At 41.3% G+C, this 144179-nt stretch overlaps 2 protein-coding genes across 5 annotated transcripts in view; both read left to right on the top strand.

Annotated features, from left to right (window-relative positions):
- The first annotated feature begins 39737 nt into the window (after positions 1-39737).
- On the top strand, positions 39738-122283 carry SYT16 (synaptotagmin 16). The gene is made up of 6 exons (XM_059694152.1): positions 39738-40394; positions 88087-88299; positions 93676-93932; positions 99363-99803; positions 102609-102798; positions 121139-122283. The coding sequence occupies exons 1-6, from the start codon at positions 39872-39874 to the stop codon at positions 121450-121452; spliced, it is 1938 nt and encodes a 645-aa protein (XP_059550135.1). The 5' UTR covers positions 39738-39871; the 3' UTR covers positions 121453-122283.
- A 16308-nt stretch (positions 122284-138591) lies between these two features.
- LOC132233432 (SERTA domain-containing protein 4-like) overlaps positions 138592-144179 on the top strand; it is a 14470-nt gene continuing 8882 nt past the window's right edge. Inside the window, exons 1-2 of one of the 4 annotated variants that reach the window (XR_009452635.1) lie at positions 138599-138938; positions 140012-140132. Coding sequence is in view for 2 of the 4 variants with exons in the window: in XM_059694126.1 (XP_059550109.1) it covers positions 138695-138938 (244 nt within the window). In the remaining 2 variants the exon portion in view is untranslated. Of the gene's footprint in view, positions 138939-140011; positions 140133-144179 lie in introns of all 4 variants that reach the window. The other 3 variants (XR_009452631.1, XM_059694126.1, XM_059694133.1) reach the window with 3 other exon arrangements.

Genomic DNA, 144179 nt, shown 5'->3' with positions numbered 1-144179 from the left:
TATTTATTGATATCTAAATAGTATCATGTGGTCTGATCTTTAGAAGGGGATGTTAACACTGGAGAATCAATTTTACTATTAGGGTTATACATTTTTTTTTTCTCAGCTGAAATATCAGTAGATTTTGAGTGTTTCAACAAATTATTGGTAACAGGGTGAACTTATATATCTGTGGATGGATAACTTTCTGAATACAGGAAATATTTTTATTGTTTGAGAAATTGGGTATGTAAATTGCCCTTGAATATTTTTCCTATTTCCAGATGTTCCATATGCTGTTTAGTCCTTGAGCACAAATCTCTGCATACTAAGTTTTGGGGTCAATAATTACAATTTGAAGACACTTTATAATAATCATTAAAAACTAATTGTTTTAGACTACAAGAAAAAAGTTTTCTATTTTTTTAGGGTATTGGATTGGCAAAAACAATTCTGTCTCACTGTGTGGGCAGTCTTCCATAAGTTGAAAAGTAAAGAAGTAATAAACAAATCAAAATTATATTTCACACCAAATGCTCTCCAAATGCCTTTGTTTTGGGGAGTTGAAGAAAATTGGGTATCTTTCTTCAGAGTTGTATTCTGGCTGTCTGAAGTAGACTTGTCTCTCAATTTCTCTCATTTGTAAAAAATATTCTCTTTTTACTTGAAAGTTTAATTACTACATTGATTCAACAACCATTCCACCAAAATCATATGTTTATTCTCTGATGTTTTAACACAACATGCTTTTATTGGACATATGCTCCTAATTTTATTGTATAATTATCCTATCTAATAAAAGAGAAACATGGTAATTAGCCATACCTCCGCTACCCTTCCCATTGGCTAATCAGGGTGATATGCAAATTAACTGACAGCCAAGATGGCGGCCGGCAGCCAGGCAGCTTGAAGCGAACATGAGACTTGCTTGCTTCAGTGATGAAGGACTCCAACGTTCCTCGCCTGCCGCTGCTGGCCTCTGAGCTTGCACTTTGAAACATTGTTATAAATATAGAAGCTAAACAAAACCCCAGAAACCTGCTTTCAGCCAGCCGGGATCTCAGAGCTGGAGTTGAAACAGTGTTTCAATTATAGAACCCAAACAAACCAGATACCTGCTTTCAGCAGCCGAGCCTCAGAGCTAAAGCTGGCCCGAAATAAAAAAGAAAAAGAATAAAAGGAGCGGTTGGGAGCTTCAGTCACCTGCCAGCCTGAAAACAGCCCTCAGCCCCTCACCCAGACTGGCCAGGCACCCCAGTGGGGACCCCCACCCTGAAGGGCGTGTGACCAACTGCAAACAGCCATCATCCCCTCATCCAGGCTGGCCAGGCACCCCAGTAGGGACCCCCACCCTGATCCAGGACACCCTTCAGGGCAAACCAGCCTGCCCCCACATGTGTACCAGGACTCTATCCTATATAGTAAAAGGGTAATATGCCTCCCATCACCGGGATCAGCATGACTGGGGGCAGCACCCAAACCCCCTGATCGCCCTGTGGCTCTGTGTGTGACAGTGGGCGGGGCCACAACCTCCCTATCTGCCCTGCTCTGTTCGTGACAGGGGAAGGCGCCCCAACCCCCTGATCAGCCCTGCTCTGTGTGTGACAGGGTGCAGCACCCCAACCCCCTGATTGTCCTGCAGCTCTGTGTGTGACAGGGTGTGGCGCCGCAACCCCCCCTTCCCCCCATGGGCCCTGCTCTGTGTGTGATGGGGTAGAGCCATAACCTCCCCATCCGCGCTGCCCTGAGTGTGACAGGGTGCGGCGCCCCAACCCCCTGATCGGCCCTGCTCTGTGTGTGACAGGGGGTGGTGCAACAACTCCCCTATCGGCCCTACTCTGTGAGTGACAGGGGGGAGTGCCCCAACCCCCTGATGGGCCCTGCTCTGTGCATGACAGGGGGGAGCTCCCCAACCCCCTGATAGACCCTGCTCTGTGTGTGACAGGGGGGAGTTCCCCAACCCCCTGATTGACCCTGCTCTGTGCCTGACAGGGTATGGAGCCCCAACCCCCCTGATGGGCTCTGCTCTGTGAGTGACAGGGGGCAGTGCCCCAACCCCCTGATTGGCCCTCCTCTGTGAGTGACAGGGGGTGGCGCCCAACCTCCCCATCGACCCTGCCTTGAGTGTGACAGGGGTGGTGCCCCAACCCCGCAATCGGCCCTATCCTGAGCGTGACTGAGGGTGGCATCGCAACCTCCTGATCCTCCCTGCTCTGTGCATGACAGGGGGTGGCACCCCAACTCCCCAATCAGCCCTGCTCTGAGCCCGACCAGGGGCTGCACCTAGGGATTGGGCCTGCCCTCTGCCACCGGGGAGCAGGCCTAAGCCAGCAGTTCGTTATCTCCCGAGGGGTCCCAGACTGCGAGAGGGCACAGGCCGAACTGAGGGATCCCTCCCTCCCCCTGAGTGCACAAATTTTTGTGCACTGGGCCTCTAGTTCTATATAATAAAGAGCTAATATGCTAATTAGACCAAACAGCAGAACGACCATCCAGACAACTTTCTGGAAGACTGTCCGAATGACCTTCCAGACGAAGCCGGGGCTGAGAGGGCTGAGGCAGTCAGGGCTGTAAGGCCAAGGCAGCCAGGGCTGTGAGGATTGAGCCCCTTGAAAGAATTTTGTGCTTCAGGTCTCTAGTATATAATAATATATTACATTGTTTGGCAAATGACCCATAAATGGTACAAAGCCCATATATTGTTCAATTAAATTCAGCAACATAGCATGCCATTAAAAATTTACCAGTCTAAAAATGTTGAATCTAGGCTTATAAACCATCAGCATCATCTAATTCTATTTGCTCGTTTTCTATCCCCTTCACTTCCTTGGAAGACATAGGGAAATAGAGAGGATGGGGATAGTGGATAATCACTAAAGTATCCAGAGAAACTCAGATGAGTGAAGAAAATCTAAAAGATTCCCTCTATGGATACAGTGGTGCATTTCAGCCATTTTCTCCATTACTTTCTGCTTCTCAGATAGCTATCTGAATATTAAGAGTAAATAGAACAAACTTGCTAATAATTCTTGGCTTCTAGAAGTGAACGTGTGTGTGTGTGTGTGTGTGTGTGTGTGTGTGTGTGTGTGTGTGTGTGTTAATGTTAAGGGAAAGTTTATATTTTAAACATATAAGTCAGATAGGTTAGGTTACTTCTCAGAAGATGGACACGTTTCAAAACACATATATAGATAGCACCCCATGTATACTCCCAAATGCTGTGTTCTCCAGTGTTTTGAGAAATGATTGGTTGCTAGTGACTCCATATGTTGCTATGTTTTATTTTGGAACATGTTAAAATCTCACTTAGGTTTCATTAAGCCAATTTTTTCCTATTTTTTGAAAGGTCTGTTTTTTCCTTCCAAAGAGTTTGTTTGAATATGTAGTTACCATATCCTTGTTAGCTATTACTAGGAAGAACATTTAAATGGAACTCCCTATTTTTCTTACATTAAATATATATAATTTATATTTCATAGTCCTATAAATTTTTAGAAAAATGATTGACTAACCATGAAGGTTGTTGAAGTTATTATATAGTACCTAACTCAACCCAAATTTAGGGCATTGGCAATATAATAGGTTGCTAAGTATCAAAGGCTTTGTTCTTTTATTTTTTAGTTCCAGAAGCATCACTGTAAGAAAAAAATGAAAATTAAAGCCTTAAGTTTAACTTGTTCTGTACTATTTTCTTAAGTGACATTTAGTTTTGTAGTTGGTTGTGAAAAACACAGCTAATGGTACAAATGAGTCTAGCTCTTTGTACATATATTTTGAATTTGTGCACTGAAGTATCTGTATATGGAGTTGGCCCATTGGTATTCAACCCTTAAAAAGTTTCTCATTTCCCACCTTCTGTTCTTTTTGGTGGTTTCAAAGAAAGTTTGAACATAAACTGTAGGTCAAGGGCCTCAAATCTTGCTGTGCCAAAATTGCTTTTGAAAACATCTCCTTAATTTGCAATAGCTGCTCATATCATGCTATAGCTGTTATTGTCATCTCCTTGCCCTGCAACCAAAGGACTGTGGGTTTGGGTCAACCTGAGTGGTAGACACGTGTGCTATACTCATGTCACCTCTACTCTGACTTGTTCACTGTCCTTCCTGGGAAACTCCTTGGGTCATCAGGTGGATAAATTCCTGGAGGAGGATGGAGACATGCCCAGGTGATCCTGAATTCTTTTTTAAATCTATTTTTCTTGAGATATAATTGACATATAATATTGCATGAGTTAAAAGGATGCAATGTCGATTTGATACACTTACGTATTGCAATGTGATTATCACTCTATCATTGGCTAATATATCTATCATGTGACATAATTATCATTTCTTTTATTTGTGCTGGGGACAATTAAGATCTAGTCTCTTAGTAGCTTAGAAGTTTAGAATATAGTACTGTTGTCTGTAGTCACTATGCTGTGCATTAGATCAGTGCTGGAATTCTAAGACAGACAAGCTTAGGTTCAAGTCAGGAACCTCTGTGGCATAACCATGCTTGAGAACTTCATAGAAACAATTCTAAAGTCATGCTGCTTCTTAAAGGGATGTTTAAAATGTAAATATATCACTGAAGACAGGACTTTCAGGTTAATGGATACTCAAAGATGGTAAGGGTATATAAGTGAGTTCTAGGTATACCTCAAGGTAGTGCCTACCTTGAGATTTCCTCTTGTTTTTTTTATTTATTTTATTTTAATATATTTTTATTGATTTTAGAGAGGAAGAGAGAGGACTGGAGATATAAACATCAATGATGAGAGAGAATCATTGATTGTCTGCCTCCTTCATGCCCCCCACTGGGGATCAAGCCTGTACCCCGGCATGTGCCCTTGACCGGAATCAAACCTGGGATCCTTCAGTCCGCAGGCTGACACTCTATCCATTGAGCCAAACCAACGAGGGATCCTCTTGTTTTTAATGAGATACTTCACATTCTTCAGAATGTTGCCAAGAAAGTTTATTCCTGAGAAATTAGAACTTTTAAATTATTTCTAGTGTCTTTCCTCCTTTAATTCTGATCCCCCCATGATCATTTTGTTAAATTTTCGCCTTCCTCTCATCTTATTTCTAGTTCCTGTGAGTCAGATGGCTGCAATTGGTTGGCCTTTTCTTTTTTTAACCTCTTTACCAACCATAGAAGGAAATTTACAAACACCTAGTGACTGTGTGACATGCAGAGGCTTCTCCTAGAGCCATTCCTTGAATATCAATAGATGGGCTATCAGAAGAATGTGAGAGAGATGTTTAACTTTGAGGAAGTTTTCAATATGAACTATATGACTGAACTTTATAGCCATCTGATTTCCAATTTAGTAATTACTGGACTAATTAGATGAGTTATTCTGCAGATGGCACTGACGTTTCTTGACATATGTGCCTTTGTCATTGATTGCTCTTCACGCTAGCATTTTATATAGATGGGATGCACAATAACTTTAAAAGTCCCTGCCCAAGTTTCTAATTTTGTTTAAACTCAGATGCAGCATCAAACATTCTTTGGCTCATTCTGATAGAGCCATTGGCTTGCAGTGTTCAGTGCTACACATCAATGATAGAGCTGTACTGACTACAGTTCTCAGAGCCTATTATATTTAAACTTTATTTTTAATTCTAAATATCTATATCTATCCTATCTAATAATAGACAAACATGGTAATTAACCATACCTCCAACACGCTTCCCATTGGCTAATCAGCAGGATATGCAAATTAACTGCCAACCAAGATGGCGGCCAGTAGCCAGGCAGCTGAAGCAAACAGGAGGCTTGCTTGCTCCAGTGATGGAGGAAGCCAAGGTTCCCCGCCTGCCACTGCCGGCCTCTGAGCTTGCACTCTAAGCAACTATGTTGCAATTATAGAACCTAAACAAACCCCAGAAACCTGCTTTCAGCAGTCAGAGCTGGAGCGAACAGGACTGCAACAGTGTTACAATTATAGAACCCAAACAAAACCCAGATACCTGCTTTCAGCAGTCGAGGTCTCAGAGCTAAAGCCGGCTCTCAGCTCCAGTGACAGCCATAGAAGGTAAATAAATCCCAGAATAAAAAAAGAAAGAAAAAAAGGAGAGGTTGGGAGCTTCAGTCACCCGCCAGCCTGAAAATGGCCCTCAGCCCCTCACCCAGACTGGCCAGGCACCCCAGTGGGGACCCCCACCCTGAAGGGTGTGTGACCAGCTGCAAGCAACCATCATCCCCTCATCCAGGCTGGCCAGGTACCCCAGTGGGGACCCCCACCCTGAAGGAGGTGTGACCAGCTGCAAACAGCTATGATCCCATCATCCAGGCTGGCCAGGCACCCCAGTGGGAACCCCACCCTGATCTAGGACACCCTTCAGGGCAAACCAGCCGGCCCCCACCCGTGCACCAGGCCTCTATCCTATATAGTCAAAGGGTAATATGCCTCCCAGCACCGGGATCAGCAGAGCCACGAGGCCTCCTGAACCCAGGATCGGCAGAAGCACGAGGCCTCATGCCCTAGGATCAGCGGAGCCGCGAGGCCTCCTGGCACCGGGATCAGCAGAGCCTCCCAGCACCAGGATCAGTGGAGCAGTGAGGCCTCACTGCCCTGGCATTAAGTGGAGCTGCGAGGCCTCCCAGCACTGGGATCAGCGGAGCCGTGGGGCCTGCTGGAGCAGCTTGACAGGGGGCAGCGCCCAAACCCCTGATCGCCCTGCAGCTCTGTGTGTGACAGGGGGCAGGGCCACAACCTCTCTATCCGCCCTGCTCTGTTCATGACAGGGGAAGGCGCCCCAACCCCCTGTTTGGCCCTCCTCTGTGCCTGATAGGGGGGAGCTCCCCAACCCCCTGATAGGCCTTGCTCTGTGTGTGACAGGGTGTGGCACCCCAACCCCCCATGGGCCCTGCTCTGTGTGTGACGGGTTGGAGCCGCAACCTCCCCATCGGCCCTGCCCTGAGTGTGACGGGGGAATGCCCCAACCCCCTGATCGGCCCTGCTCTGTGCATGACGGGGTGGCGCCGCAGCCTCCCCATCGACTCTGCCTTGAGTGTGACAGGGGGCGGTGCCCCAACCCCCCATCGGCCCCTACCCTGAGCGTGACTGGGGGTGGCATCGCAACCTCCCGATCTGCCCTGCTCTGTGCATGACAGGGGACGGCGCCCCAACTCCCCAATCGGCCCTGCTCTCAGCCCGACCAGGGGCTGCACCTAGGGATTGGGCCTGCCCTCTGCCACCCGGGAGCGGGCCTAAGCCAGCAGGCCATTATCTCCGGAGGGGTCCCAGACTGTGAGAGGGCACAAGTGGGGCTGAGGGACACCCCCCCTTGCCAGTGCACAAATTTTTGTGCGCTGGGCCTCTAGTATATATATAAAAGCCTAAGTGACTGGCTGACCAGCCGACTGTTCAACCATCCAACCGGTAGCTATGATGCACACTGACCACCAGGGGGCAGACGCTCAATACAGGAGTGGGAACCACAGGCATGGAAACATGGAACAGACTGATGAATCTCAGAGGGAAGGGGGGAAAGGGGAAGGCAGAAAGAGATTAACCTAAGATCTTATATGCATACTAAAGGCCCGGTGCATGGATTCGTGCACCAGTGGGGTCCCTCGGCCTGGCCTGTTTCCTCTTGCAATCCGGGGCCCCTCAGGGGATGTTGGAGAGCCAGTTTTGGCCCGATCCCCACAGGCCAGGCCAAGGGACCCCACCAGTGCACGAATCCATGCACCAGGCCTGTTGTTGAATAATAAAATCACTTAGAGTATTTTAACATGAAGAGAATCAATTTCAAACCAAACCTAAGCAAACAATTATACATTATCTCATATTTTCTTCCAATCTTTATTAAAATTATATATTTGGAATTTAAACTTCTTTTTGAGATAAGATTCATATTCCATAAAATTCATACCCTTTTGAAGTATACAGTTCACTGGTTTTAGTATATTTGCAAAGTTTGCACAACCATTATCACTATCCAATTCCAGCATAATTTTATTATCAGAAAGAAAACTGATACCCTTTGACAGTTTTGTTATCAGAGAGAAAACTGATACCCATTGGCAGTTTTCAGTTTACTCTTCTGTTATCCCTCCCCCCAGCTCCTGGGAACGACAAAATATACTTGCTATTTCCATGGGTTTGCCTATTCTGGACATTTCATATAACTGGAATCATACAATATATGGGCTTCTTTCATTTAGCATAATGTGTTCAAGGCTCATCCATGTTATAGCATATATCAGTGCTTCATTTTTTTATTGCAGAATAATATATTGTTTGCATGTAACACATGCTGTTTATCAGTTTTTCAGTTTATGGACATTTGGGCTATTTCCACTTTCTGGCCATTAGAAATAATTCTGTTATGAACATTCATGTGCATGTTTTCATGTGAACATGTATGTTCCGTTCTCTTGGGTATATACCTAGAAGTGGAATTGCTGGGTTATGGTTGGAATTCTAAATCTCTTTGAAAGAGGACAGTTTGTGTAGAACCCTGGGTAAGCCATTCCTACAAGTCTGGGATCACTGCCAACTTCTTAGCCATTTCAGTGATACTCTACTCATGTAGAAAGTACACAAGCTGACCTACATTTCACAAAGCACTTGGCTAAGAGCCCCTGACGCATCCCTTCAAACTTCCCACTGAGTACTCCTGAACACATAGAAGAGGATGAAGTTGGAATTGGCAGATTCTGGTAGGAACATGAACTCTATAGAAATAACCAAACTTGCCAAACTAAGCTTTCTGTTTCAGCTAGATTTGTACTTATTCCTGTTTTTCTCCACTAACTTGAGAAGCCCAAGTGACTGGAAGAGCACAAAGCCTTAACAGTGGTTGTCTTCATCTTTTTCTCTATTTTGCAGATTTTATGTGAGGAGTCTCATGTTGCTTTATAATGGAAAAATAGACTTTATTCAAAAGTAAAAATCTAGTTTCATTAGTGAATGGAATTATTAGGTGCAAGTATTTCTGCTTATGAACGACATGAACCCTCTTTTTTTCTAAGACCTGATTTTATATAAATCATATCCAGTATGGTTCGTGTTACTGACCCACTTGAGGTATATCTTCTCTTTCCAGAAGTTTCCGCTGATAGGTACATTTTTTTTTGCCATGTTGTAACAGAGAAGAGTTTAATACTTATTCAGGCATGAACTATCTACTGAGTGCCTACCCTGTGCTAGCTGCTGAGAGTAACTGAGGCATAGTCTCTGTTCTTAGGAAGTTTAAAACTTATTTGAAAACTGTTGAAAAAAGCTGTCAAAGGCTCGGTGGGTGGGAACCTACAGTACAAGCATCCAGCCTGGTCAAGAGGAACAAGAAAGGTGTTCAGAGGAAGAATAGTATCAGAGTTAGCCAGAGGAGAGGTAAGCATTTGCCCTACAGAGTTGGACTAACCTATTTAAAAGTCTGGAGGTGAGCTCTGTTGGGGAACCAGAAATAGGCAAATACACTGACAATAGAGTTTGATGTTGGTGAGTGACAAGTGACAAAGGCTGGAATCAGTAGCTAGGTCATGAAAGACCTTGTAAACCAAGTAAAGGCATTCAAATTTTGTCCTATGGGTAATGGAAAGCCATCGGAGGGTGTATTAGTTCCCTAAGGTTACCATGACAAATTACCACCAACTTGATGGCTTAAAACAACAAATTTATTCTCTCAGAGTTTTAGAGACCAGAAGTCCAAAACCAGGTGTCAGCAGGGTTGGTTCCTCTGGAATCTCTGAGGGAGAATCTGCTTCATGACTGTCTCCTAGATTCTGGTGGCTGCTGGCAACTCTTGGCATCCCTCAGCCATAGGCTTCATAACTCCAGTCTCTGCCCCATATTCACATCTCTTTCTCCTGTGTCTTCTTCTCCCCCACCCCACCCCCAGTCTCTTATAGTGATACTTATTGAAATTGGGGCCCACTCTAATCCAGGATGATCCCATCTTAAGATCCTACCCTGATTGCCTATGCAAAGAACTTGATTTCAAATAAGGTCACATTCTGAGATTCATGGTGGACATGTCTTTTGGGGAACCATGATTTAGTCCACTACGGAGGGTTTTAGGAGAGAGCAGTTGAACAAGTCAGACTTGTATTTCAGAAGATCACTCTGGCTACTGTGTGGAGAAGGGACTTGAGGGGATAAGGCTGCGCCCATGGAGACCAGTGGGAGTCTGGGTAAAGGATGCTAGTGGCTTTGATGGTAAGGAAGTGGAGATGAATGTAGGAAGTGCTCTGAAGGTGGTTGGTTTTGAAGGGGAAAAGAGAGAGGGTTATGGTTGAGGAGCACATAGTGGTCAGGAAGGGCTTTTAAAGGAAGGGAGATACTTGGTGCTTTTTAAATGCAGATGAGAAAGATGGTGTATCTCCAAGGGAAAGAAGTTGAAAATACAGAAGTGAGGGGCAAAAAAAGCAGAGATAATTGTTTTGATGAAAGGGGCGGGGGGAGCGAGATGGGTCCAAAGCACAGAATGTGTATAAAGCAGCACATGCATCCCATATTGGACTGCTCCTATATAGTGTGACAGGTCTGTAAAGATGATGATGGTGATGCTGAGGGAGGTGGTTACTCCTGTTTGAGAACTCTCTATGTGCCAGATTCCAGACTATTTTCCCTGTGTTACCTCATTTATTCTTGGATATAGCTATATTTATTATCTCCTTTCATTGCTTAGGAACCAGAAGCACAGAGAGGTTAAATAACTTGCCCAAGGCCACACAGATAATAAGTGGTAGAGTACAGTTTTCTTCCAGGTAGTGTGACTGCTGAACCCATACCAGTGAGCACCGCTGTCTGTGCTGCCTTGGAAGGGCAAGGGAATAATCGTTATGTGCACACTTTTTTTTTCATGGTATATGTTGGTTTTGGTAGCAGGCACTATTATTTTTACAGACCACAAAGCTATTATCTTATCTCTGATTTTTTGTTTCATTTGTTCTTTTATTGGCTTGCCACTAGATAGATTTGGTTTTCTTTATCTTTTCATGGAGTTAGGACTGGTTGGATTCATCCTTTTTCTATTTATCTGGATGGTAGGGCAAGGTGAATATTATTCTTTCATATTATTAATGTGCATATTAAATCTGCCCAAGGGTTAAAGCTGCTCTTAGGAGATTCATTTTCATAAGCTTTTACATATACCCAACTTCCTTGAATAACTCCTATTGACACTTGTTTTGTAATCACTTTCTCTATGCTACTTGATGTCTGGATTTCTTTAATTTTTTTAAAACTTGATTTTTGTAGAGAGGAAGGGATATATATACACACACACACACACACACACACACATATATATATATATATATATATATATATATATATATATATATACATATCCTATATAATAAAAGGGTAATATGCAAATTGACCCTAACAGCAGAGCAACTGGGAATCACTGGTCACTATGACACACACTGACCACCAGGGGGCAGATGCTCAATGCAGGAGCTGTCCCCTGGTGGTCAGTGCGCTCCCACAGGGGGAGCTCTGCTCAGACACAAGCCAGGCTGATGGCTGCCAGTACAGCGGTGGTGGTGGGAGCCTCTCCTGCCTCCTCAGCAACGCTATGAATGTCCGACTGCAGCTAGGCCTGCTCCCTGCTGGCAAGTGGACATCCCCTGAGGGCTCCCGGGCTGCCAGAGGGATGCCTGACTGCCAGCTTAGGCCCAATCCCCTGGGGAGCGGGCCTAAGCCAGCAGGTGGTCATCCCCTGAGGGGTCCCAGACTGTGAGAGGGCACAGGCTGGGCTGAGGGACCCTCCCGAGTGCACAAATTTTTGTGCACTGGGCCTCTAGTGTGTGTGTGTGTGTGTGTGTGTGTGTGTGTGTGTGTGTGTATATATATATATATATATATATATATATATATATATATATAGAGAGAGAGAGAGAGAGAGAGAGAGAGAGAAATATCGATCCACTGCCTCCCTCACATGCTCCGACCAGGGAATCGAACCTGCAACCTGAGCATTTGCCCTGACAGGGGAATTGAGCCGTCCACTTTTTGGTGTACAGGACGATGCTCCAACCAAGTGAGCCATACTGGCCAGGGCGATGTCTGGTTTTCTTTACTGAATGTTGTCTAGGCTCAAATGTCATTTCCTTAGTGGAGTCTTTCTTCAGCCCCAAGCTAGCTCTGGTCTCCCTGTTATATATGTCACATAGCTGAATACAGTGGCTGAGAATCTAAGGCATATTGGATAACACTTAATCAGGGTTATTTAATGCTTAGGATTTTTTTTTAATAAGGAGAAAGAGGATGATGGAATTTCATATTTCAAAATTCTAAAATATTAGCAATCAAATATAATTCTAATTTCCATGGATGGCATGGATTAGAAATTTTCTTGTCACCATAGATAATCATCATAGTCATACTGCATAGTTAGATTTGCAAACATATATCCAGGAAATGAATTTTGTTCCAATCACTAATATTGATGGATGTATACATCTGAAAGTTTATCCTAAGTGATTATTTTTATTCTTTAAAATATATTTTTATTGATTTCAGAGAGGAAAGGTGAGGGAGAGAGAGATAGAAACATCAATGATGAGAGACTCACACCTCCTTTCCGACAGTGAGCCAGAAGGAGATGAAGGAAAACCATAGGAATGTTGAGTAGCTCACCCCCTACCCTCAACAGAATCACTCACTGCATTTGTGCTCTGGAATTTACACTGTTATTGATAAATGAATTTCCTTTCTATGACTTATTTCTTTGTATTCCCTTTGTGTGTGTGTGTGTGTGTGTGTGTTTTCTTTTTAGATTAAAAAGTCCTTTAAATAAAAGGTTTAAAAAACACTATACACACACACACGTACTAGAAGCCCAGTGCACAAAATTTGTGCACAGGTAGGATCCCTAGCAGCTGCCGGCTGCTGGCTGGGATCTCCCTTTCCCCTCCCCTCCCATTAAAAAAAAGAAAAAAAAAAAAGAAACATCAGTGATGAGAGAGAACCATTGATCGGCTGCCTCCTGCAGGTCCCACACTGCGGATCGAGCCCGCTATCCAAGCATGTGCCCTGACCAGGAATCGAATCTTGACCTCCTGGTTCATAGGTTGATACTCAACCACTGAGCCATGCCGGCTGGGTCCAAGTGATTATTTTTTAAGCTTAGGCAGCTGTATTATTAAGAGACTTGCTTTTGTGACACTGGTCAACCATTTACAGCTCAGTACATTTGATGGATATCTCCTTTATAGTTTGCATGCTTGAAGTTGAATATTAGGCTGAGGACAGGAGTGACAAGAGGTGTATTCCAGGGAGAAGAAACCACATGTGCAAAAGTACGGAGGTCTGTCATCTGAGGAGCCATCCTTGCAGAATGTACCTGGCAGTGGCCCTTATCCTTCTTCCTGTATACAGTCCTGGGGATGCCAGCCAGTCAGGACTTGTAGAGTATTTGCTACACTCATTAGTAAACATAACAATTCTGAGTGAATCTGATCATGTGTTAGAACTAAAAGCTGGAGCACTTCATTGTGATGATATTTTTTCCTTTGTGTTCTCTTGCCAGTTCCTCTTGAAGCCATTGGCTTCTTGTCTGCAGTTGGGATCTTTATCATGCTTCTGGCCGTCCTGTTCCTCTTCATCAGCAAGAAGCTGTGTTTTGAAAAGATAGTTCTTCCATGCTTGGAGCAACAAGGGAAAAGAAAGCACTCTAAAGACCAGACTGGGATCCACGAAGGGCTGGGTAAGCAACACGCTTCACATTCTCCTGAGCCTGGCAACTGGCTGTGGTTTGGGTCAGGGGAAGAGGGTCGCCATTTCCAGGATGAGCCCCATTAAGAAATCGCACATGAGCCGTTTGGCCGCCACTGTGGTGGACATGATAAATGGATGTTACTAAAGGATACATTAACTTTATGAAAGTAATGCTCTCCTTCAAGCCTGAAGAGCAGATGGGAAAAACCTGACCACCACTTCCTGTCTTCTTAGCTTTTTAGATGTCTGTGTTGAGTTTCCCTCTGACTGAAGCTTGAAGGAAAAAAATGTTTTTTGATTGACAAGAGCCTTGATGTGTTTTGGTCTCATTAGGTTGGAACAGAGTTGACATTTCACTCCAGTTCGCTGTTTCTGAGACTTTTGGTGCTCAGGACCGCTCCTCACTTCAAAGGGAGGTTTCTACTCATTAAGTTCACTGAATCTACTGCATCATTTACTAGCAGCCTTCAGTTTGATGGGAGAGAATAACATAGTTAAAGAAATAATTGGCTTCCTACTCTTAAAGGACATGTTCTATTTTCAATTGCTGAAGTGTAGAACTTTGTGAGATAGGGTGTTATCACAGAGTAATGGTTATCAGCACATGCACGCTGGACATTCAAAGATAGTGCTGTTATCTTATAGGTAACAATTTTCTTTTTATATCAGTCTGATTCTTATAGGGTATGGGGCATGATGTAACTGGTGGAGGAATAATCTTTATATATATAATTTTTCTTATTATATATATATATGTTTTTTGTTTGTTTTGGTTTTTTAATCCTCACCCAAGGATATTTTCCCATTGATTTTAGAGATAGTGGAAGGGAGAGGAGAGACACAGAGAGAGAAACATTGATGTGAGAAAAACACATTGATTGGTTGCCTCTTGCACGTGCTCCTACCAGGGCCAGGGATTGAGCTTGCAAATGAGGCACATTATATTTTTGATCAGGGGCAAAATCTTGAGGAGAACACCCATTACAGTCATCTCACTTCCTGGGTATGTTCTAAGTAAACCTGGACCAAGGAGAATATTTGCTTTATGGATATGGCAGCTTTTGTAGCCATGGATACTTCAGCTTTTTGCTTTGTTATAAGAAAAGACATAATTTAGGCATAAATGCGTATTCATTATCTATTGCTTCATAACAAATTACTCCTAAACCTGAAAGCTTAAAAAAATTCATTATCTCTCAGTTACTGAAGTTCAGTGACTGGGGATCACCTTAGTTCGGTGGTTCTAAATTGATATTTTTCATGAGGCTGCAGTTGGAATTTCTCCTGCAGTCATCTGGAGGCTCAACTGGGACTGGTGGACTCACTTCCAAGATGGCAGGAAGCTCCAGTTCCTGCCCACGTGGACTGCTCCACAGGGCTGCTGGGATGTAGTTATGACATGCAGCTGGCTTCCCCCACAGTGAGCCCTGCAAGAGAGGAGAGCAAGGAAGAAGCCACAGTTCCTTTTATGAGCTGGTCTGGGAAGTCAGACATTGTCACTCCTACCACATTCAATTCATTCACTAAGTACAGCCTACACTCAGGGGAAGGGGAATTAGGCTCCACTTTTGAAAGGAAGAGTATCAAAGAGCATGTGGACATATTAACAAATTGCCATAGGGGACAATTACGGGAGGGGTGTAAGTTGCAGATCTGGTCATCGGTTTGGCATTGCTGCTGCTGCAGTGGCCTTATGTTTTGAACTTTACCTGGGACGTCTGACTCATCTTCTGAAAATAGACTGGAATACTTTAAATAGAGTCTGTCATGTGAAAATGGGACTTGCAAACGGTGTAGCCACTACTGTCCCATCTGGACAGGAGGATGAATAGACTTCTTTTTGGTCATGAGGTGGCATGGAGATAGGATTCTAGTGATTCTACTTTTCTTCCTGCAGCAGCTCTCTGTCACTGGTTGTGGTTCCTTGGAAAATTATGGAACCTTTCCAAACTTCAGTTTTCTTATCTGCATATTGGGATTATTAATATAGCCCTTTTAGAGTTGCTATAGATAAATGAACCAATTTTGTATAGATACCAGCATGATGCTATGGTGAAAGTCCTAATAGAGCTTTACCCATAGCTGTGCAGCATTAACGAAATACCAGTCACAGTAATGGCTTCTAGGAATGACGTCGCATGAAACACTATTTAAATGGGGAGGTTAAAGTTGGTGATGTTTTCTCCTTTGCAAGCTATTATGGCTACAGAAAACTAAGGTTAGAGCTATTTAAGACATTTGCCTTTTGTCTTGTTTGGCATATTATAGTACTTTAAAGGCAATTAATGAATTATACTTGCAAATAAATTGAGGGTTGAAGGTAATGTTGAAACAATAACAATAAAGCATGACTCAGAAGCTGTTAGCTCAGGAAACACTGAAAAATCCATGTCTGAAAACTCAGAGTAGGGTCATAAAGGGGGCTTTAAAAAGAGTTTAACCAGGAGAATCTCCAGATTATAAGAAGCAAACACCTTCATTATGATTGACATTTCTCCTCTAAAAAGTTTAATTATCATTGATCAAAAGTCTTTGAAAAACATGCTTCTAACTTTTGATATTTGCCTTCATCCTCAGAGCACTTATTTCTCATATGATGTTCTTAACATATTTTGAGAAATGTTAAGAAGGAAGGAAGGCAGCGTGATGTGGTGGAGAGCAGTGTAGTGCCGACAGCCAGGGCTTAGCTCTGCCACTAATTGGCCGTGGTATTTAGCGCCTCAAGTCCTCATTTGCAAATCGATGAATCTGTCTAGGCTTCTCCCAATTCCCATTATGCAATCTTATTTGATTCTTAGGGTTACTATAGAAATTTCTTCTCCAGGTCTCAGTTTATAAATGAAAGAGGCCTAATAAAAATAATTTAAAAATCTTACATTGAACCATATAAAATTGCCATTTTTATAGGTAAAAACTGGCTGACTATCAGAAACCTAATCATTATAATCTTACTAGAGGAGGCCTGGTGCACAAAATTTGTGCACTGGGGGTGGTGGTTCCTCAGCCTGGCATGCGCCCTCTCACAGTCTGGGAGCCCTGGGGGATGTCTGACTGATGGCAGTTGGACATCCTTAGCGCTGCCTTGGAGGTGGGAGTGGTTCCCGCCACCGCCACTGTACTCACCAGCCGTGAGCCCGGCTTCTGGCATTTGCCCTGAGCAGCAACCTCCTGGTGTATGGGAGGATTCTCCATCTAACTGAGCCACACTGGCTGGACTCAGATGAATTTTAAGTGGACCAAATGTTTTGGAATAAAAAAAGTCTTAATATTATGCTCCTTTTTCCCCTCCTAATAGGATGACTAAAACCTATAAGTGCCACTGAAATGCTATTTATACAATTTGCAAACTTTTGGATTGCACAATAGTTTGTTTTAGAGTTGTAGACTGAGTAGTCTTTAGAAAGTTGAAATCTTCTACCCCCTACCTCTTCCCTACTTTGTATATTTTTGTCGTGAAATAGTAGTGACCCTTCCCGAATGGCTCATATGAAAAACAAGATCCAATTTGAGGGGTGGTACCAAGAGTGGAGACACATTTGTTAGCACTCTATGTTGAAAAGCATTTGCTCTTCTGATTTTAATGCTTAATTTGCATAGAAAACACATTTGTCTAACTATATATTATATTAGGTTGAATTCTATGAAATCACTGTTTTTATAGGTTAGAAGTTTCATATGGTTCAACCTATTACATGAGATGAAAACTGAGAATTGAAGAACTGTAAAAAGTTGTTTGAGTAACAGGACAAGCCCTGATATATCTCATTGTGCTGTCCAGTTACTTGTTCTGATGACTTGCTTAAGATATAAATAATTGAGAATACTTTCAGTGGGGCCTATCAAAGTATGACTAATTGAACCTAGTTTGATGAGTACAAATTTCAAAGAACTCAGTGGGATGCTACTGGTTTGAGAATATTTATTCATCCACTCAGTATTATTAATTGAGAATCTGTGTTATGCTACATAGTGTATGAAATGCTGGAAATATGGATGAAGACAAACAAAAACAAAACTGAAAGAAAAGAGGCAAGTGAAGTAGTTCTAGGTTGCTATAAATGCTACAAGGACCTAAATTAAAGTCTAATTGACAGAATGGGGAGATTTACCTTGGAGAAGTTTGAGCACATTTTGCTCATTGCTGGCAATATATAGAGAGATACACATACACATATATTATATTGGTTCTGTTTCTCTTAGAGAACAGTTACTAATACACTTCCCAATGGCCACTATAAGCATTTTAGTTATCCTACCATGTATATATGGAGAGAGAGACATAGAGGGGGGTGGAGGGAAAGAGGGAAGGAGGAGGATTATTTTAAGATATTAGTTTACTAGAAGCCTGTTGCATGAAGATTCACGCAATAGGCCTTCCTTCCCCTGGCTGCTGGCACCGGTTTTTCTCTGGCACCTGGGACCCAGGCTTTTGGTCCGGCTGCAGCAGAGAAGCCAAGCCTCTTCAGTCTTCACTCTTCAGTCTTTACTCTGGCCAGAGCCTTCAGTCTTCCCTCCATGCTTATGTATGCAAATTAACCTCCATCTTTATTGGGTTAATTTGCATAGTCGCTCTGATTGGCTGGTAGGCGTAGGGGAGTGACACCAATTTGCATGTTTCTCTTTTATTAGTGTAGACTAGAGGCCTGGTGCACAAAAATTTGTGCACTGGTGGGGGGGGTGGTATCCCTCAGCCCCACTTGTGCCCTCTCACAGTCTGGGACCCCTCGGGAGATAACGACCAGCTGGCTTAGGCCTGTTCCCGGGTGGCAGAGGGCAGGCCCAATCCCCAGGTGCAGCCCCTGGTCGGGCTCAGAGCAGGACCGATTGGGGGGTTGGGGTTCCATACCCTGTCACACACAGAGCAGGGCCGATCAGGGGGTTGGGGAGCTCCCCCCTGTCACTCACAGAGTAGGGCCGATAGGGGAGTTGGGGCACCGCCCCCTGTCACACACAGAGCAGGGCTGATCAGGGGGTTGGGGCACTCCCCCGTGTCACACTCAGGGTAGGGCCGATGGGGAGGTTGCGGCTCCACCCTGTCACACACAGAGCAGGGCCCATGGCGGGGGGATGGGGCGCCACACCCTGTCACACACAGAGCAGGGCCGATCAGGGGGTTGGGGTGTCTTCCCCTGTCATGAACAGAGCAGGGCAGATAGGGAGGTTGTGGCCCTGCCCCCTGTCACACACAGAGCCACAGGTGATCAGGGGCTTTGGGTGCTGCCCCCTGTCACACTGCTCCAGGGGCCAGGAGGCCTCGCGGCTCTGCTGATCCCAGTGCTGGGAGGCCTTGCGGCTCCGCTTGACACCGGGGCAGTGTGGCCTCTCTGCTCTGCTGATCCTGGTGCTGGGAGGCCTCGTGGTTCTGCTGAGCCCGGTGCCAGGAGGCCCCGTGGCTCCGCTGATCCCGGGTTTGGGAGGCCTTGCGGCTCCACTGATCCCGCTGCTAGGAGGCATATTACCCTTTTACTATATAGGATAGAGGCCTAGTGCATGGGTGGGGGCCTTCTGGTTTGCCCTGAAGGGTGTCCTGGATCAGGGTGGGGGTCCCGCTTGGGTGCCTGGCCAGCCTGGATGAGGGGATGATGGCTGTTTGCAGCTGGTCACACCCCCTTCAGGGTGGGGGTCCCTACTGGGGTGCCTGGCCAGTCTGGGTGAGGGGCTTAGGGCTGTTTTCAGGCTGGGGGGTGACTGAAGCTCCCAACCTCTCCTTTTTTCTTTTTCTTTTTTATTCTGGGATTTATTTACCTTCTATGGCTGTCACTAGAGCTGAGAACCGGCTTTAGCTCTGAGGCTTCTATAATTGAAACACTGTTGCAACTCCAGCTCGGCTGGCTGGCTGAAAGCATGGGATTTGTTTAACTTCTATAATTGCAACATAGTTGCTTAGAGTGCAAGCTCAGAACCCAGCAGTGGCAGGCGGGGAACCTTGGCTTCCTCCTTCACTGGAGCAAGCAAGCCTCCTGTTCGCTTCAGCTGCCTGGCTGCCGGCCGCCATCTTGGTTGGCAGTTAGTTTGCATATTGCCCTGATTAGCCAATGGGAAGCGTGTTGGAGGTACAGTTAATTACCATGTTTGTCTATTATTAGATAGGATATGATTATGGAGGCTGCCAAGTCCAAAATCTACAGGGTAGGTCAATAGGCTTGGGACCATGGAAAAGCTAATGTTTCAGTTTAAGTCTGAAGGTCATTTGCCAACAGAAGTTCATCTTGCTCAGTGTAGGCCAGTCTTTGTTCTATTAGTCTTCAACTGATTGGATAAGGCCCACCCACATAATGGAGGGTAATCTGCTTTTCACAGAGTACACCATTTTAAATGTCAATCTCATTTACTAAAAACACCCTCACAGAATTCTCCAGAGCAATGTTTGATAAAATATCTGGGCTCTGTGGCCACTTTGACATCTTAAATAAACCACTACAGGAGCTTACGTAACATCTGTGTTTGTGTTCTTATTTCCTTCAGTGTATTATGGTAGGGAGTTTGGGAAGAGATTTTCATTTATAAAATACTAGAGGCCCATTGCACAAAGATTCGTGCAATAGGCCTTCCTTCCCCTGGCTACCTGCACTGGTTTTCTTCCGGCACCCAGGACCCAGGCCTTTGGTCCGGCCACAGCAGCGAGGCTTGGCTTCTCCGCTTTGGCTACAGCAGAGAAGCCAAGCCTCTTCAGTCTTCAGTCCTCTTCAGTCTTCACTCTGTGCCTGCATATGCAAATCAACCGCCATCTTTGTTGGGTTAATTTGCATACTCATCCTGATTGGCTGGTGGGCATAGCAGAGTGACACCAATTTGCATGTTTCTCTTTTACTAGTGTAGATAACTTTATCATATAAATTTTCAAGCATACAGAAAAGTAGAGAGAATGGTATAAGAACCTGATTTGCCCATTACCCAGCAACTTTTAAGAAAGACTAGAGGCCCAATGCACAAAACTTGTGCATGAGTAGGCCTTCCTTCTCCTGGCTGCCAGCACTGGCTTCCCTCTGGCACCTGGGACCTGGGCTGGCTCCCCTTTGGCTGCCCGCAGGCACCCTGGACCCGGGCTAGCTTCCGCTTCGTCCGGAATACATCCAGAATGACATCTGGAAGGATGACTGGTCTAATTAGCTATTACCCTTTTATTATTATGGATGCCCTGTCTAGTATTGCTCAGTGAATAGAGCATCAACCTGCAGACTGAAGGGTCCCGAGTTATATTCTGGTCAAGGGCATGTATCTTGGTTGCAGGCTTGACCCCTGGGCCTAGTTGGGGTGTGTGAGGAAGGCAATCAATTAATGTGTCTCTCTCACATCCATGTTTCTCTCTCTGTCTTTCCCCTTCTCTTCCACTCTCTCTAAAAATTAATGGTAAAATATCCTCAGGTGAGGATTAACAAAAGAACAAAAAAAGGAAAGACAATTCATTTATGTTATACCATATTGTCTGCATTTCCTTGTTTTCCTTGCACAAAAGGAAATAGATATGTCCCTTTAAAATGTCCATCCTTTCCTATTTTTATTTATTTATTTATTTTTGCAACTTAGACAATGGATTATAGTCCCCGGCTCAAGAATTTGACTTAGCAAATGAACATGTTACACAGCTAGCTGATTGCTGGAGATGGGGACATTAGATTAAAGGTTGGGAGGATACTAAAAATCATTTGACAGATCTGGGCACATTCTCTATATATAAGAGGCTAATATGCTAAATGTCCCTCCTACTGTCCAACCGGTTGCTATGATGTGCACTGACCACCCGGGGGAAGATGCTTAATGCAGAAGCTGCCAAGCTGCAGTGACTTGGCAGCAGCAGTTTGGGTGATGCACCCTGAAACCAGAGAGGAGGGAGCCCGATTCCTTGCAGGGCCTCGCGAATCCACCTTTGGCCGTGGGTTATGTTGTTGCTGGGGCACTGTCAGCCCTGAATCTGGTTTACTGCACACTTGCATTTGCATTCCACACCCTTTAACGACAGCAACTTTGCAGAGTGCCCTCTCACACTCCAGGACCCCTCAGGGGATGTTGTACAGCCAGTTTCAGCCCAGTCCCTACACAGGCCTAGGGACCCCATCTGCTGGAGGGACCCCTCTCACTCCGCAGACCCCAGGAGGGAAAGCAGGAGATTGGCTCCAGGATGTGCCCCGCCCTCTCGCTTAGTCCTGCCCTGCCAGCCATTTTCTAATTAATTTCCTTTCAATGTGCAGGAATCCATGCACCAGGTCACTAGTTGGAATGTAAGCAAGTCTACTTTCTGAGCTATTTACATGAGGGTGTTTAGTGAGTTACCTTGCAAGCATGCTTCTTGTGGCATTTGAGCTTCCTTTGTGATACTAGGATATTAATAAAATAAGAAACTCTAAGTATGAATTACTGTGGAGAGGTTTGCCGATGACTGTAGAGCAGCCGTGGCCAAACTATGGCCCACGGGCCGGATCCAGCCCATTTGAAATGAATAAAACTAAAAAAAAAAAAAAAAAAAAAAAAAAGACCATACCCTTTTATGTAATGATGTTTACTTTGAATTTATATTAGTTCACACAAACACTCCATCCATGCTTTTGTTCCGGCCCTCTGGTCCAGTTTAAGAACCCATTGTGGCCCTCGAGTCAAAAAGTTAGCCCACCCCTGCTGTAGAGCATCTCTCCACACAGTTCCAAGTCTTAATTTTTTAAAAATATATTTTATTGATTTTTTACAGAGAGGAAGAGAGAGGGATAGAGAGTTAGAAACATCGATGAGAGAGAAACATCGATCAGCTGCTTCCTGCACACCCCCTACTGGGAATGTACCAGAAACCAAGGTACATGCCCTTGACCAGAATTGAACCTGGGACCTTTCAGTCTGCAGGCCAACGCTCTGCCCACTGATCCAAACCGGTTAGGGCCCAAGTCCTAATTTTTGGCAGAAATTCTGAGTCTTTTTGTATATGAAATAGCCAATGCATGGAATTTTATGACGAGCATTCTAAATAGACCTCAGTAAACCTTGGTAGATGAAATAGAAGCACCCAGTAAATTGCTTGGTGGACTGAAATTCTTGCCTAGTTCTGCAGCATGGGTTCCCAGGATGACCTGAGGAAGCCTTAAGCACACACACTTCCTTTTGCTGGAGATAGTGAATCTTTCTCATCAACTTTTTGGGTAGCTTTGAGGGATTTTGATGTAGTGGAGATGTACATATCATTTATAGACGAGGAAAAGGCTTATAAGTTTAAAGCTTATGTATGTGCTAAAGAATGGCATCATGAACGACAGTTGTTCTCCCTGTGATATCTTCCAGAGATACGTTAGTACCTAGAGGATACCATGGGTGGTGTAAGTTATATTTATCGGAGAATATTGTTGTTGTTTTTTTTTTTGTGCTCATTTGTGAGCAAGACAGTAATACTCATTATACTTTAAAGGGACACATGCCTTAAATTAAAATAAATCAGTTGATGGGTGAGCAGCAGGGAAAAAGGATTATTGTTTGAGTAGAAGAGTTAGTAGCAGAGATCACTGTTTCTGCATTGAATTGGTTGTCAATGAGTTTATATGCTTAACTAGCTATTTGAGTAATCTGTTTTAAACTAGTGATTGAAGTAATATGCTTAAAATATCATTATTTTTCTTAGCCTGACAGATTATTGTTAAAAAGGGGGCATTTCTATGGTTATGTGTATCCATTAGAATATGGTGCATTCTTTTAAAACCCACTTACATAAGCAAATGCCTTATTTACAAAAGCTCTCACAATAAATTTCAAGCCTGTATTATGCCCGGCTGTCTGATTGAGGTTTAATGACAAGATGACAGATATTATTTGAAGTGTGTGAATTTAGAAATTCCAAAAACATTAAGATTCTTATTTTCTTAGTTTCTATACTCTGAATTCTCAAAAACATTTCTTAATACTTAAGAACAATTGATGTCAGTTTTATAGAATAAAATTGCTACCTGCTTAGAAACTGCCGTTCTTTTTTTGTTTTTCCAAGCAAGCATTGACAACAGAGTGGTAATTTATATTTGTCATTCCACAGAAGTGTGGGCCACTTGATACAGAAGAGGGTGGTGGAGAAAAACCTTCTAGGGCATTAATTGAAAGTTGTTGTTTTTTAATTTTAAATTTTTTTGTTAATTCTCACCTGAGGATATTTTCCCATTGATTTTTAGAGAGAGTGGAAGAGAGAGGAAGAGTCACACAGAGAGAAACATCCATTAGTTGCCTCCCATATGTGCCCTGACCAGGGCAGGGCATCAAGCCTGCAACCAAGGTACTTGCCCTTGACCAGAATCGAACCCAGTACCCTTCAGTCCACAGGCTGATGCTCTACCCACTGAGCAAAGCAGGCTAGGGCTGCATGTTTTTAAAAAAATTATATTGAAGCAAAATACAAATCATAGCATTATAAGGCACATTATAGAAAGTATGGTGAGACTCTCAATGTCTTACCTGTACCCTTTAGCACAAAGTTCTTTCTTTTTAAAGTTGTTCTTTGATCTTCATCACTCCCACATTATTCTATGTGGGAAAGATGTCAGAGTCCTTTTACATTAATATGTTTCACATGGGGTGTCTTTATAGCCCAAGACCTAACTACAATTGGTTTTAAGAATATTTCAGGGAATTTCCCCAAAGAATCTGAAACTAACCAAAATGTGTATTTTGTATGGGATTAGATTTAGAAATAGGATATCAACGTGAAATATAATTTTCTTTTTTAAAATACATTTTTATTGATTTCAGAGAATAAGGGAGAGGAAGAGAGAGATAGAAACATCAATGATGGCCAAAACCGGTTTGGCTCAGTGGATAGAGCGTCGGCCTGCGGACTGAAAGGTCCCAGGTTCGATTCCGGTCAAGGGCATGTACCTGAGTTGCGGGCACATCCCCAGTAGGAGATGCGCAGGAGGCAGCTGATCGATGTTTCTCTCTCATCGATGTTTCTAACTCTCTATCTCCCTTCCTCTCTGTAAAAAATCAATAAAATATATTAAAAAAGAAAGAAACATCAATGATGAGAGAGAATCATTGGTTAGCTGCCTCCTTCATGCCCCACACTGGGGATCAAGCCCACAGCCCAGGCATATGGCCTGACCAGGAATGGAACCGTGTGACCTTCTGGTTCATAGGTCGATGCTCAACCACTGAGCCATGCCAGCCAGGCCTGAAATATCATTTTTCCTATCAGTTAGAGGATTTTTCTTTCTATTATTTGATTTATTTCAGGTAATAAATATGAGAATACCCTATTTACACTTAGTGTAGTTTTTGGAATGCATTATCAGTATATTGTTACCAGAAAGTAGAATCCATTGATTATAGGTGATGGTAGTAAATCCTAGTGGAACTGAACTGTGCTAACAGAAGGCTATGGAGGTATTTGCTGTTCCTCTGCAGGTAAGCTTCCATATATTTTTGTAAGAAATTGGAAGGATTGAAAGAAGAGGAGAAAAAGGTAAAAAACAAGCATTAGTAACTTACAATGGAAATACAACTGCATTTTGTTTTAATTGAATAGACACAATCTGTGTAACTATACAGGATGCTATAAAATAGGTCATACGTGTATGTAGAATCAGTTAAGAATGTTTGGATCCACTCTCATGCATAGAAAACAGTGTTTCCCAGTTCTTATGGGATATTCCCTGCCAATGGAAAGGGAAATGCAGAAGGAGTATTTTTAAATGTTCTTTGATTGGGGACACTTTGCCTGGGCAGATCTGAGGAACGTCATCTACCACCCACTTAACCTACTTATGTCTGCAACCACAAAGATCCCATTAAGTCTGCTGCTTTTGCTGGGATCCCAGGGGGATCTGATTATTAATGTTTGCCAGACACAGAAGTATTGACATTGTGGTGTTATTAGCATTACTATTCTAAGAGCCCAGTCATCAAGGACCCCAGGAGAACTTATTTTGATAACCGCTAATGAAGGAGATAAAATTTGTAGCAATAGTCATTTTAGTAATGAACAATTTTAATACCTGCTTAGTTTGAGGCTTGCATAAACAAATGAAAGGAAAACAGAAGGAAAAATAGTGAGCACTTGCTAGCATTGATTTAGGTTGAGAGTTCCAACTTAAGAGTATTGATGTGTTCATTCATAGACAGAAGGGGGCCAGGGCAAACAAGAATGTGAGGCTGTGTCCTAGGACCCAGCAGAAACATGTGCAATGGATTAGTAATTTGTGTGAGAATTGTTTTCAGGCTATAAGTGAAAATTTCATTAGATGAAAGATTTATATTTCCCTCATCACAAACAGGGTGGGAACCTGATTAAAACTTGTGTAATTATCGGGAGTAGGGTATCTTTCAGACAGACTAACCTCACCAATCTGGGCTATGTATAGCAGTAACAATGGGGGATAAGGGAATCTTTTGAGACTCTCAAAAAAATAGAAACGCCATATTCAGGAAAAAGCTTATTCAGTTAATATTTTGCATATAGTTTAAAATTTATAAAAAAATCTATGGATTTATAGGAAGTTAGCTTGTGGTTTTATTTCCACTGTCTGTGATAACCTTTTTTTAAAAATCATATTATTCCATTTATATAGAATTCCCAGAAAAGGCAAATTATAAAAACAGAAAGTAGATTAGTGGTTGCCTGGGGCTGGAGTGGGAATGGGGATTAATTATATATGGTCATGAGAGATTTTATTAGGATGATGAAAATGTTCTTACACTGGGTTACAATGATGGTTGTACAATTCAATAAACTGACTAAAACACGTTGAGCTGTGCACTGAGATGGTGGGTTTTCTCCTGTGAATTATACCTCAATAAAACCTTGCTGTTCAAAGTATGTCAGTAGGCCAGTATAAGCATGATCTGGGAGCTGATTAAGAAAGAAAAACCATAGGCCCCTCTTCTAACCTATTAGTGAAGAAAATAATAATAATTGTAATATTTTTATGATGATGATTGTTATCTTGGTTAGCCAGCTATACATTTTTGTTTTATTTTAATAGTAAATATAGAAGTCATCTTTAGCCTACCTCTAGTCAAAGCTCTTATAACTGTCAATTTTATGATATCTAAATTAATGTGATTTAATGATATTCTTGTTCTAATGGAGAATAGTGGATATTTTTTTCTTGAGATGTAAAGGATTGCATATTATTATAAGAACAGGAGGCCTGGTGCACAAAAATTTGTGTACTGGGCGGGGGGGGGGGGTCCCTCAGCCCAGCCTATGCCCTCTTGCAGTCTGGGAGCCCTCGGAGGATGTCCACCTGCTGGCTTAGGCCAGCTCCCTGGGGGATAGGGCCCAAGCTGGCAGTCAGACATCCCTCTGGCAGCCCGGCAGCCCTCGGGGGATGTCCACTTATCAGCAGGGAGCAGGCCTAAGTTGCAGTCAGACATCCTTAGTGCTGGTGAGGAGGCGGGAGAGGCTCCTGCCACCACCACTGTGGTGGCAGCCATCAGCCTGGCTTGTGTCTGAGCAGAGCTCCCCCTGTGGGAGCGCACTGACCACCAGGGGACAGCTCCTGCATTGAGCATCTGCCCACTGGTGGTCAGTGTGTGTCATAGTGACCAGTCATTCCCAGTTGTTCTGCTGTTAGGGTCAATTTTCATATTCCCCTTTCGTTATATAGGAGTGCCTGGCCAGCCTGGGTGAGGGGCTGATAGCTGTTTGCAGGCCGGCCACTGCCCCTTCAGGATGTGGGTCCCCCCTGGGGTACCTGGCCAGCCTGGGTGAGGGGCTGATGGTTGTTTGAAGGCTAGCCACAGCCACTACAGGGTGGGGGTCTCCCCTGGGGTTCCTGGCCAGCCTGGGTGAGTGGCTGATGGCAGTTTGCAGGCTGGCCAAGCCCCCCAGTGGGGACCCTCACCACATGAGGATGTTGCCAGCCTAGGTGAGGGGCTGATGGCTGTTTACAGGCTGGCCACAGTTCCTTCAGGGTGGGGGTCTCCGCTTGGGTGCCTGGCCAGCCTGGGTGAGGGGCTGATGGCTGTTTGCAGGCTGGCCACAGCCCCTTCATGGTGGGGGTCTCCGCTTGGGTGCCTGGCCAGCCTGGGTGAGGGGCTGATGGCTGTTTACAGGCTGGCCACAGTTCCTTCAGGGTGGGGGGTCCTGCTGGGGTGCCTGGCCAGTCTGGGTGAGGGGTTGAGGGCCGTTTTTAGGCTGGCTAACCCCCCCAGCGGGGATCCTCACCTCATGAGGGTGTTGCCAGCCTGCGTGAGTGGCTTATGGCTGTTTGCAGCTAGTCACACACCCTTCAGGGTGGGGGTCCCTACTGGGGTGCCTGGCCAACCTGGGTGAGGGGCTGATGGCTGTTTTCAGGATGGCCACAACCCCCAGCCACCCAAGCTTCCAGTGGAGGCTGGCTGGAAGCAGGTATCTGGGATTTGTTTATCTTTTATAATTGAAACTTTGTTGACTTTAGTGGTGGCCACAGCCGCCTCAGGGCTGGTGGGAAGCTTGGCTTACTCCATCACCGGGGCAACCAAGCCTCCTGCGTGCTTCAGCTCGGTGGCTGCCGGCCGCCATCTTGATTGGGTTAATTTGCATATAGTTGCTCTGATTGGCTGTTGGGTGTGGCTTAGGGCATAGTGAAGGTATAGTCAATTAGCATCTTTGTCTTTTATTAGTCTAGATAGGTACCTTCATAGATTTGAGTTTGGAAAAATGTATTAAGGTCCTCATTAAAATATTAAATGATTAAGAATGAGAAACACAAAAGACTGGAAGCAAAATGCATTATAAATGTTAAATGAGCCCTGGCTGGTGTGACTTAGTTCATTGGGCATGATTGTATGCACTGAAGGGTTGCCAGTTTGATACCAGGTCAGGGCACATGCACAGTTTGCAGACTCGATATCTGATATCTGGTAGGGGACGTGCAGGAGGCAGCAGATGGATGTTTTGCTCTCAAATTGACATTTCTCTCTCTTTCTCCCTCCACCTTCCCCTCTCTCTAAAAATAAAGTAAAAGCCTTTTAAAAATCCTAAATGAGCCGAAACCGGTTTGGCTCAGTGGATAGAGCGTCGGCCTGCGGACTGAAGGGTCCCAGGTTCGATTCCGGTCAAGGGCATGTACCTACCTGGGTTGCGGTCACGTCCCCATTAGGAGATGTGCAGGAGGCAGCTGATCGATGTTTCTCTCTCATCTATGTTTCTAACTCTCTATCTCTCTCCCTTCCTCTCTGTGAAAAATCAATAAAATATTAAAAAAAATCCTAAATGAAAGAAGAAGGATATAATATTTGTGTTTGTTCAGATAGTCAAAACTTTATTGCCAGTTCTATGATAGTCACTCAACTAGATGCTGAGAGCAGAGCAAAGACAAAAATTAAAGTGCTACCTGATGGAGCTGCTAGTTTAGTTAAGTGATATAATTACACAAGTCATCAATAAGCTACAATTATAATAAGTATTAAGAGGAAGTAAGTGGTACTCTGAGAGACTATTTCAGAGGGACATAATGGAGTCTGGATTATGGGGGCCTGGTTGTCTGGCAAAGCATTCTATCAAGTGAAGTGTAAACTGAGCTCGGAAAGGAGATGAATGGATGTTGGGAGACAGGGAAAGGAAGCATGGAGGGAGGAGAGATTTTCCAGCCAATGGGAGGAGCCTTGTGAAAAGAGGAGGTGAGCCGCGAAATGATAGAGAGCTAATAGAGAGTGGTTAAAGATAAGAAGGCTAAAGATAGAAATACCAGGTGTGGCTTTCTGAGTCTTGTGGAAGATTTTGGACTTTATTCTAGGAGCAATCAGAAGTAACTTTAAATCATTTTAATTACTTGAATGACTTGATCAAATATGTATCTTAAAAAGATCATCAGGGTCATTCTGTGGAAACATGGAGTAGGAGTGACTGCAAGGAGATCACTTAAGAAGTGGTTCAGGTGAAATAATGGTAACTTGTATTCAGGTATTACCTGTTTATGTGAAAAAAAGGCAGGTAGATTCAAGAGTATTTAGATGGTTAAGTGCCCACCAGCAGATGAGTGGATTAAAAGACCGTGGTACATCTACACAGTGGAACACTATGCCGCTATAAAAAAGAAGGAACTTTTACCATTTGCAAAAGATGGAACTGGAGAGCATTATGCTAAGCGAAATAAGCCAGTTGAAGAAAGATAAATATCACATGATGTCACTCATATGTGGGATATAATGATCAACATAATTTGATGAAGAAGAATAGATCCAGAGACAAATGGCAGGGGAAGTGAGGGTGGAGGGGGGGGGGTGTTAGAGAGCAAGCAAAAAACTTGTATGCATGCATATTAGCATAACCAATGGAAACAGGCACTGGGGCAGTGGGAGCTTATCCGGGGTGGGAATGGCTGGGGGTGGGGGTGTCAATTGGGGAAAAAGGAGACATATGTAAAAATAAAAAGAATATTTAGATGGAAAAATGGGTAGGCGTTTGTGATGAATTCTAGGTAAAGGATAAGGAGTGTTAAAGATAACTTTTAAAAATATATATTTTATTGATTTTTTTTTACAGAGAGGAAGGGAGAGGGATAGTTAGAAACATTGATCAGTTGCCTCCTGCACACTCCCTACTGGGGATGTGCCCACAACCAAGGTACATGTCCTTGACTGGGATCAAACCTGGGACCCTTTAGTCCTCAGGCTGACGCTCTATCCACTGAGCCAAACCGGTCAGGGCAAAGATAACTCTTAAGTTCCTATATAATATGATTACAGCTCGGCAAATTACAAAAAAAAAGATAGAAGAAATATGCAAAAATCAGAGTTGTGTTATGGTGTAGAGGTTTTAAATGACCCCCCCACCTTTAACCAAATTTTTATAAGACTAAGATTACTTCCATAATTAATAAAAAATCTAACAAAATGCTGAATTACTGCTGATATTTAGAGCATTGCTTAATCTATATCCAGAGGGCTGCAATTACATTTGTTCCATAGTTTCCCCCTATTTTTGAGTCTACATTTGAGCTACATTTTCAAATGATGTAAATGATATTTCTATCTCTCCTCATGGGACAAAAATCAACAATCTGGTAAATCTCCAAGTCTGAGAGTAATTCCTGTTAATTTGTGCCTGCATTTTGCCTTCCTCAATTTCATTACATTAACTTCTTATTATATTTCTTCATAATATTTGGGATTTCAGGATCTCCTTTATTTGGGGCCATTGATATGTGCCAATGGCCCTGGAACACAGGTGATACAAAATTAGATTCTTTCTCATTTGGGGTGGGTCTTTAGAAAGGTAAATATTAAGTAGATATAACTTATTTTTAATTTCTCAGTAAAAGTTTTATTATATGTTAGTCTGAAAATGGGTTTCTGTGCAAGGGCAACAGCCATCTCTTAAGTAAATTGTGTTGTTAAAGCCACTTTCAGTCATCCCTCTAGAAATGCTGAAGACCTTGTGTTTATATAACCATTGAGCATATGTAAGTCTCTGCCTTGGATAGAATAGATGTTCCAAAATACTCCATGGGCTTATACAATTTGGAGAATATTTGAAAGGTGCTATTGTTATAATGGCAAAAAACCTTGAACAATTTAAAACTCGAGCCAACCCTAGCCTTTTTGAGAGCATCATGCTCAAATACAAAGCTGTCTGTTGGACAGAGCTTGAAAAATATGTTTTAAAATAACCATTCCTTGACTTAAGAAGTAGTTTAAAATTTTGTACTTTATTACACATATTTTGGAAAAATAATTACAACAGTTTTCATTTTTAAAAGAGTTCCTTTGTGAAATAGGCAGCCATGGTAGAGTGGAGGCAGATTGAGAATAGACCTTGGAGTCACACAAACCTGGACTTGAACCCTCACATTGGCTACTTATTAGGAAAATGCATTCAATTTTTTGATTTTAAGTGTCTTCTATGTTTTATTGGCATTTTTTGAAGATTTGGAATAGCAGTAAAAGCAAGAATTTGGGATTCAATAAAGGAGAATTGGAATATCAGCTTCCTTCTTTATGATAGGAATGAACCTTGGGACAAGTCACTTACCCTTTCTGAGCCTCAGTTATTCCAACTGTATAATGGGAAGGCTAATATCCCTCACAAAGAGTTTTTATTCAGATAAGTTGTCAAAAAGAATTGCATGCTTTAATGTGTTTGGAAAATGTTAGCTATTACAACAGTGTCATTTATTTTTCTGAGTTCTTAGCACATTATAGAGAAGACTACAAGACTTAAACCTATTTTTGTCGCACATTTTGGTTTAGTAATAATGATGGTACTGAGAACCTGTTCTGTACTGGGCTCTGTTCTGGGAGCTTCAGAAACATTGTGTAATGTAATTTCCGTAGTGAATGGCAGCAAGGGGTCAGTACTCCCTGAATTACAGATGAGGACGTTCAGGGCCCCAGGTAACATGATTTGCCCTATGCAGTGGCATAACTGAGAGAAAATCCAACCCGGAACCTTGTTTTTTATGATGCCAAAGCCATTGCTATGTCTTTTCTTCACCTGCCTCTTTTTTCTCAGTGTCTACTGAGAAAAGTATATTTTTAGTTTTAGGGCAGTTATACATTTCATTTTACATTAATTGTCCCCCTGAAGCCCAGAGGTTAAGAGCCTGTTGGATTGCCCATGCCCCAGCAATGACAGCCTGGCTGAATTGTATCCATATTGTTGACATATAGAGTCCCCAGTAGTCCATTTTTATATTTGTTAAGATTCCAGCATTTAGAACACATTTTGGATAAAAGCTACAAAAGCTACTTCATCTCAATGGCACATATTCCTACCCGCATAACAAATTTGCTCTTCCCAGAAAACACCTGTATCCTCTTTTGAAGCATGTTAAAGATGGATTGCAGCCCATTTTATAGTTCTTATTTTGACTCCATGCATTATTCATCCTTTTAAACCTTCTTGTTCATACTAGGTAATGCAAAATGCTTTTCTCTGAAAGGTATGATCATTGTCATAAAAACTGTAAACTTCATTAGCCTCATGATCACTCTAGGACAGTGATTCTCAACCTTCCTAATGCCGAGACCCTTTAATATAGTTCCTCATGTTGTGGTGACCCCCAATGTCATTGTTACAAATTGAACATAATTAAAGCATAGTGATTAATCACAAAAACAATATGTAATTATATATGTGTTTTCCGATGGTCTTAGGCGACCTCTGTGAAAGGGTCGTTAGACCCCCCAAAGGGGTCGCGACCCACAGGTTGAGAACCGCTGCTCTAGGAGGTCAATAATACATAACCCACACCTGCTAAATGACACCAGTAAGTGAACTGGTGACTGCGAGAGGACACTTGAAATAAACTGGTGTTCTTGACTTTCACTCATGTCTGCTCTATAGGTCTTGGTAGAGAAGAAGATTTTCCAGGGAAATTTCTTTAAAAAATGCTAAACATTAAGGCACTTTAGTAGCTGGACTTGTATAAGATTTTGATTTGAGGATTGGTTACCTGAGGACCATATTGGAAACTTTGTCTTTTCTCTCAGACTTTGTGTGACTGTCTCCAGGAGCTGACAATCCTTTACAAATCCCAGAGGCATACAGGCTTCCACTTTAACTTTCACCAAAATAACATGGTTTTTAAGGCACAGCCCCTAGAAGCTGGCATTTCTTCTTAGGTCATGTTCTCCCCTGCCTTTCAAGCATCTGTCATCAGAGAGACAATGGGGGCAGAAAGATCCAACTAAGCAGCCTTTGAAGGATCCTGAACATTATTATTCTGGGTATGGAACACTTCTGTTTATAATTACCCTTGGTGAGGATGATCAAAATCTGTGATAAAGCATATGGCTCAAAAACTTGATAGCCTTTCCCCCTACAGAAACACAACTCTTTTAAAATGTATATATATATTCTATTGATTTTTTACAGAGAGAAAGGGAGAGGGATAGAGAGTTAGAAACATCAATGAGAGAGAAACATCGATCAGCTGCCTCCTGCACACCTCCTACTGGGGATGTGCCTGCAACCAAGGTACATGCCCTTTACTGGAATCGAACCCGGGACCCTTCAGTCTGCAGGCCAACGCTCTATCCACTGAGCCAAACTGGTCAGGGCAGAAACACAACTCTTTACTGTTTATTGTTTAGTTGTGTTCTGTGTTTAAAATAACCTTTATTAAGTGAAATACTTTTAGAACTAAATAATTCTAATTAAAGCAGAATTTAAAGAAATGCAGCCCCTAGCAATACATCAATGGTTTTACTCCTGTTTTTATCAATTGCCACTAATTCTTTATTAGTTTATTTAGTACTAGGAGAGCTTGTAGACCTTCCCTGGGTATGTTTGTGGTGGGAGCTTGTTAACTTAAATATCTGTACTAATATAGGGTAATATGCAAGTTTGTCAGGACGCCGTCACAGTAACGACCCATCAGCAGGCTGCGTGGGCAGCAGGCGCGGGTAGGTGTGAACTTGCAGTGTCGGGGACAGGGGTGGAGCCACGGCAGAGAGGCCTCCTGCGTGCCGTGCCTGCACTGGGGTCCGCAGGCACGTGGAGAGGCCTCTGCTGTAGTCCCGGCCAGGGGTCCACAGGCCTTCCCCGGCTCTGGCCTACCTCTTTAGGGCAATCCATCCAGGAGCCCCAGGTGGGTGGGCGGGGCCTACCTCTTTGGGGTGATGGATTGCGGGGCTCCCGCATTGTGACAGGGCACAGGCCAGGCTGGGGGACCACCCCAGCCCCGAGTGCACCAATATCATGCACCAGGCCACTAGTATACACATAAACATACACGCACATAGTTTTTTGTTGTTTTCTTTTAGCTTCTCATAATAATGAAGTATCATGAACTTTTTAATTCAAATAATGAGCCTTCTCAACTACCACAGACATTGTATGTATTTTTCCTTTTAATCCAGGGACTCAGACTGTTTTTTCTTGTCTATTTTTCTTTTCTCGTTTTTAAAAATTATTATTACAATACCAAGAAGCCACTTTGTCTTCTCAACTGTAAGAAAGCCCCAAAGAACCAGGTTACCAGGTATATATCTGGTATCACCCGTGGTGTGCTCTCTCAATCAAATTGAAATTTACCTACACAGCAAAGATATCTCCATGGTTGCTATGCCAGGGCTTCCGGGCATAGCCCTTTTGGCTTTAGACTGCTTTAGCAAAACATGAAAGGTGTTGCTAACTAGATCGTTTTCCAGGTTCTAGTTGTAGGTGCCCTTCCTTTTTTTTTTTTTTCTTATTTTGGAATATAACTGCTGAACACTGTTTCAGATATAGACTGAGATTTGGCCTCTTTCCAGTCACTCTGAGATAATCTGGCAGTGGTTATTGACAAAAGTACAGAACCAATGCCTGAACAGGAAATTTACTGCTGAATACTGGTATTTCCAGCATCAATATTTCTGGTCCACACTGGTACATTCTTGGGTTTCAAAGCAGAAATGAACTATTTGAGGTTATCTAGTAATTTAACTTCACTTTACAGATGAAGAAAAGTTAAAGAATCAGGACTATTTGGCTTTAAACATTTTCATTAATAACATTCATTCACTCATTCATTCATTCAGCAAATACCTACCCTGTGTTGGTTCTGGACTTATCTAATCTAATAAAAGAGAAACATGCAAATTGACTATACCTCCGCTACACCCACCAGCCAATCAGAAGCAGATATGCAAATCAAGCCAACTAAGATGGCAGTTAATTTGCATACCAGGCACCAGTGGCCTGGGTCTGGGAAACATGATGGGGCATCCAGGTCACTCTGAGGTAGGCCCCGTGTGGGCCCTGAGCAGCCTAGGGAGGGCCTGAGCCAGGGGACTCCTGGGCAGGGCCTGAGCCTGCAACCAGAGCCGAGCGGGGCCCCTGCCAACAATTGCAAGGGGCTGGGGGTCCCCTGCCCAGGCCTAACACCCTGGCCAGAGGACTTAGGCCTGGGTAGGCGATCAGAGCAGGATGGGGGTCCCCTGCCCAAACCTAACGCCCCAGCAAGAGTACTGAGGCCTAGGCAGGGGCGGAGCTGGCGATCACACGGGGCTGGGGGTTCCCTGCCCAGGCCTAACCCTGGGCCAGAGGCCTTAGGCTTGGGCAGGGGCCGAGCTGGGGATCGGTGTGTACAGAGGGAATACCTTTTCTGAACGCTCATTAGCTAAGCTCCCTGTATGCCACTGGTAATATTCTTAGTAACTTGGGTAATAAGAATCCAAGAAGGTGATGTAGGGTTTTTCCACCTCACTCCTGCAGAAAAAAACGAAGGTCCACTGCTGGAGAGCTAAGAAGTGTCATATCCTGCCCTAGCCATTTTGGCTCAGTGGATAATGCCTTGGCCTGCCGACCGCAGGGTCTGGGTTCAATTCTGACCAAGGGCATGTACCTAGGTTGCAGGATCCGCCCTGGCTGGGGCCCAGGTCAGGGCTTATGCAGGAGGCAACCAATCAAAGTGTTCCTGTCACTTTAATGTATCTCTCTTTCCCTTTCTCTTCCACATTCTCTAAAAATCAATGGAAACATATCCTCAAGTGAGAATTTTAAGAAATAGTAAAGAAATGTCATATCCCATGAAAGACATATCTTGAAAATGCCTAAAGAAAGTTGACATTTTTTCATGGTGAAGGGACTGGAGTCCATGTTGATGAAAACACCTTGGTGGGTATGGTGACTGGCAGTGGCTGAAGCAGTAGGATGATGGGGCTGGCGCCTTCCCCTGATCAGCCCAGCCGCATCCCACAAAGGGAGGCTGGACTGTAGCTTAGGCCCGATCCCCAAGGGGAGCAGGGAGTGGGCCTAAGCCATCAGTAGGACATCCCCTGAGAATTCCCAGTATGTGAGAGGGGGCAGGCTGGACTGAAGGACCACGCCCCCCTCAGTGCACGAATTTCGTGCACCGGGCCCCTAGTTAAGTATAAACATAGTCCCAGAACTTATGGTCTCATAGTTCATTAGAGTAAGAAGATTGACAAATAGTTACCACATCAAGTGAAACCTTATATCATAAAAGCACATTCAAAGCACTTGAAGCCACACCCTTGGTTGTGGATGAAGAGTCGACACAAGAATTTCAATGTACAGGAGTATTTACCAGGCTGTGTAGGGAGAGAAGGCATCAGGGCAGAGTAAACAGAAGTCAGGAAAGAGCAGTCACCTTGGAAAATGCTGAGCGTGTTAGTGTGGCTGTAGAGTGATGAGTGGTGAGGAGTGGCTGAGTCCCCACTATGGGGCAGTATTACTGGGGACAGCTCATGCACATCCATTCAGGACAAAACGGAGGGCTCTATGAGTTGTGAAAATGTAGAAATAGTTTCAACCTGGTTGATAAATAGCCACTGATCTAAGGTCGCTTGCACTGTCTTGTTGAATCCTCCAGACTCCTCACACCCAGTGATTCAGGAATTAAATTTAATTCCTGTAGGAAGCCTCTAGGCTAGTTACATGGCGCTGATCATTAATTTTTGGGGGCATCTCTCCTCTTATTTGTGGTGATTATTAATTTTTTTGAGCATCTCTCCTCTCATTTACCTTAGTAAAGAATGTAAATTTTATCCTATAGGATAGGATTTGAAAATGCAAATGCCTCCATGGGTAAGGAAGCTACACAGAAATGAATGAAGCAACTGTGTACAAAAAACAGGGAAAGTTGAGGACTACAATGAATTCGAGACATTAAAATTAAATTTTAAAGACTTTGTGTCAACAAGCATAGATATATGCCAGTGCTCAAATGTTGCAGTATAAGAAACAGGGAACCACAATTCTTTAAACTAGGGAAGTGATGCAATATATTTTTAAATTGTCATGAGGATTTAATAGACAGATTATAGAAACATGGAGATATGAGACTGAGAGCATGGATGCTCCTATTTTAAAGACTGGAGAAGAATATGCTGGCTTAAATTCAAAGATTTTGAAAACAAAGTATTTTTCTTTCTGTGTGATAAAACAATAAAAAGGATTATTGGATTATTAAAGAATATATATCATTTCTGTCTTTAAAAGTTTTAAGTACCTAAAGGACAGTGGTAGAAGCTAAAGCCAATGATTTCAGAGAACATTCTGGGTCTGGGATGCCCTGAAGCATATTAACTTAAGCAAAATATTTGTGGAGAAAAAACAAACTAAAAAACTGTGGGTGGTGAAATGGGCTGGAACAAATGCTGAAAGAACTCTTGAGTGTTACCAAGCAGGGGATCTGTGTGGGAGCATGAAGGTGTTTTCAACAATTCTATGTTGGTTTTATTCATCAATTTCACAAATTTGAGTGCATACTATATGTTAAATACTGCCCTAGGCACAATTTTAAGTAGGATTTCTTAATTCATTTATTGAGAATTTACTATTCCTCCCTCCTATGAAACTTTCATTCTAGGGGAAGAGATGGTCAATAAGCCTGATACCAGGTCAGGTTATGTTGAGCAAACCTAGGGGCTGGGGAAGGCTAGAGATGGAAACCACACAGGGAATGGCGATCATTATAGAAAACATAATGGAAGACAGTTTTCACAGACCCCAAACTAGCAGAACTTGAAGTGAAATGGGGAAGTGTCTAAGAGAGAAATTCAGTCACTAGAATGTTGTGAGTATAGAGTGTTGAACAGTTGTGGTTGCAAACATACGCTGTGCTAGGTTTTGATGAGCTGAATTTGAGAGTTTGGTAAGATACCTATGTGTAGATCTTTTCTGAAACTTTGGTGGTGTCAGAGGGACAAAAGAAATACAAAGGTCCAGGGCCTCTGTGTGTGTGTGTGTGTGTGTGTGTGTGTGTGTGTGTGTTTCCTCACCTGTTGCTACTGACATAGCGAAGTTTGAGAGCCACTGACTTAGATAACCAGAGATTCAAGCCTGAAAAGAGGGAGGAGCTAAGGGCTGGAGATGTGTATTTTGGAGTTTTAAAAAAAGTGTTCATTGAGACTTATGGATGGATCAACTCTCTCAGGGAAAGAGGAAAATGAGTGGTTACATATACGCAGCTGGTGGGGAGATGAGGAAGAACCTGAAAGACAGACCCATGAATTATTCAGCATACGGGGAAAGTGCAGAGAGCTCAGCTTTCCTTTAACTGGAATTCAGGCTCCATGGGGACAGAGACCTCAGGGTTACCTTATACCTGGCATTGTGCCCAGCACTTAATAGTCATTTAATCAATATTTGTTTATTGAACAAATCAAGGAATACATGCATGATTTTCACAAAAGCTAAAGAGAAATTTTTAGGAGAATATAGGCAGTCATATTAAATGCAGTAGCCTGGGATCAAGAGGGCTGAAACTTACGGGATTGCTGGTAGATTTGGTCAGAAGGAAGCTATTGCAATAAAAGAGATGGGGTAATTAAGTACAAGCAGTGAATTTAGGCTTTGCAGTCTTTTATAACACTCATCCTGAGCTGTTGATGAGCAGTTAAAGGCTATACACATACACACATATGTATGTGTATTATGTATAGGTATGTGTAGCATGTATATGTTTGAATGCATGTATACATATAAAATACGACATTTAGTTCTCCAGTCTTCCTTGCTCCCTGTTGCTCTGTTGATGTCCTCTAGCTGCCTCCTTCAGGCTGTGCATCTGATGGGAAGCAGTGTCTCTGAGGAGTCTCAGGGGCTGTGGAGGAGTATCTTGGAGAGGTTGGAATATAGACAAAGGTCTATAAATACTAGTGTCTCCAGTAAGCTGCATAATAAACTTGCCATCTTTATTTTTTCAGTGATTGCTTGCTCCCCAAGAATAGATATAATTTCCAGAACTTGCATAAAAATATACAGTCCTACTTTTAGGTTTGTTAAAACTTTTTAATTCCAGGCAATACATTTCCTTTGAAAGGATAAATCTTTGTGTCATGAAGCAGATATGCTTATTAGCTGCTCTCTGGGATTTGTATGTGTGTGGATGAAGCATCCAGCCTTTCTTGTATTTGAAAATGTCATATCCAACTGCCTTTTAATGAAGATTCGTTTACTTTTTTCACACCGTTGGGTATAGTCTGTGGGGCTAGACTTCTGTCAGTCCACATGAATAGAGCCCATTACTGGTAATGGAAGTCTTATACATGCCCATGGAGGTGAATTCACATAGAAATAATTCACATTTAATCTTTCATAGTCATTTTTATTTAACTGTCTTAAGATTTCAATGATGATCTTTTTTTGTCCCCAACTGCTGTTTGACATTGATTGTAGGCATTTGGTGATGGGGCTGAGGCTGTAACTTTAACGGGTGTAAGTGTTTCTTTCCTCTGTTTCAGCTGAGAAGTTTTGAGCATGAAATATTCACAGCCATTAAGAGACTTCCAATTTAATTTCTCATCCTGCTTATTCTGTAGTTCATGTTAACTCCACAGTGCTGAAGGAACTGAACAAGTGGACTTTTAGACATCAGATCACTGGCCATGGTGTTGGCCATGGCGTCTCAGGATACTCAGAACCTGTTCCAGCCTCTCTCTTCCTGGATATCTCGGGTGTATGAAGCCCTCCAGCAAGCAGGGGATGTGTTATCTGCCTCGTTGGTTAACTTAAGCAAACAAGACTCTAAGTTGAATGACAAGCTAGACCAGGACTTAGATGATACTCAGATTCAGGAAACGTACTTTGAAGTTGAAGAACAAATCAATGACGGGAGTCAAGAGGACACACATTCCTTGTTTCTTGAAGTGGATCATTTTTCTTGTTGCAGTAGTGATTTGCAGGACTCTGCCCAAAGCTCAAACCCTAGACTTAACCAACCTGCAAAGGACTCATGTTCCATAGTATCCCAGTGGCCCAATCAGACCTGTGATGACCAAAAGCCACCACATGTGCTTTCTTCTATTGCTGAGGAAGAACATCACCTTGAACAGCAAAGGAGCGGCCTTCAACATGACTTTGAGAGCCACCTCTCTGGTATTTTAGAAAATGTTTATGGAAAAAAGCAAGGTAAGCTAGCCAGTAGTCATTTTCTCTGGGTTCTTCCAAAGGACAATTCTGCTCATTTTATTTTGACTTGTTTTAGTTGTCATATGACTTTTATTCTGCTCCCTCTTCTACCTTTCCACATGCTGGCTTTTTTATTGAGAGATGTAATCCTTAGGAATATTTTCAATGTATACAATTTTGGGATATCCATACTTGTGGGACTCAATTCCAAAGCAAGAGCTCCAAGCAAGTAGAATGTTGAAAACGAGTCTGTGGGTTCTGTCTGAGAAGCCCCTTGTGCATGTCATGCTTTTTAAAATATCTTTTAAATTGTTCTCTTTTTTTTCACTAGGTTAGGAATCTCTAGATGTTACTATATTATTCAGTGTGAAATCCTGTTCAGAAAGCCATACTTGTTGCAAAAAATTTTAGTTGATAACACTCCAAGAACACTTCTCACAGTATTTCACTGAGACGTGATGTGAGATGACAGTAGATAGAAAATCTTTGAAATAAGAATAGCTTGATTTTCTTTTAGCCTTGAATGGAAAGGATATATTTAAGAAAAACTGCCTATAAAGCTTTATCCTGTCAGAACGGAGCATATAATGGGCTTTCAATAAATGTAAAATGAATATGGTGAGACTGTAATTAACTCGGTAAAGGCAGCTATAGTATGTGCTGGCATAGATTTTTCATACTTCTAATACTCTAAGCCTGAAGTAAGGACATTCCACCTGATTAGGGACAGAGGGGTACATGCCATGCAGAGAAAGATGTTGAGTGCGTACGTATGATGTGTACATAGCTCACACAGACTATTGGATCTTTTATGTAATATAATGATGAAGTAATTAGTTCTTTTATTAGGAGGAGCAGACTTTTCTGGAATATTTAATAATCTCTTTATCTATTTTCATGATTCCTCTTAGCTTTATCTTTTTAAAAATATTTTTATTGATTTCAGAGAGGAAGGGAGAGGGAGAGAGAGAGATAGAAACACCAATGATGAGAATCATTGATTGCCTGCATCCTGAATGCCCTACAATGGGGACCCAGCCCGCAACCCCAGAGGCCCTGATTGGGAATCCAACTGTGACCTCCTGGTTCATAGGTTGGTGCTCAACCACTGGGCAACGCTGGCCAGGCTGTCCATTGCTATTTTGTATCTCTTGAGCAGATAATATGATTTTTATTGTTTAGCTTGTTGAAATTATTTCCTAATATTGTGTTGAGGATTTTAAAAATATATCTTTTCATTAGAAGTATTAGTCTGTAGTTTTGTTTTCTTGCAATCTCTCTCTCTGGTTTTCGTGTCTGGGTAATGCTGGCCTTATAAAATGAGCTGTGAAATGTTTCTCTTTTTCTATAGTTGAGACACATTTGTGTTAAATTAATATTATTTATTTATTAAATGTTTGCTAGAAATTTTCCAGTGAAGCCAACTGACCTTGGAATTTTATTTTGTGGGAAGATTTTGAAATATAAATTCAATTTAGTTTATTTTACTTTCAACTTGACAAACTTTTGTTTATTTTATTTTAGCCTTTACATCCCCCTCCCAGGATGCCTGAGATCTCTCCCCAGACCCAACTCTGGAGGCAGCCTGAACCCATCTTGTGCTTTTGGGGATAGGAAGTGGGAGTGAGGCACAATTTCCCAGGGAGACCAGGGCACTGTACCTTTAAAACTTGTAAACCTGCACCAGGCTGGGGCAAAACCTCATCCCGCAAGCTGGGTCTGGCCAAAACATGGGCTCTGGGCAGCTCTGAACACCCCTGGAGACCCAGAGCCTGTGGACAAGAGCCACCATCACCAACCCCACTGCTCAGGACTTGGAAAAGAAGGGGTTAGGAAGAATACCAAGGCCTCAGAGGCAGCTGCCACAGATCAGGGCTCTCCTGGAGAGGGCAAAGAACTGGGTGAGATTCTTTTTTTAAAAAAATATATTTTATTGATTTTTTACAGAGAGGAAGGGAGAGAGATAGTCAGAAACATCGATGAGTGAGAAACATCGATCAGCTGCCTCCTGCACATCTCCCACTGGGGATGTGCCCGCAACCCAGGTACATGCCCTTGACCGGAATCGAACCTGGGACCCTTCAGTCCACAGGCCGACGCTCTATCCACTGAGCCAAACCAGTTTCGGCTGGGTGAGATTCTTGAGGTGCCTTTGTCTCCAGCAAGACTCCTGGCCCTCTCCCTGGGATTGTGCCAGCTGTCCTCTCTAGAATTGTACACCTGAGTGCTAATACTTTCATTAACCAATATCACCCCAACAAATTCAATAAAACAAAGAAAAAAAATTCAATTTCTTTAGTAAATATAGGACTGTTCAAGCTATCTATCTTCTGGAGTCATTTGTGCCAACTTGTGTTTTTTAAGGATTTTTTCTTTGCATCTATGTTTTTAAATATATGGACATAGTATTTTCTGGTTATCTTTTTAATGCTTATAGGGTTTATAGTGATTTCCCTCTTTATTTTCTGGTATTGGTAATTTTTGTCTTCTTTTTTCTTTTTTCTGTGGGGTCTATCTGTGTAGATGATTATCTTGGTTTTCCCTTAAGTAACAGACTAAGTTCTGTAATGACTAAGAAATAGGTGTTGCAAGTTGTATAACAAAGTTGTGTAGAGTTACAACAATTACATACATGAGAGCTTTGGGGGTGATTTTGCCAGAGGTAATCCAAGAAAGTTCCACAGAGCAGATGATGTAAGACTGAAACTTCTGGGCACAGTCGGAATTTAACTGGTGGACGGAAGGAGAAGGCATTCCGGTGGAGGAAAGGGCATGGACACACATGTGGACAAGCCAGGTATTTTCAGGGATGGATCATGAGGCTAGAGTTTAGGCTGCAATTGGGAATGTCTTTGCTTTTCGTGTTAAGGATTTAGGTTTTACTCTGTTTAAGTTGCCAGTCTCAAAAAGATCTTAATCAAGAGTGACACCAACAGAGAGGTCTGTTTTAGAAGGATAACTCAGGCATCAGTTTGGAGGCTAAATCGGAGGAAAGAATAAATGTTAGGGAGCTATTATAGTAGCTTGAAAGAAGAAGCAGTGTGTAAATCAATGTGAATATATAAGGAGAAATTCTTGTCATTATTTTGATGTATTTCCCCCCCCAAAAGGCATTTCAAAAAGAGAGTCTTTGACAGGGCACTGGCAGGGTGGTGGACTTATTACTGGTAGGTGGAGGTAGAAGTCCAGGCTTCCCTCTTCGCTTCCTTAACATTTGAAGAGGCGCTTCTCATCAATGCATGATTGGGATGGGAGTTCTGTCTCCCCACATGGTCTCCACTGCTGGGGTCCAGCCCCAGCAGGTCCAGGGGTCCCCAAAGGTGTGGACGGAGTCGGCGAAGAAGGAATGACACAGAGACAGCATTCAGATGATCATCATAGCGAGGTTCTCTAGCCAGGTTCTAGCCAGGTTCTGTATCCGGGTTCTTCAGCCATGTTCTCTCGCTAGGTTCTGTCTCTAGGTTCTGAGGCCAGTTTCTGTCCTGGATCTTTTGCCATGTTCTCTCCAGCGAAGTTCTTCTGTCTCTAGAGAACGTTCTGTGTAGGTTCTGTGCCTAGGTTCTGTCTCTCTTGGTTCTGTCTTCTGAGTTCTGTCTCTAGGATCTTCATCTAAGTTCTGTGTCTTGCTGTCTTGTTACATCTGTATTTATACCAGTTGATTCAATCCTATCAATCTCTATTACAAAGGTTAGGGTGTTTCTTATCTCCATTCCAGGGAGTAAAGATTATGTAGCTTAAGCATGATTGTTCGTAGTTAAAGTGATTAATTACCCGCCTGGCACTTAGTTGAGAGGTTTTATTCCCTCCCTAACTTCAGGGGAAAATCCCTACCTGGGGAAACAACCTTTCTCGGAGAGGTGACCTTGGTTAAAACACAGCGCCAAGAAGGTGAGCAAACATATTAAGAACAGTATGCCATATATGCCAGGTCCCTTGAAACAGCAAGGATGGACTGGCTCCCGGCACTCCACTAACATCGAGCTGAGGGCAGCATTATTGCTGCTGCACGATGGTGAAGATCTGGACTCTCCACCAGTCCTCTTCTGACAACACCCAAGTTGGGAGGGGCAGAGGTGGACGTGGGTCCAGGCTCTCCATGTGGTCTCCTCTGACACTGTGGAGGGTGCAGATGCTCATTCCAGATGCTGATTCCTGGCCATCAAAGGAGAAAGACCTGGATCCCTACACAGCCTTCTCTGCATTCCCTGGTGGAGGTGTTAAGATGCCTTCTTACAGGCTGGTGAGGATGCAAGTCTAGGCTCTTCACTTGGCCTCTGCTGGCCTGGATTGGGATAGAGAACACAGTGTTTTCTGTGCCGTTTGGCTGGAGTAGAATTTCATTGTCCCAAAGTTTTCTGTTTAGCTAGGCTGCCCTTTCCCTGGTCCTTTGCATAGAGAGAGCAGACTTTTCTTGAGGCCTTTCTTTGTCTGTGCCAATTGGCATTGCAGGGTTGCCAGCTTCTTCAGCTTCGAGTCTAGGCTCTAGGAGGCAAAGAACCAGGCCACTCACCACCATGTTTTCCTTGAGTCCCCTGGTCCCCCGCCAGTCTGCCTTCTCCTCTGCACTGTTGGGTCTTCTCTTCTTTGTTTTAGGGTTTTCTGGTTGTGAGCTGGGGGAGTAAGAGAGAAAAGAACATCTATTCTATTTTCCTGGAAAAGAAAGTCTTCCAGTTAGTCCTTCCTAGCATTATGATTTAAAATCCCACCACTCCTCTCCATTTCATAGTGAAAATAAGAACAATAGAAAATGATAAAGGATGGTATGTATGTGTAGGTAAATATGAGAGAAATGTTTCTCTGTAAGGAGAGGTCTTATATGATAGCCCTTCTCCGTTAGTCTAATGGAATCAATAGCCTACCATGTACAAAGTACTGGGAATGGACAGTATTTATACAAGGATAAGCCATGGGCCCGTCCTTCAGGTTGTTGAAAAGCTTACATCATTTGCTTAATATGTTCCAGAAGATGCAAAAATGTGTTTGATGCCCTTGTTCTTTGGTGGCAGTGGCAGTTGGTAATGAGGCAGGGACCTAGAATGAGACAGTCCGGTGTCCCCATTCAGTTGTGACTTTATAGATGGAGGAGCCTTACTAGGTTGCCTCTGTCCCTGATGTGATAGAGCCCACTAATTCACTCCCAATGCCTATAGCAAAAATGACAAAAGCCCCCAATTCCTTTCTTTCCTCAAGATATTTAAACACCCCAGGACTTTATGACAGTAGGATAAGGGACTGGACTCTCAGTCCTACGAATGTTCAGAAGCTTGTGTTTTTAATTTTTATTTTACCTGCTTGTTAACCGTTTTCACGTGCTTATTTTCCCCTTTATACCATGGGATCATGTCAGACACAGCACATGGGCTGCTTTGCAGTCTCTACAGGGATGTATTTGGAGATATGCTAGGAAAAGGCAGCATTTTAATCAGTGATTTATATGCACGTTTAAAAAAGCCTTGTCAAGCCTGCTTTTCCCATTTAACCTTGAATTCTTTTCATAACGCTGTGTCTTGATTTTATGTTCCTTAATGTGCCATATTTTTCCTCCACAATAGATTTTCAACTAAATTGGCCTAAAACAAGAGGGATGCTGAATGCTTTTTGTAACCATGGAAACATTTCTGGGCACTTACTGGGGACCTGGTTGCCAATAGTAATGTAGCAGAGAAAATAGATACACTTCATTTAGCAGTTGCCTCTGATTAAGAGGCAAAGAGACTCCTTACAGTGCCATCTCAAGATAGGCTTTTCGGTTTAAAGACCCAAATCCAAAAACACCAACTTCTCAGTCAAGAAGCAGTTGTGACAGACACCTTTGATATGTATTGGGAAGGAGTTCTAATTGCATTTAAAATCATCTTTGTTTTAAGTTTTTCAACTCATGCTTTTTTTTTTTTTCAAAAAAATTTAGGCTGTTTTTTTTAACCACATGAATTTGTTTCCAGGAAATATGCTCACTATTTCCTGAAATAGCCTGCTAATGGAATTAATGTGTTCCAAGTATACTGGCACATAGAACTTTAGACACACTCTTTGGCTACCTGGAATGTATTTAAAAAGTAGAACAGTAGAAATGAGGGTGATATAACTTGACTTTCAATCAGATTACTCTACCAGGTTAGTATGACATGGAAGGGAAATCCCACACGGTTCTTAGTTGCTGGTTGGCCTGGAGCTTTGATGGGTTGAAGTATTTTTTTCTGTTGATGCTCTCAGGATGGCTTGTGGCGGTTGAGACTAAATGGTACCAGGGAATGTAATGCAGTTGATATATAAATCATACAGGCTTCATTGCCTTTCTATAGGATACGTGACTGCACATAAGATGTTACATCCTGCCATTCCTTTATTTGTAATACTGGCACTTTGCTTGTTTTCATTGCACCAGTGCTGTCTTGAGGGTAAATCTATTCCTGGTTAAATTTATCTCCATTTGTTAATCCTTCATTTGATAGCATTTGCCATCATGTTCCTCAGTTATCTGGAATTATCCATTAAAAAAGGATTAGTCTGAAAAATTTTCAGATTTGTTTTCTAAAAGCTTTATGAAGATAGTTTTCTCGGTATGTTGACTTGCACGTTTTAGAAAAGCTAGGTATTAATGAACACACTAAAAACTGACACAGTTTTCAGAGCCTTGACATTAAGGCATGGAGTTTATTATTGCTGTGGTTATGTATTTTGCCATTGTTGTCATTTTTAAAGGACATTTCAGGCATGTAACAAAATCCTACATGGCCAGAAATTAGAACACGTAACTTATACACATGATCAAAATATTGATTCAATTTTTACCTTGATTTCTGGGTGTTACAATAAATGCTAGAACATTTTTTAAAGGTCAGGTTTAAAATGAGAAAATAAAGTCCATTTTCTATTTTCCCATTCTTACCATCATTAGGGATGGATTACAGGAATTAGAGATAACGTAGTAAAAATAAGCTTAAATTCCATTTTAATGATTCTCAAGGAACCAGATTTTTTTTAAATAATGGAATTTCTTGATAATAAAAAGGTCCAGGAGTCTTCCTAGCCCTGAGACTCAGACAGTAATGGAGCCAGGTGTCTTTTTCTTGCAATTATCTAGTCTAATGGTGAAGTTGGGGGCAGGTAGGAGCTACGAGCTTCATAAGACCACCTCCACTCCACCCCAATATATCTTGTTTCTTCTTGCTTGAGGGAGATTCTTACCCGTGTGTTTGTGTGTTATTATATTTCTAATTACCATAGAAATATTACCCTCCTCTCCCCCTATTTTATTCTTCTTTCCCAACATCCACTCCCCTTCTCCCTTTCCTGCTACTCTTTCCCAACATCCACTCCAGAGGAGAGAGAGTCTTGTTTCTGAAAAAGAGCCTTATGCTAAAGAGAGTTTCTGAGATGTGATTAAGTTTCTCTTCCCTTTGAGCTCTTGTTAAGTCTGCTCAGGGGTGGGCTGGGCCACTGTTAGTGGAGATATTAGTGCCCTTTACATTTCCTAGTTTTTAAACTTATGACACATTAAAAAATGTAGGAAAATGTATCACGATATAACAAACACCCACAAACCCACCATTTAACTTGGCCAAATTTTAACATTTTTCCATATTTAATCCAGATTTATTTTTAAGAAGCCATCTAGGACAGATATAATTAGAGTTCCCCGAGAACCCCCTCTTTGTTTTCTCTCCCTTCTCTCCTTACCAGGAGGAAAACAAATCTAAATTGGAGGGTTATGATTCTCATCGTATTTTCATTCTTCTCCTGCAAGTTTTTGTACCTGTAAATTATACATACCATAGTTTTACATGTTTTAAAACTTTACACAAATAACATAATGTTGAACACGAGTCCTGCCTTTGTGGCTGGAGTGGGGGGCTCCTATTGTACAGGAGAGGCTATCCTGGTAGAGCTGTCAGCGGGCCCATCTCAGGCAGCGTGGCAATAGTAGTAAACCCATTACAGCACGGAGCCAATGGATAGGTCCTGGCAACAGCTCCTGAGCATTCACCAGGGAGGAAAGATCAAGGGAGCAATAGCTCTCCTTTGGCACTCCAGCCGTGGAAATGAAGTCATGCTATTTCAGTCTTCAGTGGCACAGCCTGAGTCATTTTCACAAGAGGGGTGTCCTTGTCAAGAGATTTTTAGCTAAGATGGGAGAGAAGACCAGAGAGTACTTGTCATTCAGTATTGGCGCAGGAGAATATTTATCTTGCTGGTTATCAACGGAGTCTTTAAATTACTTCAATTACAGTTTTGGTTTTTAGTTATGGCATTGATTATAATGGAATTCTTTTCAAACTATAAGTATTTGACCCCCAAATGTGTTTCTGAAACTGCCATGATTTTATCTACATTAACGTCATCTCATTTTTTCTGATGCTTGAGCTTCCTTGCTAGACTGTATAAAGTCCTTAGAACAGGGACCATTCATTCATGTTTTCTGTATCCATCCCATCCATGCCACATAGCTTGTGACTTTCCTACGTTAGATTTACAATAAATGTTTCATAAGTCAGGGGGACTGTTACACTTTGCAGAGGTTCTGGCGTACCTTTCTCAGGCAACATGGAAGACTCTGGGATATCTCCAAAGAATACGTGCTTGCCTGCCTTTCGGCCTGCCTGTTCTGTATTCAGGAATTTTTGAAATGTGAGAATTAAATTGTGGAAAGTTGATATTTATCAAATGTCTTTTTTAGTAATAATTCTTTGCAGATCCAAAGGAATAGAAATGCTTCCTCCTATTGGACTGGTCAGTTTCTTTTAGCCTCCCTTGCTTGATGGTTAATATCTCCCTCACCTCTAAATGTTATCAGGGTCCAGGGCTCAGCCTTTGGACTGGTCTCTCTATTGCCCCACCCTCTAGTTTCCATCTCACTTAGCGTGCAAACCAGACCCCTTCCAGTGGCTACCCGATCCATGGTAATCGAACCCCATGCTGCCTCTCTGGCCTCTCACTGCCCTTTTCTCTCTTGTCAACTCTGGCTGCCTCGGATCTTCTTAAACACCAGCTGTGCCCCTGCTTCAGGGCTTTTGCATACGCTGTCTCCTCTGTTTCGAATGCCTGTCCTCCATATGTCCCCAGCATTTGCTACCACACTTCCCTCACATCTTTGCTCGAATGGCCCTTCTCAGAGGCCTTTCTGATCACATGAATTTAGCCTGTAACTCCCTCCACTCTCCAGCCATCCCATCCTCTTTCTATGGGAATGCCCCCCCCCCCCCCCGCCCACACACACTACTATTGCTGTTTGACCTGTTATACTTGTCTGTCTCCATGACAGCAGACATTTCCATTCATTTCTTTCATGGGGTGTATACCCCACATCTAGAAGTGCTTGCCTCATGGTGGAAATAAATAAATATTTGTCAAATAAATGAATGACTACTTTTTTTTTGCTATTTGTTATACCCTGTTTTCAGTTTATTTTGACAACATTCATAAATTGAGTGACTGAATTTGCTATGAGATGCTTTTAGATTTGTAATAAGAGAAACTGTAAGATATTGAAATGGAAGAACTGTAGCTTTTCTTCACTTTCACAAGGTATTAGAAAAAAGTAGGTTAAACCTTTAATAGAAGAAATATTACTAAATCAATACAAAAGATTTTAATCCCTTAGTCATTCATGTTGGTATATGATGTAAAGTGAAGTTCTAAGTTGGGGGTTGTTCCGATGGGCCATATTTTTCAAAGTACCATTTGTTTAGCACATTTTTCCTTCTTTCCCATTGATTTTTGTAAAGTTGTAGAGCTTTCTTTATCATTTATTGTGTTCTTCTTTCTGTGAATCTGTTTCAGGGATGCCTTATCTAGTCCTTTAGCTCTAACTTCTATCAACATAGATTAAGGAATCTTTTTTGTATTCCTAGTTTGTTTGGGGGATGGAACAGATTATAAGTTTTATTATATGCTTTCTCTGCACTTATTGAAATAACCATATGGTGTGTTTTTTTGTTACTGAGTGGAATACATTGGTTGATTTTCAAATGTTAAATTAGCTTTGTATTCTTGTAATAAATCTGACCTAGTTATGAAATGTTATTCTTCTTATATATTAAGGGATTTGAATTCAAATATCTTGATTATGGTTTCTACACTTTGCCCATGAAAGATATTGGCTTGTCATTTTCCTTTCTTCTAATGTCTTCTTCAGATTTTACTGTCGAGGCTATGCTTATCTCATCGCATGATTTGAGTAATGTTTGCCTCTTTTTCTATTGTCTAATCATGTAGGTTTGGTATTATTTCTCCTTTTGCAGTTGATCTGGAACTGGAGTTTTCTTTGTGGAAAGAAATTAAATAATTGATTGAATTTCTCTAATATACTAGTATAATGAACCTTTCAGGTTTTCTTCTTCTGTCAGATCTTTTCTAATATGTACATTTAAAGTTAGGTTTTCTTAAAAACTGCTTTAGTTGCCATCCACAGATTTAATATGTTGTATTTTCATTATAACTATGCTCAACACATTTTCTAATTTGTTTCAAGTATCTTTCCAGTTATTTTTCTTTTATTTATTTCTAGTTTAGCATCCCTGTGGTCAGAGAATATACTCTTGTCAGTTTAATCCTTTAAAATTTGAAATTTGTGTTGCTTTTTTTTATTGGCGCAGTATGTAGTCCATTTTTGGTAAATACTCCATAAAATTAGAAAAAAAATGCATACACGTATATGCATTCCACGTTCAAAGGCTGTTAAATCGCGTTGTTTACCCATATCTTCAGAAAAAAATCACTTCTACTGTTGTGATAAACAACCTGCTTCCCTATTTATAATGGTCTGGCCCTCTAGCAACTTCAGCGCAAAATTATAGCTAATTTGCCTACAAACGTCAGGTGGTCATAACAATGTGGCCACTCAGTGTGTGTGTGTGTGTGTGTGTGTGTGTGTATATATATATATATATATATATACATATATATATATATATATAGTTAGGTAGGGTTAGGGAAACCTATTAAAATCTTTAAATATGATTACAGATTTTTCTATTTTTGTATATAGCCTGAAGTTATATTAGTTAGGGTTGTTTTCTCTTCCTATTAAAATAACCTTGTTAATATGAAATACTTTATTTTTAGTAATACTTCTTGCCTTAAAGTTTATTCAGATATTAATAAAAATGTACCATATTACTTTCGGTTACAGATTGCATGCTAGAGTTTTTTCTATCCAGCTTTATACAATTTAAAGCAGGTTACTTATGAATAAATATATTTGGATCTTCTTTACTTTTACCTAATATGACAATATTTATATTTTAAGGCGAGTATTCAGTGCATTTATATTTAATGTAGTTACTGATATAAATGCTTTTAAGGCAGTTTACTGTATTTTCTATACCCATTTTGTCTTTTTTTTGTTCCATTATTTCCTTTCTTTTGAATTAATCAAATATTTGCATTAGTGTATTTTTTAATTAACTTTTTAGTAATATGTACTTTTAGGTGGTTAACCTAGAGATTATAATATTAATTGTTAACTTTTTAAAGTCAATTCTAAATTTTATCACTTCTTGAACAATGCAAAGACTTTGTAACATTTTAATTTCATATATCCACCTTTTTACTTCTGTGTTTCTATTGTCAAACCTTTTACTTCTACAAATATTTTAAATCCCCCAAGAATTGGAATTAATATTTGTTTTCTTATTAAGGTATAATTTAAATATTTTACCACTTTATGTGTAGTGTAAGAACCTTACAACAGTTTATTCCTAATTCCTCCTCCCTGTCCTTTGTCATTATCACACATTTTACTTGTAACATATACACGAAATACCCAATATATTGCTATTATTTTTGCTTTAGACAGCTACTTTTTAGAAAATTTAGAAATAAGAAAATGAATTTTCCTGGATATAGGTCCAGGAAAGAGAAATGGCTCTAATAACCACCTCAAAAGTAGAGCCCAATAAAGGGGATTGTGCTCTGAGCTGGAGAGAGACCTCATTTTCTTATTTGTGGCTCTAGATTTTTTTTCTAAGGTTATATGCAGATATGGGTATAAGGGGTTATATATCCAGAGACTATTCTGATTGCTTGCTGCTGATGTCTCATAGGCTGTTAAAATATTTAATATTCTTCTCTCACTATGTATTATGTTTTTTAGATTGAAGCCTGAATTTGCCATTCATTGTATTTCAATCCAGACTTAGTTGTACTGTAGTCATGCTCTCAGAGATGGCATATGCCTCACTCACTGTCCTTTGGTTCTTGCAGCATCATGACCTTGCGTGCTCAATATTATGTCGGGAGTTTAGCTCTCCTTGACCTTCCCATTGAATCTGGAGTGGGTATCAGATTGGAAACACAACTCAGAAGTCTCAAGACAGCCATCTTTAACTCGAGTCCTCTATTCCTCCCATTACCTCCCTCAAACTGCTCGAAAGAGACTTTCTATTTCAGAGGGAAATTTATAGTTTGTGTAGTCAGAGCATCTCTGAAAAGTTGGTCATTTTTCCTTCAGACTTCATTATTGCTGGGGGTTGTATCAGATGTAGGATCTGATTCCTTAGCAAGGAGGAACCCCGGTTTTATCCTTTGCTATCACTGAAAGCATTGATGCTCCATCTGAGCCTTTTACTCAGGGGCATCACTGTGCCATTCTTGGCATGGCTGGGCTTCGGAAGGCAGAATTTGCTCAATTGGATTGTGCCACCGTACAATGCCCTGAATAGTAATTTGTTTGGCCCCTGCCTTCAGTTGGTTGTCTTGCAACTCTTTGGAAAGAGCCTCAGACACAGTGGGTTGTACACTTACGGGGTTCTATTGAACTTGGTACTGGTAATGGTGGTGAAGATGATGATTATAATTCATATCAGTTCTTGAAAGCTTATTGTGTGTTAAGGAGTTCTTGAGTGCTTTATATACATTAAATAATTCAATCCTCCTAACAATTCTATAACTCCTATTATTAACTCCATTTTACAACAGAGGAAACTGAGGCATATGTTTAAACCCAGAATCACAGAGGTATAGGATTTGAACACAGGCAGTCTGGCTCTTAACCACAATGCTATGCTGCCCCTGTAAATAATTAACCCATTGCATTCTTCTGTTTGTTTAAACTTCTATGTAAATTGGAGAATATCGTACATGAATTCTCATGTTAATATGGTTGTAAAAGTAGAATTGAGAATTACTTGAACATACTGATTAAGGAGAATAGGTTTTATGATTGAATGGGAAAAGTCATCAGAGTGTTAACATCTAGAAAGCTAAAATCATATTATTACAACCACTGCTGAAGTAAATAGTCTTTTTTTAAAAGTAAACTACACTAATATTTTTGGATTGGGCTCAAAAGACAATTTAAAAAGGGAAATTGAAAGTTAATTGATAAATGCAAACTTGGAAGTACTAAGTTTATGGACAGTATATTGAAGTGTGAATAAGAAAAAGAAGTAGGGGAAACAGTGGAATTTAGTAGGTATGAGAAAAAACACACATAGAACATTACAGTATCCAGTTCTGGGAGCTCCTTCTTTAAAGTGAACGTAGCTATGTGTGTTCCTCAGTGGAAAATTCAGTCAGGGGCCAGAGTTTCAAGCAGTGTGTGATGCTCTGAATTACCTGTCATCGGAGTGGTTCCCATAGGGCCAGCCTGAACATCACAATTAGGAATGAACTGGCCCTTTTAGAGCAAAGTCTTGGGCTAGCGGGAAGTGAGAAGGAGATATAAAGAGCATCCATCATTTTCTCCCCATATTGGCAGCAGCCGCACCTCACCCTGGGAACAGATGTCAGGCGTTTCCGCTGCACCTGTGTGAACAAATAGCGATGCCCAAGGTGGTTTTATCTTGATTGTGAAGATTCTCGATGAGTGTATGGAGATCATGTGGAGCTCTAAAAATGATATGTTACACTTCCTTTTGGGAATGCTACTCCCAGAATAGCACTGTTCTTTGAAATCCTCATTTAAATGAGCTTCATGATTTGTGGAAGGTGAGAATGCTCACACCTGCTTTGCAGATTGATAAACTCTGCCCGAAATTCCTAACAGGTGGATTGCTTGAAGTCGTGTAGTGAGTCAGCAGTGGGACTCTCGATAGAATTCAGTTGTTCTATCCCTCACAGACTCTCTGGAGGAAGTCTCCCATCTCTCTCTTGCGTTAGGGTAGTTGGAAAAAAAGTTCAGTAGTAGGGAGTGTTTGCTGGTTTTTATCAGCTTGAGGGCGTTGCATTTCTGTGTGTATGTGTGTGTACACATTGGTGTGTTTGTGTGTGTTTCTGTGTTTGCCTATGTTTTCGGAAACATTTTTGCTACGTGGTATCTTCTTCCCACTTCCCAGATGGTAGTTCTGATTTTTCCTTCTTTTGGGGCGTGGGGGCTGGGCGGGGGGGGGGGGAAATTGCTCACAAATCTGGAGGATTCATTCACCAGTTGACAGACTTTAAGAGCAGCTGATAGGAGACCACCCTCTGCCACCGGTTCCCCCCACACTCTTCTCCACTGGGCATCGGCAAATAATGTAGAGAAGCGATTCAATGTTAGTTCTAGTAGGGAGGTTTGGGCAGTAGGAAACTTTGACAATTATTGAAAAGATTCGATTAAAACCAAATTGAAATGTCTCTTTTTGCTCAGATTAAAGCCATTTATTGTCAAACTTTCACTGACTTTTTTTGTTTGTTTGGTTAGATCAGTTTCTATTACTAGAATGGCAATTTTGTCCACTTGATTTTGTACTGCTAGGGGAAATAAGTTAGTTTTGAAAGTGTTATGAACAGAACTTGCTCATAGAATATTGGAAATTCAACCAAAAAGTGATGAATCCCTGAGTAGAAATCATTTTTAAAGGTCTTCGAATGAGACTAGTGTGGCCTCGATTTACCTTCAATTGATAAAACATAAGAGGTCCAGCTAGGCCAGTGGTTCTCAACCTTCTGGCCCTTTAAATACAGTTCCTCATGTTGTGACCCAGCCATGAAGTTATTTTCGTTGCTACTTCATAACTGTAATGTTGCTACTGTTATGAATCGTAATGTAAATATCTGATATGCAGGATGGTCTTAGGCGACCCCTGTGAAAGGGTTGTTCGACCGCCATACGGGTTGCGACCCACAGGTTGAGAACTGCTGATCTAGGCCATCTCCACAGCAGTTCAACTCCTGTCTAGTTTTGTGCCATAAATTTTGCTGATTACTCTCACTTTCTCTTTCATACACTTTTAGTTGAACTGCCTGTTTCACTTCCTTGCTAAGGGACAGAATATAGCTTTGGTCTATCTACACCATGGTTATGGAGGGTTCCTTTGCTATTTGTTAATTGGATTCAAAGGTGGTTTTAACTTTTCTCTCAGTTAGTGAATAGAGTGTATTAAATTATCATTAACTGAAGTTAAGCATAGGTGAAATAAAGTGGATTTTCAGTGTCCTTTTGTATTTATAAAATGAAAACTGCAAAGAAAGAAAATTAAGGCCACAATTTATCTGTTGCATTTAGTTATTAATAAGAAGGAGAAATACCATATCATTTGATTTAAAGTAAAAACATGTCTTGGAACCAGACTGTGCTTTAAGCCTAGGTGACCTTAGGCATATTAACTTACTTCCTCTGTGCCTCAGTTTTCTTATCTATAAAATGGGGAGAAATAATAGTACCTGTTTCATAGCATTGTTGTGAAGATTACATAAGATATTGTAAAACACACAAGCTATTTAGAATAGATTTTCTTGAACTATTAAAATCAACTTAGATCAGTATTGTGAAAGTTCATTTTAAATTCCCTTTGAAAATATACTCACTGTCTTAAAAGATAAAAGGTCACAATGTACAAATAAATGCAGGCAGGCCTGTGTATATTAAACACTAGCATGTCCTCAAAACTGACTCCTCTTCGGTTGAGTTCAGAGAAAGAGACTTGCCAATCTGGGTTTCGAGTGAGCTAAACTGCATTAATTTGCAGGTCTATTCACATTTAGCACAAACACTATAGTTAGAAAAACACTGTGGAGCTGTTCAGAAATGGAGATGATGTTCACAGTATATTTTAAAGGTGGAAAAAAATAGTTCAACCTCATTTGAAAGGCAAATAGTCACTAATCTACATGAACAGGTAGCCAAACTTTTGGGCATCTTTTCACTCCTACTAATCATTAAAACAAAAAAGACAAATCTGAGCCTGGAAGTGAGGTAAATGATCATGTTTTGGGGTAAAAGTAATTTAGAAACCAGAAGAGCCCCCTCATGTTACAGTCCAGGAAACTGAGAACGGGACATTATGGTGAACTTGCTCTAAATGTCATGAATAGGTGGTGACAGGGGACACGCATCATTACTCATGAAATGACTCAGTGTCAAACTCACCTTCCTGGGAAAATTGGAAAATCTTGATAGAGTGGTGACTTCTAATTAAGTGTTCTTGACACCAAGGAGCCAGGCCTCTCACGGAAGGTAAGAGTGGGTGGTGTCTGTGTGTGTCAGAGCTTGGCTCAAAGAGGAAGGCTTCATCTGGTACTAAAAGACAGTTGAAATATAAGGAAGGGCCTACACAGGAAAGATAGACTTCATCTGACCTCTAAAAGCAAGAGGCTGCAGACACCAACACCTAAGAAAGGCAGCAGCACAATTTTTCAAACTATAAAAATGGAAGTGAATTTAATGGAGTGAAGAATAATGGGCCAATTACCTTGATAATGGCTCAGAGAGGTTAGGAGGGAATATACTGGCTTAGGTGAATAAAACAGGAGTGATGACATAGATGACCCAGGAAGTTGAAAGCATGGGAAGTGGAAGGAAAATCAATTACAGAAGAAAAATGGTAGAAGCCTAAAAAACGAATAAGGTAAATGTTGGCATTATTGCTAGTAACTGATCATCATAATAAAATTTAAAGTTTTATAAAAATGTCGGATGCTATAAAGATAATTTTTGTCATTTCCTTCCCTATTGAAAAATCATTGAATTTTTTTGGGTTTTAATTCCTTTCTCTGTGAGGTAAGAATTAAAATTACATACCATTCTAAAGATCTGTTATTCTTTGACATTTAGAAGAATCAGGAATCATTTACTTAAAAGTTCCCCCAAATAGTGACAACTTAAAATCTATTATCTTGTAATGTCCATTAACTTAGGATGCTTTTGTTTACCCAATACATAACACATTCTAATTTCAGTTTATAAATATACTAGAGGCCCGATGCACAAAAATTTGTGCACTCGGGGCGGGGGGGGGGGGTAGGATCTCTCAGCCCGGCCTGTGCCCTCTCGCAGTCTGGGACCCCTCGGGGGATAACCACCTGCTGGCTTAGGCCCACTCCCCGGGGGATTGGGCCTAAGCTGGCAGTCAGACATCCCTCTGGCAGCCAGGGAGCCCTCGGGGGATGTCCACTTGCCAGTGGGGAGCAGGCCTGAGCTGCAGTCGGACATCCTTAGCGCTGCTGAGGAGGCAGGAGAGGCTCCCACCACCACCGCTGTATTGGCAGCCATCAGCCTGGCTTGTGGCTGAGCAGAGCTCCCCCTGTGGGAGTGCACAGACCACCAGGGGGAAGCTCCTGCATTGAGCATCTGGCCCCTGGTGGTCAGTGTGTGTCATAGTGACCAGTCATTCCCAGTCATTCTGGTGTTAGGGTCAATTTGCATATTACCCTTTTATTATATAGGATGATTTCTTTGAGTTTATAAACATCAATCTGAATAATGAATAATGATCTTTATTCTGAAACTGAATAATGATAATGATCTTTAAGTTTTAAATATCTGGTTAATTTGCAAGCAAAATTCTTATTCAGTTTTGAAAATCTGATTAAACATAATATTGATAGATTTGGGAGCTTCTAAATAAAAAATGTCACTAAGGTAAATGTAACAAAATTTAAAACAACTAATTGAGAAAAAGTAGAAGTGGGGGTGGTTGGTGTGTTTTTGTTGTTATTTGTTTTAGGCACTAAAATCTATTAGGTAAATAGACTTTTAAAAAAGTCACTTACCTGATGAGTGTCATTGCAGTGATTGAAAGATATTCTTATCTCTAATTATTTCAGGTGAACCCATCTTATTTTGTTTGTCTTGAATTCTGTACTTTTAGAAATATACCAATTATTGAATGTATGTCTAACACTAGATCATAATTTACAGCATCAGTACTCTTTGAAATATATTTCATGAAATTAAAAGTATCTCTGATGTTAAGTTAGAATAATAAACTCAAGGGAAATATATTTCTCTAAGTATTTAAGAAAATATTATGTCTCAAAAATATAGAAGGCTAAATGCTTAATTTGATTTTAAAATATAAAGGCAAAGTACATCTCAAAAACCACAGGACAATTGAGAAGTAGGTTCCATAGACATTTTATAAAACCAAAGATAAACATGTATCTTCAGATTTTGTTACTAATGAAATAAGTTGCAATTTTCCTTCCCGAAGGTCAAAAGTGGAAATAAAATGTTGGACAATAATACTAATGAATGTGCGAGGTACAAACTTCAGTTATTAGATCAGGGCTCTCCCTCCTTCCACACCTCAATGCATAAAGAATAAAAACTGGCATTGCATACCTCACTTTTTTATTTTCAAAGCAAGGACACATACTCTGGAAGAAATTTAACAATCACGTGTCAATGGAATCAATTGAGAAGAAGCTCATGAGCCATTATGGGGAGAGAGTATAAGAAAAGATGAGCAAGCTGGAGAGGAAAACGAGCAGGTTAGTTAGCAGCTTGTAGGGAAATGAAAGATGTAGAAATATGCTAGAATTTATAAATATGTAACTAATATCTAATTAAAAAACAAAACCTCCTTATAGCATATACAAAAGTGAACTCAAAATGAGTCATAGACATCACTATAAAAGCTAAAACTCTTAGAAACAAACCTGAGAGTAAATCTTTATGACTTTGGTTTGGCCAAAGCCTTATTAGATGGGACACTAAAAGTGCAAGTGACAAAAACAAAACAAAACACCTAGATAAATTGGATTTCATAAAAAATTAAAATCTTTTGTGCTACAAATGATACCATCAACAAAATGAAAACAATGGGAGATATTACTTGTAAATAATATATCTCACAAGGGACTTACATGTAGAATGTATAAAGAACTCTTACAACTTAATAAAAGGCAGTAATCTAATTAGAAAATTGACAAAAGACTTGAATAGACATTATTTAAAAGAAGATATACAAATAGCCAATAAGTACATGAAAAGATGTCCAAAATTGTTATCAGGGAAATGCAAATTAAAACCACAATAAGATAGCACCATGTGCTCATTAAGATGCCAATAATAAAAAAGATAATAACAAGTGTTGATGAGAATATGAAGAAATTGGAACCTTCATACACTGATGGTTAGACTATAAATTGGTACGGCCTCTTAGATAACATGGAGTTATTATATAACCCAACAATTCCACTGATAAGTACATATCCAAGAGAAATGAAAACATATGTCCACACAAAAACTTGTACATGAATGTTCAGAACAGCATTATTCATAATAACTATAAAGTGAAACAACTCAAATGTCCATCGACCGATGGGTCGATAAACAAAACATGGTATATACATACAATGGAATATTATTTAGCCATAAAAAGGAATGAAGTACTGATTCATACTATTATGTGGATGAACTTTGAAAACATTATGCTAAGTGAAAGAGGCCAGTCACAAAAGACCACATATTGTAGGACTTCTTTTATACGAAATGTCAAGAGTAGGCCAGTCCCCAAAAAGAAAGTAGGTGAATGACTGGCTAGGGCTGGGGGGGAATGAGGTGATTGAGGGGAGGGGATGATGGGTAAGAGATGCAAAGTTTCTTGTTGGGATGATGAAAATAATCTAAAATTGTGGTTATGGCTGCATAGCTCTATAAACTACTGAATTATACACTTGAAAATGAAAATATATGTCCACACAAAAACTTGTAAATTGTATGGCATGTGAATTATATCTCAATGAAGCTGTTTAAAAAACCCCAGATCTCCTCAATCCAGCCCTCCACCTGCCAAATGAAAACTGTCATATGCAGTCATTTTCTAGAAAATGACAAAAGTTTTACTGTGAAGGATGGACTGAACATCATACTCGTAGGCCACAGGCTTCTTATTTTGTCTTGTGGCTTTATCAACTATGACAGACACGATGTTCCAGAACCCAGAATGAAGTAGGTCCAAGGACACATAGCCCAGTCATTGAGCGTCTTATTTTTACAAGTATGAATCATTTCTATTTGTGCTATATACTGCTTTGATTTTTTTACCTTGTCCTAATTATTTGTTTAAATGATTCTGTTCAGCTCTTTATCATATTATAATAGCTCTTAACAATATTGAATTCATTTAATGAAAAGAAAAAAAGCCACAAAGATAGAGAAAAGATAGAATACTGAGAGAAAAATATGAGGGAAAATATTTGTAATTGTACTAAAGAGAAAAGTACATATCCATTTACAGGTTTAGCAAAAAAACAATTTAAATAGATTAATAGAAGCTAAATTGGATAAATGATGGCTCACTGTCGTACACCCAGTCCCTGCTTACCCATAAGAGTCCCTTCTTATCAAGCAGCCCTCGGGTGTGTTCTGAGGGCTGCTTGATAAGCTATTTGGAACTTGAAAGGCATTTTCCTATAAGAGTTGGGGCTGAAGTCCAGACCACAAAAGCTCATTTAATTTGTGTGTATCTGAAATACAAGATGAAGAGTCACATAAATGCTAATGAAATATGTAATTGATTCATTTAACACATCTGCACTAAGCACCCTCTCTGCGCCTGATTATGGTGATAGGTGCTTTTGGGTTTCCAACTCCTTTCACTATAGTAGGCTAGGACCAATGATTAATTACTGCTTTAATTCAATAAGTATGCACTGAGCAGCTAGCTACTGGGGGCCTGACACCATGCTGGCATGGCTCTGAGGATGCAGAGAGAGGGACTCTGCTCCTACTTTTAAGGAGCTATCGCTCTAGAGAGGGGCATGTGCAAGAAGAGTTTTAAATTATTTTAGTAAGTGCTCCCATAGGGGTAAAGCACAGATGGCAGGGGTCACAAGAATGAAGGAAAGAAGCCCAAGTTCAGGCTTGTGATCTTGGGTGCAGGAGACTAGGTCTTAAACAAGGTAAAGCCAGAAGCATTCTGAAGAATGAGGTTAAAATTGGGGATGGGAGTTGTGGAGGAGCAGAGGTCATTTTGGGCACAGACACTTGAGGATGTGAACAAAGGAAAAAGGTTACAGAACATAGATTGGGAATAGAGGGGAACAGGACGGGTGAGTGGGGGTTGTAGAGAAAGCCTGGCTAGAGGCACATGTAGATCTTAGGAGAGGGGTGGAGGAGGTGTTCTGCTTGTTGTCATATGGACATGGTAATTGAAACTGTTTGTGGTTTGAGATGTGCAAGGGCAGCATGAGGACTGAACAGCCTGCTCAGAGTAGAACACTATGGAGCACGGGTGCCAAGAGATGAGCAGGGAGGCCTAGGGAAAACAGGAGGCTACATTGCCCTGGAGACCAGTGAAGGCACGTTGTCAGTGATGTCACATCCTGTGAGGGGAAAGGCAAGGAGGGCTGAAAAGTAAGTATTCTTTATGTGCAGCAACAAGGGAGAAGTCATTGAATTTCTTAAACACTTTGGTCTCCGAGCTACACCCATGGGCTCATATGAGCTCTTTTGTTAAATTGAATTTATTGGGGTGGCATCTATATATATAAAAGCCTAAGCGACTGTTACATCCGAATGACCAGAATGACCAGAACGACTGGAATGACCGGTTGGACAGTCACTATGATGCGCACTGACCTCCGGGGGGCAGATGCTCAATGCAGGAGCTGCCCCCTGGTGGTCAGTACACTCCCATAGACAACCTCCCGCGGCCCCTCCACCCCCCTGGGCCGGCCTCCCATGGCTCCTCCCCGCTGCCGGCCGGCCCCATCGGCCTCAATGGGGCAGCTGGCTGGCCAATCTCTTGTGGCCCCTCTCCCCCTGCCAGCCGGCCAACTTCCCATGGTCCCTCCCCCGGGATCTGATTGGGGGGGCTGGCAGGCCAACCTCCCGGAGTCCCTCCCCCCAGCTGACCGGTCCCCTGATAGGCCTCAATCACTGGTCAGGCCAAGGGACCCCACCTATGCATGAATTTGTGCACCAGGCCTCTAGTTGGTTAATAAAATTGTATAGGTTTCAAATGTATAATTCTATGATACAACATCTGTATATTGCATTGTGTGTTTACCACCCAACATCAAATCTCCTTCTGTCACCATATATTTGACCCCCTTTACTCTTTACTACCCTCCCACCCCACTTTCCCTCTGGTAACTACCATACTATTGTCTGTGTCTATGAGTTTTTGTTTGTTTGTTGCTTTCAGTTTTCTATCCCACAAAGGAGTGAAGTCATATGGTTCTTTACTTTTTCCATCTGACTTATTTCACTTAGCATGGTATTCCCAAGATCCATCCATGTTGTTGCAAGTGGCAGTATTTCATTTTTTTTATGGCTGGGTAGTATTCCATTGTGTATATATATATATTTCACATCTTCTTAATCCAATCATTTATCAAAGGATACTTTAGTTGTTTCCAGGTCTTGGTTGTAGTGAACATAGTGAACATCTTTGCGATAAATGTTTTCAAATTTTTTGAGTAGATACCTAGTAGAGGGTTGCTGAGTCATATGGTCACTCTATTCTTAATATTTTGCGGGATCTCCATGCAAAAGAATGAAACTAAACTGCTGTTTGTCCCCATATACAAAAATTAACTCAAAGTGGATCAAAGACCTAAATATAACACCTGAAACAATAAAATACATAGAAGAAAACATAGGTACTAAATTTATGGACCTGGTCTTAGGATTTTATAAATTAGACCACAAAGGCAAGGGAAGTAAAGGCAAAAATAAATTAATGGGACTATATCAAACCAAAAAGCTTCTGCACAGCAAAATAAACCACCAACAGAATAACAAGATGACCAACCAACTGGGAAAAGATATTGGCATGAGCTCTTTGTCCCTTCAGCTTAATTATAATAGGATCCCTGTTCCCAAGGTCCTTTTAGTTTTCTTTGTATTTGTGTAATTTCTTTACTACTCTGTGCTATCTCCAAACCCTATAATTGTGCATTACCCTTAAAATGTACTTTCATATCATAAAACAATAATTTTTAGAATATTTGAGATTCCTGTATCTTAAAAATGTATTAATTTATGAATAAATGTGGGTAAAAGGCTTGCATACCTTTATTAAATACCAACATATGATTTGGGAAGTCTTTTCTAGAAATCAAATGCATAAAATTAGCTTTTATATCAAATTGATATTTTCAACATTATCCTAGTACACATGTACTAACCCTTATCTGGAATTCCACAATTCAAAACATCACAATCTAGATTGTTTTTTTTTTTATAAGGTCAAGGACAATTTTAACTGGAATGTGGTTATTTAGAGCTTTTACTCATCTCTCCTAGTGAATATTCACATGTTTTAATTATTAATGTGTTTTATTGGGAGGTGTTGCCCAAGATTCCACTGGGGCATTAAATAATATATGGTATGTGCACTATATATATATATATATATATATATATATATATATATATATATTTTTTTTTTTTTTTTTTTTTAATCTAAGAGACCCGAATTCTGAAACATATCAAACCCCAAGGGTTCCAACAGTGGACTTGGCAGTCTCTTTAGCTGCTGACCCATCTAGGCTACTTCTGCTTTCTTAAATGAGCCCACTTCTCCTGCCTGCTTCACGACCCTCTGAAGCCTTTTGGTATCATAGAAGACAGAGCTGGTGGTATTATAAATGCCAGCTGCGGGCCGGGGTTTACTCTGTTCACGTGCATGCCTGACATCAGGCTCTGGGCCTTGCACATGGCATGGTCATTGCTGTTTATTAAGCAGATGGACTTTTCAGTAAGTGAATTTCCTGCCATTCTTTTTCCCTTTTCCACGCTGCTTCCTGGCCTGGCAGCGGTTCCACTGTGCAGCCTATAGACAGGGTAGAGGCAGAGTCCTTACAGGGCCCAAGGATGACCAGAGTCTTCATTGGGCAGGCTGCTCTGAAGGGTGGGTTTTGCCATTTGGAGTGAGGTTTTCCGATTCTAAGGCCACAGCCAAGCTTCTCAGGAAAGAGAGCCATGACAAGTGAGTGTCCTCCGCTTTGGGCACAGAAGGAAAAGTTATACTGAAACGTGCTCCATGACTTTGTCAACCCTGACTACTGTGAATACTCGGGGACTCTTTGGGTTCCACTTTGATTCTCGTTTCCTCTTTTTCATTTGGTTTTGAAGCCCAGCCTGATGTCTTTCACAGTCCCCTGGGACCTGGGGAATGGAGTACCTGCTATTTGTACATCTTGTGTTTACCAAGTAGAATAGTGTGATGGGAGGAACATGGATTTGGGAGTCACACAGAGCCTTCATGTTACTTGACTTTTGTGAGCCTCAGTAACATCATCTGTCAATTCAGATTACAATAAGTGAGGATATGATAAATTTTAAATGTAATCTATAATAATAAAAGCATAATATGCTAATTAGACCAGATGTCCTTCTAAACAACCTTCCGGGGGAAGCCGGGGCTGCAAGGTAAGCCTGGGTCCTGGGTGCTGGAGGGAACCTGGTACTGGCAGCAGGGGGAAGGAAGGCCTACTCTTGCACAAATTTTGTGCATTAGGCCTCTAGTATTGTATATAATATGAGTACAGCATAATGCTTAGTAAAAATTGCTTGTAGCCTCTCTTTGCCCACAGATTATTGCTTTTGTCCCTCACAACAATCTTAAAAGGCAAGGCAGGGATTGTTATTTCCATTTATATATGAACTAGAAGCCCGGTGCATGAAAATCGTGCATGGGGGGAGAGGCCCCTCAGCCGGGCTTGCATCCTCTCCAGTCCGAGACCCCTTGGGGGATGTCCGACTGCTTCTCACAATCTGGGACCACTGGCTCCTAACCACTCGCCTGCCTGCCTGATTGCCCCTAACCACCTCTACCTGCCTGATTGTCCCTAACTGCTCCCCTGCTGGCCTGATCGCCCCTAACTGCCTCTGCCTCGCCCCGCACCCAGGACCCGGGACTTCCTCCTCCAGGCACCCAGGACCTGGGCCGGCTTTGCCTGGGCCAGCTGCAGCCGTAGGGGACTGTGGGCAGGTGGCTTTGCCCAGGCTGCAGCTGCAGGTGACTGGGACCATGAGGTGGGTGGCTTGTCCCTCTCCCAGGCTGCAGCTCCAGCCACTGGCTCCCTGGACCATGGGGCATGCGACTTGTCCCTCTCCTGGGCTGGACTGCAGGCGTAGCTGCTGTTGCCCGGGACCACGGTGCGTGCGGCTTGTTCCTCTCCTGGGCCGCAGGCGCAGGCACAGCCACTGGCACCCGGGATTGCGGGGTGGGCGGCTTGTCCCTTTCCCGGGCTGCAGCCTGGCTGGTCCCCATTCCTCTCTCGTGAGCTCATTTGTGCCTGGATGGTCCCCATTCCTCTCTTCCCAGTGTTGAGTGTCTGAGCTGTTACTGTGTGACAGCGTGAGGGTATGATGACCATTTGCATTTTAGCTCTTTATTATATAGGATGGCAGCTCTGAGAAATTAAGTTACAAGTGGCAAATAGCACAAAGCTAACAAATGGCAGAACCAGAACTAAAACTTGGGTCTTTTTATTCTAAACCCTTTGCTCTTCACATCTGCTCTTCTTCCGTAAAGGAAAACATTTCTGGTTATAAATAGATTCAGTTTAATTCAGCCAATGCTCTCAGTATGCTGACAGTGTCATGGGCACCAGTACTTTATCTTGGGGCTGTAAAAGCCCAAGACAGACGCTGGTTCTAGGCACTCCTGGTATTTCAGGGACAAGGCATGGGTGGCTTGGTCAATGTGAATGAAATGTTGTAGAATCAGAAAACAGTCATGATATTTGGGACCACATTCTTACAAAGTCATTATTTTAAAAAGAGAGGACCCTAATAAATCAGCTTATTCATATTAGCTGTGCTTTGTGTGTGTTTGGGTTCAGGGGAATAGCATCAACTGTCTGGGAGGAATTAAAGACATATAATCCGATAGGGAAAATAAGACGGAAGTGAATAAAATGTTAATAAAGATTTAAATATAGTCAAGAGAGGACATATCACAAGGTAGTACAGACATATTTAATTAATGAATTATGCAGATAGCATTTATTGTAGGAATTCAGAGGAAAGAGCAATATACAGGACATATAGTTCCTTGGCCAAGATTTCATAATTTAATGTTAACAGAGACAGATCTAGAATGGAGATCTCTTCATTCTCACCTATTATATTCTTTACATTTAACTATTGCATTAGTCACAATCCTTCAGGTTGCAAGTGACAGAAACTCAGTTCAGAAGGGTCTTGTGCGCGCACACACACACACACACACTCTCACACAAATACTTGCTCGAGTTTATTGGCTCATGTAAATGAAAGCCCAGTAAGTTGTGCTAGATACAGGAATGATTGGCTCCAGTTCACAGCAGGTGTTAGTATTAGGAACCCACAATTCTTTGTTCTGCTTTTTTCTGTATTGATTTCTCTCGCTGTCAGACTATGCTAGGTGATTGTAGATATAGGCTTATATCCTTCAAACTTATCAACCCCAGCTGTGGGGTTGATAAGCTAGAAGAAAATAGTTTTCAATATTTCTAAGGAAGTCCTGGGGCTGGCTGTCATTGGCCAGATTGGAGGTGTATGCCTACCTTAAAGTGAAGACATGTGCAGTCAGCCTCACTCCAACCTTGTAGATTGAGATTTGGAGAGGAGTGGTTTCCAAAAAAAAATAATAATAATAAAGTAAAATCATAATATCATTAGTTAAAGAGAAACAAAGACTCTAGAATGTCAAAATTAACATCTGTATAGTACACATATAAAACTTGGTACCTTTAAAAAAAGAAATTTACATAATAAGAACCTAAGTCTTTCTGCATTTTTACTCACATAGTGACTTCAGGTGCTCTTCATTTCTTTGTGTAGCTGCAAGTTTATATCTGGTATCATTTTTCTTCTGTTTGAAGGGCTTTTTTATTTTGTTTTATTTTAACATTTGTTGTTTTTCTGGTGATGAATTCTTTCTGAAACGTCTTTATTTTACTTTTGTTTTTGAAAGATATTTTCTCTGGGTATAGAAATCTGTCAGCGTTTTTTTCCTTTCAGCACTTTAAAAATACTCTTGACTGTGTCACAACAAGAAACCTGCTGTCATCCTTATTTACGTTTCTTTGTTCATAAAATCTTTTCCTCTTCTTAAAAAATAGTCTATTTTTAGAATTTCAGAAAAATTGTGCAGAAATGACTGAGAGCTCTCCAATACTCTCCTTCTGTCCCATTTCTCCTATTATTAATATCTCGGTCTGGTGAAGCACATGTGTTAACAATTGATGAAGCAATTGTATACTAACTATAGTCCATAGTGTATAGTAGGGTTCATTCTATTGTTTTGTTCTTTCAGCAATTTAATTATGGTGTGCCTTGGTGTAGTTTTCATTATATTTCTTAGACTGAGGAGATGTTGAACTTCTTGAATTGATAGGTTTATCATTTTCATCAAATATAGGAAAGTTTGGCCATGATTTCGTCATATATTTTTCTGCTCCCCTCACTCCTTCAGAGTCTCCAATTACATGTTTTTTCTGCTGCCCAAAGATCTCACTGCTGCTCTGCTCATGTTTTGACGGTGGTTACATTTCTCTGTGCTTCATTTTGGAGAGCTTATCAGTCTTTTCTCTGGCATTGCTCACTCTGCAATCAATCTCAATCAGTGTGTTTTTCATCTTAGACAGTGTGGATTTTATTTCTGAGTTCCATTTGAATCTTCCACATCTCTCCTTATGTTCAGTCTACTAGCTTCTTGAATATATGGAATACAGTGATATTTACTGTTTTATTGTCCTTGTCTATAAATTCTATTATCTTATGGTATAATTTCTTACTCCATTTCAATTGCCTGATTTCCCCCCTCATTATCGGTGACATTTTCCTACTTTTCTGTATGCCTGGACGTTTTTGATTTACTGCCATACACTGTCAGTTTTACCTTGTTGCGTGCTGGATGCATAAATATTCTTGAGCTTTGTTTTGGGACGTGGTTAAGTTACCTGGAAACTGATTATTTCAGGTCTTGGTTTTAAGCTTTGTCAGGTAGGTAGGGCCCGAGTACTGTTTTATCTAGTGATAATTGCTCTTCCCTACTGTGGGAAAACCCTCTTGAGTAGTTTAGCTGATACCCCGTTACTTATGAGATTTCTTTTTTTTTTAAAAAAATATATTTTATTGATTTTTTACAGAGAGGAAGGGAGAGGGATAGTTAGAAACATCGATGAGAGAGAAACATCGATCAGCTGCCTCCTGCACACCCCCTACTGGGGATGTGCCTGCAACCAAGGTACATGCCCTTGACCGGAATCAAACCCGGGACCTTTCAGTCTGCAGGCCGACGCTCTATCCACTGAGCCAAACCGGTTAGGGCTGAGATTTCTTATTCTAGTTGAACCAGGCACTGAGCTCCAGATGTTGTTACCTTCAGTCTTTTCCAGTGGCTCTCTCCATGGTTTCAGGTAGTTTCCTCACACACCAGTATTCAGCAGAGTGCTCAAGTACAGCAGGTCTCTGAAGTTCTCTCTGTAGCTTTCCCCTTTAATGCTGCTTTGGTGTGCTCCTCGCTGGCCTCCTAATTCCATCTCCTCAGCTCAGGGAGACCACCAGCTTTGCCTGGGTTTCCCCTCCCTGCTTGGTGGTCTCAAATTTTCTCACCAGGCAGTCGGTTTGAGCAATCAGAAGGACTTACTTGCTCATTTCTCATCTCTTACCTGTCCCCTCATTTTGTGGTGTAATGTTCAATACCTTGAGAACAATTGTTTATGTCCAGGTTTTTAGTTGTTTCATCTGTGAGGGTAAATTTGGCATTTTGATCAGGGGCAAATGTCTCCTTGATAAACTCTTAATAATTTAAAGGTTGACATTGGCTTTTCTTGGACTTTTTTTTAAACATGGAAAGTTAGATCTCTTGGAATTTCATGTTTGTTTTCCAATCCACATTCTTCATTTATTTTTCTTGTCTATAGCACTTGAAAGACCTTCAGTACAAAATCACAAGGAAGTGATGAAAGTATTCTTATTTTTCATTTTTTCTAAAGAATGCTAAAGTTTACTTTTTATATACAATACTATCCTATCTAATAAAAGAGAAAAATGGTAATTGGCATACGACGATACCCTTTTCATTGGCTAATCAGGGCTATATGCAAATTAACTGCCAACTAAGATTGGCAGTTAACTGCCAACTAAGATTGGCAGTTAACTGCCAACAAGATGGCGGTTAATTTGCATATGTAGGCACAATGCAGGGAGGCGAAAGGGAAAGCAGGAAGAAGCCCCCTGCCACTGACCATGATCAGAAACCCAGGGGGGAGCTAAGAGCTGGGGGGCAGGGCAAAGGCGGCCCTGGGGCCGCCTTTGCCCTGCCCCCCAGCCATGATTGGACAATCAGGCGCCTTTGCCGCCCTGGCCAGTGATAGCAGGAAGTAGGGGTGGAGCCAGCGATGGGAGCTGGGCACGGTTGAAGCTGGCAGTCCTGGGAGCTAGGGGTCCCTTGCCTGGGCCTAAAGTGGAGCCCACGGTCACGGGGTCGCTGCAGCTGCGGGTCCCCGCTGCCCAGGCCGGACGCCTAGGCCAGAGGCGTTAGGCCTGGGCAGGGGTGGAGCCTGCAACACGGGGAGCTGGGGGTCCCCTGCCCAGGCCTGACACCTCTGCCAGAGGCTTCAGGCCTGGTCAAGGGGCCGATCCGGTGATTGGTGATCGGAGGGTGATGAGGGTCAACTCCTCTGGCCGAAGCATCAGGCCTGGGTGGGGGGCGGAGCCAGGGATTGGGGGGATATGATGGTCCCCTTGCCCAGGCCTGAAGCCTGGGTCAGAGGCGTCAGGCTTGGGCGGGGGGTGGAGCAAGCGATCAGAGGGAGATGGGGGTCCCCTGCCCAGGCATGATTCCTGGGCCAGAGGCCTCAGGCCTGGGCGGGGGTCAGAGCCAGTGATCGGGGGGAGATGGGGGTCTCCTGTCCAAGCCTGACACCTCTGGCGGAGGCGTTAGGCCTGGGCAAGGGGCCAATCAGGCGATCGGAGGGTGATGGGGGTCTACGCCTCTGTCAGAGGCGTCAGGCCTGGGCAAGGGGCCGATCCTGCGATTGGAGGGTGATGGGGGTCTACGCCTCTGTCAGAGGCGTCAGGCCTGGGCAAGGGGCCGATTCTGCGATTGGAGGGTGATGGGAATCAACGCCTGAGGGCTCCCAGTATGTGAGAGGGGGCAGGCTGGGCTGAGGGACACCCCCCCCACACACACCCAGTGCACGAATTTCGTGCACTGGGCCCCTAGTATTAGTTATATTAGTTAAAGGTGTACAATAAAGGGATTCAACATTTTCATACTTATAAAATGATCACTCCACTAATTCTAATAATTACCTGTAACGGTGCAAACTTATCACAATATTATTGTCTGTATTCCCCTATACCAACTATGCTTAAAAAAAGTTTACTTTTGAGTATGATACATGGTAGATTTTCTTTTTCACGTGGAGAAAGTTTTTTTCTATTCCTAGTTTGCTAAGAGTTTTTATTGTGAATGAGTGTTGAAATTTAATGATTTTCCAAAACTATTGAGATGATTATGTTTTTCATCTTTAATCTATGAATGTGGTCAACCACATTTAAGAAACTGTCCTGATACTTAAACTTCGGTGCTTCTCTGCTATAAATTCTTATTCTTGACGTATTTGTTTTTTTTAACAAATGTAAATTTTGTGTGCTGCACTCTAGGTTAGGATATTTGCAACTAGGATAATAAGAGATTGATATATTACATACATAACCATACTTGAGTTTATGTTATCCTTATAAAAGAATACAGGAAGTTTCTCTTCTAGAACAGCTTGTATGTAAGAACAGTACTTATCCTTTCAAAATTGAAAAGAATCATGTAAAACCATCTTGATGTGATATGTATGTTTTACATTTTTTTCTATATTTTATTTTTTAGTAGCTTTTAGGCTATATGTTTTCTATTAAAATTATTTAAACTTGTTCATTTTTTTCTCTTGTGGTTTTTAAATGTTCAATATATTTGTAAATATATTGTTTGTCTCAGTCAATCTTGTCATGGTTTATCTTTAAAAGATAGTTTCTATCCTCTCTAGTTTTTAATGTTTTCTTTATATTAAGATTTTTTATTGCCCCAGCTGGTTTGGCTCAGTGGATAGAGCATCGGCCTGCAGGCTGAAGGGCCCTGGGTTCCATTCTGGTCAAGGGTACATGCCCAGGTTGTGGGCTCTGTCCCCAGTAGGGGGCGTGCAGGAGGCAGCCAGTCAGTGATTCTCTCTCATCATTGATGTTTCTATCTCTCTCTGCCTCTCCCTTCCTCTCTGAAGTCAATAAAAATATATATTAAAAAAGACTTTTATTAATATTTGTTTTTCTCTTTTCTATTTCTTCCTTGTATTTTGCTTTGTTTAAGCTGTTGATTGATAACATCTTGAACTGATCAGTTATCATTTATGTTTTAATCTTTTTCTTTCTTTCTATTATATATCTTAAATTAATCTTTGAATTTCCTTTAGGTACACAAGTATATGATATGTGATGTATTCATTATTTTTCAGTTATAAATATTTTATCATTCCAATTACAGTTTTTTTCTTTGACCCATCAATTATTTAAAAATGTGGTTTCTGGTCTCCAAAAGCATTTTTATAATTTTTAAAAGTCTTTTGCTTTATTTCTAACTGTCTTGAAATTAGAATGTGGACTAACTGCATTTTTGAAGCTTCCTCTGTCATCTAATACATGGCTAATTTTTGTAAATCTTTCTTATATACTTGAAATTACTGTGTATTCTTAGTTGTATCCCACCTCATGGTAGCTTAATCCCTCTTGTATATTATATTCTGTGTGTTTGTGGGGTGAGCTTCTCTTCAGAAGGGATCATTTTTTTGTGCTTAGTGGGGGTATAATCCTGTGCACCTTGGGTTATAGAGGTGTTTTTATAGACAAGTTTTGCCCTTTGCTTCTGTTGGGTCTCCTGGATTCCATGGGTGCTTAACAATTTATTTGATTAAGTCCTTGCCTTCAGATGTCTGCACTGTGCTGATATTATATCTCTGTGAGAAGTAAAGACTTGATTTTTTTATTTCTCATAGGATTTTCCCCCCTCATTTACATCCACAACAGACATCAAACTCCGTTGCCACTTCTTTAGGTCCAACATGTTAGATGAAATTTTACTAATCCCCTTTTCAAAAAAAAAGGCCAGCCCTTATTAAAGAGTAGGAGCCTTATGCTTCCAGCCAGGCTTGTATGAATCCAGGACTATTAATATCCTAGATACAAGCAAACAAATTGGTCACCCTTTAGGCTAACACCAGGTTCTAATTTCATCAGTATTTCTATGAGTTTGTACCAATATATATAGTTCAGGCTTCCATACAGCTGGAGCCAAAAGCTGGTCTAATTTTAAAAGATGAATAAACAAGCTTAGTGATCACCCAAGATCACCCAATTGGAAAGTGTCAGAGCTGGGATTAAAACCTTCATGTGGTCTGCATCTTGTTGGTACTCTTTCTACTTTGTATTTAGCTTTTATATGCTATTTTTTATAGTCAATTTCACATGTCAATCTGACTGGGCCACATGGTGCCAAGATTGTCGGTGATATATCATTCTGCATGTGTCTGGAAGAGTGTTTGTGAATGAAATTTGAATCAGTAGACTGAGCAAATCAGATTGCCCTTTCTAATGTGGATGGGCCTTACCCAAGCAATTGAAGGCCTGAATAGAAGGAAAATACTGTGTAAGGAGGAAGGAACTTTACCTGCCTGTCTACTTAAGCTGGGACATCAGCCTTCTCCTGCCCTCCGACTAGAACTTACAGCATTGGCTCTCCTGGTTCTCAGACCGTTAGTGAGGCTGGAACTACACTGTGTCCTCTTTAGTCTCTAGCTTGCCAACTGCAGATTTTGGGACTTTCCAACCTCTACAGTTATGTGAAAAAAATATATATACATACACACACACACACACACACACACACACACACACACACACACACACTAGAGGCCCAGCGCATGATATCGCATGGCTCCTCCCACTCACGGGCCACCAGCCTTGCTGCAATCAGAGCCTGTGGGCCTCAGGGGAGGGCCCGAGAGGTGCTCCATGCACCTCATGGTGACCTGTCGTTTGGTCATTTTGGTTGTGACACCTCTTGGCCTTTTATTTTATATATATATATATATATATATATATATATATACATATATATATATATATATATATATAATTTTTTTTTTCTTTTAGAGGCCCGATGCATGAAATTTGTGCAAGAGTAGTCCTTCTTTCCCCTGGCTGCTGGCACCAGCTTACCTCTGGCACCTGGGACCTGGGATTCCCTTATAGCCCTGGCTTTGTCTGGAAGGACATCCAGTCTAATTAGCATATTACTAATATATATATATATATATATATATATATATATATATATACATATATATATATATATATATATATATATATATATATATTCTCTTATTGGTTCTGTTGCTCTGGAGAACCCTGATGAATACAGCATTGCACTAATTTTAAGTTTGTTTGTTTATTATTGAAGCATTAATACCTAATAGTATATTAGACACTAAGGGGACAGACTAGAGAAGAATGAATTAAGACTGCAGATTACTTAAAGATGTTAGAAGAGTTGCAGCTACACAAACCCATTTAGAAAATGTAAGTAAGAGAAATAATAGAAGCTAAACTCTGCATGATGTTTAAGATTATGGATCAAACAGGGATATTATTATATCCAGGGCAACATTTCTAATTCAGTGGTGCCTGGCTTGTTCAGGTGGTTCAATGCCTGAAAATTGAGGTGCTTTTTTGTGGCACCCCATGAAATTTTAATGCACTTATTTTCATCATGAATCAGGAATCATTTTTCCAATGGAAAATGTGACTAGATTATGTAAGCCATAAAACAGTCACAGCTGTGAGTATGCATGTTTGCAACAAAACTAGCTGAAGAAGGAAGAATGATTAGCACGTTCTTTGTTAATATTCATTTGCTTTATTACCTGCTTTTGCTTGTCAGCATGTATAATAACAGATACTTGAAGCATACAAACTTTATGGGGAAAATTGAATTTTTAGAAAAATTTCCATTAATTTTTCAGATTTTCAGAGCATCGCTGGGGGTTGCTATTCTAATGTATGCATATCCCCACTGAATATCTGACATATGAATGCATGACTTTTGGGGGGGAATATGTCTTTTTTTCTGGAAAAAGTTTACTTAGCTAAGTGAGTGTTTTAGTCTGTTTCTTTTCAGTTGTCATGATATATTTGGATATACTAGTATTTACCCTAGATTTGGTGCTGAGGAGACTTGAAACTATCTTATAGAAATTATCTCTGTATATTGGCTTGGGTTTATTGCAAGCTAAAAAAAACCACTTTGGATACTGACTTGAGGATCCTTTGCAGCACAAGATGGGAAGATGAGGGGATGAAGTGAACAGCTAGAAATTCAGAAATAATACCTGCAAATCACAAGATCTGTTCATTATCTTTCTCCACCTTGGTTACACATCGCGTGCCTTGCATTTTAGTATCCATGGCAATGGGATTGCTTTTTTTGTCTCCCTAATCAGAACATTTGTAAAATGAAATGTTGATTCACATTTGCTTGTAAGAATTCTTTGGAGTGATGGAGAACTATTGGGGGCTGGGGAGAAAAAAGCAAGAACAACCATGCTGGTTTTATGTTTTCTCTGCATGTGCAGAAATTTAATTACCCAGTCACCTCAGTTCTCAGCAGAGTAAATTACAGTCTTGGCCATTAATTTGTATGTAAATGCCACCATTGTAGGAAAACAACACAACACTTGGGTCCCATCAAGAAATTCCCTTGTAGGAGGCATACAAATTAGAGAGCAGAGCTTGAAAGCAACAGGAAGGTTGACAGTTTAGCACTTGCTCCTGTCCAGGTCAGCCCTGTTGCAGTGATGAAACAGCTTAGAGTGCTTGTCAAAGACCACCAGAAAACATTTGTACTCGAGAGTTCAAATAGTGAGAAATGAGGGCCCAGTGAGTACAAATACAGGTCTGTTCAGAATATCCCTACAATCAGCCAATCACCCTACCCTTCAATGTTTTCACAGTGCTTCTTCTCATATCTTGGATGAGTTTGGCCTGATGGGGAAGAGAAATAAATCTTAAAGAGACTAAAGAAGCCCTGGATACAGGGCATATCCCTTAGTCGGGTGGGGAATGTCCGGTCTGTGGGCCATATAAGGCCCACAAAAGCATTTGGTCTGGCCCTGCCAAGGCATTAGGGGTGAGTTAATTAGATGTTTGACCAAATATAGCAGGCTAATTTTTTTAAAAATATATTTTATTGATTTTTCACAGAGAGGAAGGGAGAGAGATAGAGAGTTAGAAACATCGATGAGAGAGAAACATCGATCAGCTGCCTCCTGCACATCCCCTACTGGGGACGTGCCCGCAACCAAGGTACATGCCCTTGACGGGAATCGAACCTGGGACCTTTCAGTCCGCAGGCCGACGCTCTATCCACTGAGCCAAACCAGTTTCGGCTAATTTTTAAGTTGATAATTTTATATGGCCTGTGAATGATGTTATAAATATCCAAATGGCCATTGGCAGAAAAAAGGGCCCACCCCTGCCTTAAGTGGTCAATAGCTAGTAATACAAATTCCTGTCCAGAGATGCAAGGAAAATTTGGGGCTGATCTAGGCAAACACTTTCCTCTTCGTGGTAAATAAGGTAAGCTGAGTATGGCATCAGGAGAGTTGTGGCAGCATTGTCTGTATTCAGGGTCTTCTAGGTTTGACGTTAGTTAGTAGCTGTTGGCTGTTGTCAATAGGGTCCAATAACTAGATACATACACGGGTAGACAAGAGCTAAATGAGGGTAGCATTTCGAGCCTTACCTAGAAACTCAGACTGTAAATTAGAAAACCAGAAGAACTTCCCAGGTATGCACAGTGGGGATCAGAAAGATGCTCCATTTAGCAGGCACTCTGGCCCTCAGATATCTTTTCTAGGGCTAGAGCAGGGGAAAAGTTCTAGACCTCATTGGCTTGGAGCCTTCTCAACTGCACAGAAATGGCTCAAGATTGGGAACATTTCAGTCAATAGGGGAAGTCCTCATGCCTTGCAGTGGGGAGAGATAAGGCTACCATGGGATATAGCTTTACTTCAACCGCTTTAAAAAAACTTTATTGAGGTACAATTGAAATACAATAAAATGCATGTGTGTAATTTGACGAGTTTGACTTATTATTATACATGTGAAGGCACCACTAGAATTAAGAAAACAAACATTTATATCACTCCAAAAGTTTCCTCATGCCCCATGGTCATTCATTCTTCTTTCTCAGTAGCTTCCCCTCCCCCCAAGAAAACTACTGGTCTGTTATTTATCACAATTTTCTAGAATATTGTATAAATGGAATCATATAATGGGTACTATTTTTTTTTTTTACCAGTGTAGTCTTTTTTGACTTTTTTTTTTTTTTTTTACCACTCAGCTAGTGCACTTGAGATTTATCCATATTGCTGCAGATATAAATAGTTGATTTCTCTTGATTGCTGACTAATATTCCAGTGTATCGATATATCACAATTTGTTTTTCCATTCACCTTCTAGGTTACTGTTGATGTACTTTTGGGTTACTTCCAGATTTTGGCTACTACAAATATAAGCTTCTATGAACATTTGTGTAAAAGTCTTAGTGTGGGCATGTGCTTTCTTTTTTTTTTTCTTTGGGAAAATATCTAGCAATGGAGTGGCTAAGTTACATGGTCAAATATATGCTTGAATTTTTAAGAAACTACTAAAATTGTTTTACCATTTTACATTTCCACCAGGAGTGTACAAGAATTGTTGATGCTTTACTTCCTTGCCCTCAATATGGTCACTTAAAAAAAAACTTTAGTAATATATAATTCTGGCTTTAATTTGTGTTACCCTGATGTTAAACATCTTTTCATTTGCTTAGAGGCCATTTGCACATATTAGTTTGTAAAGTGTAGGTTTGAAAATTTTTATTGGGTTGTTTGTGTTGAGTTATATTATTATTGAATTGTAAAGGTCTTTTTCTTTCTGGGTACAAGTCCTTCATCTGACATATGTGTATAAATATTTTCTCTTAATCTGTGGCTTGGCTTTTCATTTCTTAATGATTTTCAAAGAGCAAAAGTTTTAAATGTTGATGAAGTCTAATTTATCAGTGTTGCCTTTATGGTTCATGCTTTTGCATATTTTAAGATTGCAAAAATTTCTCCTGCATTTTTCCCCTAGGAGTTTCATAGTTTAAAGTTTTACAATCAGAACTACAAACACATGCTGTGCTTTTCACCCCCAGGACTAGTTTGTAAACTATCAGTTGGAACCCTTGTGAACTGTTGTTGGAAATGCAAATTGATGCAACCATTTTGGAAAACGGTATGGAGTTTGCTCAAAAAATTAAAAATGGAACTGCCTTAAGACCCAGCAATTCCTCTCTGGGAGTATATCCAAAGAAACCCAAAAACACTAATTTGAAAGAAGATATGCACCCCTTTGTTTATTTCAGGATTATTTACAATAGCCAAGATGTAGAAGCAACCCCAGTGCCTATCTATCAATGAGTAGATAAAAAAGTGGTGGTACATATATACAATGCAATATTACTCAGCCATAAAAAAGAATGAAATCTCATTATTTCAGACAGTATGGATGGACCTAGAGGATATTGTGCTAAGTAAACTATCTTTCTTTATCTCTGGTTAAATTCTTGACTTGGAGTCTATTTTGATGTTAACCCCTAGAGTGCCGGGGAGCGCGATTTAGCTCCTCCTGTCTTTCGCCAAAAGTGCCGGGAGCGCTATCAAAGCTTCGAAATGGCGTCCAGTTCTAAGTCTGCTTTTATTAGTGATGATGATATTGTTAAATATGTCAATGTAGTAAAGGTTTACTTAAGTTTTTGAATATGTAACTTCATTTACTTGTGATTCATAGTTTTTTTCCTAAACTGCTATAAAATCAGCAAAAATGCCTTGGCAATTTTAGCATAGTTCCTAGGATATTGGTTGGCACTCAAAGTTAATATAACTGCACCAGCTTCCTTATTTGCAGTTTGCATAACATATCTTTTTAAATTCTTTACTTTTAACCTGTTGTGTATTTATATGTAAAGTGTGTTTCTTATAGTCATCGTATAGTTGGGTCATGCATTTTTATTGCCTGACAATGTCTGCTTTCAAATAGGATATTTATTTTATTTGCATTTAATGTATGAATATTATTGTGTTTAGGTATGTCATTTTGATGTTTGTTTTCTATTTGTTGCATCTGACTTTTATCACCTGTTACTTTTGTTGTTTTTAGCATGCAATTTTAATTTGTTGTTCTTAATCCCCATCCAAAAATATTTTTCCATTCATTTTTAGAGAGATTGGAAGGGAGAGGGAGAGTCAGAGAGAAACATCGATGTGAGAGAGACACATTGATTGGTTGCCTCCTGCATGCACCCCAACCAGGGCTGGGAACCTGCAACCAAGATACATGCCCTTGACTGGAATCAAACCTGGGACCCTTCAGTCCATGGGCCAGTGCTCTATCTACTGAGCCAAACTGGCTAGGGCAATTTTCATTTTTCTATTAAGGTTTTAGTTATACCTTTTAGTATTTTCTTTATTCAGTGGTTGCTATAAGAATACATGCACATCTTTAGTTTATCACAGTCCATTTCAAGTTTAATATTTTATCACTTTGCAACATTTACTCTTTACATTATACCACTTTACAATGATTTTTATTTTGCAGCAGTATAAATCATTACTTCTCTCTCTTGTGTTACTGTTATCTTACATTTTATTTCACCACATTTTATCAACTCCCACAATGCAATAGTATATACTTTCTTCACTTATCTTTAGAAAAAGTTAAAGGAGAAAACATCAATTTTTTTTTTTGCATTTACCATATGCAAAATTGCTCTTTATTCTTCCCTGGGATTGGAAATTTACATTTTTACCAGTCTCTTTCACATGAAGAAATTCCTGTAATATTTTTTTTTAAGTGTAGGTCTAATGAATTTTCTATTCATTGACATAAAAATGTGTTGATTTTACATTCCCTTTTCAAGGATAGTTTCTCTGGATATAGAATTTAATATTATTATTTTTTATTTCAGCACTTACATGTAATTTCTGACTTTCATTTTTCTGAGAGAAATCAGTTTTCATTTGTATTATTGTTCTCCATTTTTAAAATTTTCTCTTCCTACTTTCAAACATTTTACTGCATCTTTAATTTTCAGCTAGTTGACTATGATGTGCTTAGCTGTTGAACTTTCTAACTGTTGCCACAAATTTTGAATCTGTGTATGAATTGTTTTTTTCCACCAAATTTGGGAGATGCTCAGCCATTATTTTTAAAATATTTTTTTCATTTTTTTGTTTTGTTTTTCCAATTACACATATTTTAGACAACTTGATATGCCATCAGTGTTCACTAAAGCTTTGTTTATTTTTTCCAAATTTATGTTCTTCAATTGATTTCTTTCTATTGAGATCTCTCAAAGTTTATTGCCATCTCTAATCTGCTATAAAACCAGTTCAAGAATTTTTTTTTATTTCAGAGATTTTATTTTTAAGTATAGATATCTATTTAGTTCTATTTTATTGTTTCTATTTTCTGTTGAGATTATCCTTCTGTATATTTATTATGACCACTTTTCCATTTGATTCTTTGAGCATATTTATAGTAGATGATTTAAAGATTTTTGTCTTCTTTATTCAACATCTGAGTCATCTTTGGGCTAGTTTCAGTTGACTGCTTCTTTTCTTGCTGATTCACATTTTTCTTGTTTCTTTACATTTTTCTTGTTTCTTTGTATGTCTGGTAATTTTTGATTTACAGTGGACATTAAGGATGAAATGTTATAGAGGCTTTATATTCTTTCATCTTCCTGTACAGAATGTTACTTTTTGTTTTAGCCCCAAATTTATAAGTACCGCGCGCTAACCGATTGCGCCACTGGAGCTCCATAGCCCCCAATTTAATTACTGCTGGGTTCCTTTGAACTTGTGAAGTATTGATTTTATACTTTGTTACTATGGGCTCAATTCACTTTTACTTTTAGTCTCACTTCTGAGATTACTATTCTAGAGTTTTAATGGAAAACCTGGAGTGTTAACCAAGTCCCTCTAACTTGGCCAGCTTCAAGTTCCTAACTTGGTCTCCCTCAAGGAAGGATACAGCCAAACTGTCTGCTCAAACATTTAGCCCTGTAGCTGTTACTTTTCTCGGTTCCTTAGATTCTCCCCCATGCATTCATAGTTCAGGTTTGAGCCAAGTGTTTGAGATAAGTTCGTATGCATGTTTGGGGTTCCCCTCTCTTTGGTTCCCTCCTTTCTGGGGTTTCTCCGTCTTTTTCCAGCTGTTCTAGCTGCCCTGAATTTTGTACACACAGTCAATAGGCTTCAGATTTCTGCCTGAGTCCTAGGTGCCCTGTCTCATTGACTTAAGAGTACTTTCAGCAGAAAAGCAATGTGACTATGTATCTCACTCAGTGAAGTTTCTTTCTTTCAAAAATTGGATTTCCTCCAATGTCTACCTGCCCTTGCTCATTCTCTGTGTCTTAAAATAGTTGGTTTACATTTTTTTATCTGAATTTATTATTATTATTAGTAGTAGGTTAATTCAAATCACTTGCTCTGCTATTATTAGAACTGGACTCCTCGAGACTGTAACTTACGTATGTCACTAATTTTTATAAAAGATTTTCTATTTGACTCACTCATAGTTAACCATTACATGTGCCATCTCTTTGTTTATATATGAAGTAGAGTTATCAAAACCTTTCATACAAGGTGTAGGGTGACAAAGCAGGTGTGCACAGGAGAACCAGATGCTAATTCTTCCTCTGTCACTAACTAGCTATTTGACTAAAATAAGTCTCTTAAGTAGTCAGTCTCACCTTAGGTTCTGTTCTATAGCATGAGGGAATTGGATTACATCAAACATTTTCAGTGTCAGGATTCCTATTTTTTCTATTTCCCAATAGAATCTTACAATAAACCATATTATGTGAAATAGCCCTGATTGGGTAGATGGTTCATAGCTCAGCCTGCTCAGCACAGCCATCCCTATCTCGACTTATACCGTGGCATTGAAGCTTCTTTGAGGAACCCTAGACTTCCATAGAGCATAGTTTGAAAAAAAATCAAGGCTGGCTGATTTATAAATATATTTGCCTATTTTGCCTGAATCCAAGAATGGCTGAATTATGGTGGCCATTTTCTTAGGATCTGAAATGTGCAGTTGTTACCTTTGACTTTCCTTCTGTTTTTTCACTTTAATCAGCATCTTATTATTTTTATCCTTATACAACCACCATGGGCAGACATTTGCTGTGGGTATTTGCCAGCTATTCTATATAAGGGTTTTCCTTTCCTATAATTGTAGCTAAAAGTAGTGCCCAGGATTGCACCACCAAGCACAACCCACCCCCACCTATCTCTACTTCCCATCTATAGGATATGAGTAGTTCTTTCCTCCATCTAGTTGCTCCTATGTGAGTGGGAAGAAATTAATAATCTTGGAGCTGTACTGATCATTTAGAAATTCTTTCTTCATCTGTAAAATAGCAGCAGACAGGCATAAGATAATCTCCTTGCCTTACCAGTTGGTGGTTTTGTTGTCTTAAAGGAAACAACAAAATGAGCAGGTGTTGGGCACTGCCCACATCCATAGAACATTGCCAACCCTTACAGAGCATCAACATTGCCAGCTCTTACAGAGCGCTCCACCTCCAGACTTGGGGAAAAGAGTGGTGAGGTAAGGAAGGCCATGCAACCCACATATCAACTTAATCTCCTTTCTGATCCTTGTTTCTTCTACCCTTCTCCCACAACAACTCTTATGATGAGTCTTTAAGTTATACATTGCAAGAACAGGCACATTCTTTCCTTTTCATGTAACTACAAGGCATTATAAAAGGGTTTCTACATAGGGCACTGCCATGAGGGGACATAATTATAATAGTTAACATATCATAAGCTGGGCATGTGCTAAGTGCCTTTATATGGTTTGTCTCATTTGGTCCTGGCATGGTATAGCTGTGGGCAGACCACTTGCTTAGGCCTTAAAATAGCAAATAGAAGATTCAAACTCAGTCAGCTTGACTTCAGATTCCACATCCTTAACCACTCTTGTTTTAACTGATGTTACACTTGACAGGGACCTACCTTCCTCTCTTAAATGTGCAAGATGGAGATATCATTTCCTCTGCCCCTATCTATTTAAAATAGAAATAAATTATTAAAGTTAGAGGGAGGGACAATATGACTTCATTGAAGTGGGACTGGATATCGGTGGGTCTATAGATAGCTCTCTCTTCGTGTCAAAGTCATGATCTTCCTGCCAGTGCAAGAAGCCCACAGTAGCACCTTAGTAGTGTGTGAACAAAGGGAGGAGGCTAAGTGGCTGTGCATTAGAGAGAGTTCAGAAGAGTCTGATGTGTAGGTGGTAGCTAAGATCTCTCTGCATTCTGTGATTGAGGAAAGGAACAAGGGTAACTTCAAGATATATCTACAGCCAGGGTAATTGTGCGACTTTTTTCTGTTATTTTAGAAAGCTAATTAGATGAAGGGGTGAAGATTTTAATACAAATCCCTACTGCACTGTTCCCGGGTTAGTTAGCTTGAAAGGGGTTTGAACTTGGTATTTCATATGCCATTACATATCAGGCAAGTGCCACAACTTAGGGGAGACTTTGTGATTATCAAAGATTTCAGTTGAGTGAAATCCAGATTCATTATTTAGTTGTTGACATGGATTCATTACAAGGTGAGTAGTTGGGGTTTTTCTTTTTCTTGTTTATTTTTATATTTATTTCTAATGCAATTTTTCTCTCATCACCATTTATTCCCTCTATGCCCACTTCCACCTCCACCACCACCCCCAGCCTCCACATCACTGGAATAATTCATAAAGACAAGTAAAGATTTTAGTGTGAAAAAATAGCCCATTGGCGAGAGAGCTTGGAAGATAATGTAGCAAACTCATGGATGTGGGACACTGGAGACCCATGTTTGGTCCTGGCATGGTATAGCCGTGGGCAGACCACTTTGCCTCTTTGGGCTTTGGTGTCTCTTTGTGAAAATGAGGATAGATGCTTATGAAAATTCTTTCCAGTCCAACCTATGTGATTTTGTCTTAGTGACAAAACAAGTTATATTGATTTTGACCAGGATTTAAGATGTTGTTTCCTTGAGACAGCAGAGGGTTAGAAGGAGATTATGTGGTAATTGATAACATTGTCTTTGGAGCAAGACAACCTGGGTTTGAATATCGATCCCACTATTTATTAACTGCTATTATTGTGGCAAATTGCTAACCTCACTTTCCTCATCCATACAATGGGGATAATAACGTACCTATTTCATTAAGGGTTATTGTGAGGAGTAAATAGATTAACATATGCAAAGTTCCAGAACAATGACTGGCACATGATAAGTGCTGTATATCGGGTTGATTTTATCATTGTAATAGTGCCACCATGGACGTACTTTGCTGCTCAGTGGTTTCCAGGAGGGATGGGTGGTTTTGCTATTTAGGCAGAGAATGCCCTGAGACCCTTGGGGAGTAAAGCTAAGGATAGCATGGCAGGTGTGTTTATAATCCCATAAGGAACGATAGCCAGTTATACTGCAGTTTCTCTATAAGCATTCACTCCCATATGGACTAACCATTCTTCTCACTGCTCTTTTCTTCTCACAAAGGAGGCAACCTCCTGGAAGATTTCAGGGTAGGAGTGTCAGAGTTCTCTCAACTTCCCCTGAAAAGTAAGCTAGATATGGCTCTAGTGTCCTGATGCAATGATGTCTGGTGATATGCACAGTGGCTAAGAATATAGGTTCTGTGTTTAAGCCTCAGCTTTGCTACTTAACTAACTGTGTTGCCTTGGGCAAGTTACTGAACTTCTCTGTGCCTCTCTTTCCCATCTCTACAACAGGAATAAGGATAATCTCTACTGACTGGTGTTGCTATGATGATTAAATGGGATAATACCGCAACGTTCCAAGAAAGGTGTCTGGCATATAGTATGTGTTTAGTAAATGGGAAATGTTACAATTACTATCATGATTATTGTATCAGTGAGGCGAATCTTGCTCTGTGGGTGATCAGTGACTTACTAGAAAAAAAACAACACCACCACCAAGGACCACATACTGATAAATTAATGAATTCTAATTACTGATTTTATATGTGGGGAAATATCCATGAGCTAACTCACTTAATTTGAAATTGATGACGTATGACCAGTTAAATTTTAAAAATGCCTGCCTAGCAATACAAGTAGAATGGAATCTCAGAGATGAAAAGAGCTCTAAACAGATGTCTAATCCGTCCACCCCTCCTGTGCATATATCCCTCTGACTCCCTCCCAGGTGTGTAGCTGGTCTTATATGCTAAAGGTGAAGTTTAATTTTGCCTCACTATGTCTCTGGATGTCTCCCCTATGTGATGGTTCACCCCATTCCAGAGTGCAGTGCCCAGCATGTTGAGACATGAGTAGGCAGCTCATTGTGATGGTTTTTTGTTGGAATGCATTGGATTATGAGTGGAAAATCTAGTCTCTTCTGACACTTAGCTTCTCAGGTCCTCCCATGGCATCAGTCACAGCTGATAGAATTGAATGAACTGACAACAATGTGCTCCCATGTTCTTGGATTAGCTGCTACCCTCCCCCTCTCAAAAAAAGAGAGAAACATAAAATTTTCATGCCTGTGGGCAGGAAGTTGGGAGTTGGAGAATTTAGATCAGGGGTCCTCAAACTTTTTAAACAGGGGGCCAGTTCACTGTCCCTCAGACCGTTGGAGGGCCGGACTATAGTTTTAAAAAAAAAGTATGAGCAAATTCCTATGCACACTGCACATATCTTATTTTGAAGTAAAAAAACAAAACGGGAACAAATACAATATTTGTATTTGCATGTGGCCCACGGGCCGTAGTTTGAGGACCCCTGATTTAGATCAAGAAAAGACCTGGAGCCGAAACCGGTTTGGCTCAGTGGATAGAGCGTCGGCCTGCGGACTGAAAGGTCCCAGGTTCGATTCCGGTCAAGGGCATGTACCTTGGTTGCGTGCACATCCCCAGTAGGAGGTGTGCAGGAGGCAGCTGATTGATGTTTCTCTCTCATCGATGTTTCTAACTCTCTATCTCTCTCCCTTCCTCTCTGTAAAAAAATCAATAAAATATATTTAAAAAAAAAAAAAGAAAAGACCTGGGAAATGATCCAGATGTTAGGAATGACCCACAGATGAAGAAGCAGGGCCAGAGAGGTTAAGGGACTTGGCGACAGGGATTCAGCTAGTTAGTGTGAGTATGCAGAATTAGGATTACTTCCACCAGCTCTCTCTGGTTCTCCAGCATGGGGATTAGAAATGTGGCCTTGAGAGGCAGGCTGCCTTAATTCAAGTCTTGATTCTATTGTTTATTGGCAGTGTTATCTCAGCCAGCTGTAGACTTCTCCCTGCCTCAATTTTCTTACTTGGAAAATAGGAATAATAATAGAGATTTTGTGTGGGTTAAATGAGATACTATGTGTAAGGCACTTAGGACAGTTGCTGGCACATAAAACATATTCAGAAAGTGCTTGTTATTATTACTAGTCTCCCAAAGAACCTCAAACATATCAACTCTTACATGAGCCAGAGAATTAGTGTTTTGACCAGACTGGTGTTTTAAAGTATTTTCTCTCACTTAAAATATGGCTTTTTAATGTCTGCTTAGCTTCTGATTCAGAAGTGATCTTAGGAGCCATCTGTGAATTAGCAACCACATTCTTCCCCAGAATCATTGTGACTTTTGGATGGAAGGAGGAAATTTTCAAAAAATAATTTCTCATTATTTTTCATTTCCAAGTCACATTCAGAAAATATTTACAGAGTAGTCTGCCATGTGCCTGGCACAGAGATCAGGCCTGGCGGGATGCAGAGCTGGGCAGTCTGATGTACTCTTACCCTCATGTGTGCACACATTAAGTGGAATGGTTGGCAATTACACAGGTAATTCTGCCACGCTCTGGAGCGAGCACTGCCAGGGCAGGGCATAGAGAGACTTTACAGCACGTGGAAGGAGACTTGAACATGATTTAAGGGGTCAGGAAGGGCTTTCTGGAAGAACTGATATCAATGCTGAGACCTGAATGTGAGCTAGATTCTTGACTAGTCTGGATGGGGGCTGAGGAGTGTTCCAGGCACAGGGAACTGTGTGTCTGGTGGGGAGAGTGCTTCAGGGTTGGGATAAAACACTGGGTGTTCACCAATTTATTCAACACTTAACAAGTGTCTATTAAGCACTCACTATGCAACAAGTATTATTTTACACTAGAGGCCCAGTGCATGAAATTCATGCACAGGTACGGTCCCTAGGCCTGGCCAACGATAAGGGCTGATCTGTGGGGCAACAAGTGGGACAATGATTGGGGGCCCTGCTGGCACCTGCCTTGGTTGGCTTGGGGCCTGCGGGCTGGGGGCAGCTTCTGCATTGAGCATTTGCCCCCTAGTGGTCAGTGTGCGTAACAGCGACCAGTCATTCCATGGGTGGTTCCACCATTTGGTCAATTTGCATATTAGGCTTTTATTATATAGGATAATGGGTACACATGGGTTAACAAAACAGGTGATGTTTTTATTTTTATGGAAGTTATGGAAGAGAAGAGAGAAAGATGGAAAGTGCTATGAACTGCTTAAGGCAGGCTGTGGAAAGTGATTAGGGTAGAGTGACAGTGGAGCTGACATCTGAATGATGAGAGGAGCCAGGGTAGGGAGGGTTCCAGGCAGAAGAACAACAAAGGCAAAGAACTCTAAGGCGGGGATGATTTGGGCATGATGGAGAAACTGAGAGAGGCCCTGTGTGCTGGGATGTGGGGAATGTGGGGGAAGCAGTATAAGTAATTCAAAGGGTATTTGGGTTGGGTTGTTGGTGTTGAGAAAGGCATCAGAACATTTCTAGTAGAAACAGGACCACACACACACACACACACACACACACACACACACACACACACACACTATGGATGTCTCTTTCCAAAACCAGGAAGCTTTTGGCAAATCTCAGTTGGCTCTGGGTTTTAATAGCTGAGATGAAGCACAGAGCTTTTCTGTCACAGTGACTAGGTCTGCATGAGGCACGTGCACGGATAATGGCCCTCTTCCCAGTTATGAGAACGTGTCAGCACCATAACAAATCAGCAGGGCTGCCGGCTCAGCAAGAGGGCTCATTGTGTAGATTAGGGCTGTCCCCATGGTTTCTCCTGGGTTCTCGCCATGCACTTCTAATTACCCCCCATGAGCTGTCTCTTCCTGTTTATTCATTTGAAATCAAATGTGTGTTCCAACCATGCTTTAAATGCTTTCTGTCCAATTTGGGACTGCTTGGCCCAGACCAATTGCCCATGCTCTTCTGTTTCTCTATGATGGTCTATCTCTGTATTCTTTTTAAAAAGTTTTTTTCTTTATTGATTAAGGTATTACATATGTGTCCTTATCCCCCCATTGCCCTTCCCCCCTCCCCCCTCCCCACTCATGCCCTCACCCCCCCTGGTGTCTATGCCCATTGGTTAGACTTATGTCTCTGCATTCTTGCGGGCCCTGCAGGAGACTCATGGCTCTTGTTTGCTCCCAGTGAACAGCTTTGGAAATGATGAAGAGCTGTGCACATCTTCTGACACTGACGAGGAGGTGATGAAGCAATTTGAGATTTCTGTGTCCCGGTCCCAGAGCTTCCGGTCAAGAGTGTCTGAGAAAGGCAAGCAGACAAGATCGGAGCCGAAACCAAAAGTCTGCCATTTGCTCTCTACCGGGGAAGAGGACAGAACCCGGGTGTCTGCCTGTGAAGGTATTCTTTGCATCCACCCTTCCTCTATCTAGACCAGGGATGGCCAACAGGAAGAACATCTTTGATTCATGTAACTCTGAACTTGCTGCTGTGAGTCACTAGAGGGAGAGTAAGTGGGGCAGGAGCCAGGGGCTGGGACAGGGAAAGGGCTGCTCCACACTTCTCAGGGGAATGAAGGCGGGGGTGGGTGGGGGTGTGGATGGGGGTGGGATGGGGGGCTGCAGGGAGCTGGAGATGGAAGGCAGAAGTGCCGAAGCCTGGACCCTGATCTGTGGGACCCCTTCCTTCCTGTAGTTACTGCTTTGTGCGTGTTGAGCACTAATGACCAGAATGGTATTTATCAAGCTTTATAACATCTTGTTTCCCTCTGATAAGTTCAAAAACTTTATATACCTGTCCGCTGACATTGAAACCCTGTGCCTTTGCTCCCATTTGCAATGTTGAGTCTATTTTCCACATAGTTATGTAACCTCAGATGAGTTTTGAAGCCTTTCTTTTAATAGTTTGTATTAGTAAGACAATAGGTATGCTTTATTTTCCAAATAAAAACATGTATCATAATAATATTGAATAACCTTTCTCAAACCACACGTGCCCTGCACTCTCTCCCTCATTCCCCATAGCTTCTGCCCCCCTCCCCCCCCACACACATACACACACTTCGCAGGAAACTAGCTGGGCAAGTGCAAGGTCTTATGCCTTCCTCGCATCTTTATACTAAGTTTACCTTCCATAGGAGGGAGGGGAGGACACTCGGGGGCAGGGTAAGCACAGCTTGTGACGGAGGGAAGGGCTTGTTAAGTGTCCTCCACTTACACAAAATAACCTGGAAAATGAACAGGGCAATACACCTTAGTGCTCTCCCCAGCGAAGGTCAGGCATCTGTCTCTCCTATGCTGAGAACCCGGTGTAGGCACAGGACACCGGGAAAGGGAAGAGGCTGTGAAGGGTATTTGGTACAAAGCTAGAGAACATGTCATGCCGTGCACCTCAGTGACCTGGTCTGAACGACCTGGCTTCTCTAATCTGTTCTGTCTTTCCTTTTGGCCTGTGGCCAGTCAAACCGAGGGGGGCATAGTTATAGCTCTTCCGTGGTTTTTCAACACATAGCGGTAGTAAAAGGAAAGAGAAAAGGGCAAGACCAAAATTGAGAGGAGATGGAGAGGAAATTTCTGACTTGGCATGTGGACGAGGCAGGCAGAAAAAGAACAGAGGAAAAAGAAAAGGAGAACTAACAAAAAGAACCCTATTTTTTTTTTTCAGCGGGGATATCATAATTTGCTATCCATTATGTAATTTTACTTCTTGATATGGGCAACATAACATATTTATACTTTTTAGCCCAAGGTGAGCCAAGAAATAAATGCCTTATGTAACCAAAGCATAATGCTGACCGCCCATCATGTCCTTATAGCCCCTCCTGCTTTACTCTCTGTCTCTCATGTTATATCATAGCATTCCTGCCTCTCCATTGAGAGGGCACATGTTAGCTAATGAAAGTTAATAGCAGTTTATTCCCTAGGAGTAGCTTGTTTAATTCTAAAGCTAATGGCCCCATTTCCCAGAAGTCTAAATGTCTAGTTTCTGATTTATTCAATTGGCTGATGTTCTGAGAGTTCTGACAACCACTGTAACCTCTCCCCTTCCTGAAATTAGCAACAACTTTTGTCATCATTGGTGATTCTAAAATTTTTGACAGCTGGTGATAGAAAAGGTAAATTTTTCTCTACTGGAGAGAGGAAAAAGTCCACTATGGTGAATGAATTACCTGTAGCTTTTGAAGAAAAACGGGGATTTTCATAGGAATAAATAACTGCCTGCTAAATTTAATTGTATGATTTTTTATGTGTTATTTATTTTTGTTCATCTTTAGATCAGTGAATTTGTTTCAGTAATAAAGAATAATGATGAGATTAAGTTTGTACCCCAAGAAGATTTTTTTGGTTTGTTATCAATTTAGGTTTTTTTTTTCACTCTACCTTAAACATGAGTATCTACAGTCAAATTTAATTGCAGACAATTCTTACTTTAAAAACACATTCAAAATGTTGGACAGATGAAATTAAAGGTCCAAATTCAAGTAAAATCTGAACCCCGAATGAGTTACTGGTAGGTTGTCTCATGTTTCAGCTCAGGTGAGATCCTTCATTAGATTGAGTGTGAGGTTATTTTAGAACCAAGACAATGCGGTCTTCTTATTCTAGCCAAGTTCTCTCTTGCCACATGTATCTGACTTAGTGTTATTTTGCATTAATTGTCACTGCATTCCTGCTCATGTCAAAGAGGGCTTGGGCTAAGTGATCCGGATCAGAGGCTATGCATCAGATCTTTAGGCATGAAAGGCGGGCCAGCTGGGCAGTAGAATCATACAGTTCTGAAATGCATAGGAATGGCTGTTGAGAAAGCTAGGCTTAAACTCTCAGGTATGAGCAGTGTAAGCAGTCCACAGGTGAAATTTCATCTCCAGGGATCTCTCAGTTCCCCTTTAAGGCCTTTCAATGGACTGATTATGTAAGATAATCTCCTTTACTTAAAGTCAATTGTTTAAGGATTTTAATCCCACCTATAAAGTACCTGTATAGCAACAGGTTCTACATTAGTGTTTTAATTGAATATGTTAGCCACAGTGAAACCTAACAATAACTATCATAGATGGCAAGCAAAAGTATTTGTATATGGGTGGTGGTGGGAGAGAGGAGTTTGGGCGTGTAAAAGAAAGTGATTGGTTACATTCCATCAAAGTGGGATATGGACTAAATAAATTCCAGAATTTCTCTGCTGAAATTTATGGGATTGATGTGACATAATTATGCCCTATAATTTATACAAAGCCAGGATACATTTCTCTGACAACAGGCAATTACTTTTCTGTATGTGTTTAAGGTGACATGATCTTCTTTAATTTAAAGTCTGGGAAGACTGCTTTATATAACGGTGAATCACCTTTCCCTTTCTTGCTCCTTGCAACTTGACTTCCACCCCAGCTTTGCTTGCCTAATTCATCCTTGAATGTCTGTCAAAGAAAATGGTTTGTTACATTAATATAGGTCTTATGTTTTTCAGTTATGAAAAGCTTTTCAAGGCTTGATGTAGCTTTCAAAAATTCTCTTATTGCTGATCTAGGTATTATCACTGTAGGAGTTGAAGTCATGAGACAATTTTATGGGAGTAATTTCTTGGCAAAGTTAGATTTTTGTGCTGAAACCCTGCTGGGTGCTACACATGTTGATGGATGACCCACTGTTTAATAGGACATTTTAGTGTTCATGCATGTGAGGAATGGATGTGCTAATTAGAGCTTTGGAAGAAAATTCTGCTTTATGTTGTAGGGTTTTGCATATGCAATAGACTTTGTTTTGTTTGTCATTTTCTGTGGCCTTTTAAAAAGCGTATTTGCCAAATAACTGCAAGTGCGAGTGTAAAAATGTTCTGATGTCCTATGAACGTGTCCCCAGGGGGGGCTGAACTGAATTCTTAAGAATAGGAAGGCAGATAGTGGAACTTCTCAATGGCTTTCCAGGGTTTTGAAAAATCCCAAATAAGGGGTCTGAGGTTGTGCACTGAGGACCAAGTCTGCCTGAAAGTGTTAAATGTTCTGATGTCCTATGAACGTGTCCCCAGGGGGGGCTGAACTGAATTCTTAAGAATAGGAAGGCAGATAGTGGAACTTCTCAATGGCTTTCCAGGGTTTTGAAAAATCCCAAATAAGGGGTCTGAGGTTGTGCACTGAGGACCAAGTCTGCCTGAAAGTGTTTTCATGTGGTTTGCAAAGACGATACTATATTTTTAAGTTTGCCTGTTTAATATAAGTGGGTCTAGTAAACCACTGCCACCAGCACTCCATATTGCTGCACACTTGGCTGCTTCAAATATTTGGTACCTGCCCAGCCTTTGAAGTTATTTGAGGGTTTAGTGAAGTCCACTGGTAGGAGCAGTAGATGCATGTGGCTTGGTGCTTTCAAGGAGTGGATGTTCTAGCTGAAACTTTGACTTACAGTGGAAAAAATTGATGTCATACAGTGTATACATAAGAGCTGAATTTATAAATACCTTGTCATCTACTCACTTATTCTGTCTATATCTCTCATCCTGGGATGGGGGCTATTTGGGTAGCCTGAAGGCCAAAGAGATAAGACATCCTTGGCTACCTTTTGGATGTAGGAGGCAAGTCTGGGTGAAGGCAACAGCTTAGGAAGAAACTGTCAGTTTTTCCTTCCAATATGAGGGTAACCTAGACATTGAAGGAGAGGCAGAGGATAAACAGAGTAAGAAGAACTGAGAGAGGGGGAGAGGGAGGGATGGAGAGAGGAAAGGAGAGAGAGAGAGAGAGAGAGAGAGAGAGAGAGAGAGAGAGAGAGAGAGAGAGAAGAAGAAGAAGAAGAAGAAGAAGAAGAAGAAGAAGAAGAAGAAGAAGAAGAAGAAGAAGAAAAGAGAAGAGAAGAGAAGAGAAGAGAAGAGAAGAGAAGAGAAGAGAAGAGAAGAGAAGAGAAGAGGAGGAAGAAAAGGAGGTCTGAGAAAAATACAGAGTTTGAAGGAGTCAAAAAAGATTGAGTTTTTGAGGCTTCAGATGGACAGGAGGAAAGGACAAGAGTGAGGGCTTGAGAACCTCTGTGAACAGAAATACCCAACTAGCATTTTCAGGAGCCAGTGAGGCTGCAGGTGACAGAGAGTTGGGAGGTAGTAGAAAATGAGGTTTGCTGGGTTGGATGAGGCCAGTGTGGGCCAGACAAGTAAGCAAGGCTAATATTTATGGAAGGCTTTGTGGCTACCAGGCAGGTATTATTTGATGTGTCTCTCTGATGACTTATATCATCATTTTATAGATAAGGAAACAAAGGTTCAGGCAGCTCAAATTATTCAAGTTCTTAAATCCAGAATATCTGAATCCAAGTCCAGTCTTCTTTGCATGGATCACATAGAGAACTTCCTACTTGAGAAAACCACTGAAGCCTTTTGAGCAGAGGGTAATATGTTGAACATGGAAGAGAAAAAAAAAGATGATAGAGTCAGGAGACCATGTGGTCTCCATAGTAGATTGCTGTTCTTGCATCCTAGATCCATCCCCAAAGTCTTGGGGTCATTGGCTCCAAAAAAATGCTAATGTGTTTAATTCATTCTCCTAATAGAAATACACATCTTTTATACTCACATTATTAGAAAGTATTTAACCTTTATCCCACATAATGAACCAATGGTCTTTTTGATTATATGGACCAAGTTTATCCACTGTATGAGTGAAATTATGTTTCTGCAGGTGTTACTTTATGGGTTTTGTTTTTGGGGTTTTGATTGATGTAGTTGCTATTGCTCAGTTTCTCTAGATAAAATGTATAAACTAATAATATATTTGAAATAGTTTCCTTATTGCAAATTTAGATTTGGATGGAGCAAGGCAACTGCATTATTCTGAGAATTTGTCTTATGGTGAAGATGAGCCCACCTCTGCCCATGCACAGTCCCTATGTGAGGTGGGGGATACCAGGCACCATGGTGCATCTCCCCAGGAGACCAGTGTGGTCCACAGGCTCAGTCGCCAGTCCACAGAGGGCAGCTTGGAGATGGAAGCCGCTTTTAATAACCGGGGACTTGAAGACTCCTATGCCACTGATAGTTCCTCCGTGTGGAGTCCAGAGGCAAGTGACTTGTTTTCCATTTTTTTCTTGCTTCAGTGTTTTGTGCTCTGTCTAGTTCTTGCTCTCCTCCCCTCCCCAACCTTCAAGAAAAGATTTCTCCAAAAAGAAAGCATTGCCTTAAATGAAGACCTAAAGAGCCTTTATTTAAATAAACTTTTGTTCTGATGACCAAGATCTGACACCTAGGTGGACCAATAAAAGAATCATATAAATTTCTATCAAAATGGGAAAAAAAGAAAGAAGAATGGTGGCATAATGGGCCCAGAAACAACTAGGCTTCTTTTTTACATAAAGGAGATTTTAGTTCTTTAGAGAGACTTTTTTTTTATGGTTTCAATTAATTGGAATCTATTTTTATTTACTCCAAATCTTGAGTAATGATCATTTGAATATGATAATTATTTAAAAATTAAAATAAAATACTGTGGCCCTCCAAATGAAATTATACATGATATTATGATGACAATCTTACGGTATATTTGTTGGCTTTTCATTGAATTGAAGGTCTAAGAAATGGCATTAGTCTGGCCATTGACTTTGCTTTCTGAAGTAAATCTACAATAAAAGAAGATGCTTCTTCTAAATTTATTTTTCAATTAAAACTTACTCCAGAATATACCTAGCTAACCAAAGGTTGGACTGGAGGTGATGGTGCTAGAAACTATCATTTATTGAGCAATTACTATGTGCCAAGCACTGTGATAAAGATTTTGCAAATATTGTTTTATCTTACAGGCATTCACGGTTATTCCTTATTAGCTAGATCCCTCCTAAAATGATTCTGTAACATTAAGAGATATTCAATTGTGTCTAATACCTTCACTGAAATTAATTTTGATGAAATAAGTCATATATAAATATATAAAACTTATTTGTAATTTGTGGGGATAGAGGAAGGAGAAGGGTGAATGGGTTTTGTTAGCATCAGTCTGACTGAGAAAATAAACAGGGTAAATCTCTTATTAGGGCCTGTACTGTCATAAACACCAAATGCTCACCAAGGAGAAGGAAAAAAATTACAGGAAATCATGTTCCAAATCCTGAAACACTGAGGCGTGCAGAGAGAGTGTAAGGAGATGTGCACATGTGTGTACATGCCCCTGTGTTGGTGTTTCTGCTAAGGACAGTAGATGGTAACTCAGATATGTATGTGCAGCTTGTTAAAAGCAGCCCTTCATATTAGAGACACCCAAAGCTATTAACCTTATACGTTTTGTAAAACAGTTGTGCTTTCTTGTCAGTTTACTGCCAAGAGTCATACTAAATCTCACACAATAACATTCTATTTGGCTCCCTCACCACAAAAACAAAACAGCACTGTTTACCTACCTAGTGATACTCCGTCCCCTTGATCACTATGCCATTAACCCAGAATTGCTTCTCCAGGTAATCGCCCATTTGCCTGCCTCATGGAGCTTTAATAGAAGACTTGGTGTTGAGGGCACGAAGTGTTCTCAGACTCCCAAAATACCCAGACATCTCTGTGTGCTCCATTCAACCTCCTATATCTATTTTGAGACAAAAACTGTAATTTGTGCTCTTACAGTAGAACCTCAAATGCAGCTCGGAGACAGTTCCTGTAACTGCCTGCTTGGCAGGCTTAGCTCGCCTTTTAAGAATTGATTTATTTGCCTCTTAGCTGTATTAAGAGCCCTGTCTTCCCCCCCTGTATCTGGCATCGGGAACATATCGTGGGTCTGTTTACTCTGGGCCACACAGATGACATCAATACTATTTTACTAAGACAAAAGAGGCTTTCAATTTGATAGAAAAATCTTTAAACCTACATGGTTTTTTGACAATGTGGCACAAGTATTCCCATCTTAAAGAAAAACCCAGGCTATTAGAGCTAAAGGAATCCAATTTTATTTGGACTCAGAAGGAAACAGGTCATGTAGTGTGACTCCCTGTTAGTCTGATGGATTTCCATGCGCTGTGCTTCCTGGACGGGAAGACTTTTCCCTGCACACCCAAGGCTTGGTGGGGAGGATGATGGGAAGGTGGCTGGTGATGCTGAGCACACAGGGAGGGGGGTGTCCCACTTTTCATCTGTTCCCACTGATTAACTGGTTGGCCTTGAGAAGTTAATTAAAATCTGCCAAATGGGGATAAAAATGAAGAGATTTTTACCTTGCAGGAAGGTCAAATGGATTAGTGATATTAACCGTACCCATGTGAGGAGCGGCTTTAGTTGCCTGGTGATAGGTAATATGTGTTGAAATGATTAATTGCTCTGAAAGTACCTGCCTTCACAAATCTTCATTTCAGACCATCGAAGGAAGGGGCTACGTTTTCATGGGCTGCAGTTTGAATGTCCCCATCCACAGCCTGGTCTCTGCCTGGAGTTGTCTTACTCAGTTATTTCAGGCCCCTCTCTCTCCCAGGACTTTACCACAAACCCGCAGGTGCAGTGAGCATTTATCTGAATAGACAGCCTGAGGGATAAGTGGAGAGAGAGTCATTAACGAGGATATTTTTACCTTGGCATTGAAGTTGATGACAGAACTGGGAACTGTTAACTAATATTAAGAGCAGGGCCTAAAAGGATGTGAAATTCCAAGTAGTGCATGTTTTCAACTCTCTTCTCCAATCTTATTCCCTCTGCATCTCACACAGTTACTATACACAGAAATTGCTATGGCGAAAGGTTTTGGGGAGAAGAAGGGAGACATCATGGTTCATCATAATGTTTTGGATTTTAAGCATTAATATGGGTAAATCCTGGATAGTCCTGGCTGGGTTTATGATGTTGGGGGCATGGAATGAATTACTTAGCCTTTCTAAGCCTTGGTTTCCTATAAAAAGGAAGATATTAAAATACATACCTCATTAGGTTAAAGTGAATATTTTAAAAGATAATATTTCTTAGCTGCATTTCCCGAAAAGGACAGGACATGCAACCCCAAGGAAGAGTGAGGGACATGGGAGTGAGGCAGGGAAGAACGGAGTGTCATTATGAGTATAATCAAGTTGGCACCATTAAGTGTGACTCATGGCTTGATCCTGTGGGACTGTACTCTGTGAAGCTGTACAAACTAATCTCAGGACATCTTTCCAAGGGGAGAAAAGTTTAGTGTATGAGGCATGAAGTCTCCCCCCACTCTGGACTTTCTATATATGAGTGCCAAGCAGGATTCTGGGACTTTCCACGTCTTGACATCAGCAGAGAGCCTGTGGTGGGAGCTAAGAGCTATGTGGCATGGCAGGAGGTAAGGCTTTATTGAGTTTCTCTAGGCTGAAGCCACTTAGAGCCCAGACAGGCTGGGCCTGTAGGGGAAGATGGAATAAAAGGTGAGGCCAAGAAAGTCTGAAGTGCATAAAAGCAGGCTTTTGTAGTCTATAAAGGGTATAGTATGGTACCTGGCATAAGGGAGGGCTTAGTATATGTTATATATTATTACTTATTTTTTAACTATATTTTTATGATTTCAGAGAGGAAGGGCAAGGGAGAGAGAGATAGAAACATCAATGACAAGAGAGAATCATTGATTGGCTGCCTCCTGCACTCGCCCTACTGGAGATCAACCCCACAATGTAGGCATGTGCCCCGACCCAGAATTGCACCATGACCTCCTGGTTCATAGCTCAGTGCTCAACCAGTGAGCCATGTTGGCTGGCTATTATTACTTATGTTCTGACAAGCAGTATAGAGATGATCACGAGTAGACTAAAATAGATGGGAATTTTAACAGAAGTCTGTGACTTGAGTTTTGAGTTGGCCTCACTCCTTGGAGACTTGCTGCTAATATTATATCTACACTAGTCAGTTGTATTCAAAAGTCTCTATAGCAACCACTTTTATGACTTGAAACCAAGAACCTCTGAATAGAAACACTCACACATGAATGCATGCATGCTCAGAGGAAAAGATAGAAGAAGCTATCCTTATTTTGCAAGAAGCCTAAATTTTCCTGGTAGACTAATGTGAATCTTAAGAGAGAGGACATTTAATAAATGTCTTCTATAAGTCAAGTCCTTTAGTTTAAAGTAGGTGTCCCCTTCATGTTAATATTTAGAAAAATAGGAAGTGGAAAAGATTAAATAACTTGCCCAATGTCACTGAGGTAGCAGGAGGCAGACATGGGATTCCTAAGGCTGTCTCATTCCAGAGAACTATGCACTTTTACTTGAACTCTGTTGGAAAGTTATGTTGCTGCATGTGCATTATTCTGGTGATTATATATATATATACATTTAAATAAAGAGGTTTTTGAATTAGCAAAGTCTGGTGTTCCATTACATAAATAAGGACTGATTCTGATTTACAATAAGAAATCAGACCAAAGTTTAGTTATGGGCAAGAGTCATGCCTTCGGAGGGAAAATCAAATTAGGTTGACATGATTTATAGTCTGTTGGAGGGTGACTCATTACAGTAAATGCAGCTCAGCTCAGTTTTCTTGGTGAGGTCATCAGATCTGACTGGCTACAGGTGAATTGCTGTCTAAAGGTGATATTTCATAATGAGGGGAGCCTGTTTGAAAATAGGTAGCACCAGTCTATTCATGGGAATAGATATTTATGGAGTCTGTTCTGAGCCAGGTATTTTTTTCACATTTGTTAAAACCTCACAACAGCACTCTATCAAGTAGGCATCTTAATGCTCTTTTTTTTTTTTTCTAATGAGAGCACAGAAAGGATGGTCTATTTGGCCAGGATCAGAAAGCTAGTCAGTGGTAGATTGATGATTTCTGCTTGACACTCGTGTATACTTTCAGCCTAGGTGTTCTGTCTCCAAGTCCAATGTTGCTGCTCACTAAATGGCTGCTGGGGATGCCACCCTAGACCTTCGCTACTCAAAATGTGCTTCGAGGACAACTGTGATGTCCTCCTCAGCTTCTGAAAAATGTAGAATCCCAGGCCCCACCCCAGTCCTACTGAGTAAGAATCTCCTGATGATTCAAGTCCACACAGGCATTTGAGAAGCTCTGCCCTAAGCTTTTCTCCCAGGTAGACGGAATATCTACTGAGGGATCACCTGTCCATGACCCTGATTTTATTAGGATTCTTGTGTTCAGGAGGTCCTGGCCCATAGAGCACAGGTCCAGGCTCAACCATTTCTCTTGGGACTCAAGGTAAAGTTACCCCTCGGCAGTTGTGTAGCTTACTCTTTTTAGATTTTGCATCTCAGTTGGTTTCAATGATAGTGGTCAGTTATGCTTTTTGAGAGAAAGATACTGCAAAACATAAAAGCTTTGTTCATTTGTTCCAAAAGCATTCATGAAGTCTCCCTGTGTTCCAGGCACTGTGCCCTCAAAAAAGTCACAATCTAATGGAGAGATAGACCAATAAATAGACCTTTCTACTATAGAGGGATCTGAGCTCACAGTTAGAAAGTGCAGGGTTCTGAAGGAGCAGAGGGGCATCGTCTCACCGAAATGCAGTGGGTATTATCATTTCCACTCCTAATCTTTTCCTTTGTCTACAACAGGAGCAGGATGGGGCTGATTTTCAGCTGCCATCAGGGGTCCCAGAGCCCATCTCAAAGTGTGGTGATCTGGATGTCATCTTTGAATATAGAGCTGCCAGCCAGAAACTCACAGTGACCATCGTGAGAGCACAGGGCCTCCCGGATAAGGACCGAAGTGGCATCAACTCCTGGCAAGTTCATGTAGTCCTGCTGCCCAGTAAGAAACAGAGGGGCAGGACGAGCATTCAGAGAGGGCCCAACCCTGTCTTCAAGGAGAAGGTCACCTTCACCAAGCTGGAGCCCAGAGATGTGGCTGTCTGTGCTGTCCGCTTCCGCCTGTACGCTGCCCGCAAGATGACCCGTGAGAGAATGATGGGAGAGAAGCTGTTCTATCTCAGCCACCTGCATCCAGAAGGGGAAATGAAAGTGACCCTGGTTCTGGAGCCAAGAAGTAACATCAGTGTGAGTAGGTTAGATGGTGCTGCCGGTGACGTGGTGTGTTCAAAGATGTGGGATTGTCAGCCCTTGATTTAGTACATTTGGCCTGTGAAATTCAACACTTTAATGTAATTTTCCATTTGGTTCTCCTCATCCTTATAAGCCATGATTTGCACTTTATGCTTCCCTGGGTTTTTCATGCCTATCTTCCTTATAACCTGATGGATGTCCATTTTAAGAAATAAGAGCACAGTGTGTGTTGGGCATGGGAAAACCAGGAGAGGTGGCTAGGCCTTCTAGTTAGTTAATAAATGGTCCTACCACCCATACTCCTGCTCCTCCCACAATATGCATTATGATGCACTCAGAGATGGGACTCTCAAGGTGAGGTGCTTGACACATGTGCTTACGGCTGCAAACAGTTGCCTAAAACTCCAGCCACTTTGAAGACCTTCCATTTATATGACCAAACGCCTCCTTGTGCCCCATCCTCTGCCTCCCCTGGGGTTTTGAGGAAAGAAAGTGCAGCTTGAATGTCTGCAAATGGGTATCTCACTATTGCCATCGGTGTAGTGTGACTATTACCTTTTAAAAAACATGTAAAAAGATCAGGTCTCTCTCTTGGGCCAATCAGTCATTCATTCAGAGATGTTTACTGAGTGCCTGTTCTGTGTCAGGTGCCATGAAGGGGATTCAGGAAAGGACAAAACAGGCAATTGTTCCATCCTCAGGGAGCTTACAGTCTGGCGGAGGAGGGTGACAGTAGGTAAACCAAAGCAGGAAGGAAAGACAATGACTGAGGCTGCTGTTTGTTCAAAAGAGTCAGAGACAGTTTCTTTGAGGTGGTGATAAAATACAGAATTCAAGAAAAAAGCTAGTGACATGTGGAGGACAAGGATGTCAGACAGAGAGAATGGCACATGCAGGTGTTGGGGTGGTAAGGTACTCATCATGTCTGAAGAAGAGGAAAGGAGTCAGAAAGGTTAGAGTGTAGCCATGGGAGATCCAGCCAATTATATTTTTAGTAGATGTCTCAAAATTAATATCTCCTGACTCGACATCCCGATTTTTGCCTCCCTAATTCTATTCCACCTATGGTCTTCCAATCTTGGCTAAAAGCAATTTCATCCTTTTAGTTGCTCAGATCAGAAATCTTACAAGTCATTTGTGACTTCTCTCCTTTCCACCTGAAATCCTATTGGCTCTGTCTTCAAAAATACAACCAGAACCCGACTCTCTGCTGGAAGAAATGGCCTCCTACATTCTCCCTGCTTTTGTCTCTGCCCCTCAGACTATGCCCAACATGGGCTCAGAATGAGCCTTTTAAAGCATAAGCCAGATCACGTCGCATCTCTGCTCAAACCCTTATTTTTCCTTAAGCTTTGAGTAAAGCATATCTGAAATCATGAACAACAGAAGCCACAGGTGGTCAGGTGTCCTGCCGGCACCATAGAGCTCAGGGTTAGATATGATCACACCTCCGTTACCTGTGCCAGGCCCTGTGCTGTGCTCTGGGAGCACAGAGTTGAGTGGGGAACATGAGTCAGTATGAAAGAACTGAGGATAAAAAATTTTCCATTCGCCAGTTATTGGTTAAGCATGATTATATGCACTGTGGCCTGGGAGGTTTATTAGGATTGGGAATTTGCTGGGAGAGGCAAGCTATGCAGCCCACAGTAGATGCTTCTGTAGAAACACAGGGGGGGGGGGAATCCTCATCCAAAACTAAACAAATATTCCATTGTTGGGTTATCATACCCAATAGGTTCTTATCTAAGGTGCTTATCAAAACCACCTGGCCCCATACAAATTGTGTTCCATGAAAGCAGGGGCTCTAGATGGCTGGATAAACAGGATATTTTCCTACAGATGTAAAGAATACTTAATTACTCTTAATTCATTTATTCATTGGAGTTTCTGATAAGAAGTTTTAGGAAATGACATTAGGTGTGGAGAAGAAAGGTTTGAGCAAAGTTCCATGTACTTATTTCTGGTGGAGGAAGTGGTGGCCCCAGGAGGCTGGCTGGTTTCCCTTGCAAAGCTGATTCCTACTCCCGCTTCCTGAAGGAGAATCAACTTGGTGATCGATTTCCCTCTTTTCTTCTTGATGTATCTTTACATCAAGAGGGTGCTTTGGAGAAGCAAGCACGTGAATAAACAGAAGGCCGAGGCTTTTCCCCGGGCTCACCTGTTGCCTGCCAGGTCTCTGAGATCTCAGTCCATGTGTCAGCTTCCTTATCGAAAAGTTGTAAAAGTGCTCATTTTCAATGTCATTTAGTTTTTAGGAGGAAAAACAGAGCATCGGGCATATTCCTGAAAACCTTAGAAGCAGAACTAGGGACCAAATGTCCTATGCGGTGGTAGACATCCAGTGCTCATTTCTTTTCCCAGCGAAGACAAAATGCCCTTTGAATTGCCCCATTCATCACAAAGCTGCAGAGAACGAAGTGGATGGGTTCCATAGACGCACTCGAGCACAAATCACACAGGAGGGAATTTTGGTCTATATTAAATGTATTATTAGCTCTCTGTGTATCTTAGAGGGTTTGATTTACACTAGTAATAACATCTTGGTTCATTTTGTCTTTGGAGAGGAATTATTGAATGGAGACAGCTCTTGAAACAAAGATGTCGGTTAATAATGCAGGGGATCTCGTCCCCGGCCGGCTCCCCAGGCCCATTATCATTCCCACGGAGTGCGCCCTTCCTTCGTAATCTTTGGCAGCCATTGAGACTGGGCCACAATTTCACCAAACATAATATTGGCTTTCTGTAAGAGAGAGAAGTGCAGCGTGCACCAATGGATTCTTTGTTTTTCTTCCCCTCCAGAGTGGAGAGTCTCCGCTCAGCCCATCTGCCGTTTCTCACAGTGATAGTGCTTCATCCACGCAGTCGCTGTCTCATGGAGGGGCACCAGAGCTGTTGGTGGGGCTGTCCTACAATGCCACAACGGGGCGATTATCTGTGGAAATGATCAAAGGCAGCCATTTCCGAAACCTCGCTGTGAACAGAGCGCCTGGTAAGTGCATGTCTATTCCCCCAGCTCTGTTCCTTCCAGGAGCAAGTACAAGGCTGTGTGTGCTTTCATCTTAAGTCTTTAACTTTTACAATAAAAGTGATCTTGGTATAGCTTAGAGAGTTTTTTTACAGAGTGATATCTCTGTGTTTTTTAATTGTCTTTCTATTTAATTAGATTGGAGGCTTCTTTGATACCTAGACACATCTTGACATGAAATAGGCTGACCTCTATGTGTATAGTGTGTAAGAGAAAAGAATGGTGTATTTGCAGCATCATAATATGTATGGGCAATTACATTTCCATGGCTGGATAAACAGGTTATTTTCCTACAGATTCAAGGCCCTCAAACACCTTCAAAGAGGCAGGTCTACTTGCTTACCTCCTAGCTTTGCTCTGATCTGTGCAATTCACTTGTCTTAATCTTGGTACACTCATTTAGAGAAAAAATAATTAATAATATCTTCCTCATGGGGTTTCTTTTGGGGTGCAAATTAAATGATTTATGTACAGTGTTAGCACAGTGCCTAACACATAGTGAGGATACTAGAAATGCTTGTGGTTATGGTGTTGATGGAGGAGGAAGATCTGGGGCAACACAGGCCTGCCTCACCACTTCTGAGATCACCACTGGAAAAAAGGGCTCAAGACTTACTCCAATAGCTGCAGTCCAGGGTTCAGGAAATCAGAATAAGAAAGCAGCTCCTGCCAACTACCTTTCAAAGCCCAAGAAGTTAGAGATTGAGCACTGGAATGATGCTGCTTACAATGAGTTTACCTTTAATGATCTTGTTTGTCAGCAAAAAACAGCTTAAAGCGGGGGCAGGAAGATAATTTTTGCCTCTGTTCTGCCTTGTGGATCTCATGTAAGTACATCTACTCAAAGGATCCAAATTTGTATCCAGAATGCTAGCTGCAAGAGAGTCTGAAAAATGTTGAATTTCCAGTCTTTCAAGTATAGGAAGGTAAATTAGAAGGGGGTAGAGTGAAGTGCAAGTGAGCCTGTCACTATCAGCAACGAAATCTTCCTGAAATAAGGATGAGATCAATAACTACATGATAGGCTGCGCAGGGCAATAAATTCCGGCCTCATGTCAGCATCGATGAAGAGCCAGCATAGCTGGTAGAAAAAGGTTGGTTCTACCAACCAAATCTGAGCTCTTACTCTTTATTTAGGGGGCGGGGGTCTCTTATTCTATTTAGCCTTTAATTGTGCTGCATCCCATGAAATCTCCATTCACTGGTACTTTGTTAGCCAATCTGTATTAAAGCTATTAGAGCAAGTTTGTGGAAAGCCCCACACTGGATAACAGAATATACTGATGCATAAACTATAATCTGAGTTGACTCTCAGAACCAGGTGAGAACTATTTAAAATATATATTAGGTGCTGTTTGAACAGGTACACTTTGTTAGATACAGCTTTGCATTTTTTTTCTTTATTGATTAAGGTATTGCATATGTGTCCTTCCCCCGCCATTGCCCCCCCCCCGTCTCGTTCATGCCTCACCCCTGGTGTCTGTGTCCATTGGTTATGCTTTTATGCATGCATACAAGTCCTTAGGTTGATCTCTCCCCCTTTCCCCCACCCCCCTCTACCTTCCCTCTGAGGTTTGAGCATCTGATCGATGTTTCTCTGTCTCTGGATCAGCTTTGCTTTTTTAAAATAGCTTTGGATTGATGAAAGATCTGAATTCAATGCTTTATCTTCAGAGTTTTTGCTGGTATCTTTTTCTGTCCTTCTGGGGTTTGGTGAGATCTGAACAATTTTGGGGGAAGAACTTGGTGACGCTGCAGAGATTTAAGGGGAGGTGGATCACACAGTGATGTCTCTTTCCAGTGGATGCTGGGAAACTTTATTTTGTATGCTGGGTGGTACCAGGAAATATAGGAGATGGGGGAGGATAGCATGGTGGCTATGAAAACATCAGCTGGAGGCCAACAAGCTAATATGTAAATTCAGGCTCTGCCACTTCCTAGTTGTGAGTTGCTAAAGTTTTCTGAATCTCAGTTTCCTCATCTGTAAAATGAGGTCATAATATGTACTTTCTAGGTAAGGCTATTGCACATAAAGCGATGCTGAGGATGCTATTATTATATTTTCATACATTTCTATATGAAAGAAAATACGCCAAAGGGAAATTCTTACAACAAATGTTTACAACAAAATAGGAAAAAATAATTTAGAAATTGATTTGATTCCAGAAGTTTAAGTTAGTTTGGCATTTACAACATGATTTTTCTTAGACATAGCATTGCAATTTAACTTAAAATGTAATTGACATGCTGTGTCTTTGCAACCAAAGTAATCGAAGACAATGTTGCTGCGATGCTAGTAATTAAAACAGAAACCCAAAAGGGAAGACAAAAGTTTTTTGTTTATGTAGAATGCTGGTCCTTGAGGAAAATCCAGCACAATTAGGAGGGGTTGAGAAAGTAGAAGGTTCCTTTGTGAAAGGGATCTCTTGCTACTTTCAAGGTCTTTAGTTGTTGACGGCTTTGGTTCTTCATTATGTCTCACTTCATTACACCACAAGCACCACTTTGGCAGTCGTCAGGCAAGCTTAGAGTACATTTTTAGTTCCCATATGGAAGAGGACAAGGGAGAGAAAGGATGAGGGAACATGAGTTTTATGAGGTAATTGAGCAGAGTTGGAAGAAACAGGAGGAGAGAGGATGCAAGTGGGGAAATGAGTGGGCCTGGGAGCCGGGGTGGTGGAGAGACCTTGCCAAGTGCACTGGCCTCCAAGGTGGAGGTGATGGGAGGATGTGGGACCAAAAAGCCCCATGGAAGAGCCCACCATGAAGGAGGTGCCTGCCAGGGGAGAGACACATGTAGGAACATGTATATGCAAGCATCACAAATCTTGTGCTTAGAACTCTTGGCATTGGTGCAGTTATCTAGTCTGTAAGAGGGGACATCAAGCCTGTCTTACAGGGTGGCTTTGATAATGTGAAGAATCGTTCTTAGGGAATCTGAAGGGAAAGAGTCGCTGAGCCTGATTACTGGGAGCTTTCCTTGTCTAGAATATGGAAGATTCTAAATCTTTCTGGAAACAAAGGCTGGGATTTAGATGTGTGAATTTTTTGTCTCAAAATATATCATGAAACAGAAGAGAACTTTGAATTCAGAGCTTGATTCAGTCAGATGACTGTTCTGATATTTTAAACTTGTCTTCTTACTCAAGATAGAAGAGTTAGACAAATAGTAGATGAAGTTCCTCTCCTCTATTAGGGTCTTGGAAGAAATGTAAGACTCATCCCGAAACTTTTTAGTTAAATCCTTGGGGAGAAGGCTCAGTGAGGGGTAGGTTTTACTCTGATGAACAGGAGCTGGTGGAGGCCTACTTAGAGATGTAAGTCTCCACCTCCCGCCACCCCCAGAATAGCTAAAACTGAAAAGACCAATTCCACCAAGTGTGGAGAATACATTCTTGGTGGGAGTGGAAAATGAAACAACCACTTAAGAAAATTCCTGTCAGTTTCTTATACAAGTCAAATGCACTGAAAATCAGCAGTTCCATCTTAGGCATTTAACTATAAGTTTAAAAAAAGATCTGCACAAGAATGTTCCTAGCAGCTTTATTCATAATGTCAGAAACCACAAAAAGTCTTCATGTCCTCATGAATGAATCAACAAATTAAGATATGTTTGTATTGTGGAATACTATTCAGCAATACAAAGGAATGAAATTAACTGAGGCATTTAACAGCATGGAGGAATCCCCCAAACATTCCATTTATATGAAGTTCTAAAATAGGCAAAACTCATCTAGAGTGAATTTAGAAAGTAGAAGAGTGGTTGCTTTAGGATTGGCATTGGTGGCAGGATGGACTGGACAGGAACAGGAGGAAATATTCTGGGGTGATGGACATGTTTTATATTTTAATAGAAGTTTGTGTTAAATGGATGTTCGCATTTGTCAAAACTTATTTGGGTGTTGGACACAATGCAATGTATAGAACATGTATCATAGAAAAGTACACTTGAAACTTATATGCTCCTATAAACCAATGTCACCCCAATAAATCTAATTTAAAAACTTACTGAATGGTACTAGGATTTGTACATTTAACTGTATTTGAATTTTAACTTAATACAGAAAAGAACCATAAAATATTGAACTCTAGTTAATTAAAAGCATGCTGTAATGTTTAGGGTCAGGAGTAATGATGGCTACAGCTAAGATGCATTGATGTTTAGATAGATGGATATTTATATAAGAAAGCAAACTGTGTTAGTTCAGACTGCTATAATAAAAATACCATAGACTGGGCGGCTTAAACTATAGTAATTTATTTCTCCTGGTTGCGGAGGCTGGGGACTCCAAGATCAAGGTGCCAGCTCTCCTGGCAGGCAGACATGTTCTTGTCATGTCTTCACACACCAAGAGGAAGAAAAAAAATCATCTCTCTCATGTCTCTTCGTATAAGGGCATTAATCCCATTCACGAGAGTGTCACCTCATGACCTAATCACTTTCCAAAGGCCCCAAATACCACCAGACCTTCAAATGGCTTCACGGAGGATTAGGGCTTTAACATACGAATTTTGGGAGGATGTATACATTTAGTCCATAGCGCAAATGGAGCAAAACATCACAATTGAAGAATCTAGGTGTTGGGTTTATGGGTGTCCACTGTATAATCTTAGTTATAAAATTTTGGGCAGAAAAAAATGGCCTGGAATGGTTCAGCTGAGTCAGGAGGATAAAAATAAAACAAGAGAGCCATAGATAGGGGTAGTGTGTGTGTGTGTGTGTGTGTGTGTGTGTGTGTGTGTGTGTGTTTATTATGGTGACATCTCAAGGTTGAACTCTATTTCCCTGACTCATCCTTGAATGGGATAGATAGAGAGAGTACCAAGCAGCTGAACCTCTATAAACCAAATTCATCCCAAGGAAAAGTATGTGATTGGGCATATCTGCCTTTTCAAGTTTAACCTTTTTTCTATTCATCTGGTAGGTAGGTAGACAGATAGGTAGATAGGTAGGTAGATAGGTAGATAGATAGATGATAGATAACGTAGACTTAGATATAGACATAAAATATATCTATCATCTATCTATCTACCATCTTTTTGGTGAAAGTGCTCATGTTATAAACTATAAATTGCTGTGTTGTTGTTTTTTCAAATTAAAGGTATGCTTGGGAAGATAAACGAGGCTATTTGAAATTACTGAAACAAGCTCATAGATCTGATTCAGAAAGAGTATATAAATGAGGTAGCAACATGAACTATTCTTAACCTACATCCCATAACCATGTGCCAAGGAATCATTCCAGGCCCTTCCAAGGTAACATCTCATTTAGTACATGTGGTCAGTATTCCAAACACTGTTGTCACGATTGCTGTTAGGATGGTGCAGGGTAGTCTCCACACCTGCAGGCGGCGGGTGGTCCAGGTGAAAAGCAGCTTCTAGCGGCTGGGAGACATCTAAAATCCTGCCGTGCATTTGCAAATGCTTTTGAAAAAGTCACCATTGAGAATTAGAAGCATTTGATTATATATTGAATTTGGCTTCATGGGAAGGCAATTCTCCAACCATTTAGCAGCTCTGTTCTGTCCTTTTCCTGCGCCTGCCACACAATTACTGCATGGCCTCGACATTTGATTTAACCTCCCCGAATTTCATTTTCTTCCCTATTAAATGAGGTCAACAAGCTAATGTTACTGATACAAGTGCTATGTTAAAAAAAATGTTAGCTATTCTGCTGCAGGTTCTCTCTCTCCAGCTCCGTCATTGCCATGCCTCTGTCTCCAATGTGTACGTGTGTGTATATACACACATGTAATGGTCCTTGTCAAACACTGTCATTAAGCCGCCCTGCCAGTTAAAACAACTTCCCAAGCCCCTCAGCATGTGCAGGATTGGCTCTGTGTGATAATTACCTCCCAAATGATAATACTTATAGCAGCAGCATATTAACCTTGTTAGGCAGTCACAATAGCAGAGACCGGGGGAAAGAAAAACAAAAGGCAAATCAGGCTGCCTCATTTTAGTGTGAAGGAGGGAGGCGGGGGTGCATGCTATGACTGAAGTGCCCGGAGGCAAGGACTAAACAAAGATGTGGGGCACCCACCTTCATTAAAAATCCCGGTCCAGGTTTCAGTGAAATACAATGAGTGTTTACTAATAGCCACTTTGTGCTCAGATAGGACCAATTCATAGAAGGATTTCCATGCAGCACTAACTTATTGAGAACATAAGTGGTCTCCCTTTACTTACATCAACTCATTTAATTCTCACCACCATATCCAACTTAGGAAATCTGAAAAGCAACAGGAGAGAAAATACAGTTCCCATAGCATATGAATTCTATCTCAATAACGCTGTTTAAAAAAAGAAAAAATAACAATAGAAAAAGGAAAAAATAACAATAAAAACTCAGTTACCTGCAGAAGAATAACAGTAAGACAGAGGAGAGACCTCTCCACAGCAATGATAGAAGCCAGAGGACTTGGGCAGAATATCATTCTAGTCCTGAGAGAAAAACATTCTCAACTTAGAATTCTGTTCAAGTAAAGGAAAAATAAGATATTTCCCAAGACGTTTGAAAGGTTTTATCACTGAAAGAACGACTAACTGATGTATTTAGGGAAGAAGGAAATTGAACATGGAAGAAGTGATGTGTAAGAAAGAGTAATGAACAAAAAATGGTAAACATGTAGATAAATATAAGCATATGTAGACTGCATAATAAAAAACAGCAATAGTAGGAAAAATGACCAATATTGGGAGTACAACCACAAAGTGGAAATAAAATTCTAGGCAGAAATAACATGAAGTATGGGAAGAGGAGATGGAAATCAAAGAATTCTAAGGTCCTAATGTTGTTTAAGAGATACTGATTAATTTGAGACATTAAATAAGGTATACATGTTAAAATTTTAATCCAACTTTCAAACCAAGAGAGGGAATAAATCAGAATAAAAAACTTCAGTTAATACAACAGAAAGCAGAAAAAGATATTTAAAAGCATAGAAAATTCAGAATAGATAGAAAGCACAAACCAACACAATAAAAATCAATCAAATATATGTACTACTCTTTGTAATACTTTAAGCAATAAAACAAAATTTAAAAAAATCAATCAAAATATATCAGTGGTCATAATAAATGTAAAGGAACTGCTATATAAAAATAGATATAACATTAGATTAATATTTCTCTTCTCAATACTTCCCTGTCTCTTCTCTCCCCAATCTCTCACATACACTGCAGTTTATGTTGGGCCCACTCACCAGCATCCTAATGAGAGAGAAAAAACAAACAAACTAATAACCAACACATTGGACTTGTCTCAGGAATGCAAGGAAAATTTAACATTAAGAAAATCCACTGGTGTAGTTCACCATATTAACTGATTTATGAGAAAACATGGTTTTCTCAATAGGCGCAATTGAAGCTTTTGATAAAGTTCAGTGTCCATTATTGAGAAAACAATTATTCTTAGCAGATGAATAATAAAAAGTGTATTAGTGTAGACTCAGCTGTGATGCAGTAACAAATATATCCTACAGTCTCAGTGGCTTACACAGCAAAGGTTGATTTCTCTCTCTTTCTTTAAAGATATATTTTATTGATTTTTTACAAAGAGGAAAGGAGAAGGATAGAGAGCTAGAAACATCGATGAGAGAGAAACATCGATCAGCTGCTTCCTGCACACCCCCTACTGGGGATGTGCCCGCAACCAAGGTACATGCCCTTGACCGGAATCGAACCTGGGACCTTTCAGTCCATAGGCCAATGCTCCATCCACTGAGCCAAACCGGTTAGGGCAGGTTGATTTCTCTCTTGCATCACTTTCCAAAGTGAGTCAGGTGACTCCTCCAATCTGTGATGAGTTGCAGGCTCTGTAATCAGGAGATAGTAGCACATCCACATGTGAGCTCCATCATTGCCATGAAAGGGGAGGAGGCAGCATGGGAGACTTCTTGGTGGGAGTGGTTGAAGATAGCCACGACTGAACATCTCTTCTCATATTCTGCTGTTCAGAACTCAGCCACATGGTCCAGTCAACTCAAATCTGGTGAGAAGCCTACATCTTAATTTGGTATTTGACCTAAATCGCTAACCATTGTCCATCTCTTACTATTTGGAGGTCTAGGAGCAATCAGCCTTTCCAACCACAAAAGGGTCTGAATTCCTGCATGCTCTCTTCTTCCTTTCCCTTCCCCTTGCATACCGGTCAGTTCTTTCCCAGGCCTACCTCTCACCTCCCTGCACCTCCCAATGAAGCCAGTCGCACTGAATACTCACTTTTAACATTCTGTTTTTCAATCTGTCTCCTGGAGCAGCAAGCTCATTAGGCGTATGCTCTTCCTTCGAGTTCTAGCAGATGGTGGTTTTTATCATCATGTAACATGGATTATGGATCTCCGCTGTTCTGGCCTCTGATATTAGTTTCCTCATCACCTGGCACCAACTTCTAGGCCGGTGCCCATTCTTTTATTTTTTTTTTCTTTTCTTTTCTTTTTTATGGTCACATTTCAGTTCAGATTACTGATTACTACATCAGGCTGATTTTGTCAGGAAAATGCTCTAGGTAATTTGGAAGTTATCACAGGGTTTAACCCTGGGGAAGAAATGCCAGCAGGGTTTCTTCAGGAAGTCCAGAAGTTCAGGTATCACAGGAAAGAAGCCTATCTGGTCTGTGAGCTGTGAACGCACCAAAGGGGTGATTCTCACAAGGATGTTTGAACGCGTGGGCAAACCCTTGCTTTGCAGGCTTCTAACTCTGCACACGGGGCTGCACCTGCGTCTACAGTTACGGCTCCCCTTTCCAGTCTCATGAATGTAGCTTTCATTAGTTTAGTCTAGCTGGGGTCTCACAGGCCAGAGATTTAGGCAAATGTAGTTTTATGGCTTGACACCCCTTTGGTACAGGAAAGAGCTTAGAAAGGTGGAAATGGTATTGCATATCAACAACTAATATAAGGTACAGAAGGGAACTTGCTTATCCTCAATAGTGGGCATTTTAAGAAAATATAGGGTGCCCCCAAACAATGTATACACACTTCAAGAGCTGATAGATCAATTTTGAAAATGAACTGTATTTTAATAAACACTGCCTTTATAATTATTCATATTGTGTGTGTATATATTTGGGGGACACCATATATATATATGTGTGTATATATATATATATATATATATATATATATATATATATATACACATATATATATACTAGAGGCCCGGTGCACAAAAATTTGTGCACTCGGGGGGGAGGGGAGGGTCCCTCAGCCTGGCCTGTGCCCTCTCGCAGTCTGGGACCCCTCGGGAGATAACCACCTGCTGGCTTAGGCCTGCTCCCAGGTGGCAGAGAGCAGGCCCAATCCCTAGGTGCAGCCCCTGGTCGGGCTCAGAGCAGGGCTGATTGGGGAGTTGGGGCGCTGCCCCGTCATGCACAGAGCAGGGAGATTGGGAGGGTGTGATGCCACCCTCAGTCACGATCAGGGTAGGGCCGATTGGGGGGTTGGGGCACCGTCCCCTGTCACACTCAAGGCAGGGTCGATGGGGAGGTTGCAGCGCCACCCCCTGTCACACACAGAACAGGACCGATCAGGGGGATGGGGCGCTACCCCCTGACACACACAGAGCAGGGCCAATCAGGGGGTTGGGGCGCCGCCACTCTCACACTCAGGGCAGGGCCGATGGGGAGGTTATGGCTCTACCCGTCACACACAGAGCAGGGCCCGTGGGGGGTGGGGGGGTTGGGGAGCTCCCCACTATCAGGCACAGAGCAGTGCTGCTCAGGGGGTTGGGGCACCTTCCCCTGTCAGGAACAGAGCAGGGCGGATAGGGAGGTTGTGGCTCCGGCCCCTGTCACACACAGAGCAGGGCCCGTGGGGTGGGGGGGTTGGGGCGCCGCACCCTGTCACACACAGAGCCGCAGGGTGATCAGGGGGTTGGGGAGCTCCCCCGTATCAGGCACAGAGCAGGGCTGATCAGGAGGTTGGGGCGCCTTCCCCTGTCATGAACAGAGCAGGGCTGATAGGGAGGTTGTGGCCCCGCCCCTGTCACACACAGAGCCGCAGGGCGATCAGGGGGTTTGGGCGCTGCCCCCTGTCACGCTGATCCCAGTGCTGGGAGGCATATTACCCTTTTACTATATAGGGTAGAGGCCTGGTGCATGGGTGGGGCCGGCTGGTTTGCCCTGAAGGGTGTCCTGGATCAGGGTGGGGGTCCCCACTGGGGTGCCTGTCCAGCCCGGGTGAGGGGATGATGGCTGTTTGCAGCTGGACACACACCCTTCAGGGTGGGGGTCCCCACTGGGGTGCCTGGCCAGTCTGGGTGAGGGGCTGAGGGCTGTTTTCAGCCTGGGAGTGACTGAAATTCCCAACCGCTCCTTTTTTTCTTTTTCTTTTTTTTTTTTTTATTCTGGGCCAGCTTTAGCTTGAGGCTTGGCTCCAGCTCTTAGGCCTGAATGTAGGTTTCTGGCCTTTGCATACAATGTTGCGAATCTGCTGGCTGAAGTCACAAGGTATCTGTTACAATGTTTGAAACTGCAGGCTCAGAGGCCTGCAGCCGCAGGTGGGGAACGTTGGTTTCCTCCATCACTGAAGCAAGCAAGCCTCATGTTAGTTTCAAGCTGCCTGGCTGCCGGCCGCCATCTTGGCTGACAGTTAATTTGCATATTTCGCTGATTAGCCAATGAAAAGGGTAGCGGTCGTATGCCAATTACCATGTTTCTCTTTTATTAGTGTAGATGTATATACATATATATACACACACACACACACAATATCTATATATACATACAACTATATTTTAATAAACACTGCCTTTGTAATTACTCATATTGTGTGTGTATATATATATTTTTTGGGGACACCATATATATGTTTGTTAATCCTCACCCAAGGATATTTTTTCTATTGCTTTTCAGAGAGAGTGGAAAGGAGGGAGGGAAGGGGAGAGATAGATAGAGAGCGGTTGGTTGCCTCCTGCACTCACCCTGACCGGGGCTGGGGATTGAACCTGCAACCCAGGTACATGCCCTTGATCAGGAATCAAACCTGAGACCCTTCATTGTGTGGGCTGATGCTCTAACCACTGAGCTCACCAGTGCCATGGCCTCACTATCATTCTTAAATCCTGAAATCCCTTCAAAGTCAGGACAAAATAAGGCTCCCACCAGCATCTCTTATTCAACATTAGGCTGGAGGCTGAAGGCAATGCAATAGAATAAGAAAAAAATATATGGTTATTTACATAAAAATACAAGAAAATCTACAAATTTAGCCCTAACTGGTTTGGCTCAATGGATAGAGTGTCGGCCTGTGGACTGAAGGGTCCTGGGTTCGATTCCTGTCAAGGGTATGTACCTTGGTTGCAGGCACATCCCCAGTAGGAGGTGTGCAGGAGGCAGCTGATCGATGTTTCTCTCTCATTGATGTTTCTAACTCTCTATCCCTCTCCCTTCCTCTCTGTAAATAATCAATAAAAAATATATTTAAAAAAAGAAAATCTATAAATTTAAACTAAGACGTTTCTTATATAAAATCAATTGTTTTCTAATGTATCAGGAACAATTAAAGAGTAGAGTTTTTAAACATCACTATTTACAGCAGCAACAAAATATCTAAGCTATATATACATTTACATATATATGATAACTATAAAATATGACTATGAAAATTATGGAAAAATTATAAAACTTTCTAAAACACACAAAAGGAAACTAAATTGATACCATGTTCATTGGTGAGAATATTTCATATTATGAGAACAACTTTTCCCAAATTAATTTATATATCCCATATAATCCCAATCAAAATTCCAACAGTGTTTTTTTGGTATATTTTGCCCTTAAAAAAAAAACTTTTAAGCTGATTCTAAAATTCATATGTAAGAGCCAGTTAAATCAAGAAAAAACCTTAGAATAACTTGTTTTTTAAAAAGATGATAGAGGGATTCTTTTTAGCAGTATCAAGACATATTATGAAATGATGATAATAAATATCACCAGGCGTAGGGAAAGACACTCAAACTTAGAAACTTGATATCTGACAGACATATTACAAACCAGTGGGGAGATAATGGACTGTTTAATGATAATGCTTCCCATATGGAAAAATAATTAGACCCCTACTTCACACCACACACAAAGATCAATTTCAGTGGATTAAAAATTAAATGTGGTAAGTCAGAGAAAAACAAATAGGGTATGATTTCACTTACATGTGGTATCTTTTTTTTTAAAGATAGATACAGAGAACACATTGGTGGTTTCCAGAGGTGGGAGATGTGAGGGATAAAATGTTCAAAAGGTACAAACTCTCAGCTATAAGATAAATAAGTCCTGGGGATGTAATGTACAGCATGGTGACTATAGTTAAGTTACTGTATTGTATGTTTGAAAGCTGCTAAAAATTCTCATCACAAGAAAAAGAATTTGTAACTATATGTGGTCATGGATAACTAAACTTACCCACGGGCAATCATCCTATATAATAAAAGGCTAATATGCAAACCAACCAAATGGTGGAATGATTGGTTGCAATGGTGCACATTGACCACCAGGGGGCAGATGTTCAATGCAGGAGCTGCCCCTGGTGGTCATTGTGCTCCCACAGGGGGAGTGCTGCCCAGCCAGAAGCTGGGATCATGGCTGGCAAGCACAGCGGCAGTGGCAGGAGCCTCTCCCGCCTTTGTGGCAGCACTAAGGATGTCCGACTGATGGCTTCGGCCCGCTCCCCACAGGGACTGGGCCTAAGCTATCAGTCAGACATCCCCCAAGGGCTCCCAGGCTATGAGAAGACACAGGCCGGGCTGAGGGACACCCCTCAGAGTACACAAATTTCGTGCACTGGGCCTCTAGTCTATATATATAAAAGTCTAACTGACCGAATGACTGAACGACTGGTTAACTGCTTGTTATGATGTGCACTGACCACCAGGGGGCAAATGCTCAATGCAAGAGATGCCCCCTGGTGGTCAGTGCACTCCCACAGCCAACCTCCTGTGGCTGGCCAACATCCTGTGGTCCCTCCCCCTGGCCAGCCAACCTTGTGTGGACCCTCCCCCCAAATGGCTGTCCCCACCCCCACCCCCTCATCAACCCTGATCACTGGCCAGGCTGAGGGACCCCACCCGTGCATGAATTCATGCACCAGGCCTCTAGTTTCACTATATATACTAGTACATATGTCAAATTATTATGTTGTACACTGAAACTAACAATGTTATATGTAAAAAAGATCAAATGTGAAAAACAAATTCTTAAGACTTATAGAAGAAAATACAGGAGACTATTGAGTTTAGCTAGAATTTCTTAATTTTGTTTAAAAATAATCAACTAAAAATGACAACATTGATAAATTTGATACTATAAAATTTAAAACATTTATGCTGCAAAATGTACTATAAACAGAGCAAAAAGATAAACTACAAGTAGGGAAAAGATACTAGTAGGAAACATAACAATGATTCTGTATCTAAAATTTATAAAAGCCAGTAATTCACTCCTGGGTATATACTAGAAAGGGTCTCAAATATTGGTACAGTGCAAAATATAGAAAAATGTTCCCTGAACTATTTTCAATTCTTGGTTATTATAAACAATTAAATATCCATTCATTAAAAGTAGGGATAAGTGCATTGTAGTTTATTAAACACTGTAGTTTATTAAAATAAATGAATCAGATTTATATATCAATATAGATAATATAACAAATTTAATATCAAATGAAAAAAATAAGTTTTGGGAAGTCATAAGCTAAAATATTAAATATTTTTTAATGTGCAAAATATTGTTAAATATATTTTGAATATCTTTACTTATATTGTGAAAATCCAACATTCATTTACTTAAAGGGTGAAAATCTAAAGACATACATGAAAGTTCTCCAGGTAGCTAGGTTGGTTAGAGTGTCATTCTGATATGCCAAGGTTGTGGGTTCTATCCCAGATCAGGGCACATAAAAAAGCAACCAACGAATGCATAAATAAGTGGGATAAATCAATGTTTCCCTCTTTCCCTCTCTTCCTCCCTCCATCTCTCCACCTCCACTCTCTTTAAAATCAATAACTAAAAATTAAAATAAACACATACATGCAAATGATGCAGTCCAAACCCAGGATAGTAGTTACCTGTGAGAAGCTGAACAGGATGAAGGAGGAATACTCAAGATTATCTTTAATCGTAATATTTTATTTCGTAAAAGTCAAACAAAAAGCAAAAAGATCAATAGTAAATAAGACAAATACTAAATATTACAAGTCTGGGTAGGTACTGAATATGTGTATTATTATCCTCTACTCTTTTACATATGTTTAAAATGTTTGATAGTTGTTAATAAATTCAAATGACAAAATTCCTTTCCCATGCCCAGAATATCATGGTTCCCCTTGCCCTCATCCTGAGGCTGCGTTTGTTGTACCAGATGGTAGACTGTCATGCTGCAAAGGGGTAGCTTTTTGTATGGGCTATAGAAATAGCCATTGTGGTATCACATTGATTCTTGGGAAAAATGACTTCTGAGCTCCAAGAGATGTACTTGGTGCCGTGATACATTGAGGATGTGTGTACAGGAGCCCTCCCTTACTGCGGGGGATATGTTCCACGCTCCCTGGTAGATGCCTGAAACTATGGATAGTATACTGACCCTAAGTGTATTATGTTTTTCCTATACACACGTGCCTGTGATAAATTTTAATTTATAAATTAGGCATAGTAAGAGATTAACAAATTAGTAATAAACTAGAACAATGAGAACAATATACCATAATAAACGCTATGTGAAAATGCCATTATTAAGTAAAACCAGGTTGACTTGAACACAAGCTCGGAGATATCGCAACAGTGGATCAGATAACCCAGGTGGCTTCTAAATGGCGAACAGTGGGAGTGTGTCCAGCCTGGACACTGGGGACAAAGGGATGAGTCACCTCCCCCGTAGAACTGGGGGATGGTGGGAGATTTCATCAAGATCCTCAGAATGGCATGCACTTTAAAATGTATGAATCATTTATTTCTGGAAATTTTCACTTAACATTTTCTGACCGTGGCTGACCACGGGTAACCGAAACCATGGGAAGCAAAACCAGAGATGAGGGGGGACTGTTGTGCTGTTACACTTTTTTTCTCCCACTCGTGGCACAAGTGCAGGTAAAGCAGTTGGAGAACTGAGTTGGCAGAACAGCATCCAGCACTTCAGGGATCGTGACCCATTCCGTGTTTTGATCATAGTTTCAAGTTACTGGAGACACTGAGAGACTTTCTACCTCGTCGTCAGAAGATAAAATATTGCTTGCTGTTGTTTTGTAACAAGTATAATCAATTTCAAAGAATTAAAAAAGACCTCAGTTAAGTTGTCTATTTACTTCGGTGGATCTTTCTCTATCCGTTTGGACTGGTGCTCATCAGAGTAAGTCACCAAACCCCAAAAGACCCAAGCCCTGCTCCCCACTCTTCTACACAGCAGAATGTCCTGATCCTTGGGTCAGGTTGTTGAAAAGCAAGCACATCATTCCTGCTGATAAAGGTTCCCCTGTGAGCCAGAATGATCAGCACCATTTCCTTCCTTTGGCCAGGTGTCCGCAGACTGGATTGTTTATGAAATTATTATTTCCCCTTCCTGTCACTTACAATTCAGAGATGGTGGCTTCGTAGGAGGTGACCTTTCTCGTAACTAGAAAACAGTCTTGCGACAGGATAAAGCTGGAAATTGCTCTCTTTGTGAAATAAGCAGGTCCTTGCTTGCAAGGTTAACTCAGTTCCCACTGCCACCCTGGCAGCAGAATTCCCAGTGCAGTTTGGTGGCTGGATTGAACTTTTCCTTCGGGAATCATGTAGCCCTACAGAGGCAGCAATGCTAATTCACTCCCCCGTTGTTGGTTTGCTGATAGCTTTTCCGTAAAGCAGTTTGAAGAGTGGAGAGCCTGAGTCTGAGAAAGAGAAGTGTTTTCCCACCTGAAGTGTAATTTCACACCTTGTGTTTCTCAGTGGATAAGTGCATAAAACAACACATCAAACCAGGATAGGGAAAAATCAACATAGAAAGAACACCGCAGGTTGTAGTTTGTTTCCCATCCTACAGTGCTCTCCTCTACGTAGATTACAGAGACCTGGGTTTACGCTTGTAAAAAGTTTGACTGGTTTTAGGTGGGAAAGTGAGCAGGAAACACAAATCAGCTTTCAGTCTGTACAGTATGTACAGAACAATAGAATTTGGAAAGCACCTTAGCATTTAGGATTTTTTTTTTAAAATAGAGCATACGTAAGTTAGTGGTAAAAGTCATAGTTAAGAAAAAAGTCAAGAAATGGATGTGATTTTCCTAAAAATATAATTGTTTTAGGAATGATGTTCTTTGTAATGATCCTTTCAAGAATTTTAGCAAAAGTAGTAGACTATATCAGTGATTTGGACGTTTTCTTTCCTTTCTATAAATGACTAAATATATGATGCTAGTTATCATTTTACAACATAATAGTGCAAGGATCATCAAACAAGCTGCATTTTGCAAGTTTGGAAAAACTTGAGACCAAAAGAACAAAGAAAAGTTGAGCATCCTGGCTAGTCATGAGCATTCATTATAAAATACTTAGTACTTATTGAATGTGTGCTACATGTTAGACCTTGGGCCAGGCTTTGGATACAATAATAAACAAGGCAATTCCTCCTTTTACCATTGGGGTACTGAGAGTCTTGCAGACAAGTAAACAAGCAGTAAAATACTGGGTGATACGTGCTGAGAGAAGCTAAAATAGGATTAAAAATTTTTTTTTTCCGATTACAGTTTACATTCAGTATTATTTTGTATTAGTTTCAGGTGGGTAGCACAGTGGTTAGACAATCATATGCTTTGCAAGGTGTTCCCCACAATATTGCCAGTACCCACCTGACAGCATGTGTGGTTATGACGATGCTATTGACTATGTTTTCTATGCTGTGCTTTACATCCCTTGCCTACTTTGTGACTACCAATCTGTGCTTTTCAGTCCCTTCACCTTTTCACCTACTCCTCCAACCCTCCTCCCCTCTGGCAACCATCAGTCTGTTCTCTGTATCTATGTCTGTAAAACTTGATTTTGATGAGACCCCCTGGAGGGTTATCTGAACTAGGCCTGGTGGGGAAGGAGAGTGGTCAGGAAATCTGGATAAAGTAACGTCCAAACCAAACCAGTGAGTAGAAGTCACGTGAAAGTGGGTATCACTTGGGATATCGGGACATGTATAACTTGTGTAAAAGTGAAAGGGAAAGAGAGCAGGTGGGTTTGGAGGGTTGAAGGTAGTTCAAAGTGGTTGGATTACAATTTGTAAAGGCAACAGAGGTGTGCAATAAGACTAGAAGATAAACAGGGCCCAAATGTTTAGTCTATATAAAGAAATTTAATTTTATCCTGAGACAAGTGGGAAGTATTGACAAGTTTGTTTTGGCTTATTAGTGAAAGTGACATGACCAGATAGGCATTTTAAAAATATTGCCTTATCCAGTGACTGGTGTTCGGTGAGCAAGCGTGCAGGAATGCAGGTGAGAGATGCTGAGATCTGAGCTTATGCTGTACACTGAGAGTTCAGTGGCATTGGGGATGCAAAAAAGTGGGTGGATGGGGAACTACTCAGGAGGTAGAATCAGTAATACTTGGTGATTCACGGCTGGACCATGGTGAGGAAGCCAGTCTTGTCAAAAAAATGCAGTCCTGAATACTGATTTGGATCATTGAGGGGATGATGTTATGAGAGATGGGGGACAGTAGAACAGCGAGTGTTTGAGTTGGGAACCTGATGAGTGTGATATGTGTGTGGGATATCAATGAAGAGAAATGTAGTATTCTGTTGGCTCCTGAGCTCGGGAGAGACATCTAGGCTAGAGAGACGGAATTAGTAGTTGTCACTGAAGCCAGAGTTGGTAGTTGTCATTGAGTAGATGAGACGGACCAAAGAATACGTACATGTGAGAAAAGAAGGGACTCTTAAACTCAGGCACAAAACAGTATTTTGACAATGGAAAGGAAAACATGTATAAAGCAAAATCTACACATTTATCTTGTTGATAAATAAAATGGGAATGAAAAACTGCATGTGCATAAACACGATTGTATCTATGGCTGTGTGTGTATATAGTGCACTTCTGCATGTGTAGGGCTCCTTATAAACATTGGCAAGGTGCCCAACAGTGGGCTGCACGAAACATTATGCTTTCCGGGTAATAATCCCTTTCCTTAATCGCTCATGTAAAATATGTTAGTCCCACAGCAAGTACCAGGCCTAAGGATGCTGATCAGTATGTGAAAAGGAAAAATTTGCTGCCCATGTAAATACTACAACTAGTCCAGCAAAACTGAAAGCACTGATGTTTGTTCATTTCCGTTGTGTTTTTTTTTCTTAGATACATATGGAAAGCTCTTTCTCCTCAATTCTGTGGGTCAAGAGATGTTCCGCTGCAAGACGTCCATTCGACGTGGTCAGCCCAATCCTGTCTATAAGGAGACCTTTGTTTTCCAGGTGGCCCTCTTTCAGCTCTCTGATGTCACCTTGATGATCTCCATTTATAACAGGCGCACTATGAAGCGTAAAGAGATGATTGGTTGGATTGCTCTGGGTCAAAACAGTAGTGGAGAGGAGGAACAAGATCATTGGGAGGAAATGAAGGAGACCAAAGGCCAGCAGGTCTGCAGATGGCACACCTTGCTCGAATCCTAGGTTTGCCCACAGGTGTGTCTATGCTACACCCCCGTTGGTGAACCTAGTGGTTGACCTCTAACACCAACTCAGTGTATGCTGGCAGGCTCTTTAAAGACAGGCTTTCAAATAGGGATTGGATTCCACTAACCACTAGGACATTCTGTGTGGGGGATGGGGGTGCTGTGGGGGGGAGGAGATCTTTGGTTTTCTCAAGGTTTGAATTGGATTTAAGTATTGTGATTTTTTAAAAAAATTCTACATATACAATCAACTAGGTGGAAAATGTTACCATAGTTGCAAGCAGTGATGATGAGTTAATTTGTGTTAATAGGTTATTGAGGTGGTTCAGGCTGTGGGATGAAGCTTCTCCCGCGCTCTCGTCTGTTTGCTTGAACAGTAACCTCAGATTGCAAGGGAGCTGTTAAATGTTACTGTTTGTAACCACTTACGCGTATAAATCAGAATTGTCTTAATATGGTGCAAAAAACTCCAAAATACAGAAATGAGTCAGACACTCAAAGAAGAATGTAACTGTCACCCATAGGCCCCTATTTCACATTTTTCTCTTTTTCAACCCCCCCCCTCACTTAATTACCTAACAAACAAATGTCATAAACGTGCACTTATAAAAGAAATTTGTATTAATTAGATACCTCTTTCTATTGAATATATTGTGATTTCCTATGAGGTTTGGTTAGCTAAATCATTTTGAAGCTAAAAAATAGTTCAAAAACGACTGTTAAAAGACCACTTGTCTCCTTTGAATATATTTCAAACTTGTAACTTCCAAGGTTTTTATGCTCTTTTTCTCACCTAATAAATTCTTGCAGAACGAGAAGAAAACCAAAACTACCTAGTTAAGTCATGGATTTATTGATTTTTCTGAATCTAGTGTTTTCCTTTTACATTATACTTTTATCTATATGCAACGACATATTCAGACATATATTTGGAATGCACACCTGCATGTGAACCATACTTCTTATGCAGTATTTTCCATCGGTAGAGCATATTAAATTGTAAACAGTGGGTCTTTAATAGTGTCGATTCGACGGACTCTTGGAAATGAATGTGTTAAAATACCGGTGAGTGGAGAAATATTTCCAGCTTGTGTGGAATGACACTAAATCTTCCTTGCAGCATTTGATGTGCCTATAATTGTCATATTTCATGGCATTTGCAGCAACATGTGATAGTCACTGCCTGCCTCTGGGCACGTGCCATTTGGAACAGTGATGGTGTGTGGTTATGAGCATGAAATTTTACTTCCAACTGACTTTTACATATCTGTGCAGTGCATGTTTATTTCATTCTTTTCTGAGATCTGAGCCCTTAATTTCAATTACTTTAAATCGGCTGTCACAGAAAAAGGGAAGGAATGTGTGTACATGTCACACTGCGCCCGTGTGCAGCTCTTCCGAGCAATTGCCCAGGCACTTATTTTTAGCTTTTGTGTTTCGCTGCTGACTTCTTGCTGTCTGTGGGAAGAGCGATAGCTAGTGATGGATGTATACAGTTAAAAACACACAACTCCTCCTCAGCTCTACATTTGGACAGATTGTAAACGTAGGCTGTGACACTGGAAGAACATATTTATTCCTTACAGCCTGTGATGGTTATCCCGACAAGACCAGCCTAGGGCAGAGGATAACCCGACCATGCTTTCCCGGTCCAACGTTGGGAAGAAGTGCTTTCGTGTAGAATAATCAGAATAAGCAAAATAAATTAATATCTTCATTTCTTTTCAGGCCACGGGAGTTCCACATGTCATGCCTTTCAGTTACTAAGTAATAAAACCGTGCCCTTCTGGGTTTTTACCCCCCGTCTTCCTTGGGAAGACCTCAAAGTGCTTTTCCAACGTTATATCCATTAACTGCTGAGTGGTGTTCGCAGCGTGGCTGTGTCATCGAGCAGAACTGAGTGCAATTGATTAAGTAGCGGCACGAAGACTTGGCTTTTCACATCCCTTAGTCTCTTTATGTGCTTGTGTTTAAAGGGAAGTAGAGCAGCCTTGTTATGCCTGCCTTTATGCAGTCACATAAAAGCAGCATTCACTTTATAATTTACATTTGAAAAAATCTGCATATATTGGACAGACAGTCCTGGATCCCCCCCTCCCCCCCCCTCATATTTTCCTGCCCTATGTTTCGCTGCATCCTTCTGCTCACGGTGCCCAGGAATCACCTCCACTTCCTTGTCGGCTGCCTGGACCCACCCCTTTGTAAGGGTTTCTGCTGGTGTAGTGAAGGCATCTCTGTGTGTGATCTGCTTCCCAGTGGTCTGCCCAGGGCATACAGTTGCAGGAATGTGCAGCATCTGAAGGGAAGAGATGCCTGAAAAGCACTTTTAGTGTTTATAATTTTACAATGTTGGTGCTACTCCCTGTGTGGGATGTATGCACGCCTTTAATATGCAGCAGCATCCACCCTAACACTGATGCACACATATAAAATGCTAATGACAAGACACATGAAAATCTGAGGCTGGATTTTTTTTTTTACATTGATTTGAAATTCTGGTTTACTAAGATCTTTCGATTTTGTGCACTTAAACTCCCTGGTTTTCTTGGCAGTCTAGACATGATGTATTTCACATGTTTTTCACTCGAGCTTTTATATCTACATTTGCTTTTCAAAGGAGTTAGGAGAGATAATTAGTTGGTTCTGAAGTGAAAAAGCTGCTCTTACATATCTAGCTGATAATTAATATCTCACAGGGACATTGCAATTGAGGAAGCTCCAGTATTTGTTGCATGAGTTGTTCTCGCCATGATTTTTCCTGAAGATGTGCTTTGTAAATAAGATTGTTGAGAGAGATGCATGCACCGGGTTTACGGAAATTGGCCCTCTAGTGTGCCTTCTTGTGGGGCATGAGTTCATACTGAATTGTGATGTGCTGGTTTTGCCTATCACGGTGGCTACTCTTGCGCTCCCTGCTACCCTCTGACTACTGTTGGGTTTGTAAATGGGCCATTCACCAGGCAGCTGAGCACCTGCTCTCTCACTGCTGACCCCTTCACTGAGTCCCAGTGTGATGCTCAGTTGTTTGGGACCGTCTTTGCTGATGTTGCATAACTGTGAGGGAGGCCTTGCCTCCCTAACAGAAGTACTTGTAATGCTGTTAAATGTATTACACTCAGCATTCTCCCTGTACAAAGTTTGAGAAAGAATCCTCACCATGATTTCAAGGGGAAAAGAGAGTATGGTACCACACTGTCACTCCTTCACTCTGCTTCTCCTTCAAAGACAGTAATTGACCTCAAGCGTTGAGTTCATCTGTAGTGCTGGGTGCTTCAGGCAGCTTGCACAATATTTTACAACTTGTTGATGCTTCTTAGGCAGTAACTATGCTGTACATCCTGGCTGCACTAGACGGTCTTATCTGAGAATCAAAACTCTTCTTTTCAAGTAAAGCATTATTTAAGCTGAAATTACTATCAGGTTATGTGAAAGAGCTTCTCTGATAGCCAGTGAATTGATTAAATTATGGTTCATTGTGGACTTTGACTTGTGGATTTCCCCTAAGCCTGGCTATCCTTTTGCAACAGAGGACTTAGTACATTAAGATCAGATAACTGAGGAGGAAATGATTACTTGTAGATGACCTAACACCAAATGAAGGCATATTATTTAATAAGGAAACGACAACAAACCTCATGGGGCGTCATTTCCACTTAACTTTGAGGAAACTGTGACTAAAGAACATACGTTCCCCTCTGTTTGATTCACAACAAAAGTAACTGATAGATAATCCTGAAGTGGCAAAAGTATTTTGCCTTGAAAAAGTCATTATTTTATTCCAAAGAAAAAAAGCTCTGCAAGCCATAAAAAAACCAAACAATCCTATAGCATATGTATGGAAGAACGAAAGAATTAATAAGTTGGAGAACTTCAGTGTCTACCAGCATAGAGTCAAGAAGGGTAAACTAAGAATCCATAAGACAGCTAACTAGCTATCATTTTTTTCACATCTTACAGAATTCTGGAAAACAAAGTTGAGGGAAATGAGGCTGGTCTAACACAACTCAGAGGAGTTGGCACAGGCTGTGGTCTTAGCCTGGGTTTGGGTGGAGCTCTGCTAACTGTGTAGCCTCCTGAAAATTACTTATCCAGCCCGTGTCCCTCTTTCTTCGACTGGAAAATGGAAATAATATCTACCTCATAAAGTTTTGAAAAAGACATTAAAGAATTAACCACACAGCCTGGCATATAGTAAGCATTCCATATATCCCTTCACAATCATGCTTTAAAAAGGGAAAAAAAAAAGCATTTAAAATTTGTTTCTATTTCTAGTGAAAGTAATGGTAACATGAGAGGAAAACTAAAAATGTCCAGATACTTTTAAAAGGATAGGCTCGTGGAGCTAGTCTGAATTTGTAAAGAAAGGAAGTCCTACTGGGACAACCTTAGAAGCAATAGCCTGTGTATGGAGGATTTGAGCCTTAATAAATCCCCTATGAGGTATAATAACAAAATCTTTGTTTTTTTTTGCCCCCATCCCTTGGTCTCAAGGCGATGCAAAATTTTAGTGCTTGTATGCACATCTTCATAAATCACACGTAAGGCCTCTCCGTGTCCCCAGCGCTTCTCTATTACTTGTACCTGGACAGAGCATCTTGTCACCATCAAAAGAATTGGTGAAGAGGGCAATTCGCAGACATGTTTCAACTTTGATCTGAAAAACTGAAATAAGTGTTGTGGCACTATACTGACACCCTTCTGAAAACAGGTAACACTCACTTTTTTTTTTTTTTTTTTTTGCCAATATTATACATCCATACTATTTCCTTATAGGCAAAATTTTTAAATGATATAATAATGCAGCTATCAAAACTCACTGAACTGGTTAGACTGGAAAATTCTATTCAGGACCAATTATTTATCACTGTTTCCCTTAAGAGATTTAATGAAATGAATTTTATTAGAGTTGATACTAACTTCTTTTTGAAACGTTTTAAGAGCGACTTACTGATAGAACAGAAAGTACGTTCAGTTGTGATCAAGTGTTCAAACTTTGAGTAAAGAGGCAAGTTTCCTGAGGATTTAGAAAAAGCTTTGTGGACCTTTGATCTAAATAAGTGGTCAATAATGAATCTCCTCGAATTTAGCATAGCCAGGCGCCATGAGCCTGTCACGGTCTACTTGTGGGATGGGGACGTGTAAGGCTATATTCCCAATATTGCCAAATTGCCACCATGCTGGTTCAAGTTCTGGGCTTCCCAATTCAGGTGAAATACGAAAAAGGGGTTTTAGTCGGGAATAACTCAGCATGTGGGGAAGTTAAAGGGGTTGGTGGGGAGTTGAGAAGACTTTAGAGTGGTTTCTAGTAACAGTTATCCAGGACATGAGTTCTTTCCATAAGGACAATGCACTCCTTCTTTTCTTGACCAACTGGGCAGAGTCAGAGATTCCACCTGAATCAAGGTGGAGAGAGTTCAACTAAGATATAAGGAGAATTATATGAAGGTTGTTTTGAATTAACTATTAATTGGATTTTCTTGTGTCTCGCACCATGCTCTTTGGGATAGCTCAGAACTTGACACCTTTTTTTGGGGGGCTGTGACAACACATGGAAGCATTAATCATCATAATAACACTAGCAGTGCTTGCCAACATATAATTGTTCAATTAGTCTAATCATGTGCCATAAAAAGTAGACGTCCCTGTTATGGGTTATTAGAAAGAGATAAAATATATTGACTGTATTTATTGGAGAAAACATCTAGGAATCCCGAGGCTTGAAGTAATCCTTGGTCATGTTGGAAGGGGAATCACCAAGGAGATCACAGACTCATCATCTTTGGGAGTTTTTAAAAATAGAAACATCTGCATGAGTTGTGGGTTCTGTCTACAGGAGAACGGAGGCCTTCATAAAGTTCCTTCTAAGTCTAACATTTTATATGTAACCTCCAAACAGAATCAACATAACAACACTGGGCCCGTCCTCTGCCCCTTTGGACATGTTTCCACATTGATTTTTCTCTGTCTCATACAAGATTTCCTCTGGAGAGTTGCTCTCCGGGCTTTGGTCAGGTGCCTGGGGATGTCTGCAGGCTTTGAGTGCGTTCCCTCTCTCATGGGGCTTTGACTGTTTGTGTTTCCCTTGAGTCACACAGCAATGTCCTAGATGCACAGACAAGGATCAGCTATATTTGTGGCCACTGTGGAACCTGTGAAACTGCCGAGGCTTCACAGAACAATCGCAGAGGCAGTCACGGAGGCCTGCGGAGCTCCTAGTATAAAACCACCAGCAGAATGTTGCTCCCTGCTCTCTGTTGCTCACTTATGCTGTTTATTTCATGTCAATGTTACCAATTCCATTTAAAAAATATTGTTTAAAATTTATTTCAGAGAGGAAGGGAGAGGAAAGAGAGAGGAACATCAATGATGAGAGAGAATCATTGATCGGCTGCCTCCTGCATGCCCCCGACTGGGGATTGAGCCTGCAACCCGGGCATGTGCCTTGACCTCCCACTTTATAGGTTGATGCTCAACCACTGAGCCATGCCAGCTGGGCAACCTATTCCATTTTGAGGATGTGAAGTGGCTGCCTTCCTATCAGTATCACCATATTTATGCATTATTTTTGTTTACTTCATTTTCCCCTTAAAGTATCTACTTGCTATATTTTTTATTATTTTAGTTTATGTGAAACAGAATCAAAGGATATTTATTAAGTATTATTATACCCCATACTCTGGGCTAGGGGCTGGAGAATAGCAGATGTGTAAAATAGTTTGAGTTCAGCAATCATTTTTGTTTCTAAATATTCCTTTTTTTCCAAAAGCACACACAACTAGATCCTGATAAGTCCTCTAGGTAAACAAGAAGATCTTTTATTATCCTTTACTTTTTGGCTTAATGTACTTCTGTAATGGTTTCTCCTCCTCACCCCCCCCCCCCCCTTAAGTGTATTTCTGCTTCTAGTTAAGAAATACACTTTTGTGTCAGTCTATGCTTCCCTTCAAAATAAAGAGATGTGTTTTGCACCTGAAGAAGCAATGTAGCATCCCATTCCAGTAATGAAATAAGTTATGGCACGAAATAGAAGTTAGGTGTTTAGTATTTTTTATGTTTATAATTGTACTGGAGGCCCGGTGCACAAAAATTTGTGCACTCGGGGGTAGGGGGTCCCTCAGCCCAGCCTGTGCCCTCTTGCAGTCTGGGACCCTTCGGGGGTGACCACTTGCTGGCTTAGGCCTGCTCCCCGGGGGATTGGGCCTAAGCTGGCAATCAGACATCCCTCTGGCAGCCCGGCAGCCCTCGGGGAATGTCTACTTGCCAGCAGGGAGCAGACCTAAGCTGCAGTCAGACACCCTTAGTGCTGCTGAGGAGTCAGGAAAGGCTCCCACTACCACTGCTGTACTGGCAGCCATCAGCCTGGCTTGTGGCTGAGCAGAGCTCCCCCCTGTGAGAGCGCACTGACCATTAGAGGGCAGTTCCTGCATTGAGCATCTGCCCCCTGGTTGTCAGTGTGTGTCATAGTGACCAGTCATTCCCAGTCTTTCTGCTGTTAGGGTCAGTTTGCATATTACCCTTTTACTATATAGGATTGAGGCCTGGTGCACGGGAGGGGGCCGGCTGGTTTGCTCTGAAGGGTGTCCCGGATCAGGGTGGGGGTCCTGCTTGGGTGTCTGGCCAGCCTGGATGAGGGGATGATGGCTGTTTGCAGCTGGTCACACCCCTTTCAGGGTGGGGGTCCCCACTGGTGTGCCTGGCCAGCCTGGATGACAGGCTGATGGCTGTTTGCAGCTGGTCACACCCCCTTCAGGGTGGGGGTCCCCACTGGGGTGCCTGGCCAGTCTGAGTGAGGGGCTGAGGGCCGTTTTCAGGCTGGCGGGTGACTGAAGCTCCCAGCCATTTTTTTTTTCTTTCCTGGGATTTATTTACCTTCTATAGCTGTCACTGGAGCTGAGAGCCGGCTCCAGCTCTGAGGCTGCGGCTGACTGAAAGCAGGTATCTGAGTTTGTTTAGCTTCTATAATTGCAACATTGTTGCATCTGGAGCTCAGAGCTGGGCTGAGGCAGGCGGGGAACCTTGGCTTCCTCCATCACTGGAGCAAGCAAGCCTACTGCTCACTTCAGCTGCATGGCTGCCGGCCGCCATCTTTGTTGGTAGTTAATTTGCATATCCTGCTGACTAGCCAATGGGAAGGGTAGCGAAGTTATGGTTAATTACCATGTTTCTCTATTATTAGATAGGATATTAAATCACCTTTTCAAGGAAGTGAGTTAGACCCTGGAATGCTAGCTAGGTGTATACAAACAAATATGACACCATTTTTATAAGTTCTGTGTTTTGATAGTTGAAAGGAGTTGCTACCTTTTACTCTCTGAGTGAACTGGAGACAGTAGCTACCAGATAAAGGGGTGATGGTGTGAACAAAGAACCCTGATTACTTCTCTGTGTCCTCTGATTAAATTGTCTTAGATATTATGCACTAAACATATTTAGGGCATCCCAATGACGTGGGTAAAAGTCAGCATTGGAATTGTCCCTACCTTGGCAGCTTGACCAATAATTGTTTTTTGGTTTCAAACCATTTAAACCTGCCTGAATCTAACTCTTAATGGTTTCAGTTTTATAGCAGGAGACAAAAATAGAAGTTTTGCCAATGGATTTATTGCTTGTAATTATTGATATCATAAAAACTTACCTCAACTATCTACTGAACGTGTCTTAGTCCATGTGAGTTAAATCAGAATCTTTAATGTCCTAAAAATTCTTACTGAAGACAATTTTTTAGTGTTGTTCAGGGGACAACCCATAATAAAAAATTCACATCTCTTATTTGATGAAGACCTGATGTTTGGCAAAATATATCAGAAGGCTGCCAATAAGAACGGATTGATGAGGAACATGTACACTAAAATAATATTTTCATGTATGCTATTCTGTATAAATATAATCCCATTCTCTGTCCAGATGTCTCTTTTAAGAGTTTCTTTGTCAAGTTCCTTGTAATTGGCACCTTGAGCAAAGCTTATTAATTTTGCCACCTTTTCCTGTGACCCATAATAATCTTTGTTAATTCACAACTACACCAAATTATAATGCAGTCTTTTGTTCTGCCACCACACAAATGCAGCTACAAATTAAACTTTACTATGAAATACAAAGACTTTTTCAGAATTTTAAAATTTAATTTTATTGCAGATTTTAAGTTTATAAATAAGTTAGTATTGCACACTTTCTTGTGACTGAGGAATTTGTGTAATAACATTCATTGGAATAAGATTTGACCTATATTTTCAGGAAAAAGCATGATGGTAATTTTGCGATCTCTTTACTTTTTAAATTTTTAATAACTTTAATTCTTTGAGCAATTTCATGTTCATAGAAAAATTGAGTGGAAAGTGCAGAGAGTTTCTATATAGCGCCTACATCCACACCTGCACAACTTCTGCCTCTACCAACATCCCACACCAGGGTGGGTGTGTTTGTTACTATCTCTGAACCTACACTGACACATTATTACCACCTAGTTTAGCTTTGGTTTCATTCTTGGTGTTTCACTACCCTAAAAATCCTGTGTGCTTTGTGTATCCATCCCTCCCTCAACACTTGGCGACCACCAATCTGATCTTCTTACTGTTTTCATGGTTTTGCCTTTTCCAGAAGGAATCACACAGCATATAGTCTTTTCAGATTGGCTTCTTTCGCTTACTAATATGCCTTTAAGCTTCCTCCATGTCTTTTCATGGCTTGATAGCTCATTTCTTTTTAGTGCTGAATAATATCTCATTGTCTGGTTGTATCCATTTGTTTATTTACCTTTGTTTGCAGTTTTAATTGCTATGGTACGTTTTGTTCCTGTGCATGTTCTCAAGAAAAATAGCTGGATTGATTCATGTGATTCATCAAATAAAATGGAGCAACTTCCGATCTGGAATCTATTTCACCTGATATTGGCCTTGCTTTACATGTGAGGAGATTAATGAAATCACAATTTCATGATTTATGATAACCTATCTAAGCCTTTCCCCCTCCAAATGGAATCTAAACAGAGAACATTCTGTAGGCTCTGAGATGGGATTCCCAAGTTTAGTGACTCTGCGGTGTTTTCTGTTGCTGAGCAGTGAATCAAGTGTATGTTGATAAAAAGTGCTAATTGTGTTATTACTTCTTCATGATAGAAAAGCACCTTCTGTTACTGGTTTATATGACTTCCCACTGTTGCCCAGGTAAAGGAAGCTTTGTGATTGTGCCCTGTCATCGTCAATTGTACAAATTTGAAAGTGGTATGTAAGCATCTGGCTCATAGAGCAGCTCTGAATTCTGAGTGGAGGATGACCCATGATAATACAGTGGCTGAATGAGCAAGTGGATGGATGTTGCAGTGATCACACTGATGATCACACTGGGTGAATGGGGAGGCCTGACGAGCAATCAATATCTGATGAACATTTTGACATTATTTACATGTGCACCGACTGTCCTTGGCTTTGTAGCTGCAACAACTTGTGGAACCTGGCGTTACTGCAGATGGAAGGTGCAGTTGTGGATAGAATATTCTATTAGATTAGAATTAATAAGGACTGTGTTCCAGTACCAAATCTTTCCCTAATGAGCTCTAAAATGAAAGTCACGGGTTCTTCAAGCCTTCATTTGGGTATCTGTCAGGTAGAAATAGTGATATTTATTTCATTTATTTTCTCCAGATTGTTGTAAGAATAAGATTCCTTCATTCCTCCATTAATATACTAAAACACTCTGCGTCCCCACCATGTTGCATGACAAGGTCATAGATGGAAACATACTTTGCAGAATTAAGAGTTTTTGAAGACTGTAAGACATTTTATCATTTTTATTTTAACGTCGAATCATTTCTTTATGTTGCAATGGCAAAGTAATTGACACCTTTAGATCTCTGCCAATCATGGAGCTATATTCACAGAAGGTTAGTAATTTGACTAAAAGTTACATTGGCATGGTCTTTAGCCATTCCACCTCTGACAATAGGTGCTAATTCTTTTGTTCAGACACCCAGACCACAGATGAAAACCTATCTTTTCAGCAGGCTTGCCAATCTTTTTGAGACTTTTCTTTTTTCTCTTTTTAGAATAATTTAATGTTGAGTACAGGGAAGTATTCAATTAAGTAGCTTTTTTTTTTCATAAAGTGGTATTTAGATACAGTATTTGCAAAGATGCCTCCCCCACCAGAAAAGGTCCTCCAATCAATGTATTATTTTTCTTTTGAAAAATCAGGCTTCTCCATATCTCCCTGCTCCAAGTGACTTTCCTCACCCACATCATCCTTTCATCCTGAATACCATTTATTTTCTCGCAGAAAGAAAGTAAAAATATACTTCCAAGGTACATCCAAGATTTCATAACAATATTTTGTGTTCATAGTACAAGATAAATCTGACTTTCTCGATTTCTTTTTTTTTTCTCTTTTGGGTCTTCATATGGCATCCGAAACAGTTGTTCACGTTCACACATTTATGTTTCCCCATATGCATACTGTGTGCAACTCTGTTGTTTTAAAATATTTTATTGGTTTTCTGTTATAGCTCAACTTTTGATGGGTGTCCTTGAAGAGCTTGCATTAAAAATGTAAATGTGAACGATTCATTCATTTTGAACATATGTAAGTATTTTGGGGAGATTTCACCCCACATGGAGCAAGCACACTGCTCTTAGCAGGGAGTGTGCTTTGTATTTCTGTTCTACTCACAGCTGGATGCTGAATATTTCTTAATGTGAGCCTGTGCCTTTTCTATTCCATGTTTATTTGAATGAGTAATTTCTATGTCCCAGACTATCCTAGGTTGATGGTGGTTGTGAATGGTGGTCAATAGTTTTATGGATTTCACCTATGAGGACAGTTTAGCATAACACGGTTTAGTAAAAAATCTGCTTTTCCTTTAGATGACTAAGTCACTGGATGGCATTCCTGGTCAAATTCGTTGTTAAGGCCAGACTTAGTTGTAAGGTAGGAGCTGCAACAAACTTCTCCCTTTGTTTCATGGGCATTTTCAGACCTGGCTGTGGTCTTAGTTCCTCTTAAAAGGTTTCCAGCAGAGAACCCTTTTAGGTTTCCACCCCTAGGTGGTCCACAGGTTCAAGAAAGAAACAGAAAACATTTTCTCCTCCAAAGGGTTGAACTCGAATTTTAGAAAGTTCTGAAACATTCCATGCAGGTGTCCTTATGCTTCTCACAGGATGACTTATTGACTAATGGTGTCTCTTGCTTCAGAAGCATGAATGCATCTGTAGCTCTTACCTGAACAAGCAGCGATAGAATGTAATGACTCACTCCATTTCTAAAATTACTTTTACTGGTGAATAATTATTATATAGGGAAAGGTTTGGAAAAAATTTTAACTGTTAAACTTAAAAACTGGAGTACCTTTCAGCTTTTTGTAATGTTCAAGGTTTCTGTCTTGCATTTTAATTGGGCAAGTCAGTGAAATATTTCATGGTGATACTATTGTTTTAGATCGCCCTTGAAAATATGTTAGAAAATAGAAAATGGTTTACCTGTGATAAAGAATAAATTCGTAATTAGAAGAATTATACTGTCTTTTTTATACAAATAATGCTTAAGGCAGATGTTCAGTCGCACAATGATTTTGGAAGCATATTTTATGCAGCTCCCAAACTATTTCTGTATTAGATATTTACATGCATGAGGATAAATTCTAATTGCTTTTTGTTTAAAACAGAAACACGGAAGAAGCATTAGTCCCAGTTTGTACAAAATGTCTGCTGCAACTGAACTCATGATTGTTCAAAACTGAAAATCATTCCAATTTTGTAAAACTGCTGCTACTGGTTTTGTCAATAAAGTTTAAGCAGATGGCTTAAATGTATATGTGTGACATTTTTTATGTTAAAAAAGCTACAGTTTTGCAGTATCAACATGCACATTTTATGAGCCCGAATGATATTGCTTATTTTAGTATATACAAAAACCATACCAATGGCAGACGTGTATATTAGAACTACAAGCATTACATTTATGATCCATATATCTTATTTTGGTTTTAGGGTGCTGTAGGCTTTTATGTTGAACATGTATATACATCAATGTATATCAACTCAAATGCTCAAGTGTTGAATTTAAATTAAGAATATTGGATAAGTGAGGAGCTATATAAATGCAAAGATCACCCAAAATAACTAAGTTGCATCTGATGACGAGTCTGAGAAAGCAAAACAGGTATTCCTGTAAAAAAGTGTAGGTAATTGCTCATCAGAGAGGCTCTTTTCTGGAGCCTCTATGTGTACCCAGTTCCAATAAGTTTATGAGGCTTTGTTGCAGCAAAGAAGGAGTAGTAGGGCAGGGCTATTATGATCAGACACCTTCACAGCAGTGAATGCATGGCTGATGTCCTCAAAGCAAAACACACAAAAGAGACTAGAAAACATTCTATAGATGTTTCAGGGAAAATCCCTTTCCCCTTTTGTCACACTGTATTAGCAGAGGTAATTAATGCTACCTGTTCTAATAAGCCACCCTAAGTATCAGAGAGGTACCATGCAGCTTCCTTTCTTAGCAGCATCAGAGGGATTGAGGACCATCTCAGATCCTTTAAGGAGAGTTTTTGCCCTGCAAGTGGAGGAGGAAAAAAGGATCTTAGAATCAAATGCATATGTAAGGGGCCAGGCTTAGAGGTAGTCATCTTGACTGCTATCCAAACTCCATTGGTCAGAACTAGTCACATGGTGTCACCTATATTGAAGAAGGCTGGGAATTGTAGTTTGTATGTACAGGAAACGGAATCAGTTTGGTGAGATTCTTCTACCATAGTATCTCGCACATGTACATTTTTCTTTAAAAAAGAATATTTCAAGTGCTGTGGTAGTGGCGATTATTTAAAGAAAGCTTGCTGACTGCAGGCTCACTGTTGCTCAAGTTCTTTCTAACCCATGGGGGCACTGGAACATTAAGGGGCGATGAAGGATTCTACTTGTTCATCCTAGTCATCTCGCAGCATTGGTGGAGTGGGTGCTGTTGCAAATAAAGACCATTTGGCTTCACATTTCTGGGCTGATAACCTGAGCAAGGTTGTGTATGTGTATGTGCACTAGTAAATCCATACATACTAATATGTGACATGTTAAAAACACCAAAGAAAATCCTAAAAAAAAATGTCTGAACGAGCAAAAGCAGAATATTGCCGAGGGAACAGGTTTTTCAGTGTGTGAACGTGGAGTAAATCATCTGCAGAACCTAAATCTTGACAAATGATTGCTACCTTCTGACATTCTTTCAACATTCCTTACATGTTTAAATAATGGACACAGCCATCTATGACTCTGGTTCTGGAAGTCTTTTGTAGTAATTAAAAAAAATTTAACCATCCTGAGTAACATTTTATTGATGAATCAAGTGACATTTTATGTCTTGTAAACTTTCGTCTCTCTTTACAGTTTCCCTAGGGTTTCTCCAGGGATATTCAGAGACACGACTCAAGGGGAAGATTGGCTGACAACTCGGAGCTCTGATGAATTTTAATGTTCTTTCTACTACATAATAAAACATCTCATTCTTTTCAGCAAACAGATAAGGCGCAGGAGACAGGATTAGCATCACATCTGTGGTTGTCTTGAGGAGGGCAGAATAGAATTTAGATGAAGTCTAAGGTGGGTTGTATGGTAGTTTAATATTTAATTTTAAAATCTGAAATTGTTTAGTGAGAGATTTGCTCTAATCACTTGCCCGGAGAACTGAAGAATTTAAAAATTGAATCTGTAAACATAAACAGTCCAGTAAAGATTAAACTCTTACACCTGTGTTCTATTTCTGGTTTTGCGCCAAGCGACTCTGTGATCTTGAGATTACCTTGACCTTTCCTTCAAGTCTTCCAACATCTGTTATTTTTCTTGAGGTAGTCCCCGATGAAGAGGGGATTTGGCAATTATTTGGCGTGTCATATTAACAACAGAAAAGACTATATCCTGATTTATTCTGATAAAGTAAGTAGAAGTGATTCCCGTAATGGTCAAGTTCATGAGCCATTCCCCAAATAGATGTGTTTGTTTTTTCCCCTCCATAAAGATACAGCCTGTGATGATGGAGGCTGCTTTGCACCTGAGGGAGAAAAGCATTTTAAGAAAAGATGAAGCATTTCAGCTCAGAGGACTCACACCTACTTTGGAGGACAAAGAAGAAAATTAGGGAAACATATAAAGAACTTTTAGATTGTTTCCTAATATAATTAAAATCCAGTATAATGTAATAAAAGCAACTTTTATAAGATGCTTTGAGAAGGTAAACACATTGCTGTGTCTATGCAGTATCTCATTAAGGGCAGAAAACAATTTTCTGTATAATAGGCTTTCCCCCTTCTACTTGATTAACTAAAAGGGCAGCAAGTAGCTGCTGCCCTCGTGGCTTGTATAAGTTCACTGATAGCTACAGCCCAGGCGGACACAGGGACATGGGCCAGGCAGAGTGGCTCCGTGCATTCAGATGTGCTCTTGATTACCTTTGATGGACCAGGCACTGTGAACTAGATGCTAGGGACAGAGTGGAACTACCTTAATAGTCACCAGTGAGGTGCCTGTTGTGAAATGGGAACAGTAGGATGATTTGGGAATTTAATTAGGAGACTAATCTCATCAGTGGGAGGCTGCAAGGGAGAGAAAGCCACTCTGAGGAAGTGGTATTTAAGCAGAGACTTGAAGGCTGAGTAGGAGTAAGCTAGGTAAAAGGGAGGCCTCTTAAGGAAGCAGAAACAGCATGCACAAAATACCTGAGACAAATGAGAACCTCCGCATTCAAAGAAACTGAAAAAAAGTCCAGAGTGAGGAGGCCTTGAAGAGCAAGGGGGAAAGAATTAGGGCTAACAAGCTGTTGACTCTGGGGTTTGTTGTAAGTGTTAAGCTGGTCCTGGGTGCCTGAGGGAGTAGGGGCCCCTAGGAGGAACAGGGTCACTGGGTAGCATCTTCCATTTTGCAGAATGTCTGCCATTGCAGGAGTCAACCTGAGACTGCACAGCAGCGCTACTCGGACTCCAAAGATAGCAGCTTTTCATTTTAATTCATTCCCAGTGGCGCCCTCTGCCTTCCAGGCCCTGGCTGGACCTTACAGGGAGCCAGGGAAATGGTGTATCTTCTTCAATGAGATTCCCCCCTGAGGACAGCTTTGGTCAACATTTTCCTGTTAGGTTTGTCATTTTCCTGTCTTTAATTTGGCTCACTGGCTACCTAACTTTACCCACTCTGATGTTCTCATTCTCCTCTCCACCCATGAATAACAACCCCATTGAACAACAACAAAAAGCAGTGGTAAAAAATAAAAACACTTGAATGAGATATCAGAGACAATATAATCTTTTAATTTATACTAAAGTGTACATGACTGAAACACGCATAACTTCTCCAGTCTTCTTTGTGAAAAGTACCTTTTGTTCTGTGTATCTTTATTTTAAAGAAGTTTGCATATAAGCCTGAGTTTTCATTAGCCATCCGATGAAAATGAAGACGAACTGTATAAAGGAAGTCTTTTAGACCAAGGGGGACATTTTTCTGAAAACGTCGACACTATAACTGTAGTCAGCCATAGACAACATTAAAAGGAATTAGGCTCTGGTATGATCTTTATGGATTAGTTCATAGTTCGCTCTTTAAAATTTAACAACTGCTCAAACCCGCAGACACAAACAGGAACACCCTGGAGAGGAGAGTTCCAGACGGTAGAAGAAGCTCTTATGCTCTTCACCCCACATGCCTCACCCAGGTCACACGCACAACTCCTCTACCTGTCCCCTTGCCAGGGACCTGCCCCAGGGCAAAGGAGCATCTAGTGGATGTCTCAGTGTCTAAAAAGCACTGACTAAGTCCTGTTGCTTCCTCAGCCGCTGAAAGTGCTGTCCTACTCTGGTCCTCAAACCCAACCCCCACAGGGCACACCTACAGAGGGTAGGAGGGTGTTTCAGATCCCACCCCGCCCCCAGCGAGGGCCTACGGAGAATGGCCTGCCCTGGGGGCGCAGGCATGGCCGGCCCCCATCACCTGCCCAGGCCTGCGGGAGCTCATCCAGAAGAAGCTGGGCGTGGGCAGCCGCAGCGCTCTCCCACCCCAGGTCCCGCCCGCTCTCCTGGACCCAACTTAGGTCCCAAGAGGACCTTCCCTGTTTGGGACTCTGTTCGCCGCCCCTCTTCGTCCCTGCTCTCCAACCTTGCTCCTTCAGCCTCCGCCAGTGCACCCGACCTGCGGGAAAGTTGCTCCTGAGCGGTTGGAGGGGCGTCATCGCCTCCTAGCAACGCTCCTAGCAACCGGGTAACATCTGCTCCCTCTGGTCCAATGCGAGCAGAGAACAGCTGCGCGCCCGCCTCGCGTTCGGAACCAGAGCGAGAGGCGCTTCAGAGAGCGGAGGGACGGACCTGCGGGAGCCAGGGCTGCCGGCCGAGCTGCAGTTGCCGCCGCCGCCGTCGCTGTCAGCGCCGTCTGAAGAGTGACAGCCGCAAAAGCAGGGAGCCCCGAACCCCGCGCCTTTCCCAGACAAGTGCATGCGCCCGTCTCACGGTGAGTGGACCCAGCTCGCAAGGTAGGTGTGGACTCCTCCAGCCAGCTGCCTTCGTGTGAGGCTCAGGGGGTGAGGGTGGGAAGGTGTTGGGAGATCCCACCCCGCCCCCAGCCCATTGAAAAGTGGTCAGCTGGTAGCCCCAAACATCCCGACTCAATTAAGACATAATAATCGCGGAGTTGGTTCTTGAGGATGTCCCTGCCCATCGCTGTTAGGTTTGTGTTCGGAAGTTTTCAGTCCTTGTTTTTCCTTGGACTTCGCTGCCTGTGTGCCTTAGGAGGCAGCAGTCGCTCACAGGAAGCCTGCGGTGTAGGCGAAAGTGACATAGTGGAGTCTCCACTAATGGGATCAGCACGTACGGGGAGCAACATCTTTTCAGGTCCTGCTCTGGAAAGGGTCCATTTGGCCGGGAGCAGCCCTTCACTGTTACTCAGCCTCCTGAAAAGTAACCATAGTAACTCACCTCTCTTTTGATGGGATCCTCCTCATTGGCTGCCTATCTGCCTTTGGAAAGCTCATCTCTCTAAATATAGAAGATGATGAGATCTGTAAAGCCTACAGCTATGTAGAAAAGGTGCAGCTAAACATGCCCTTTAAAGAAAAGTGCCATTTAGCTATTTCAAAGCTTGCGAGAAACAGTGTGTATTCCAGAGAACGATGGAATTGGTGTATTTTGAGTTAACTGCTGGATTCTTACTTTAAAGAAAATATTTTCTGAAATTATACAAACCCTGGCATTAAAAAAACAAAAAACTTATATCTCTCTGACTGAGTTTAAAAACAAAACAAAACATTAACCGACTGTTAATCTCCCAGTAAATAACAGGTGAGATCAGTTATTCAGTTATTTCCATATTTCTTAGGATAGTTAAGATTCCTCACGTTTGAAATTAAATTTGGAGAAAATGAAATTAATAGTGTGTTCAAAGGCCTCTCTATTTATCTCTCTGGTCCAGATCAACCCCCCGCCCCCCCCCAAAGATCTGCGTGTCCTCCTACTAAGTGCTTTCACCTGCTCGATAACCAGTTCAAGTCAGTGTCCTGCTCACGTTTCCCACATTATTTGCGTCTGTCTCCTTGTTTCAAAACCTCAGGTAACCATTCATTCATGAGCCAGAGGCTGTGAGAAATGCTTGCTGTGCAAAGGGGAACTCTCACCAGATTTTCTGAAGCTGTCCTAGAAATACACTTTTCAGATTGATTCAGCATCACCAGGTAATCACTGGCTTTGCAGACCTTACTGTTTAAATATGTATCCAGAGAAATAAATGCTAATGTAGCATTACCATAACTTACAAGATCAATGTAAGGGGTTGTTTCTATAGATGGTTGCTGGGTAGAAGTCAATAGAGGGTTTCTGTAGAAAGGACATTTGTGGGCTGGCAGATCTTCCTCTCTGAGACCCATGTGAATAGGGTGGGCCAAATTAGGTAGCCTGGCTCAGGGAGCATGTCAGGCGGAAGCCGGCTCAGCACACTGGAGCATGTCTGAATGAAGGCAATGAAAAGAACTCTCTAAGTTGCAAAAAGAGATTGTGGTGATGTTTTAAATTTAATTTGCATGAAGGTCATGATGATACAAACCCATCAGTGTTAAGCATTTAAACTCAATTTTCAAGACTGAATGTGGTCTTTTAATGAGGGTTCAGCCCTCCGGCGTTGTGTAACTTTCACATATACTGAGCTATCCATGTGCACTTCCTGTAGGTAACCAGCCTAGCAAATGGTGATCGAATTCATGAAAATGTGCCATGCTGCCTTTCTTCCCTTTCCTTACTTCCCTTTGTAAAAATAAGTAATTGAACAATTTTACTCAGAAACCAATTTGAAAATTTATTCTGTTCTGGCTGTTGTATTGTGTTTATTTATTCAAGTGTAGTTGGTATACAATGTTATATCAGTTATATTAGTACAGTGTTTCTGAGTATCATGAGGCTTTGAAAATACTGGTCTCCATAGTCATTGAAATATTTGTGGTTTAGTGGTTTTAAGCATTAAAGGTGACCATTTGAACCATCACAAATGTTGGTTTCAATTAGCCTGTAGCACTGCCCACCCTTTTTTCTTTCTCCGTCACAATTACTGCATTTTATGGTGAAAAACAAATCTAAGGATACCAAAAATACTTGCTGTTATTCTGCCATGTGATGCAGATAGAGATCTAGTCATGCTATCAACCTGAGGAAAGTTTGAGTACAGCAGCCACAAGTATTGATTCCTGTACATGCCTTAGTCTTGTGTTTTAGTAATTTATACACATCCTATTTTTTATGCAATATGCATAGGAGTTTACAATCCTTCAGTGCCTTTAATTATTGAACGAGTCTGCCCTTTCGTGAAGACCACTGTTGCAATCAAAAAGGTCAAGTAAAAGAGGCTCTTAAATTTTCATTATTGTTTTATCCTGAATGTATAATGTGCAGAATATATGCTGTGTACTTTTGGAGAACTGATCTGTTTAAAATCATTCACCAGAAAATGTTATCATGGTATTTAGCTTTAAACAAATCAAATAGTACCATTATAATATAAGTTTTTAATCCTAGAGACATTGGTGGATCATAAGTCAGAGTGGGAAAAACAGTTCTCACCAATTTGTAGTTGAGGATGGAGTCACTCTCCTCAATAGGAATACCAGCTGTAGTTGAACATGTAAAGAAGGGGTGTACTTTGGTCTATAAGGCTCTGATAAAGCTGAGATCAGTCAGGTTAAAATGGAAACCAAGCCCTGATTTCAGTTTTTTCCCAACTCTTGTTGGAAGTTTTTAGGTGTTTATGAACATTCCACGTTCTGTTTTATGTCATGGTACTTTCGTGAGACTAAGGAGATGCTTTGTAAGGTGGAGGAAAGTGGAAAGGTTTGATGAAGATGCTGGGGTTTCTTGCCTCCCCATCTGGGCTCTCCACTGAGGACTCAGGCCAGCTGGCTTCAGCTATCAAAACACCAGCTTCCCAACAGTAGCTCTAAACCAAAGGCACAGCCAGTTCACATTGCTCTATTTGTCAAAGCGATAGGCTTCAGAAACCCAGAAAAGGCTGAAATTAGAATTTCAGAAGCAGAGGTGTATATGGACCATAATCATTCAGGACTAAAACTGAGCCAGAAACACCTGTTCCGGTTTAGGGGAAACCAATCCTTGTCAAACTCCCATCCCCGCATCTTATTTTTAATAAGTTGTCTGTCTAAATCAGAGGTTCTCAACCTGTGGGTCACGACCCCTTTGGCGGTCGAACGACCCTTTCACAGGGTTCGCCTAAGACCATCCTGCATATCAGATATTTACATTACGATTCATAACAGTAGCAACATTACAGTTATGCAGTAGCAACGAAAATAATTTTATGGTTGGGTCACAACATGAGGAACTGTATTTAAAGGGCCAGAAGGTTGAGAACCACTGGACTCTAAATGGTTAGTGCAGCCCCTTTTTAGTCTAACACAATTCTTTTTAAATTTTTTTCTGATTAAGTTTTTACAAACAGGCTACTAACAGAGCCATCTAGTTTACTGCACTCATTCTCAGTGGGGTGGTGGGAGGATATTAATGAAAAGCACAAGGGTTGGCTGATGTTGTGTTCAGTACTGTAATATAGCTTTATATTTAGAATAAAAAACTTTTTCACATTATAAATTATTGACTGTAAAGTGCAACAGAAAGCCTACTTGGTAGGCAGAGATCCAAGTGTCTTCTAAATACCATTGATGCCTAGAAGGGGAGGAGGGCCAGGTTCGAAGCTGGAACTTCTCCTCTGTGGTGGTGTATAAAAGTATGTGTTCTTTTTAAGATGATTATCAAAAGGGGGCCTGGATCAGAAATATCAAGAAAAGCAGGGGCATTGCAGAGAATCAGGACTCTGGAGCCTAGCCTCACTTCTGCCCCCCTGTGGTACTTGTTTCACCACTTCATGGCTCAGGTTCTCTACCTGTAATGTGGGAGATAGACCAACTCTTAATAAACTTAGGTGGAGTGCGTGAGCTTGAACACAGTGCAATATAATGAAGCACCTTCAGCTCCTTAGAAGACAGGCTCCCTGTGCAGGAAGAACATCTTGCCACTAGAGCAGCTCCAGGTGGCGACACAAATCAGGCACCATATGAGTGAGGGCAGAAAACCACCTAACTCCAGAGCAAATTCTCATCAATTCTGAGTGAGCAAAGTTGTTCACGAGTCATTACATCTTTTGTTTTTCTACAAACCCTCGGAGATACCTGGCTAAATGTTTTGGGTGCTGTAACCCAACCTGATGGTGGTATCAAAGTGGAAGATGATATAGATGATATAGGTCAGAGACTTTTCAAAAGACCACCTGCTGTGTGTATATTAGGGATTATAACCTTCCTCTCTGAGCAACAGACCTGGGCATCTAAGGCAGTTATAGCCTCTCCATAGACATTATTGGGAAGATATTTCTTGGGACCTATATATAGCTATGCAGTTGCTTTACTAATTTTCTTTCTTATTTCCACTTTCCAAAGGAAAGGTGGAGTGAAAGGGAGGATCATCTTCAAAACAAGGAATGCACTTCTGAGGGGTGGTGAACCACAAAGTTTACCCAGGAAACCTACAGCTCTTGGTCTCTATCATGGCCAGGGCCCGATCATGGCAGGAGTTAGGCTTTGTGCAGCCTCTAAGGTAACTTCATAGCTGCATGGATGGTCACATCCCATGGGATGCTCTTCTCTTTGGTTCCACGGCCATCACCAGGGAACAAGATAGATTTGTGGAATTGTCAGTGTTTCATTTAATATCCCGTGCCTATAACTGGGGCGGTTCCAGATGCTGCTGGTCTCTTGAGAAACCCTTCTAACTCACTGGCTGTCAGTATCCCAATGAAAGTTCCTATGAAAGTCTTCCAGGAGCTACAACTTGTTGGTAATTTTAAACTGTCAGTGGAGTCAGTCTTGTGCGTGGGGTAGATGATCCATTTGATGAAAGAGATTGTTCCATTGATTCGGAGCTCAAAACTGGCACTGAGTTCTGATCCCATACAGCAGAGTTCCCAGAAGGGTGCTGGGCAAAGGCTTGTGAGGGAGACAATTGATGAAATATTGCTAAATATCAACAAGACTAAAGGTCCACAGAGGGCGCAGCATTACAGCTTTGGATCTTGCACTGGTCTACCTTCCTGAACACACTCAGGAATGTTTCATGCATCCTGTGCTTAACACTAAAGGGGAGAACAGATGTCCCATAGATAACATAGTGCTGCTGAGTAGGATATATGTATGACTTCAAAAATAAGATAAATAATAATACCTAAC

Source organism: Myotis daubentonii, chromosome 1, assembly GCF_963259705.1.
Source record: "Myotis daubentonii chromosome 1, mMyoDau2.1, whole genome shotgun sequence".
Taxonomy (NCBI): Eukaryota; Metazoa; Chordata; class Mammalia; order Chiroptera; family Vespertilionidae; genus Myotis; species Myotis daubentonii.
The sequence above is the reverse complement of the archived record's forward strand: the minus strand, read 5'-3'. Positions and strand labels throughout refer to the sequence as shown.

Excerpts from the sequence above, each read along its gene's own strand:
- SYT16 (XM_059694152.1), top strand. The coding sequence starts at position 39,872 with ATGGTGTTGGCCATGGCGTCTCAGGATACTCAGAACCTGTTCCAGCCT. Across the intron at positions 93,933-99,362 it reads CCTCCGTGTGGAGTCCAGAG|GAGCAGGATGGGGCTGATTT; the intron begins GCAAGTGACTTG and ends TGTCTACAACAG. Across the intron at positions 99,804-102,608 it reads AGCCAAGAAGTAACATCAGT|AGTGGAGAGTCTCCGCTCAG; the intron begins GTGAGTAGGTTA and ends CTTCCCCTCCAG.